General features: G+C 40.1%; 11 protein-coding genes, 3 long non-coding RNA genes and 1 other non-coding gene across 19 annotated transcripts in view; 3 read left to right on the top strand and 12 right to left on the bottom strand.

Annotated features, from left to right (window-relative positions):
* Window positions 1-2253, bottom strand: part of LOC102722086 (transmembrane 9 superfamily member 12-like) — a 3030-nt gene extending 777 nt beyond the window's left edge. Inside the window, exons 1-2 of the mRNA XM_006647248.3 lie at window positions 2055-2253; window positions 1-1555 (exon numbers count right to left, since the gene is read on the bottom strand). The exon at window positions 1-1555 is cut by the window's left edge and continues 777 nt beyond it. Coding sequence (XP_006647311.1) covers window positions 1-1514 — 1514 coding nt within the window. The 5' untranslated portion in view covers window positions 1515-1555; window positions 2055-2253. The remainder of the gene's footprint in view (window positions 1556-2054) is intronic.
* Window positions 2254-8656: 6403 nt separating this feature from the next.
* LOC107303610 lies at window positions 8657-10768 on the bottom strand. The gene is made up of 3 exons (XR_005811136.1): window positions 10630-10768; window positions 10386-10493; window positions 8657-8828 (listed from the first exon to the last, which is right to left on the bottom strand). It is a non-coding gene; the product is annotated as an uncharacterized LOC107303610 (long non-coding RNA).
* A 138-nt stretch (window positions 10769-10906) lies between these two features.
* TRNAH-GUG lies at window positions 10907-10978 on the top strand. The gene has a single exon. It is a non-coding gene; the product is annotated as a tRNA-His (tRNA).
* A 1487-nt stretch (window positions 10979-12465) lies between these two features.
* LOC102722368 lies at window positions 12466-13397 on the bottom strand. The gene is made up of 2 exons (XR_423167.3): window positions 12880-13397; window positions 12466-12783 (listed from the first exon to the last, which is right to left on the bottom strand). It is a non-coding gene; the product is annotated as an uncharacterized LOC102722368 (long non-coding RNA).
* A 10189-nt stretch (window positions 13398-23586) lies between these two features.
* Window positions 23587-28051, top strand: LOC102719451 (extracellular ribonuclease-like). The gene is made up of 8 exons (XM_015843565.2): window positions 23587-23998; window positions 24091-24155; window positions 24270-24334; window positions 24472-24558; window positions 24906-25036; window positions 25320-25425; window positions 26282-26538; window positions 27460-28051. The coding sequence occupies exons 1-8, from the start codon at window positions 23639-23641 to the stop codon at window positions 27904-27906; spliced, it is 1518 nt and encodes a 505-aa protein (XP_015699051.1). The 5' UTR covers window positions 23587-23638; the 3' UTR covers window positions 27907-28051.
* Window positions 28052-29993: 1942 nt separating this feature from the next.
* LOC102719171 (transcription factor bHLH121-like) lies at window positions 29994-36826 on the bottom strand. 2 transcript variants are annotated; one of them, XM_006665019.3, is made up of 5 exons: window positions 36587-36826; window positions 35914-36035; window positions 31118-31245; window positions 30515-31033; window positions 29994-30394 (listed from the first exon to the last, which is right to left on the bottom strand). In XM_006665019.3, the coding sequence occupies exons 1-5, from the start codon at window positions 36658-36660 to the stop codon at window positions 30224-30226; spliced, it is 1014 nt and encodes a 337-aa protein (XP_006665082.1). In that variant the 5' UTR covers window positions 36661-36826; the 3' UTR covers window positions 29994-30223. The 2 variants fall into 2 exon arrangements, with proteins under 2 accessions (XP_006665082.1, XP_015699052.1); XM_015843566.2 differs by lacking the exon at window positions 36587-36826 and adding an exon at window positions 36201-36463.
* A 17920-nt stretch (window positions 36827-54746) lies between these two features.
* On the top strand, window positions 54747-58397 carry LOC102713880 (eukaryotic translation initiation factor 4B3). Its single transcript, XM_006648531.3, has 2 exons — window positions 54747-56068; window positions 58031-58397. Exons 1-2 carry the CDS (start codon window positions 54762-54764, stop codon window positions 58065-58067), a joined length of 1344 nt encoding a protein of 447 aa, XP_006648594.3. The 5' UTR covers window positions 54747-54761; the 3' UTR covers window positions 58068-58397.
* Window positions 58398-60363: 1966 nt separating this feature from the next.
* Window positions 60364-67135, bottom strand: LOC102721803. The gene is made up of 5 exons (XM_006647167.3): window positions 66835-67135; window positions 65452-65769; window positions 64736-64937; window positions 61439-61667; window positions 60364-60818 (listed from the first exon to the last, which is right to left on the bottom strand). The coding sequence occupies exons 1-5, from the start codon at window positions 66919-66921 to the stop codon at window positions 60548-60550; spliced, it is 1107 nt and encodes a 368-aa protein (XP_006647230.1). The 5' UTR covers window positions 66922-67135; the 3' UTR covers window positions 60364-60547.
* Window positions 67136-69945: 2810 nt separating this feature from the next.
* LOC102722085 (probable 4-hydroxy-tetrahydrodipicolinate reductase 1, chloroplastic) lies at window positions 69946-77122 on the bottom strand. Its single transcript, XM_006647168.3, has 8 exons — window positions 76778-77122; window positions 75621-75858; window positions 74765-74898; window positions 74610-74684; window positions 71186-71287; window positions 70541-70650; window positions 70361-70448; window positions 69946-70268 (listed from the first exon to the last, which is right to left on the bottom strand). The coding sequence occupies exons 1-8, from the start codon at window positions 76988-76990 to the stop codon at window positions 70200-70202; spliced, it is 1029 nt and encodes a 342-aa protein (XP_006647231.1). The 5' UTR covers window positions 76991-77122; the 3' UTR covers window positions 69946-70199.
* A 4824-nt stretch (window positions 77123-81946) lies between these two features.
* Window positions 81947-82932, bottom strand: LOC121053572 (glycine-rich protein 2-like). Its single transcript, XM_040521108.1, has one exon. It carries the CDS (start codon window positions 82860-82862, stop codon window positions 82248-82250), a length of 615 nt encoding a protein of 204 aa, XP_040377042.1. The 5' UTR covers window positions 82863-82932; the 3' UTR covers window positions 81947-82247.
* A 3611-nt stretch (window positions 82933-86543) lies between these two features.
* On the bottom strand, window positions 86544-88626 carry LOC107303616. Its single transcript, XR_001549576.1, has 3 exons — window positions 88450-88626; window positions 87615-88075; window positions 86544-87345 (listed from the first exon to the last, which is right to left on the bottom strand). It is a non-coding gene; the product is annotated as an uncharacterized LOC107303616 (long non-coding RNA).
* A 12023-nt stretch (window positions 88627-100649) lies between these two features.
* Window positions 100650-105213, bottom strand: LOC102714156. Its single transcript, XM_006648532.3, has 4 exons — window positions 104913-105213; window positions 104058-104456; window positions 101962-102379; window positions 100650-101167 (listed from the first exon to the last, which is right to left on the bottom strand). The coding sequence occupies exons 1-4, from the start codon at window positions 105109-105111 to the stop codon at window positions 100978-100980; spliced, it is 1206 nt and encodes a 401-aa protein (XP_006648595.3). The 5' UTR covers window positions 105112-105213; the 3' UTR covers window positions 100650-100977.
* A 2000-nt stretch (window positions 105214-107213) lies between these two features.
* LOC102722367 (SNAP25 homologous protein SNAP33-like) lies at window positions 107214-109767 on the bottom strand. Its single transcript, XM_006647169.2, has 6 exons — window positions 109508-109767; window positions 108812-109329; window positions 108154-108247; window positions 107898-108025; window positions 107709-107806; window positions 107214-107560 (listed from the first exon to the last, which is right to left on the bottom strand). The coding sequence occupies exons 2-6, from the start codon at window positions 109280-109282 to the stop codon at window positions 107461-107463; spliced, it is 891 nt and encodes a 296-aa protein (XP_006647232.1). The 5' UTR covers window positions 109283-109329; window positions 109508-109767; the 3' UTR covers window positions 107214-107460.
* Window positions 109768-115891: 6124 nt separating this feature from the next.
* On the bottom strand, window positions 115892-124210 carry LOC102722645 (phosphatidylinositol/phosphatidylcholine transfer protein SFH6-like). Of its 3 annotated transcripts, none has more exons than XM_040520801.1 (15): window positions 124002-124210; window positions 122599-122914; window positions 122223-122322; window positions 120504-120770; window positions 120326-120403; window positions 120138-120239; window positions 120008-120057; window positions 119837-119936; window positions 119662-119760; window positions 119478-119594; window positions 117174-117309; window positions 116634-117037; window positions 116438-116512; window positions 116278-116349; window positions 115892-116129 (listed from the first exon to the last, which is right to left on the bottom strand). In XM_040520801.1, exons 1-14 carry the CDS (start codon window positions 124033-124035, stop codon window positions 116326-116328), a joined length of 1902 nt encoding a protein of 633 aa, XP_040376735.1. In that variant the 5' UTR covers window positions 124036-124210; the 3' UTR covers window positions 115892-116129; window positions 116278-116325. The 3 variants fall into 3 exon arrangements, 2 of the variants coding, with proteins under 2 accessions (XP_040376735.1, XP_006647233.1); XR_001549708.2 differs by having other exon boundaries at window positions 115896-116129; window positions 116266-116349; XM_006647170.3 differs by lacking the exon at window positions 115892-116129 and having other exon boundaries at window positions 116131-116349.
* A 5039-nt stretch (window positions 124211-129249) lies between these two features.
* On the bottom strand, window positions 129250-134119 carry LOC102722927 (cyclin-T1-2-like). 2 transcript variants are annotated; one of them, XM_006647173.3, is made up of 7 exons: window positions 134040-134119; window positions 132850-133127; window positions 132599-132680; window positions 131359-131493; window positions 131107-131282; window positions 130855-131006; window positions 129250-130763 (listed from the first exon to the last, which is right to left on the bottom strand). In XM_006647173.3, the coding sequence occupies exons 2-7, from the start codon at window positions 133032-133034 to the stop codon at window positions 129661-129663; spliced, it is 1833 nt and encodes a 610-aa protein (XP_006647236.1). In that variant the 5' UTR covers window positions 133035-133127; window positions 134040-134119; the 3' UTR covers window positions 129250-129660. The 2 variants fall into 2 exon arrangements, with proteins under 2 accessions (XP_006647236.1, XP_006647234.1); XM_006647171.3 differs by having other exon boundaries at window positions 132850-133119; window positions 134040-134111.
* Window positions 134120-142273: the final 8154 nt, after the last annotated feature.

Below are 142273 nucleotides of genomic sequence, written 5' to 3'. Positions count from 1 at the left end.
ATCTCTCGTGGAATTTGGTTGGTACGGACAGGGTACTCTATGCTTGCAGCACGAGTACCCAACAAACCTCCAATAAGTGTGAGTGGCACTGAGATGCAGAACCACAGGGCCAGGAGTGTGAAAAAAAGTGAGATAGGTAAAGCTCCAGTGCTCTTCTTGCCCCACAGGATGGAGTTCAGCACAGTCAGGATAACAAAAACAATGCCAGGGAAGAAGCAGGAGGTCAGCCAAGCAACGGATTTCCACCCTTCTGAGGTTCCTTTGATTGTCCTCCATACACGGACACCGACATATCCAGCAATAATTCCGAGGAAGAGGTACAGAATGATCATTCCAGTCAGGAGCATTCCCCTTGAAGCAGGTGAGAGGAAGCCCAGAGCAGCAAAAACAATTGTGACCACCGCCATACCAGTGATCTGGATACCATCAGCAACCATGACACACAGCAGCTTTGAGCAGCACGGCTCTCTGAAGACATCACCAACCACAAGTTTCCATCCTGAGAGTTCCTCATTCATCTGAGCTTGTGCTTCCTTGTCCATCTCCTCATACCTTGTGAGATCCCTACGGACAGTCCTCAAGAATATAACAAACACAATACCAGCTAAGAAGAAGACAACCATCATTGAGTTCATGATTGAGAACCAGTGAACCTTGGCGCCATCCATTTTCAAGTATGCATCCCACCTCGATGGCCACTTAATGTTGCTCTTCACATACTCAACCTCATAGGTAAATGTAATCCGTTCATTCTCACGGATAGCCTGAGATTTCTCGAGCTCCAACGGGCAGTTCACAGTGTCAACCTTTTCGTACATCTTTAGCTTGGACATTGCCTCAGGATCACGCCTCACACTGCAAGGCACAACCTCAAAGCCAACAATCTGGAATCCACTCTTGCGATCAGACTCAACCATGGCAACACCATCCTCACTGGTGATCACAACATCACCCTGCGCCTGGTACTGATGGACCAAGACCTTGAACTTGAGATGGTTAATGATGTAATCCTCACTGCTCCCCATCGGGTTGTACCCAACTGGGAATCCAGTCCACTGGATAGTCACCCCATTCTGCTCGGTGAATCTCATGACCGGCAGATTGTCAAGAACCATGTTGACCTGGTACAGATCCCGCGCCCGCTTCTTCAGCAGCTCAGCCTGCTCCTTCGTGAGCGGGTCTGTGGTGCAGAGGTACACAGACTCGTTCTCGTTGACGCGGAAGCGGTATGGCGAGTTGTCGATCTGATCACCCATGAGGATTTCACCGAGGTTCTCGGCACTCTTCTTGACGCCTTCCGGGGGCTTGCAGTAGGGCAGGCTGTAGTAGCTGAAAGGCAGCTCGGTCTCAATGGAGGTGAGCGAGTTGACCTTGGCCGAGATCGCCTCGCCGGGGCTGTAGGTGTGCATGAAGGTGCCAGGGAGGTAGAAGGCATTGACACCAGCTTGCAGGCTCAGGAGAACCATGAGCAAGGAAGCCGAAGCCCACGGGGACGACAGCATCTTTGGAAGCATTGCGCCAGCGATTCCCTGCTACGACCAATCAAAAAACTAACCTGGAAATTGAACCAAAGAAACTCAGATCAATTCGGTTCCTGAAACTTTTTTTTTTATCGTAAGGTTCCTGAAACCTCAAAGAAATGTTTGGTAGTATTTGCTGCAAATATATCACCCCACAGAGTATATAAAGTAAAAGAAATAAAAGAAATATAATGTGGCTACTACTTGATACTTATCTTCAAGACGAATAGCATACACAGATTTCACGTTGAAATTGTAGAAAATTTTCTTATCCAATACACCGTTATTCCGGTAAGAACCCATCTTATCGGTGAGAATCCAATCTACCATATGGCTTTTAGACCATTTTTACGGCATATAGGACGTGATATCATGAGAAAAAAAAAGACAAGAAAATACGATTTAATCATCCATCAGCTCAACTTGCTGCTAGAAGAAAACGAAATCCCCATTTTTGTTTGTGGGAGAAAAGCTTCCAGATCTAGAAGAGAAGATGAGGTTAAGATAAGAGAAGGGATGAGAAGGGGTGCCCACCTGCGGCGAGGATGCGGCGGCGGAAGAACCAGATCTGGATCGCGGCCGCGGGCTACGAAGGAGAGATCCACACCTCCTTCCTCCCTCGAGATGGAGAAGAAGGAGTAAACGCTCCGCCGTTCGAATCGAGGGGAGGCCGAGACGCGGCACGAGCCCGCCCGGTTTTATGCCTCCCCTGCCTCACGCACACACGCTCGCTGTCGCTGCCCCCTCCCTTCCCCTCTACTCCGTTCTGGCTACTACCTACACTAGTAGTATTAAATTCTATGATTACTGCTACGTCCGTCCTTAAAAAAAATTATTTTGTTGGTTTATCATCAGTCTTATGTCTTATTTAAAAACTAAGTCACCGTAAAATACTATTCATATTTTATCATCTAATAATATAAAAATATTAACATAAAAAGATTTTAATCGGACAAAGAGTCAGACATTGTATCCAAAAACTAGAAAAAGAACTTATTTTGGAAGCATTACATATATGTAATCAATAATGTAATACGCTAGTCATCTTCAAATTAAGTCCCTAAATTTGACTTTAGTCGTTAAAAATATTTTCATTAATAAATACATAATGTAAATTCAATAGCACCAAACTTTTAGAATTTTCGTGGCTAAGAGCAATTACAGTCGGGTGATATAAGGAGGCTATAAGAATTGTTTACATGGAGATAGGCGAGCTCCACATTTACGGGCAATCATAGCATGTTCTAGGAAACCGTGAGAGAAGTAAATCACATATGAATTAATATAATATAGCATAAATCTATTTCTAACTATCATATGAGGTAACTATTACACCATCAGATATGGATAATGTGTTAGTTTTTAAAAGCAAGCATTTAAATATACTTCTAACAAAATACTACTAAAACATTCTACTCCCTCTGTCCCATGATATATAAGACATCACTTAAAAAAGTTATAACCACTTTTTTCATGGATTACCTATGTGCATATATACCTGCATGTAATGTAATGGAAAGTTTTTTATGTGAAAAATTTAAAATAAATCAAATTTAAAAAAAGATATATGCTAGTTAATGTCTTTTTTATGTACGCATCATATCATGGGACAAACAGAAAATAGTTATGCTATCATGAGATGGAGAGAATAGTTTTTAAATATTTTTTTCAAAAATATATTATTAGTTTTCAAAATACAAATCCATGTTTCCAGTTGGGATATACTCCCTCCATTTCCCAAGGTAAAACTTTCTGGCATCGTGTAGATTCATGTAGATGCTAATGAATCTAAACATATCTATATATATATATATTTATTAAATAAATTTGACTTTTGTGGGGGTTAGGTCATGTTGCATGTCGTCGGTTCGAGAGTGGTGTATTTTGGCGCTGGTCCACGATTGAAGATCCGGGCCTCCTATTGGCCCATTTCGTCGTGCTTCTACACGTGTAACATTTGGTCACCGTTTGACCTGGATGGTGGGTTCGGTAGGTTGGTAGGGAGCCTAACCAGGGCGAATGACATGTGGGCCCTGACAGCCGGACGGTAGTGTACACAGGGTACAGCAGCTCACCTGAATTATTAGTAGTATTTTTCTTCTCTCCTTGGGATCTGCGCCGTCGGTTGAATTAGGTGCCGTTTAGTTTCCAAAAGTTTTCACCCAAAACCATTACATTAAATCTTTGAACATCTAAATAAAGTATTAAACGTAAATAAAACGAAAAACTAATTACACAGTTATGTGAGAAATCGTGAGACGAATTTTTGAACCTAATTAATACATGATTAGTCATAAGTGCTACAGTAACATATATGCACTAATGACGGATTAATTAGGCTCGAAAGATTCATCTCGTGGTTTCCATGCCGGCCGTGAAATTTGTTTTTTCATTCAGATCCAAAAACCGCTTCAGACATCCGGTCAAACATCTGATATGACACGCGAAAAATTTCATTTCACCAACTAAACACACCCTTATTTGTCCTTTGTCGTTGGCATATAGGGATTGGTTAGTGCGCGCAAATTTTTAGGTTGGCTGCGATATCAGATGATGTTTGACGAATATCGAAAGACTATTTTTATGATTAATTAAAAAATTAATTATATAGAGTGTCAGAAAATCACGAGATGAATTTTAAACCTAATTAATTTCTCATTAGCACATATAAGTTAGTGTAGCAGTTATAATTAATTATATACTAACTAGACTTAAAAGGTTCATATAATTAGTTTTCTTACCTGCTCTATATATATCTCTAAAGATTCTATATGAACGCCAAGATTTTTGGAACTAAATACGGCCTTGATCAACGGCCCAGATCTCTACACAGAAATCGTGTCCTGCTGATGCCATTACTGCTGCACGGAGAAAGGAGAGAGAGAGAGATGGCCGTGACAAAATGCCAAGACTGCAGTGCCGTCGACTTCGAGATGCCCGGTGGTCCCTGGCAGACAAATGACACGTGGGGGCCACGGTGGCAGTGGGGTCATCGATCATGGAGTCGATGAGGAACGACGACGCATCCGGCGCGTCTCCAACGGGGGTCAGGACGGTCCTGCTACGCAACGGCGATCTCCAACCTGCCGGCGCCGCGATGCGACGACGGATGGGGATGCCTTCCTTGCTTGGCCACCACTCCCTTCCCCAGGGCCAGCAAAAACTCTGTCAGTCACTCAGTCGTCTTCCATCACCGTCATCTTTTCATTTACGTTGGTATTTATAAATTAAAATTAAAATTTTTAATTAATTTTATTCTTTTACCTAAGTTTATTTTTAATTGACATGCATGACATTTTTATCTATAAATTATTTTTTATTTATAAATAATTTTTAAGGGATAATTATATATTTATAAATATATTTTGATGTTCATTTATAAACAATCACCACCTCAAGGTCTCACCGGTTTGCCGCTGCCACTTCGCATCAAGCTAGCTACCTACCTGCTGCACGTTACTAATAGTTAGATTAGATCCCCAGGCGTACGATTTCTCAGCAAGCAATCGTGTTTGGTGGAAGGGTTCGGTGGGGGTGGAGAGGAGAACCCGCGACATGAACCCACGAGCAGTCCAACGCCGCGAAAATTAATAAAAGAGAAGGCGTTGCGTGGGCACCGAAAGGGACACGTTTCTTCAAGAGAACACTACTCTGCATGTGTACGGAGCTGCTTGCTACTCCATCTGTCAAAAAAAAAAACTAATTCTCCTGTTTCCATGTCCAACGTTTGATCATCCGTCTTATTTAAAAAATTTTAAGAAAATTAAAAAAAATTAGTCACATGTAAAGTACTATTTATGATTGATCATCTAATAAAAACAAAAATATCAATCACAAAATTTTTTTAATAAGACGAAGAGTTAAAAATTATAGGTAAAAGTAAAAGATTGGTTTATTTTAGGACGGAGAGAGTATACCTTTCTCACCGCAAAATTGTCAGAAAATGGGTACGGTAGCGTGGGCATCAGGAAGGAGCAAGAGACGCAACGCGAGCACATGCATGCCAGTTTAATTTGCCATAAATTAACGACACTGCTCCATTGATGACAGACTACTCAAAGGAAAAAAAAAAGTGTACAGTAGTTGTATCTGAAAGTATTGTCATCCATCTTTTCGTTTCTACTTATACTTATAAGCAAAAGTTTATATTTTGAGCTAAAGTATTTTCACTAAAGTTTATTTTTTAGCCTTGACTTTTAAATCATTAAAAATACGTATATAAAGTTTTATTTACAAATTATATATCATTTGCTAATATGACGTTTGTCTTTTTTCATGAAACGTCAAATAATCACCCCATATGACTATATAAGTCTGCAGTTCATTTTAAAGTTTTTTCACCGAAGTCTATTTTTCAGACTTGACTTTTAAATCACTAAATCACTAAGAATGTATATATATACGTTTTATTTACAAATTATTTATCGTTTGATAATATACCGTTTGTCTTTTTTCACAAAAGGTCAAGTAATCACCCCAATATGAGTCTGCATAGAATAACAATTCTGTTATAGGTAGAGTAGAGTTGTACAACAGTGGAAGACGATGTTGATATATTTGGAGGTAAAGGCTAAACTGCTAAAGCGACCCACATACATCAGGCTTTTTTCTGGTACATGTTTGTTTGTCATGGTTGGCTGCTGTCACTGAGAAGAACAGCGCAACGCCAAGGGGGAGAATAATGCACAAAACTACAACAGCAAAGAATGGGACTTGCTTCCAGAAAAAAATGCAAAGGAAAAAAATATTCAGACATTTCGTTATGTCATTAATTCAGGAAGACAACCCATCACTGAATAAAGCACGCTCCAAGTTGAAGTTCCAACTGCCATAAGAGGAGTGTTCAGAAGTTCCTAATGACGAAAATGCTGAAGTTGCCTAACACTGAATTTCACCGAAGATACCATCTGTTCAAGCTACCAAATAATATACTACCTCATGTTTATATCATGATATATATATATATATATAGCCAATACTTAAAAATCTTATATTATGAAACGGAGGGAGTAGCATTTGAAAAGGTCACATTCACCTAGCAAGATGCAGGCAGACATGCGTCATTTGCACAAACGGTCGCAACTAATGGACAGCAACGATCAGAATGACATAATCTGGATTTATGTGCAAAGATAGCTGCGGTAATAGCCTGTTTACCTCGTACCTCAATTGTATCTCCATTCCTAGTACATTGACCAGAAGTTTAGAACCCTCAATAATGCCAAACATGAGAAAACATCCAATAAAGCATGCTTCGAAGTATCTGAACTATTTTGTTGCAGAATGCAGAAATAATTGAAATTGGAGAAGGCACTAAACAGATATAAAACTAAGACTGAAATGAAAGAGTAGAAACGCATATGCACACCGAAATAAAATGATTACAGCTCGCTTTTGTCAATAAATGGTTCAGGTAAAAATGTGTATGAAACTATGAACTATCATACATAATAATCAAAGTAAAACTACTGTATGTAATCTTGCCAAAAGGAGGCAAGTCACAACAAAAACAAGCCACATGGTCGATTGCAAAGTCAACTTACATAACGGACCAATTAACTCCATAATTAACCAGTGATACGGTAAGTAAAATTCATGGTCTTTTCAAAAAGCACTTGCACAATCAACAAAATGTTAACAAAGAAAATATTGATGATCACAAGCTTAAGGCATATCTGCAGGTACATAGCATCACCATATTCATCGGTACAAATAGCCTCAGTAATTAACTACATAACTAAGACATCGCAGTTGTGTAAAGGGCCTCCAGATGCCATGATCAAATCATTGACGATTCAGTGTACAGTCATCCTTGGGAAATTTGCAAAGGTATGGTCTTCAATCAATATTAACGGATGAGAAAAGGCAGTGGACGAAGGAGGATGATCGATGTCAGGAACCCAACAGTCCCAGTAGCCAGCATAATGGCAAGAGAAACAACAAAAGAATATCTAATGTAGAGCGTAGCAGGAACTGGGTCACTCAAGCTTCTGAGATCAAACACCAAGTAGTTGATAGAGTAAAGGAAACACATAAAACACTACTGCTTCAGAGGCAAAGAAAGCTTTCCACCACCACCGTCAATCTTCCGCACAAAGATGCGTGTCGGTAAGAACAGATACCTCAGCACAGATCACAACCAACAACAGGAGGACGAGGAACCCAAACACATAGTAGAACCTTCCGAACCAAATACTTGAAAGAATTAACAAAGAACAACTCGATGGATAGTGTTCCAAATACTCTACGGTTCCAATCATTTCTTAGTTGTAACTATTTATAAGCCAAAATTTAAACTTTAGAGTTTTAGTTTTGGTCTTGGACTTGATTTTGGGATTTTCTCATTGTGGTTTATTTTACAACTTTTGTTTTTTAAGTCACTATGTTAAATTATTTTCTATTTGCAAAAACATGGTTTCGTTTTTTCTTCCAAAAAGCCAAAAGATGGGAAGCCAAGGGTAATTTTTTGTAGGGATTTCTCTTAGTATTTGATTGGTTCGAATTGGAAATTGTATTGGCTCGGCCCTTGTGCCAAAGAAACCATCGAGAAAGACAAGATTGCCTACAGATACTGTCATGCATTAGCTGACACGCAGGCTCTATATCCTATGGACATGCACATGTCAGCCTCTCTTACTGCACAGCAGTAACCGTAGAGGATCCACGTCCCACGAAGAAGGGTAAGGGGAAGAAAAGTAGCATAGAGATGCAGAACCACAAGGATAGAAGTGTGAAGAAGAGTGAGATGGGAAGAGCTCCTGTACTATTCCTTTACCGCAGCGTGATTATTTGGATTTTTCATGAAAAGCCAAATGACATATTTGCAAATGAAAAATAATTTATGAATACAAATTTTATATACGTATCCTTAGCGATTAGAGCTGAAAAATAAACTTCAGTGAAAAAATCCCAAAATCAACTCTAAATTTAAGGTTAAAAATTTAAATTTTTACTTATAAGCATAAGCAAAAGCGAAAAGATGTGGGTGTTTGCCTCTTTGTAGCATCTAGGAGCACGTATGTTGTATGCTGTATTCATATGATGCTTAAATTATCTGTTTTTCTTGGAATGATTTTCATAGTAACACATAACATTGTTTTGTATTGATTATATTAGATAAGACTCACTGTGTAAACAAACATGTGCAATTTCAGGATATGTTTATTAATAAAAATCCATGTCTACTCTCACGTGCATGATTACTGTTACACCAAATTCTCCACTGGCACCATAAAACAAACGGAACCACAGACTTTCTACCCTACAGGGAACCTAATCTTTCCAGAGGATAACATCTCGCGATTTGATCTGCAAGGGGAAAAAAAAGAGTTGAGAGAATAAGTGGCCGGACAAAGTTAACGGTGAATTCGTTTGACTATTACACTACCCACAGAAAGTAATTTTGAACACACAAAACAAAAGGGGAGAGTAAACAAGAAAAAGCAGGAAAAAACAACCACCATCCACTGAACCAAAACAATGGAAGTATATTCCATCTACTTCTGTCAACAAATATATTATTTATAAATACTAAAATTTTTACTATTGTATGGGCAGTTTTGGTCCTTGGGTTTATGCCATTTACTTAAGATATGCTGTGATGATATGTTAACAAAAATCTGAGCTCAAGTTCTTTTCCCAGTTGGTCACTTGGTTTACATCCAGTGCCATTTATATCACTTGACACCCTGTTCTAGATGTGCAACAGAGGTTCATCTTATATCTTTCTCCTTTGCAACAAAGCGGTTTGTTATAAAACCACAGATGTTTCCATGTATAATGGTCATGATTCTATATTAACTACTAAAGAGGATTTTAAAAGATAAAATATATCCACACTCGTTGATTCAAATAACCTGACCAGAAAATCAGAACTAGTGATGCTGGATGACAAATTGTCTGGATTCTCACCAACAGATCACAAATTGCAATTTGACTAAAAAAGAGTATTTTTACGCACAATAGCTTATCAGCAGGAATGCCATATATGCAATTTCTGCAAGTCAGGGATCGGTGGATCAAAGTGCGAATAAAGCAATTTCAAGAATTTTTGGTAGTATTACAGTCGTATACCCCTATTACTATGTAAGTACATACAAATGATACTCAACATGCCCACAGAAGAAAAATGCCATCAGCCCACTTTGACCAGCCAACCATGAGGCATCTAGCTCTCCCAGCTAGCTGCATCAATGCATCCAGTCATCGAATCAATCCGCATTCCCCCATCTACCCTTCATACATCAGTGCACACAGATTCTACAGCAACGCAATGAGCTGTTCCTAATAACACCCTGATGGCTATAACGCCATAGCCCTACACTACACTGTTGACAGTTTATCGCCTAAGTCTTAACCTCCATTGTGAAATCGACCTACGTCACTGTGAGACCAGAGAGCTGATTGACATAGTGCAGGAATATAAGGCAAGCTATGTAGGTACCACCTCAAATTGACAATGATTTGGATATTTTATTTCCTGTACTCAATGATTCCATCAATGTAGGAAGCGCTTATCAGTAGCTCTTGTTTGAAGAAAATTTATAAGTAGCTTTGCTGCTGAGGCTACGAATAACTGAATTAGCTAAATCCCCAAAATTGGTACTTCATATTTTACATTTACCATAAAATCTGGCTAATATATAATTTTGATCAAGATAAGTACTAGTCCGTTCTATTTTCATGACATTACACTCTCATACATCAGGAAAAAACAAATCAATCTTTATCAGCTAGTTAAAAGCAGTTGCTTCTTAGAATCAAAATCATGTAAATCATAGAAACCCTGCACAATGATCAACATTTCACACGGCCACAACATTACAATCTACACAATGGGCAAGCAATCGTAGGAAAGAATCTCACCGACGACGGAGGCGAGCACACAAAAATTCACCGGGGGGGACGTGGTGGCTACTGCGTCTTCCGCCGCGGCGGCTGCTTCTCCGAGGCTAACCTGTACATCCAGTACACCTGCGACAAGGTGGGGGAGATCGGAAAGCGTCAGGCGAGGGGACAGGCCGGCCGGCGGATCAGGCATACTGAAGAGGGGAAGCAGATCGCGTGGGGGGGGGGGGGGGGGGGGGGGAGATTGGACCGCGTGGCGTACGAGGGCTAGGACGTGGGCGGCGAGGAGGACGACGACGAAGAGAGGGACGGTGTCCAAGAGGCGCGAGCCGGTCGCCGGCTGCGGCTGCTGCTGCGGCATCGTCGCCGGTGTGGGTGGGTGGGTGGGACGTGCGACGATCGATGGGGGGTTGTGAGCTGTGTGCGCTGTTCGTGTTGGGTTTCTGCTTTTCTGCGTCGTCGTCTCCTTCGGGGTGAAGAAAAAAACTCTGGGATTCATGCCTGGTAATTACGGCTTATATGTGTAAAAATGACAAGAAGTGGCTGTAGTTTAGTGGTGAGAATTCCACGTTGTGGCCGTGGAGACCTGGGCTCGAATCCCAGCAGCCACAAATTCAGCTCTTTTTTACGCCGTGGAATGCTTCTTTACACATTTTTTTTACTAGTTGAGTGCCCATACGTTGTAGGGGAGAAAAAATTTACACCAAAAATTCATATTATGTAAATAATGAAAATAGCTTAAATAACCAATTACAAACGCATTTGTCACATTATAAGAGCATTGCATATAAGCATAAAAGTTTCACGAACTACAGATAAATTGTGCTAAGATAGGGTGGCATTACAGAGTTACAACCGAAATTAGATAGAACATACAAACACATACTTAAACAAATGACACAGTGAATCATAATCTACCAAGCATGCTACATTTTAAATAAAAATGTTCACTTCTTTCAACATTTAAGTTTAGCTTCTAGACATGAGAAAATTAAAATGAAAACATGATTGCATGGAAGAAATGTACAATTTTATTCCATAAAGGTTTGCCCTATCTGCACACGCATTTTCCAAAGAAAAACGTTGTGCTAAGGCCTTTACTAACTATTCAGGCACTCGGTCCAAACTCACATTATATGCACTCAGTTTTTTTACCTGATAATAATAAAGATTAACACAAATTAACAAGGACACATCGTCTTACCTTATTCACGCTTTGCTTTAAGCATGGTTGCTACAGTAATAGGTTGCTCATCAGAGCATATAGCCTATTTAGTCAAATGGTTGATAAGTACTTTGTCCTTAATGGCTAACTTCACAGGTTTGAAGCTACATAAACATAGATATGTCTTAAGAAATGCAATAAGTGAGAAAAATATACATGTAGGCAAAATACATAATGCATGCACTGACTGTAGGTAAAATAGTTAATGGCACTGAAATGCAATAGTATTATGTATGGAAAAAATATTCGTGGTTCAAAAGGATGATTACAATGGAGAAATATGGTAAAATCATCAAAGGTTGCCATACTGACTATACAAGTTGATCAATAACTCTAAAATATAAATAACGATTCCATAAGTGTACATATATTTTAGCCTTATGATCACAAATTCAAATAGAATTGCAAACAAAGTCTACAGTGTTGTAGGCGCTCTTACAAAAGAAAAATAAAGAAATGCCACCAAGAAAATAAAGAAATGCCACCTAATAATGCACGGAAAGTATGTAAGAAAATATAGCAGTTTTAGTTTTCAAATAAACTATGATGGACAACAATAAAAGCAAGAGATGGGTTAATGGCATTTCTCAGCTATGACTAATTCAGCATGGCAGCATCTAATAACCAACACCAGACGACCTAATCATACAAACAAAAAAAAAAACATTCATCCACTCTCACGTTTTGTGTAGCTTTTAGGCGAGCATAAAACTGAACCTATGAAAAAATCATTTTTTATGCAAGATTGTCAACTACAAAAGAAAAACTACAAACTAATCATAATTAAATCCTGTTGCAACGAACGGGAAATATGCTAGTGGTAGTAATTAGTGAAAGTTGCATAAAGAAACATGTTGCTGTGTGTGAAGAGGATAATCTAAGTACAATACTAAATATATATGTGCATGGGACAAAATCAACCTTAGCATTCAGCTCTCCATCAGTACAAGCCACGCCAAGTGAAATTAACTACTTATGTCCTTTCATCTAGTAAAAAACATTGCAGTAGACTGTGCGGTGTGTAGGTGTGAAGTCAAATAGGATGATGAATTGCAACTTGAGAGGGGAAACGGCATATATGCTAAAACTGAATAGTGCGGACACTGATAGAGCCATATCAGGGTAGATAAACATAACAACACATGAAGAATTTCCTTTAGTCCCATCAATTTTGGCTGCCCATCAAGGATACTGAAAAATCAAGAAAAAAATACATGAATTTGAGTACAGTTAAACTAAACCAGCAGTCTGGAAATGGTGGCAACAAAGACACAAGTTTATAGTGACCTCAACAAACCAAGTTTGCAAACTCAAACAATGAGCCCTTTGTGCTCATCTCCGCTTGATGCAAGCTCAACGAGCAACCTGGTGCACACCCTGGTGGACCACATCACGAATCCCATGCCAATCCTCGCTACTGGAAAGGAGGAAGAGGAAAGGGCCAGACAGGTCGGCGTCCACATGGAGGGAGGGGTCGGCGGAGCGGAGCGGGTAGAGGATGGAGAGCGTCTTGCTCCGGATCTGGCGCGTGTTGATGCCGAGCTCATCGAGGAGCGGTGGCTCGTCGTCGAAGGAGGCGCTGGAGCACGGGCGACGGGGGGTCACAGGGGCACGTGACGGCGACCGGGAGGTGCGTGGCCGAGAGGTCGCCGGAGCGTGGGCGGCGGCTGGGGTGCGCGGCCGGGAGGTCGTAAGGGCATGGAAGGAGCGGTGGGCGGTGAGCAGCCGAGAGGTTGCCTGAGTGCGCGCGGCGGGCAGGGCACGTCACCGGACGCGCGGATGAGAAGGCGGTGGAGAAGAAAGAAGCAGCGGGCGGCCACACCGTCTTGAGGCTGGGATGCTTCCACCGACATGGCAATACCTGCCCACATGTCAGGGAGAGAGGGCTGACACCCATGGCCCACACGTCAGCGCCTGCTAGTGGTGGTGGCCAGTCTGCCACCACCACTAGCAATCTTTTAGCAGTAGAGATAAGTAATGATATTAGACATTTTATAGTTGGTTTTCACTTTTATAAATTTAATATAAATCATGAAATGTTTGTATACATCTTATATTTTATTTTGCAATAGTTTTTGTGCATTTTATAATTGGTTTGCAAGCATTCATTTCTATATTTATAATTGTGGTTTCTATCCATTTAACTTTCTCCTCAACAAGCACGTCGGCACCGAAAAGGCTAATTGACACACGCCTTGTCCTTTCGGTCCACTCGTAGACAAAAAGAAAACTCTCCCTGGCCCAAAACAAACGGACCGGTGCATGTAATTCACGCGTAAAGGCCAATCCGCGCGTGTGGGCATTTTTGTTCTTGTTTTTATTTTTTTACTTTACAAAATATATTTTTCTATAGTAAGTTTATACCTATAATTTTTTTTGTGCATATATAATATTTGTATGTTATATATATATATATATAGTTTATGTGTGTAAAGTTTATATATATATATATATACATTTATTTATATGTATATATATATAGTTTACATATATATAGTTTATGTGTGTAAAGTTTGTATGTATAAAATTTATATGTGTAAAGTTATATATATACATTTATTTATATATACATATAGTTACGTGTATGCATATACATGAGAGAACCGATCGCGCGCCCTCCCGGCGAGCGCGCGTGCAAACTAGACCCACCCCGTCTGTTGAATGCAACAATATAGACCTATATGTCTGTTGAATGTAGCTTTAAAAAATTTACTAAGTGGCAACTAATCGACTGGTGGTGTAGCTCAAGAGGTTATAGGTCCAACTCAAACAGCTTTTATCCTAGGTAGGAATATTATGGAAGGGGTAGTTATCCCTAGGTAGGAATATTATGGAAGGGGTAGTTATCCTACATGAAACTTTACATAAGTTGAATAAGAAGAAACAGAATGGGGTGATTTTTAAAATCGATTTTGAGAAGGTTTATGATAAGGTTAATTGGTATTTTGTGCAATAAACCCTACGAATGAAGGGCTTTTCATCCAAATGGTGTCAATGGATTGCTTCTTTTATTCAAGGTGGTCACATTGCAATCAAAGTTAATGACCAAATTGGACCTAATTTTCAAACAAAAAAGGGGTTAAGGCAAGGTGATCCTTTATCTCCAATTCTTTTTAATATAGTTGTGGATATGCTAGCTATATTAATTAAACGGGCAAAGGAAAATGAAGAGGTAGTATGCATTGTTCCTCATCTTATTGATGATGGTTTATCTATTTTGCAGTATGCAGATGATACATTAATTTTTATGGACTATGACATAGAAAAAGCAAAGAATATGAAGTTAATTTTAAATGTCTTTGCTGAATTGTCAGGTCTAAAAATTAATTTTCACAAAAGTGAACTGTTCTGTTTTGAAGAGGCTAAGGTTAATGAGCATTTTTATTCGAATTTGTTTGGATGTAAGGTAGGCAATAGATATCTTGGAATTCCAATGCATTTTAGAAAGCTAAGGAATTCTGATTGCAAGCATATCGAGGAAAGGATGGGGAAAAACTTAGTAGCTGGAAAGGCAAGCTTTTATCGGTTGGTGGGAGATTGGTGTTGATTAATTATGTTCTGTCAAGTTTAGCTATGTTTATGTCATCTTTTTTTGAGATACCAAAAGGTGTTCTTAAAAAATTAGATTTTTATAGATCTTGCTTCTTGTGGCAAAATGATAATCATAAGAAACAGTACAGACTAGCTAAATGGAACTTATTATGTCAACCAAAAGAACAAGGGGGTTTAGAAATACATAACTTAGAAATTCATAACAGTTGTTTGTTGAGTAAGTGGCTTTTTAAATTAATTAATGAGGACGGGGTTTGGCAAAACTTACTCAAAAGGAAGTATCTTAAAAATCAAACAATACCAGATGTGGTCAAAAAACCTGGTGATTCCCATTTCTGGTCAGGTCTTATGAAAGTTAAAGACTCTTACCTTGCTCTGGGATCTTTAATGGTAAATAATGGCTCACAAGTTAGGTTTTGGGAGGATACCTGGATTGGTAATAGATCTTTTAAAGATCAATATCCATCTATATAATATTGTTCGGAAAAAAGGAATTTCTGTTGCAACTGTTTTGTCAACTGTTCCCTTAAATGTATTTTTTTAGAAGATCTTTGTTTGGTAATAGTAGACAACTTTGGTGTAACCTAGTTGCGAGTATTATACATGTTAATCTAAACAATGAAAAGGATGTATTTAGATGGAATCTCCATCAAAATGGCAAGTTTTCAGTTCAATCTATGTATTCTGCCTTAATAAATACTGGTCATTCTTTTAGTAATAAAGGAATATGGAAATTGAAATTACCCCTCAAGATAAAGATTTTCTTGTGGTACTTATTTAAGGGTGTAGTTTTGACAAAAGACAATTTAGCTAAGAGAAACTAGGATGGTAGTTTGAAGTGCTGTTTTTGCATGTATAATGAAACTATACAACATCTGTTCTTTGATTGCCATTATGCTAAATTTATATGGAGATGTGTCTTTATATCCTTGGGGTTGAGATCACCATATAGTATAGATGATTTAGGAGGGTCCTAGTTGTATGGAAAGAGGGTGCAGGTTAAAAATCCGATGTTAATATGAGCATCTGCAATTTGCTAGGCTCTTTGGTTAAGTAGGAATGATGTGATTTTTGACAAATCCCATCCAAAATCATATTTGCAGGTTCTTTTCAGAGTGACGTATTGGCTGCGGGCTTGGGCGATCCTACAAAAGCATGATGAGAGCAAGGAAGCTATTTCTATTGCCTGTCAGAAGCTGAAGATTTTGGCTATGCAAGTGTTTGGACACTTTGGTTGGAGATTTAGCAATAGAATTGAATAATGCATATTGTTTCTCTCTTGCTTAGTGGGTTTTAGGGCTTTATGAATAGACCAATTTCGTTTGTTCGGTAACTATAAACTTTGTAATAAATGGTTGTAGCTTCTTTGAAGTCAATGCTAGATATTAATCCATTATCTAAAAAAATTGCCTTGACGGTATCCGACACATCCCCATTCTTACTTTAAGAGATCTTCCAACAACCAGGAAGGCCAAAAATCGATGTGCTTTGACAACCGCTAAGGTGAGAAACAGATCAGAAAGAAAAAAATCGTCATAAATAAATCACCTCGTCCTCTAGAACGGATGTCGAGGAATCCACCTTCATCCCGTTCGCCACGGTGACCACCATTCCTTCCATCATAGGCCACCACCAAATTCAAGCCCTAACCAAACACCACAAAAAAATCAGCGATCTAAAACCCTAACCAACGTTTCGCAAATCTATCAAAGCCCCCCAAACAAGAAGAGGCTAAAACCCTAACACGTTTCGAAACCAAAAAAAAAAAAAAACTAAACTAAACTAAACAACATTCAACATCATTTATTCCATTCAATTCATCTTCTGATGTGTTTGTCATCTACATAAAAAATATTCTTCCGAGCATGCTCCCATATTTATGGAATATTCCATTCCACTCATGTTGCATACCATAGCAAAACAAGTAATCATTTATTATTGCAGACAAGTAGTACTAATCATGGTGTTGTATATGTAATTGAATAGTGCCACAGACACCTTTTGCATACAAACCAGCAAGAAGCCGTAGCACACACCTAGTATATTATTTGAATAGTGCAATAGACAGACAACTAGTACAAGATATACAATACAAGAAGGTTCTCAAAAAATTAGTACTTCACATTTCTATGCCGATGAACCTTGTGTTGATAAATTAAGCAAAGCATTAGCGCTAGCTATGTACCGATCTCTAAAAATTACCTCAGCACTGGAGCTAGCACTCCGGGGCAACGGCCGGTGAAGTGGAGGACGCCGACGGAGGTGGACAGGATGCGTGGCGCCGATGGAGGGTAAGCACGCATGGAGGTGACGGAGGGGAAACGTGGGGCGCCGCTAGTGGAAGGGACGAAGGTGCGGCGCCAGTGAGAGAGAGGTGGGGAGGCGCCAGTGAGTGAGAGAGAGGGGTGGGGGAAGTGAAGATGGGGTTCCACATGCAGATAGAAAATACGATGGTGAGGACATTGTTTCAATTTTACGAAATTTGAGTAGCATGACTATAAATAGACAAAATATAATGTTATTTATCTAAATACACGTAGCTGCGATGACACAAATCAAATTAGCTCTTTATATAATTACCTTCAACATCGATGAATTCAATATAGTTGTCCCTAGCGTGGAGATTGTTCTCCTCCAAGCGTTGGCTAGCGAGGACGCCCTTTGGTGCTCAGCAGGGGCATTGCGGCGACGTGAGTTTTTCGCAATGGCTATAGTGCTAGCTCCGTAGGAAGGTTTGGCATGGGTGTGTTTTATTTGGTTTGGTTTGGTGGGGGGTGTTTTTTTTCTCCACAGTTTTCTTCCTTTCAAGAAAGAAAAAAAATCGATGTGTAGGATCGGAACAGAGTAAAACACCTATCAGAGGGGAGTGAATGGTAGGTAGATTAAAAACCCATATCTTTTCACGAAAATAAAAGATTACCTTCACAAAATCCTTACCAAAGCCTCCGGTCGCATTGCGTATGTACAACCGATCAGGCCGCTCACATACCCTCGGTCAGACCGCCGTTGAGTGGCCGGTCAGACCGCCAGCCTATCTGCGGTTAGACCGTCGGGATCCTGAAAAAACACCAATCGACAACGCTTCAAGATGTAGATTGAATTTCTCGACTTTTATTGACCAACTAGTGCTTACAAAGTGCATAGAAAGCACTCCTAACAAAAACTTTCGATCTAATATCGAAATAGAGTCGAAACGCTAATTTTCTCTCTCAAACGGCACTAAAAAGCTCACCGGGGGCATACCCCTCGGTACCTATTTATAACCTCGACGTGGCTATGCAAAGCTCACGTATCTAGCATGAATTAGGATTCCCAATCTCGTGGAAAACATATTCTTATCCGTAACTAACCATATCTCTATCTCACCGGTATACTCTCCCGAGGCATCAAGTCACCTACACATGAATAAAACAAAGAAACCATATTCCGAGACCAAGCTATCTCCAACTTGACTCATGATTAGCAAAACAACAGTACCCATACGTATAGAAACCAACTAGAAGTCGAATTCACGAAGAACAAATCCGAAACCGAAAAGGACACTAAAATCTGAAACTGTCGGGGCTGACCTGCCGGTCTGACCGCCTACAAACCTACGGTCTGACCGCAGTTGTTTCAACGGTCTGACCGCCCATATACTTATGGTCTGACCGCCTGGTTAATTATCACAAAAATATTTAACTCGCAAACAATCAATTTGTTCATCACAAAAACATATAGATCGCTCCTTGATCTTACAATCTCCCCCTTGATGAACACATTGGCAAACATATCAAAATTGTTTGTTGTTTTTTGAAGCAACTCCAAAAAACATTTAAAAGAAACATCTTTCACTTTTGAAAAGAAAGATTTTCCCCTTTGAAAAACATGCTTCTATCTCTTTCTCCCCCTTTTGACAATGATTTCATCAAGCGTAGAGTTTATATTCATTAATATCCAAGAGCTTAGCATACACATAGCATATCAAAGTCATGTGTTGCAATAAAAAGAAGATAAATCCATCTATAATATAGCAAGCATGTATTAAAGTATAATCATGAACCAAAGATTTTGCAATTAAGATCAATTCAACAATCAAAATTCATGATTTCAAACGATTTATAATGCAACACTGTTACAGGCACATAGGCTGAAGAATAAATATTAGATATATATACCTATTGCATTTATCACTCTTTCTCAAATTAGCTCTAGTACAAAATTACCAAGAGAATGTTAACATTTATTTGTTTGAGCCTTTTTGCTCATATTTTTCCTCTCAATTATTTCGGGTACGTCCTTATTGTCAAGACTGTTTCCAAGGATTCAGTACCCATTTTTTTCCTCACATCAAATACGTCCTTGTCGTCAAGACTGTCCAAGGATTCGGTATTCATTTCTTTTCTCTCATATATTTTTATTCTCTTGCACAATGAGTAATTTAAAATCTATTTGAGAAATAACAAATGAATAAAACATAAATACAAGCATTTATTGATCAAACCATATGCTAGCATCAATATTGCATAATTTCTTAATTCAAGTATAGAATTTAAGTGCCATACATCATATCCCTATCCCTTAAAAGCAATATCTAAGCTTCATAAAAAGACTAAAATACATATAAGCTATGCTAGAGGCAAATAAACCTTCGTAGTATTGCTAGCATGCACATGAATATACCATATGTATAAACCAAAGCTCTTTTTTTCAATTTTTCTTATTGTCATATTTTGCTTGATAAAATCATAAGGTGCAAAGCTCCCCCTCAAACCATGTTAAAAGGATGAATTATTCCCAATTCTCTATGAAGAAAGGCAAAGCGAGAAGAATCCAACGGTTTAGTAAAAATATCAGCAAGTTGTAATTTTGTATCCAAAAATGTCAATTCAATATCTCACTTCTCAACATGATCCCTCAAAAAGTAAAAACGAATATCAATGTGTTTTGTGCGTGAGTGTTGTACAAGATTCTTAGCAATGTTAGGGCCCGTTTGGCATAGCTCCAGCTCCCAACTCCAACTTAACTGGAGCCGCAGTTGTGTCAAACGGTACAGATTCTAATTTTTTTGAGCGGAGTTGGCGGAGCTTCTCCTGAAAAATGAACTACAGGGGTGAAGCTGGGCTTTTGCTGCTCCACATCTCCACTCCACGCCAAAAGACCCACTACTCTTTATTATTTTATTGTAATTACTTGAATCTACCACTCATGCTACTATATATTATTAGTAAATATTTATAATGTGTGCTAACTATCATATAGTATTTTATAACCATATAGTTGTGTTGTTGAAGTTCAAAAGAAAAATAATCAGTATTCAATTACATGAAAAGAAACATAATTAAATTATGGTTTAATCATGACTACCAGACCGCTCGCATACCCTCGGTCAAACCGCCGTTGAGTGGCCGGTCAGACCGCCAGCCTATGCGGTTAGACCGTCGGGATTCTGGAAAAACGCCAATCAACAACGCTTCAAGATATAGATTGAATCTCTCGACTTTTATTCATCAGCTAGTGCTTACAAAGTGCATAGAAAGCACTCTCAACAAAAACTTTCAATCCAATATCGATCTAATATCGAAATAGAGTCGAAACCCTAATTTTCTCTCTCAAACAACACCAAAAAGCTCACCGGGGACCTACGTCTCGGTACCTATTTATACCTCGACGTGGCAATGCAAAGCCCACGTATCTAGCACGAATTAGGACTCCCAATCTCGTGGGAAACCTATCCTTATCCATAACTAACCATATCTCTATCTCTAATACAACAAATCTTCTTAAATCTGAATTCTATCCTAATTCAACTCCATATTCCATACGCATACAATATCTCCATCGTATGCCATATGGAATCTTCACCAACCACGTGCATTGAACTCTAGCCTAAGTATCCCGCATGATATCTTGACCACCGGACGTCATCTTATCTCCAAGTTGACTCTCGATCCATCACCGGTATACTCTCCCGAGACATCAAGTCACCTACATATGAATAAAACAAAGAAATCATATTCCAAGACCAAGCTATCTCCAACTTGACTCATGATTAGCAAAACAACAGTATCCAATACGTCTAGAAATCAACTAGAAGTCGAATTCACGAAGAACAAATCCAAAACCGAAAAGAACACCGAAATCTGAAACCGTCGGGGCTGACCCGCCGGTCTGATCGCCTACATACCTGCGGTCTGACCGCAATTGTCTCAACGGTCTGACTGCCCGTACACCTGCGGTCTGACCGCCCAGTCAATTATCAAAAAACATTTAACTCACAAGCCACCAATTTGTTCATCCAAAAATACGTAGATGACTTCTTGATCTTACACGATGAATTCGTCCTTTTCAACTTGTTAAGACAAACCAATAATTTACTACTGGATTACGTGATGCACTGGTACAAATTTGGGCGGAAAAAATGGAAAAAGAATAAACAAACCAATGTCCTCGTCGCATGTATTTGAAAATTCTCCGTATATTTGGATATTTAGGTTTGGCACCATTCGAATCAGATGAAAGCGAGAGATTTTCAGTGGCATTGGAAACGATGCGCACAAATTTGAAAAATCGGTTTAGTTCAATTCTCTTAAAAGTTACTCCCTCCATCCTAAAATAAACCAATATTTTGTTTGACAATTCGTCTTATTTATCTTTTTGGCGATTAACATTTTTGTTTTTATTAGATGATAAATTATGAATAGTATTTTAGATGTGACTATTTTTTAATTTCTTGAAAATTTTTAAAATAAGACGGATAGTCAAATGCTGGGCACGAAAACCGAAAGTTTGGTTTATTAATGGAAGGATGGAGTACGTAGAGAGTATTTTATAAAAAAACACATCTGTAGTAGCTTGAAAAAGTTGCTTCGCACCAATCGAACAAGTAGCTCAGCCGATTTATGGTTGTGCAGAGTGGAACCTTTTGGTATATAGATTTCATAGAAAATAACAAAGTTTTGGAAAATTCTCAATGTTTACTTCTCTCTTATAAAGAAAATGTTAATCTTAGTCTAGCTGTCTAATTACGGATCCCATAAAGCATGAGCGTATCCAAGGGATGGTCTCGGGACCAACAAAAAAAATTATTCCAAGACATATATATGTGTAAAAAGACAGAAGGATCATATGAAGAGCAAAATAAAAAAGAAGAAAATTTTCTTTAATAATTTGTGATGGTGAATTTTTTTGATGATTTTATACCTATATTATATTTTTGAGATGATATATTTACGATATTTAAAACTACTTAAATTAGAGCAACCTTAATGTATATGTTGAGAGTGGTACTGCCTGGGCTCCTCAATCAGGTGGTGAGAGTAATTCACACTCATCACTAAGTAGGGGTGGACAGAAAGTTCGTGGCTCGTTAGCTCGCTTGACTCGTGACAAATTCGGTCCGGCTCGACTTAGCTCATTTCATTTTTCTAACGAGCCGAGCTGGCTTGTGAGCTGCTCGCGAGCCTAACGAGCTAGACCAAAGATACAAGATTCACCGGCGTTCATTGATTTCACCTTGGAATATATGTGTTCAGTACTTCATAGGTTCACCATGTGATTTATTGGTTCAAACTTTAATATTTAAATACAATTTCATATGATTTGCATGTTTGAAATAAAAATTTGCTTGTATAAGCTATTAAAACATTATTTAGGTTAACTTTCTATGCATGGCTCACGAGCCTAACGAGCCAGCTCGAACTTTATAACGAGCCAAGCCGAGCTGGTTTTTAGCTCGTTACGATAATGAGCCAAGCCGAGCTAGCTCGTTATCTTAACGAGCTGGACCGAGCTGAGCTGGCTCGTTATCCAGCCCTACCACTAAGGGTGTAAGGGGCTGACCCGCCAACCTACTTATAGACCATTTACAGGCCTATAAGTGGGTTCGCGGGCTAGCTCACTTACACTCCTATACACCACAATGTATAAGTGTACTAGAAGTGATTTAAGGTGAGATCCACTATAAGAAAAATTATTAATTCTCACTCACATACACAGCCAAAAATATTATATATTTGCTTATCGTTGGCAATAAGGTAACAACCAGGCAGTTATTACCTCCTTTCACCATGTATGTTGCTGGGTAAGAAGACAACATTTATTTCTTACTACTTGTTCTTTTTCTATTGTAGTTGTCTTTAGATCACCTAAACATACACAAATACACTGCTGCGATAAAAAAAAATACTGCTCTCTTCGTCTCTAGATGTTTGATGATGTTGATTTTTTTATAATATTTGATTATTCGTTTTATTAAAAAACTTACATAATTATAATTATTTTTATATCATTTTATTATTGTTAAATATACTTTTATGTATATATATAGATTTACATATTTAATAAAAAATAATTTGAATAAGATGAATAGTGAATCGTGTATAAAAAAGTTTACTGGATGAACGTAGTAAAATTCTGTATTACTCCGGGTTGGCTAGGCGTGAATGGATGACGAGAGCTTTTTCTTGTGGCCGTTAAGCCCACGGATTCGCCGGCCGGCCGCCGCCGCCGCGAAATGCGTCCCTTCCTTCACGCCTCCCTCCTCCCGCCACCTCCAGCCCCCGCCCGCGGCCCACTCCTCCTCTCCAGTTGCCTCCGTAGCACCAGCAGCAGCAGCTACCCCCTCCTCCACCACCACCGACCCTCCCGGCCGTGGCTGCACCACGCGCTCTTCCTCGCCGCGCTCGCGCTCGCGCTCTCGCTCTCGCTTTCTGCTCCTTCCCGTTCTGCGGAAGAGCCTCGGAATCCGAAAGCTCTGTACCCCTGCGAGGACGTCGGGAGCTACTACGCGGGCGTAGACGGCCTCGCCGGCGACGAGCTGTTGGCGAAGCTCCGCGCCGTCGTTTCCCCTCACGTCGCTCTACGCTATAAAGATGTGGGGTTTTTTTTTTTTGCCTTCAGCTTGTTACACCTTAATTTGGTCATCTATGTTCCGATTTGTTAATTCTTGCCTAAAATTTTTAGCAGGTGTGGGATGCGCTCAAGATTCTTGATGCAGCTGATGCACAGCACCCTGAGGCGTCCTCTGACGTGTATGATACTCTGAAGAAGTTTGTATATTCGAATCCAATGCCTGACATGCATTGGCGAAATTCAGCTGTGGTTGTGAACTGGTTTAATTAGTGCATGATTCTTTTGGCTGGCAGGATTGAGATATACTCGCAGAGAGCTGTGCCGAAGATCTTAGCAGGCAAGCCAGACGGATGGAACAGTGAGTGAGTCGCATTCGTGATTCGTGAAGTTGTTTGGATTCACATGTCAACAGGACATGATGAGTGTGTGTGTGTGTGTGCCTTTTTTTCTTCAGGTTTTTGTTTGGTTGCATCATCGTGTATTTTTGCTGTACAGGAGAACACCTCTGGCCTCGATCATATGGCTTAACAAATGGGCCTTCGCTGACTGATCTGCACAATATTCGCCCTGCAGATGTTAATGGTAAGTTGGTTTTGGTACTACTTGGTCCAAAGTGTTTTTTTAATGAGTATTATCTCCCGCTGCGGAATAATTAACTTTTTGTCACTTTTACGAATGGTGATATCATATTTGCCACTGAACCCACATGTTATAGATAGCGAGTGACAAATCTGTTATTATCCAATTTTAAGAGTAACAAATAGTTAAATGACCCGATTGAATGCTACTACACAATTTGAAGTTCGGATATTCAACTTTCTGAATATATTAGCCAAAGTCATCGAAACAGAAATGAACTATACTGGACTTTTTATATAATTTTTTGAACATATTGTAATAGCTATATAAAATGAAAATTCTGTTTTCAGTAAACTCATCAAGGGGAAACAAGTATTATGGACAATGTGCTGCCACAGCAATAAAATGTGTCAGACCTGCAAACCGTGAAGCTGCACCTGACACAGAGACAGATAATGAAAGATGGGTACCTCCTTCAAAGGTGCAAAAATTTTATGGTGTGAACAATCATAAGTACATGCTATTTCAGAAGGTTATTAAAGTTGCAGGAAATGAGAATTTTACTTATGTTTAATTCTCATGAGGCACATAATTTGCAATAAAATAAGACATTTAGTTATTTGAATCATACTAAGCTAGTAGATGGGATGTGGAATGATACTTCTGCAAGTTGAATAGTATATGAACACCAGTAATAGTGCCTTCCAGTTCCAGATTTAGGTTTCAGTGCTTACCACATTAATGTCTCCCTTTGCTTTCTACAGGTGCGTGGAGATGTATCTAGGTCCCTGATGTACATGGCAGCAAGTTATGGATCTGACCAGAAAGATGGAGCTCCACATTTGGAACTTTCTGATTCACCAAGTATACGTAAGTAGTTCCTCAAAATGGAAGGTATTTATATATTTGCTTTCGAGGATATATTTAGTAAAAATTAACATTGGGTGAAAATTGAAAAAAAATGTTTTGTTCATCAAATTAACATGGCAAAAATACGAAAACAAGAGAAAATAGTCCAAGTAATATTGAACCATCTTAGAATTTTCTATTTAAATTATGAAGAGTTGGAGGAATGAAAAAGATATAAATTAATGTGAAGCACTATATTATCATCTGATTTTTTTGTTCCCATTTCCTGTTGACTTATTGTTTGATCAGGCATAGTTCTTTTCTGTTCCGAATACTAGTCAAAACAAAGTTGTGCTTCTCATCAGTCACCTAAGGGCAACAAGCATTTAAAATTATGAGGTGTTTATATTTGCTTATACCAGATAACTGCTGTCTGGCTAAGTCATTTGTACTAGTGATGTAGCTTGCATGGAGCAAGGCTTTATTGTGACCAGTAATTTCAAAAACCTATATAAATACAAAAGAAAGGGTATCCCTTAGTTACCAACTGGATTGTCTCACTCTGAATCTTTTCTTTTTTTTCATTTCTTCCATGATGCGGTATTCCTTTTATTACCAAGTACACGGCTCTAATCCTAGTTGGTAAGCTAAGAAAAGGGAAAGGATGATTGATCCTTCCCATCCAACAAGAGCAATGATTGATACAGTAACACAGCAAGAACTATAACTCTATTAAATCTGGTCTGTAATGTAAAATGTACTGCATAAATTAGTTGAGTCCATACTAAGTATTGAGATTATGGTTGTGCATTCATAATTATATTGTGACTAATAACAGTAGATTATTACTAATGTAAAACTATTTTTCTTATTTTAGAAGGCAGGAAAATGGGTCTCCTTTCAGATCTTCTAAGGTGGCACGAACTTGATCCACCATCAAAGTCAGAGCAACTTAGGAACAATCGGGTTTGCAGCCTGTACCAGCATAATCGAAACCCTTTCGTTGACCATCCAGAATATGCAGATCTTATATGGGGTAACTCCCTTGGTGACAGTTCAAGTTTGGTCAGAACATTACCGAAGGCCTGGGTAAATGAGTTCCACTATGAAAACAAAGGCAAAGATGAGAATGAGGTATGGAGTCCACTGCTTCAACGATTTCTGCTTCTTTTCTCTGGTTTTTCCTTGTGCTATTAATAACTTACTTGCATACGCTAAGTACATCGTGCACTCTGCCAGGGGTCAATCAATTTAAATATAAGTTCAACATGTGCATTAAGTACATACCATAACTGAGAAAGGTTAACCATAGATATAGTTATGCAGATTCGGGGGTGATCGGGAAAAATCCAAACGACATATTTGCAAATAAAAATAATTTGTGAATAAAATTTTTATATACGTATACTTAGCGATTTAAAAATCAATGCTGGAAAATAAACTTCACAAATTAACTCTAAATTTAAGATTGAAAATTTAAATTTTGGCTTATAAGCAAAAGCAAAAGATGGGGTGAAAAGAATAGTCTTACTAGGTACATCATGGCTAGCTTGTGGAGTGATCTTGCTTAGGGGCGCTAGGGAACAGGATCCTCTGAAGTAGAGTTTGAGGCATGTGGTTATTGACATGTGGATATATGGGCAATTGATCCCATATATCAGTGATCATATCATGTTGTACAATAACGTTAGAGGAGCTGCTTCCCGGGCACGAGAATATGCAAGCATCCATGTCTAGACAAACACTTTGCCTTTGTCATCTCTCAAGTATGACAACTTATAGCCCCACAAATTCTTCTATTGAACTGGGTGTCCTTGAACAGTGCAGCTTGTGAAACCAACATGGGGAAGGAAGTCTAGTTACCTGCCTCCATTTGCTTAGAAACTAATCGAATTTAAGCCAACATTAGCTTAAACTGCCGCATGCTAAATTAATACGATCCTCTAAAAGTTTTACAATGTCTCTCTCTATACCAGTAATTCTCATCTTAGTTTACTAGGTTATACCCAAAATTCATTCTTAACAAAACTAACAGAGGATTCCATTTCCTTGCAGTTTGTTGAGCTGGTGGTACACACGTCCTTAGATGCAAAAGATCTTATGCTCGTCCTGTATAATGGAGCAAACGGACGAATGTACAACTCTCTGAATCTAGATGATAAGGATGGCCATAGCATTGCCGAAAGCAGTCTCGGTTCTAGTTATTTGATCTACACGATATTCATCACTCTTCAAAATGGACCGGCTGATGGCATAGCTCTTGTCTGTAAAAACGGAAACGGAAACGAAGTCTTGGATTTTCTCTCCTACGAAGGCAGCATGGAAGCACTGGATGGACCAGCCAAGGGCATGGTCTCTGTAGACATAGGGATCAAGGAGACAGATGAGTCATCTCAGAATGACTCGTTGGGACTTACTGGGAACAAGATTGGCGACTTTGCATGGAGAAGGATAGAAGGCTATGCAACCCCTGGGAAGTTGAATGCTAGGCAGATGTTTTAGAGCCATTTTACTTTGGTGCAAATTCATGTCTATTGGTGTTGATTATTTGTGGCCTTTATATACTCCCTCCATCCTTCTTGTCCTAAATCGGACTTTTAAGACAAGATTACATCAAAATTTTAAAATTCTGACTATCAATGATTTCTCAAATACTTAGTTTAAATGCAAAGAAATAGTATGCATAGATTTGTCTAAAAAAGTAATATCATAATATTGTAAATTTATTGGATATTATAAATTTATTTTAATATAAAATTGATCATTAGGATTTAAAACGTTTGAGTGGCTCCTGCTTTGAATGTAATATTATTTTTTTCCCTGTTGTTTCTCCTGTCTATCCGCTGCCATTGCTATACTTAATTTGGTTCTGTTATTTTTGATAGATGAAGATGAAATAACATATGATTCTTTGATAGCTATTTAATGGTGTAAATGATGTAATTAATTACTGTAAAGTTAAAATTTTAATTTAAAATATTCGTTTGACAGATAAAAAGCGTGTGCACAGAAGTCAAAAAAATGTCTTGAGATATTGCCCAAAAAAAGTTTCCTAATGAAGAAGATTGGAGAGAAAGAAACATTATACGGAGTAGAGTGATAGGTGTGGCCGAGGCTACAGAACGTACTGTTCGGGTACAAAATAGGCTTAAAACCTAGGTATCATCGTATCAGGCTTGGCACCTACTCATCCCAACTTTATCCTATTTACAAGCATTTCTACTACCTTCGTTACCATGTTGATGCCACATAGAACTAGAACTACCATGTATTAGACCCAAGGTTGTAACTTATCCGGTTTGAATAGTTGAAGGATGAAAGTTATCTGGTATTGAAATTTAGGTGGCAATTCATACTTTTGCAATAGTTGAGGGGGTTAAATCAGACTTAACCAACCTTTTAAGTGAAGACCGCTGAGGGTTCAGTCAGACCGCGTGGTATGGTCTGGTCCTAATAACTAGGGTGCTATGTAGTAAATACAAATTAGATAATGGTTCTAATAGGATGATTGAACTATGCTTTTAAGTGAAAAGGATGGCTAAACCCATGTCCAATATAAACTATGGTCAAAATGTCTACGCCGATGGTGCTGTTAGTCTATAAAAAAATTGATTACATCATCGTGCCTAATGACATCATAGGCACTGTCACAGCCGTGACATTATAGTGCCCACCACCAGGTCACATGAAAACGACAAAAGGCGGACGGTTCATTAACTATTCGTCGCTTTTAAGATTGGATGATAACAGATTAGTTATACGCTATCTATTATACATGAGCTCTTAAGTATCTATGACATATGGATCCAATAGCAAATCTGTTATCACCACCCGTAAGAGTGATAAAAAGTTAATTATACCATAGAGAGACCACTTAAACAGTTTTAAAGATGTCGGAGTTGCATTCTAGAGAAATTTTTACATATGTACGAGATAGACTGAATTTACCAAAAAGCAGTGAGCATAAACCCAAAGTTACACTTAGGCTGTGTTTGTTTGAGAGGGAGTAAGTTAACTTAGCCTGGCAAGAAAAACATAGTATATGATTAATTAATTATTAATTATTAAAAAAATAAAAATAGATTAATAAGATTTTTTAAAATAACTTTTTTATATAGAACTTTTAAAAAAAATACACCGTTTAATAGTTCGAGAAACAAAATACACCGTTTAATAGTTTGAGAAACGTACGCGTGAAAAATAAGAGGTTAAGTTACCTTAGGGGCAACGAATGCGGCCTTACAGTGGTAACATAGAAAAACAGTTTAATTATATCGCGCGTCACACTCGATTTAGAACTAGTTTACTTTCACTGACATGCAACATGAAATAAACTAGCTTCAATTGCTGCCTAGAGTACAGAGTGAATACTGGAAACCATGTCAAATAAAATACTTGGCGTGTTCCAATTAATTGTATAATGCTTGATGTGCAATCTGAGTTGATCTACCAGGTAACTAGTGAACCATGATATACGATATGGTTAATAAGTAGTTGTTCGTCAAGATATTCATGAAAAATGCTACTCCAGGTGAACTATGAAATGTATTAGTTTTTGACACATATCTAGTCATTCAAGTCCCGGAAAGTATTTGAAATTGCCATAGAAGAGTGTGGGTAACTATGGCTCATTCATAAATCATAACCATGGGATATGGCTTTATCTAACCAGATCTACTTTGCCTATACGTCTCCTAATTTGTCAAATCCCTGATATTACGAACTGTGCACATTCATCGGTTGAAGTGACAGCAGATTACACCACACATGCAGACCAAGGGATGTCAGGAAAGATCACTAATACTTCATATATACTTGTCTATATATGTACTGTCGATCGTTTATCATCACCAACTGATCCATCTTCAGCACTGTCAGAGACATCTGGAGGGCCACTGGAAGAGCATCTGCTTGAACTGCTGCTTTCTGTAACAGTGCTACCATTAGTTTCCTGTATGCACTGCTTTTTTTTCAAGTCAGAAGAGGAATCCTGTGATAATGACAAACACAAATTAAATATGGGCTCATCTCCCTCTGATCTACTTTGAACAAAGAAAGGGTAAAATATGGTGATCATGTACAGAAAAACTGAAAATCGGACGACCCTTACCTTGCTAGCAAGCTCTGATTGTAGCGGGGCCGAGGAACCAGGAGTTTTTAGTTCCAGATCAGTTGCAACGTCATTAAAGTCATCATCACTTTTCCCTCTACAACTTGCTTCCTGCAGTTTAGACGACTTGCTCCTACAGTCTTGTGCCATAGAGTGAGATCGATTACTACTTGAATGCTGAACTGGAGCATTGAATTGGTTAGATGGTTGATCAGTAGGAGGATGGACGGGTCGAGTGTATGCCATGTAAGGTGTGCATGGATTGGGGACGGTTCCAGATGTTTGATTTTGGAAGTAAGGGTATGCCTGTAACTGTGGGTGCATAGGAACAGCACCAGAAGGTATAGGGACTGGGACCGAGAAGGGATATGGTGGGGGTGGCCCAATGACAACAGAAGGCTCCATTCCAGTCCATGGGTACAACACACGCGATCGTTGATGAAACTGGGTATTCAGATTATCAACCTCAAACTTCAGTGAAGCTTTCTCGTCTCTGAGTTCATTCTTTTCCTGAGTCAACTACAAGCACCAGGAGAAAAGCAATTTAGATATTTGAATATTTCTGTCGCCTGTGGCTGACCTACTTCTTTATACATATATTACCTCCCGTGCTTCTTCTGAGAGTGAAGTATATTCAGCTTTAAGCTTGTTCACCTGGGAAGTCAAATCTTTCAGCATTTGAATTGAATCACCAAGGATAGTCGCCTTATCATTCCTGGGTCGATCTGGATCTGTATATTTGAACAACTAGACAGCATCAGTTGAATAAGTCTAGCGATTCTGATATTGCATGCATGCAGCTAGTAAAGAGTGTTAATAATTTTCAAGTGTTTAATTAATCTTAATTATGCAGAAGCTATCAGCATGTTAATAGACAAGGATCCTCCGCATATTCCAAGTTTGTTTCTATGCTAGTTTCCACTGATCAACCTTTATCATCACAGGTGCAACCGGTAAGGCAGCTGACTGTAAACTTAGGGCCAGTTTGTGGTTGCTGCAGGAATCTAGTTAGAGAAATCTTTTACTAATTCAAGTCAGATTTTTCTATTACAGCTCTATTTCAAATGATTCCCACTATATAATCCAAAAATAAATAGTGTTTAAAGTCACCGCAGTATCAAACAAAGAATGGAAAACAAGGGTACTGGTTGATATGGTCAAATAAAGTGCTGCAAAGATAATGACTGGACAGAATTTGCACATGAGACTAGCAAACGGAGGACATAAATATCAACCCTGCACCTCCTGAGTGAACTAATATAGAGGACTGGACTTAGCAAATACCAAACTATAAGCACATGACACCTACCGTGAATTGAATTCTAAATTTTGAACTGCCATAACATGGACTCTTCATCTTTCCTATTCAACTAGCAGACCACCCTCACTAGATGGTTTGGATTTCTTGTAGGGCCTATTCGTTTCGAAGGAAAAACAAAGGATCCAATTCTTAAGGATTGAATTCCTTGGAAAGACATTCGATTTGTAGGAATGAACTACAGGAAATCAAAGGAAATTTTCCCTTCCTACAAGATATAGAGAGAAAACATGGAAAAATTTCCATCCACTCAAATCTCTTGGAAAAATTCCTATGGACTGGTGTTGCCATACATCCCTATTCCTCTACTTTCCTATTCCTTTGGGTTGAAATTCCTCCAAACCGAATAAGCCCGTCTAGTTGTATGCAACCTTCCTTTCCTAATATTAATGGGCTTCCTACTTATTTATAAAATTAATAATTAGATACCTTTTTGGCGAAGCCTATTCCTGCTAGGACTCTTGTGTGCCTCTCTTTTGCTCCCAGAATTTGTCCACAGCAGTTATCATCAGATTCTTTGCTGTCCAATAGCACTAGAATTCTAATCAACATCTGTGCTTCTGCAACATGATCACTGCTGCACCTTGTTCTAGGACCCTATCTAAAACACCGGCAGAAAAAAAAAAAACTCAGCCAACTGGGAAACAAAATTTCGTTTTTATAAGACAAAAACTATGTGGACATTTTCTTGTACATTTCGTTAATGGCTGCATTCTGCTTAAGTTGCTATTTGGGCCACAACTATCCCAGCTCAAGAAATTTAACCAGAGTCACCAAAAAATACAACTTTACCTCAAACAATAAACAAGTGAAGCTAATGGCAATGCCAGCTTTGTCTGGCTTACCAATTGTTATCTAAAAAATAATAAGTAGGCTAATTAAAAGCACTTAACCAAAACTATCATGAAGAGAACAGAAAAGGTTTAGCAACATAACGAGATTCAGTTACACTTTACAAGATGAAAACCAGAAATGTCTGCTGAACAGAGGGGGTGATTGTTTAGCTTTTTCATTAAAAAAACCAAACGACATATTTACAAATGAAAAATAATTTGTGAATAGAACTTTTATATATGTGTTCTTAGAGATCTAAAAGACAAGGCTGAAAAATGAACTACGATGAAAAAACACCAAAATCTCCTCCAACTGTAAGGTTGAAAATTCAAATTTTGGCTTATAAGCATAAGCAGAAGCGAAAAGATGGGGCAGGTAATAGTGAGACCCTAACTAGTTAGAAAACATTTCTATGATACATATAACGGTAAGCACTAAGTAGTTGCACCCCACTACTCATATGCATAGCCACATTACTGCATAAGTACTGTGCAATACAGAGATCTATACAAAAGTGGCATATAGAGGTGTGTTACTTAAACACAAAATTAATATACACAAAAAACAATATTATATTCAAAGAGAAATCCATTCAATATCTCAAATATTGGTTCCAAGTGTTTTGTTCAAGCTATCATAAAAGATGCTAAATAATATTGAGTCAAATGATCTTGTGAAAAAAAATATTAACAGACAGCCTGAAAAGAACAATAATTATTAGGACTTGTAAAAGTTTTGAAAAATGATAAATACACGGTGGCATGAAATTTCACAGTACTATAATCTGTCAGCTAACTAATTGCCAGGATGCCAATAGCACCCCGCCCACTAGATCTCCCATCTATGGGGACCTTAAACTAAAACTGTAAGTATGTAAACACTGGTAAATCTTATTAGAACATGTCATGCGAAAGTAGAGATGTCTCCATGATGGTAAATGAGCTCTTGCAAGTGTAGAACATCCACGTAAACACATGATGAATAGTTGAGCACATCCCTCGACCGTAAATGCATCCCACAACCATAAAAAGCAGCCTGAACATGTCTATCAACCATAAATTCTGTCGCCTTTTGCAATCAGAAAGTTCATCTGTTACATACAAAGCACTAAACATCTACTATGCTTGTAGGGTCACTGTCTCGATTGATGTTGAGGCAACCTGTAAATGGATAATTGGGTTCAGCAGGCCTGTGCATACCAGCTGGAGCCACAAAATTAAAGGTTGCTGGGGGTGGAAGAGGTGGAGCACCAGACAGTTTCTAGCACTGGAGGTGGAGTGCCGGGTGGCACTTGGCAGCAGAGGCAGAGTGACAGGGGAATTGGAGCACCGCGTGTCACCTGGCGGCATAGTTACAGAAGGCGGAGCACTGGGGAATGGCTGGCAGTAAAGGGCAGAAAGTGCTAGGGAGGGAGGGCAGCACATGGTAGTGAAGGCACAGAAGCTTGGGTGGCAGAGGGGAGAGCAACTGGGGAGGTTGAGCTACAGAAGAGGGTGGCAGTCTAAGGTGTAGTAGAACACAGTGCTGGTGCTGAGGGGCCCACAAAGGCAACAGTCATGATACTTACAATGAGGTCAACCGGTGATGCTCAGTGGTGATGAGCGTGCCACTGCTTTTTGAGTGATCTCTCGCTGTTTTCCACAAGTGAATTGGCATTGTGTCTGGTCACCAGCATAGTCGTTGAGACGGGGGAGAGAGAGAAGACCATGGAGAAATAAACCTACAAATCCTCTGGTCTACTAAAAATCTGAAATTAATCATGATGGCTCATTTACAATTGCAGTAGTTTTGTTTATAGTCACAATGGCTTAGTTTACAGACACGGTGGTCTGTTTACCATTGTGGTAGTTCATTGACAAGCATTCAGTAGGTCCTTTACAGCTTCGATTTATCATGCCTCCGATCTTCACTTTCCCTCCTCCCCCGCCTTAGTAAAAAGTTTACTGTCATCATCGAGCGATGCTACTTTTACTCTTAAATGCTGTGATGGTTACTACTGGGTGTGGTATAGTAGTCTAATTAATTGATATTAATTAAGAGTAAATTCCATAAAATAACAAGTACTTTGACAAAGCTATCGGTTTGATAGAACTTTAGCCAGACCATTTCAGAATGATACAATGATAGTTGACAATTTTATCATAAAAATGCAGCTACATCAGCGATGGGATCAATCAGATTAAGCCCACACCTCAGACACAAATGGTACTCATGCCATTACTTGTTGAGCCCACCTGTCTGACAAAGTTGCACTTTTGTAATAAGACCAAACATTATTTCAGCCGTTTTCTGAAAAGTCCAGTGAAAGTTGCAGTAAATTGATAGTTTTAACAAAACAGTTACAGTATTATAAAAATTACTCCACTAATAGTATAAAACAATGATACAGTTAATACTTGATGGTTGGAGTATTAGTATAATGTATAATATTTTGATTTCAAAGAAGTACTACTGAGTATTTTTGGAGAGATTAAGGCTAAGAGAATGAGGATTGTGATTGTCTCATCTACGGAAGTAGATGAGAAAATTAGATAAGGGTTATGATTTAAAATGGGCATGTGCACAGGTGATGGTTCAATATTTTAAAACATACAATTCTTAAAAAACGATTGCAAATAGCAAAATAAATAAAATAACAGTCAGGACAAAGTAGAAAACTGAGCAGTAACCATAGTAAGGGGTAGCCAGTAATATTGTAAGACAAGGTTAAAAAATCTTGACACTGACCATGGACTTGCTAGGAACAATAAATACTACATCAACCCAAACAGAGAGTTGACATCTGTTAAACAGGAAGTGAACCTCAAGAATGAACAAAAACAAAAGTTTTTATCAAGTCAAGCAGTAGTGGTCTTTGAGGGGAAGGGAAGTAATCCATTTGTCAAGCACTATCTAACTTGGGATATTCCGAATGCTAAGGAACACAGGTGCGCTTGTAAAGGTCCAAAAATGGTATTAGGCACAGATGCATTCAGGAATGTTATCTTTATATATTGTGCAAAAGAATGTAGTATCAGTTGTTAGTACAAGGGTGAATATGTAGATCCTTGGGTTAAAAAACGAATAGGTAAATCCTTCAACTAATACATGCTTTCAAGAAACAAGCTCTCGACAGCTTATTCTATAAGATAATTCGTCCTTTGTTTAATTATATGATTTTTCAAGTCATAACCCACAGAAGTAACTAGAACCAACAAAAATCCCTGAACATCAAACAAGAAAGCTATGATGAAGCAGTCTGACATACCGAGTGTACTTGCCAGTTCCTGGAACTGCTCGTTCAATTTATCCCTTCGCATTTTCTCACGATCAGCCTTCTGAACCTTGCGCGTGCCAACCAAACCCTGGGTTTTACATTCTGTTCTTCCGCTGTTAGCAATGTAATCTGTTGTTAGCGCGCAGATATATGAGTCGCGACTATTTTAGACAACAGTGTAACCATAGAACCGCCACTAGATGGTTAACGTCTTAATTAGTGGGGTTTCAGAAACAAAAAATTGTCTTAATTAGTACTCCTACAAGTAAAATGCTCACGCTCACGCATGTCTTCTTGTCGCAGCGCCCACAAACCCTACGCGTGGGAATATCAAAGGTAATAAAACTCAGCCCGTGATCTAAGCCATTTGATTTCGGGAGGAGTTACAGGAATCCGCGGAATTGGACGGTGCACAAGGCTGCTCTCGATTTGCATCATGAAACCGAGCTCGCTCGCTCTACACGCAACAGATTCCGCCTAGTCCCGCATCCCATAGAAGCTAGCCAGATTTGAGCAACAGGAGGCTACGATGATTCCTAGAGAGCTGGCTCTCCAAAACCGCGAACCCGGCGAAGGAATCGCGAAACCCTGCCCGAGAATTGCAAGAAAGAATCCGTGGGGGGTTAAGTAAAGGGGGGCAAGAGAAGCGAGGGAGCGGGACGACCTGGTGGAGTCTGCGGGGCACGCGCCGTCGCGTGGGAAGAAGCCGCCCTGCGCCTGGTGGCCGCGCGGATCCATGGTGACGCGGAGCCGCGGCGCGTGGTCGCCTCCCTCCCTCCCCCCTTGCGTGCACGCGGCGCGGGGGAGCTGAAGGATGGAATTTTTTTTTCTTTTCTTTTTTACCGCCGTTGAGGGAAGATGGATACTAGTTGGGGGAGGCCAAGTGCTCCCATCGCTTCCAAAACTCTCACAATTTTCATATTCGGATGGCTTGCATTTTGCCCAGCCGCCCGGCCCCTTCACCTCTCGGGAAAAAGATTTACTGTTACTTTTGATTTGATTTGTGAATTAGATGTTTTTATATCTTAAAAGAGTGGTGATATGTTGTAGCATCTTTTATTTAAGGAGGCACGATATCTAGTTTTGAAATAGGGCCGGTATTAAATATTATACCTTTCATGATATCAGATCTGATACCGCACCAGTACCGGTGATATCAGGACGGCGATAACTGATACTCAGTTAGTACCAATTGCTACTAGGATAGTATAAATTGATACCCTGTCGGTAATGATTAATACCAAGATGATTACTTCGTACTCAAGAAGCCCTTACGCATCATATTTGAGCATTGAACGTGTCAGGTTGTCACTGTCACCCATTGGTACCAACCAATACCTAATAAGTATCAAGTTTGATATTATTACATAAATGAAATGTATAAAATGTGCAGTTGCAGTAAGGAGACCAACACCTTTGCATGCATAGAACCATTTGATGTGTCATGTTTAATAATGAAGTAAATGCTATCAAGTGCTATGAACGAAATTAAACGGTGTGTGGTCTTCAGAGTTAAAGACGATCACTCCATATTTGAATACATGTAGATATGTATATGAGATTATAGAAGGAACATAGAATCATGTTATTAGTTGAGAAGCTAAGAGATAATCATGTTGGTTAGTTGAGAAGACAGAGATATCATGTTAATTAGTTGAGAAAAAAATGGATAATTATGTTAATTAGTTAAAGTAGACATATGTAAAATGATGTCTAATATGTCGCGTCGACGGAAGTCAGAACTGATTGAGAATACCTTGCGGGGGAATGGGAATGAGATCTCGTCCTATAGCATTTTCGTTTACTTAATTGTATTCCCATCTATAATGTGAATAGACAGAAGTATTCTTTATATGGGATTGAAGCGAGGGGAACATAAACAAGTTATCTTTATGTCTCTTTCACTCTTCACTGTGCTACAGCTAGATTGCTCATGTCCCAACCCCACCATTCCCAAAGCCTATTCTAAGTTGCCTTCTCATCCACGGCTGTTTGCATCGTGATGGCCGCATGCAACACCTACACTGCGCCCATCAACAACGATGTCATCCAGGCTAGGCCATGTTGTTTTGACACACTCAACACATACTTGTCTCATGTGTGGGGTTCTTGATCTTGTTTGGCTATCGTGCGCATATCATATCTCATTTTTATTAGTTTATTTAGCTCATGGTAGTTCTTTGATGGTGGGATGGCGACATGTTGGGCAGACAAAGTAGGTGGTGGCACCATGAAAAAGTGAATGAGATAGAGAGGATGCTTGTCTTAGTTCTGCTCACTTTAATCCTAGGCAAGGGAATTTAGGTTCACTCACATTGGAAAAGAGCGCAAAAGTGAAAAAAAAAGGCATTCTGACGTACAACCTCGGTTCAAGAATTGCATTTTGATGGATCCTATTTGCGAGGTGGCATTTTGAGCTAAGCCCTTTTTATGAACGCAGATTTCCTAATTTCTCCTCTTTCAATCTTCAGGCATGTTGTTTTAATAACTTTGAGCATGAATATTTCCCTGGTAAAATACACCGTATTTTATATGAAGGGGTCCAGTTTTGTATGTATTATAAAACACTTCTTTTTCAAATAGAGACGTCACATTGGGAATACAAGAGTTGATACGTTTATTGTAGCATCTAAAATTTCATAGGGAAGATATTCTTTTTAAACAAAGTAAATCATATCAAATAATAAAAAGGTTTGCACCCTTGATGTTACATGAAAGAGAAACAAAAGATATAGTAACACAGAGTAGAGAGACTTCATATATTGGAGCCATACCAAATATGAGCATAATAATGACCCTTTTGTACGGCTCTAACTCCTATAGAAGCAGAGTCTAGAAATGGAGCTATGGAGTTGCTCGAACCTAGCTCCACCTCGTAAGTTTAGTTTTTTTTTTATATCACTATAGCCTGCTCCATTCTCATTTTACATGAAGTTGAAACTGTTTGGCTAAACTTCAGCTCTAGAAAAGGTGAAGCTAGAGTTGAAATTGTGCCAAACAGGCACTAACTATGCTGACCAACTCTAGGATGTAGCAAAATTTTATGAACAAAAATTAAATATGAGTTGTTTCCTATTAGTGATTAATGTGATATTTTAGAGAAAAAATGATGTGGCTTTTAGTGATTATGATGTTATGTTTTTTGAGGACAAGCCATGTTACATCTTAGAGAAAAAGAATGTATCAGCAAAATAAAGTTTATGTTTTTTATTTAATCCATTAACCATCATAAGTTCCTGAAAAATCTTGATTGTTGGACTACTAAAAAGTTAATCTAAATTTTGTTTGTGTATTCCAACCTCTAATTAAGTTGTGTTCAAGTGCCCTTGACATGGAAAAGGAACTGTGGATTAGCATATAATTAATTAAGTATTAGCTAAAGAACTTAAGAGTGGATTAATATGATTTTAAAAGGTAACTTTACTATAGAACAGTTTTATAAAAAAAATACACTATTTAATAGTTCGGGAGTCGTTTGCATAAAAAATGAGAGAAGAAACACCCTTAAATATATAGTATGTATAACAACAGCTCTATTCGAGCAGGTACAATAGGAGCTTTTAGCTGGTGATAATGTGTACATGCTGGCGAAAATGATGATTTGGCAAAGGAATGAGTGGAGAGAGAGAGAGAGTGAGCCAATGACTATTTAGTCTACGACTATACACATTCTCCAATGCAAGACTGCAAGAGAGGCATCACCAGACTAGCTCCTACCAGCCCATGCTCCAAGGACCGATCAAACAAATCAGGTAGAGAAGCAGTATTGCTCATTGACATATGGTCCAAATAGCAAGCGGGACTCACATGTCAATAAACAGTAACTACAAATGATTTTAATTTGGCAAAGAGCGTCTAGAGATAAAAGGTTGAATAAAGAATTGAGAAACAAATAGATAAATTCTTTGTGTAGATGATGTAATAGCAAGCTATTGTACACACTATGTGTTATGTGTTATTAAGTTATCTCTACTGCTTATGTGGATTTTTGGAGCCAATATACTATTAAACTTGCTCTTCTACACCCCTTCCATGGGTTCATATCATCTACTATTATGGTAGTGCATTATAGACACTGACATGTGGGCCCGTATGAGAGTGGGACCCATATATTACTAGCTACAATAATGGTGTCATTATGATAGAGGATACACAACCCCTCCCACACAGGACTGACCCACGCTCACGATTCCACTACCTCCCATCATACACACGGTACACCCCTCCTAAGAGTGTCCCCTCGCACATCCTACCTAACGGTCTTCCGCAGACATTCTCAAATGTCAAGTTAAGAAAATGGAACGATCTCTCCACCCTAACAAAACCAAACGAAATAGTCCACCTAACAAAACAGGAGAAAAACAACAAGACAATCTACCCCCCTTAAAAAATGGAGAACACCCAAGACATGAGCTCGTCCATGCCAAGAAAAACTAAGGAACATGAGTCATTCATAAAATATTGCATGAGCCCGTCTGTGGAATACCGATCTCTCTGCCCTAACAAAACCATACAATAAATAAAAGAAACAATATCTCTCCACCCTAACAAAACCAAAGAATAAATAAAAGGTAGAAATTAGGTCTTGAAACCAATACCCACTATATTAGAGCAAATTGTTCTAGCACATTGACCACAACAAAATTTTGTAGTTAAATTACTTGATTATTCTCTCGTATTACTAGGAACACTGTCACGCCCAGAAATTCCTCACATGAATTTCTGAACTTAATTGTGTATTGTATTGTATTGCAGGAGAAGCTTTCGTTACACCACGATTGCCCGTCCATACTCCATCACGCCTACCCTTGCCTGGGTACGTCAAATAGTTTGAAGTCATGCTCCAAATCCCACCTTACCCATTTCGGCATGTGGTTAGCACTTAATTACTTCCAGGGTTTTCCGTGAACCGGTCCTTAATTACCATGGGTGCGACTCTCAAAACCATGCACCCACAGCCTACCATTATCAATATTTTAGTTGACATTAACCCGAACCGGGTAGTGAATCAATATCTGAGCTATTCAGAACTAAGCATGATTAAATGTGATCCCATGAGCTATTTGTTCTAAGCATGGCTAAGCATTAACCTAGGCCTAACTCTAGTCAATTTACCCCTGGTCCAGCAATGAATAAAGTTGGATAAACAACGGCATAATAATAAGGTTTACCCGAAAATAGCATAAAGTAAGTACTTTAATTAAGACAATGCATATTTGAAATAAATAAGCAAGGAATTTGCAATAATGGGTTCAATATGTTCAAGGATGAGTGTCACTTGCCTTGCTCTGGCCCTTGGGGAACTTCGGTGACGATCTCGAAGTAAACCGGCTCTTCGGCGGGGTCCGAATCTAGGCGACACAGCACAAAAATAAATAAAACAGGCACAAACTCTACTGAAACAGCAAAAGAAACTATTTAATGGATTCTTGATAATTTTATGAATTTAATGAAATTTGAATGGACCTAAACGGAGACTAGATGAATTACTTATGAATTTTAGAAGTTTTCTGGGTTTTTTAACTAAACAGAAAAGTCCTAAATCAATTATTGCGCAATTAATGGGGCTGCTGACGTCAGCGAGGAGAGAGGAAGCTGACGGCTGACAGGTGGGGACCACCTGTCGGTGAGAGAGAGGGAGAGGGAGAGACTGACACGCGGGACCCACGGGAGGAGAGAGGAAGGAGGGGCGCGGGGGAGACTGACGGGTGGGGCCCACTCGTCAGCGAGAGAGGAACAGAGCAGAGCGCGGCTCGGGCGGACGGCGGCGACCGGCGGGAGCGGCGGGCGACGCGGCGGCGGCGCACGGCGACGGCGGCGCGACGGCGACGACAGGCGAGGGGCGACGGCGCGACGGCGACGACGGCCGGGGCGGCGACGCACGGGCGCAACCCGGCAGACCAGCGGCGACGGCGGCTGGCGAGCAGCGACGGCGCGTCACGCGCGGGTGCAAGCGACGGCGGCCAGACGTCGGCGACGCGGAGGCGACGACGACCACGGCGGCCGGCGGGAGGACGAGCTTCGGTCTCGTCCGGCGACGGCGCGCGACTCGGTGGCGGTCGGCCGGAAAGGGGGAGAAAGAGGGGAGGAGGGTGCGGGGGCTCACCGGCGGCGGCGAGGGCGCGGGCGGGTCGGCAAGACCGAGGCGGAGGTGGCGACGCGGGCGGGTGCGGGAGATCGGCGGTGGCGGCGGAGATCGATCGGCGGCGGCGAGGCGACCGGGCGCGACGGCGACGGCGCGACGGAGGAATGCGCGGCGCGGGGACGCTCACCAGCGACGACGAGGATGGCGACCGGTCGGCGACAGCGGCGCGGAGGTGATGACGCGGCTGGACAACGGCGAAGGCGTCCGACGACGAAGTTGCGCGGCGGCGGCGAGAGGCAGCAGCGCGGCGGCGACACGAGCGACGGCGGAAAGTGAGCGACGGCGCGTGGCGGCTCGGGATTTATAGGGTGGCGGCACCGGCTAGGGCGGGCGGAGGTTGGAGACCGAGTCGGCGACGACGCGGTCTCGGCGGCGGCGGTTGCGGCGACGGCGCGGAGTCCGGCTCGGACGCGGCGCGACGCGGGCGCGGCGGGCGAAGCAGTCACTGACAGGTGGGCCCCACCTGTCAGTGGCGCGAGAGAGAGGAGGGAGGCGGCGCGGACTCGTGGCGCGGGCGTCGCGGCGAGCTGGGCCGAAGCCGCGGCCCAGGCGGGGGCGCGCGCTGGCGGGCGGAGGGAGGCCGGCTCGGCTGGGCCGGCCCGGGAAGGAAAAGGAAAAGAAAAAGAAAAGGAAAAAGAGAGAGGGAGGAAAATTGGACTTCGGCCCAATTTGAGAAGGAAGGGAAAAAGAAAGGAAAAAGGAGGGAAAAAGGAAAACCCCACTTTGCCGAGTTTTAAATTAATTTGTTTGGCCAAATTTTATACTTCTGCAATTTAAATTTAAATCCTGTTAGTCGATTTGCGAGCCTCGATTTAATTGAATTAATTCCTTTTAGAGGGATTTTTCCTGAGTTAATTAAGCCAATTGTTATTTACGGATTTCTTTTTACGATTTAGTCTTAGGACGAAACTCCGGGTGTGACAAACCTACCCCCTTAAACGGAATCTCGACCCCGAGATTCGGAGGCACTGGCGAAGAGGTGCGGATGGGCGGCCTTGAGCTCATCTTCTCTTTCCCATGTCGCTTCTTCTTCTGAGTGGTGACTCCACTGAACTCTGCAGAATCTGATCACACGGTTCCGAGTCTTCCTTTCACTGGTTTCTAGAATCCGTGCTGGCTTCTCCACATAAGTTAGATCTTCCTGCAGGTCGATGTGCTCGGAGTTGGTCTGTTTCTCAGGCACACGGAGACACTTCTTGAGCTGCGACACATGGAACACGTCATGGATTCCGGCCATGTTAGCGGGGAGTTCCAACTGATACGCAACTTCTCCCCTGCGTTCCACTATCCGGTATGTTCCCACGAAACGTGGTGCCAATTTTCCTTTGGTCTGAAACCGGTGTACTCCTCGCAAAGGTGTGACGCGGAGGTACACATAGTCTCCTGCTTCGAAGGCTAAGTCCCTTCGACGATTATCTGCATAACTCTTCTGTCTGGTTTGAGCTGTTTTCAACCTTTCGCGGATTATTCTGACCTTCTCTTCGGCCTGGCTTAGAACTTCAGTCCCAAAAACTTGACGTTCTCCTGTTTGATCCCAGAAGAGGGGTGTACGACACTTTCGCCCATACAATGCTTCAAAAGGTGCCATCTGAAGACTGGCTTGATAACTGTTGTTGTATGAGAACTCTGCATACGGTAGGTTCTTATCCCACGTTCCACCAAAGTCGAGAGCGCAAGCTCTGAGCATATCTTCAAGAATCTGATTTACCCTCTCTGTCTGACCATCTGTCTGTGGATGATAAGCCGTACTGAAGTTCAGTCGGGTTCCTAATTCTTCCTGTAGCTTCTGCCAAAACTTTGAAGTAAACTGACTCCCTCGGTCAGAAACGATCTTCTTCGGTACTCCATGTAGACACATGATCCTAGCCAAGTAAATCTCGGCTAATCTTTTCCCTGAGTAGGTAGTGTGAACTGGTATGAAATGAGCAACCTTTGTCAATCGATCAACAATTACCCAAATCGAGTCATGACCGGCAGCGGTCCTTGGTAAACCAGTGATGAAATCCATCCCGATTTCTTCCCACTTCCATTCTGGAATCTAGAGAGGTTGCAATAGTCTTGCTGGCCTTTGGTGTTCTGCTTTGACTCGTTGACAAACATCGCACAAGGCGACGTATTCTGCAATTTCTCTCTTCATACTGACCCACCAAAACTTTTCCTTGAGATCCTGATACATCTTGGTACTCCCGGGGTGAATAGAGTACTAGGTTTGATGAGCTTCTTGGAGTATCAACTCCTTTAACTCCTTGTCATCTGGTACGCACAACCTGTTTCCCATCCAGATTGTCCCATGTTCATCTTCCGAAAAATCTCGAGTTTTACCAACTCGCATGTTTTTCTTTAGCTCGGCTATCTCCGGATCATTTGCTTGGGATTGGCGAACTTGATCCACCAAAGTAGGCTGTGCTTCTAGAGCTGCCACAAAGCCCTCTTCGACCAAACCCAAATTTAGTCATTCAAACTCCTGTTGCAACTGCTCACAAACTTCTGTTGTTACCGCAGTATTGCAGTAATTCTTCCGGCTCAAAGCATCTGCAACTACATTTGCTTTGCCTGGATGGTAATGGATACTTAAATCATAATCCTTGATCAATTCCAACCATCTTCGTTGGCGGAGATTTAGATCCGGTTGTGTAAAGATATACTTTAAACTCTTATGATCCGTATATACTTCACACTTGTTACCGATCAAGTAGTGTCGCCAAATCTTTAGGGCATGCACGACAGCTGCTAGTTCCAAATCATGAGTCGGATAGTTACCCTCATGTGGTCTTAGTTGGCGAGAGGCGTAAGCAACCACCTTTCCTTCTTGCATTAGCACACATCCCAGTCCTGATCTGGATGCGTCACAGTAAACCTGGAAGTCTTTCTTCTGATCTGGCAAAACCAACACGGGTGCCGAAACCAACCTTTGCTTGAGCTCTTCAAAACTCCTATCGCACTCACTTGACCACTTGAACTTCTCTTCCTTTTTCAACAACTGTGTCATTGGCTTGGCTATCTTTGAGAAATTCTCAATGAACCGGCGGTAATAGCCCGCAAGTCCTAAGTAACTCCTGATTTGGGAAACCGTCTTAGGCGGGGTCCACTTGATCACTGACTCCACATTACTGGGGTCTACTGCTACACCTTGGGCATTGATCACATGGCCAAGGAACCTCACTTCATGCAGCCAAAAATCACACTTGCTGAACTTGGCATACAATTGGTGTTCTCTTAGCTTCTCTAGCACAATCCGCAAATGTTGCTCGTGCTCTTCTTCTGACTTGGAGTAGATAAGAATGTCATCGATGAAGACAACCACAAACTTATCCAGGTATTCCATGAACACCTTATTCATGAGATTCATGAAGAATGCTGGGGCATTAGTAAGTCCAAACGACATTACCGTACACTCATACAAGCCATAGCGAGTAGTGAATGCCATCTTAGGGATATCTTCTTCCCGAATTCTCAACTGGTGATACCCTGATCTCAAATCGATCTTGGAGAAAACTTTGGCTCCCTTCAACTGATCAAATAGGTCATCAATCCTTGGCAGAGGATACTTATTCTTGATGGTAACATCGTTCAAAGCACGATAGTCCACACACATTCTCTTAGTTTTGTCCTTCTTCTCAACAAAAATAACCGGGGCACCCCAAGGCGAGGTACTCGGTCGGATATAACCTTTCTGGAGCTGTTCATCCACTTGCTTCTTCACTTCTGCCATCTCATTGGCGGCCATCCTGTAGGGTCTCTTATAGATCGGTGCGGTTCCGGGTACCAAGTCGATACGGAACTCGATCTCTCTTTCTGGCGGCATCGTTGTGAGATCATCTGGAAACACCTCCGGATACTCACAAACCACTGGTATGTCTTCCAACTTCTTTGGACCTTTGACTTTTTCCGAGGGCTGTTCTTCGGCTTCCATCTGATTCAAACAAGTCCTGGTTGACACTGACTCCAGCGACTGATAAGTCACCACTTTACCTTCTTCGCTGGTCAAGGTGATTGTACACTTGGCACAATCAATCACTCCTTGATGCTTGGTAAGCCAGTCCATTCCCAAAATGACATCTAGGTCTTTATATTCGAGAAGGATGAGATTGGCTAGAAAGGGTGTCCCTTGGATTTCTATGGGCACATCAGGGCTATAAAGGTCCGAAAACATACTATGCCCTGGAGTATTAACCCGCATCGGGTCTCTTAACTTTTCCCTTTTTAACCCAAGCATTCCCACAAACTTCCTTGAAATAAACGAGTGTGTAGCACCAGAATCAAAAAGTACTGTAGAGGTACGGAGTTGACAGGAAACGTACCCAGTATTACTTCTGGCGCAGCCTATGCTTCTTCGGCGGTGACGTGATTCACGCGAGCTTGCACGAACCTTTGCCCACTGCGCTTCGGCTTCGGGCACTTGTCAGCAAAGTGACCTGGGTCGCCACAGTTGTAGCACACCCCAGGCTTTGCACCTGCATCCCTCCTGGCTGGAGGAGGTTGAGCTGTCGGTGGAGGAGCATTCTGTTGCCGGGGAGCTGGTGCAGGAAGAGCACGCTGAGTAGGAGCGCGCTGGGATGAACCGCTGGAGAAGTTGCTGGGATTGTAAGGACGATGTTGGCGGACAATGAAGGTTGATTGCCCGTGCTGCTGATTCGAAGGATAGGGGCCGGTGTAGAATCGGGGCTTCTGAGGAGGCGGCTGGTTAGACCTGAACTGCGAAGCCTTCCTCTTCTTGTCCATCTGGAGGTGCTGGTCCTCTTGGCGGATGGCCTTGTCTACTAGTCTCTCAAAATCAGCATAGTCGCCCGAAAGCAACTGCTTCTTCAGTTCATCATCCAAACCTCCGAGGAACTTTTCTTGTCTTTCGGCGTCGGTACGGACGTCCTCGGGAGCGTATCGCGCTAGGCGATTGAACTCATGAAGGTACTCAGTCACCGTCTTGGTACCTTGCTGCAATGCGCGGAACTCATGCTTCTTCTGTGTGACTATCCCGTCGGGGATATGGGCCTTGCGGAAATTAAGACAGAATTCCGCCCAAGTTACTTCCGTGGTAGCGGTGCGGGTAGCCAGGAAATTATCCCACCAAGCAGAGGCGGGACCCATCAGTTGATGTGCGGCGAAGGAAACCTTTTCTTGGTCAGTGCACTGCAGTAGGTTGAGCTTCTTCTCAATGGCATGGAGCCAATCACTTGCCTCCATGGGGTTGGTGGTGCTTGAGAAAGTTGGGGGACGAACACGGAGAAACTCCGGCAACTTGGACTGCACTGGGGGTGGTCCCTGCTGTTGCTGGTTGTTCTAACTTTGATTTAGAAGCTGCTGTAGCATTTGTTGGTGCTGCTGCTGTTGCTGTTGCATCTGCTGCATCATCCAAGAGAGCATCTGCGTCTGGTTAGCAAGAATCTGGGCGAGCGACGGGTTCTCTGGTGGAGGCGGCGGGGGCGGTCCTCCGGTGCTGGACTGGTCGGTGTCGCGGTTGCCGTGGCGGGTGTTCACCATCTGCGGGGGCGGGAGGAACAGAAAGAGAAAGAAGAAAAAGAAACGACTAAGCAAACAGGGGCTTTATTTAATTAGTGAACTGTAATTGTGTTGCTTAAGAAACACACTTAAAACCACACAACTCCTGGCGGTACAACCATAACCCCACTACTGCTATGGTTCACCACTAGCCCCAAGCGAAGCAAACCTAACACACCAAAACTAGCACACAACGACTAAAACGAAGCTAAGGCGACGTCTAGGGCACGGAAGGAGAGCGACGATCGACGACAGGGGACGGATCTTCTTCCTCGTCTTCAGAGCGGCTTCTTGAGTTGCTAGGGAGACCATCTTCATCTTCACCAGAAGCGGACTCGCTGCTGCTAGAGACCGTGACGACCCTGTTGCGGTTCCTTGCTGCGTTGAACGGGGAGACACCTTCCTCGGGCACTGGGGTCGGAGAGGTTGGCACCATCTGCATCAAGGGTCTTGGTTCATCCGGGGCACCAGGGTAAGACTGAACTCTTGGCGGCCCACGGGTTCGCTTCCTTGCCGTAGTGCGACACCTTGCACCTCCGGGCTCTGGGAGTCCTTTAAGCCTGGCATTCTCCTTCTTCAAGCGGTCGACCTCATCTTGCAGACGAACGATCTGAGTGAGCTTGGCGTCGTTCAGAGCCTTGGACACTTCGTGGAGGTCGTGATGCATCTGGTCGAGGCCCTGCAGCACCGTGCACATCCTACCGAAGGTAGGGTCTTGCTCACTTCGGGCAGACCGAAACCTACTAACCATGGAATTGGGTCCACGACCAGGGTGATACCGGTAAGCCGAATGTCGAAACGTCAGGTCATGCCTGGCCCTGAGCGTTGTCATCAGACTGTAGGCAGCTTCCTGGCAGGCATGCTCATGTGAACCTTCAGCTCCTTCTGCTTCCAAGTTAGGGAGGAAACCGGGGATTCCATGCAGCTCCAATCTTACTCGGTGGGGAAACTCGCCTTCCAGAGGATGAATCGTGGTGTACTCCGGCTCATAGGGGTATCCTGCGGTGAACGAGACTCTTGCCAACTCTGCCACGAATCCAGCCATCCCGTTTCCACGATGGTACAAAGGGTGGTCAGCCATCTAAAGAACACAAGGATTTGGAATCAATAGATGCAAAATTTTATTTCAAGATAAATAAATCATAAAAGAAAGAAAGTAAATAAAGTTTTACCCATAAATCGATTTACTCACACTTTTCAATCAAAGGGGTTTTATCTTTTTAAAACACTCACGCTTTTGAAAAACACCAACCCATTTTCAAAACACTCTAACTTTCGCAAACTATGCACAAACATGAAAAGCAGAGGGCTCTTAGGGTTTCCATTGGGCTGATCCTATGGTCAAAGGAGGCTCTGATACCAACTTGTCACGCCCAGAAATTCCTCACACGAATTTCTGAACTTAATTGTGTATTAAATCCCTGTCCAGGACTAGCCAGGGTACACAAAAAGACAATGTTGATTACATAACCATCGTTCTTAGAAACAACTGAAAATTACACTTATTCTAGCGGAAATGCAGCGGAAAGAAAAACAAAGGGTAGACCAGCTCCAGCGGGTACGGCTCCAGTCCACAGGCAACACTTCGACGGCGGAACAGCTCACTCCTGAGAGACACCTCCATCGGACTCTGCTTCTAGCTCTGGGTTGGGAAAGTTAAGCAATGCTGAGTACAAACCACCGTACTCAACAAGTAACACGGACAAGGGGAGAATAAATGATGCAACGGGATTTACAAGGACAGGCTAGGGGTAGTTGCGATAAAGCAGCAGTTTAAATAAATAACAGAGCTTAAAGAATAAAGGTAATTAAGTACAGTAAAGCATAAATAAAATAAGCAGTTGTAATGTACCACAACACTGTTCAACGTTACACCACGTTGCAACAGGCCCAACCACTACTCAACGTTACACCACGTTGCAGTAGTCCCAAGTGATAACAAGTTTACTCAAGTTATTAGGGTTCACTAATCACAGTGAAGCTGGGAGTTCGCCCGTAACCGTGGGCACGGCTATTCGAATAGTTTATACTCTGATCAGAGGTGTACTACTGTACCCACAAGACACGACTCCACTACACTTGAACGTGCGCCAACATACCACCACGGCATACCGGAAAGGAGACCGTGATAGGACCCGTTACACAACCCTCCCTATTTAATCGCACCACACTTCAGGTTTCACCCCCTCCTTTACACCAAGTCGGGCAGTCCCCTCTTGTGCCTTGGTAGATCCGGAAGCAGGAGAAGCTTTCGTTACACCACGATTGCCCGTCCATACTCCATCACGCCTACCCTTGCCTGGGTACGTCAAATAGTTTGAAGTCATGCTCCAAATCCCACCTTACCCATTTCGGCATGTGGTTAGCACTTAATTACTTCCAGGGTTTCCCGTGAACCGGTCCTTAATTACCATGGGTGCGACTCTCAAAACCATGCACCCACAGCCCACCATTATCAATATTTTAGTTGACATTAACCCGAACCGGGTAGTGAATCAATATCTGAGCTATTCAGAACTAAGCATGAGTAAATGTGATCCCATGAGCTATTTGTTCTAAGCATGGCTAAGCATTAACCTAGGCCTAACTCTAGTCAATTTACCCCTGGTCCAGCAATGAATAAAGTTGGATAAACAACGGCATAATAATAAGGTTTACCCGAAAATAGCATAAAGTAAGTACTTTAATTAAGACAATGCATATTTGAAATAAATAAGCAAGGAATTTGCAATAATGGGTTCAATATGTTCAAGGATGAGTGTCACTTGCCTTGCTCTGGCCCTTGGGGAACTTCGGCGACGATCTCGAAGTAAACCGGCTCTTCGGCGGGGTCCGAATCTAGGCGACACAGCACAAAAATAAATAAAACAGGCACAAACTCTACTGAAACAGCAAAAGAAACTATTTTTAATGGATTCTTGATAATTTTATGAATTTAATCAAATTTGAATGGACCTAAACGGAGACTAGATGAATTACTTATGAATTTTAGAAGTTTTCTGGGTTTTTTAACTAAACAGAAAAGTCATAAATCAATTATTGCGCAATTAATGGGGCTGCTGACGTCAGCGAGGAGAGAGGAAGCTGACGGCTGACAGGTGGAGACCACCTGTCGGTGAGAGAGAGGGAGAGGGAGAGACTGACACGCGGGACCCACGGGAGGAGAGAGGAAGGAGGGGCGCGGGGGAGACTGACGGGTGGGGCCCACTCGTCAGCGAGAGAGGAACAGAGCAGAGCGCGGCTCGGGCGGACGGCGGCGACCGGCGGGAGCGGCGGGCGACGTGGCGGCGGCGCACGGCGACGGCGGCACGACGGCGACGACCGGCGAGGGGCGACGGCGCGACGCCGACGACGGCCGGGGCGGCGACGCACGGGCGCAACCCGGCAGACCAGCGGCGACGGCGGCTGGCGAGCAGCGACGGCGCGGCACGCGTGGGTGCAAGCGACGGCGGCCAGACGTCGGCGACGCGGAGGCGATGACGACCACGGCGGCCGGCGGGAGGGGCGAGCTTCGGTCTCGTCCGGCGACGGCGCGTGACTCGGCGGCGGTCGGCCGGAAAGGGGGAGAAAGAGGGGAGGAGGGTGCGGGGGCTCACCGGCGGCGGCGAGGGCGCGGGCGGGTCGGCGAGACCGAGGCGGAGGTGGCGACGCGGGCGGGTGCGGGAGATCGGCGGTGGCGGCGGAGATCGATCGGCGGCGGCGAGGCGACCGGGCGCGACGGCGACGGCGCGACGGAGGAATGCGCGGCGCGGGGACGCTCACCAGCGACGACGAGGATGGCGACCGGTCGGCGACAGCGGCGCGGAGGTGATGACGCGGCTGGACAACGGCGAAGGCGTCCGACGGCGAAGTTGCGCGGCGGCGGCGAGAGGCAGCAGCGCGGCGGCGACACGAGCGACGGCGGAAAGTGAGCGACGGCGCGTGGCGGCTCGGGATTTATAGGGTGGCGGCACCGGCTAGGGCGGGCGGAGGTTGGAGACCGAGTCGGCGACGACGCGGTCTCGGCGGCGGCGGTTGCGGCGACGGCGCGGAGTCCGGCTCGGACGCGGCACGACGCGGGCGCGGCGGGCGAAGCAGTCACTGACAGGTGGGCCCCACCTGTCAGTGGCGCGAGAGAGAGGAGGGAGGCGGCGCGGACTCGCGGCGCGGGCGTCGCGGCGAGCTGGGCCGAAGCCGCGGCCCAGGCGGGGGCGCGCGCTGGCGGGCGGAGGGAGGCCGGCTCGGCTGGGCCGGCCCGGGAAGGAAAAGGAAAAGAAAAAGAAAAGGAAAAAGAGAGAGGGAGGAAAATTGGACTTCGGCCCAATTTGAGAAGGAAGGGAAAAAGAAAGGAAAAAGGAGGGAAAAAGGAAAACCCCACTTTGCCGAGTTTTAAATTAATTTGTTTGGCCAAATTTTATACTTCTGCAATTTAAATTTAAATCCTGTTAGTCGATTTGCGAGCCTCGATTTAATTGAATTAATTCCTTTTAGAGGGATTTTTCCTGAGTTAATTAAGCCAATTGTTATTTACGGATTTCTTTTTACGATTTAGGCTTAGGACGAAACTCCGGGTGTGACAAACACTGCTATGTGGTACTGCATCTATGTAGTAATGTCACAAAATAAATATTGTAATAGCATGCACAATAATTAATAACCTATTATGTCATGTTGTTAGTACCCATTATACTTGGTGTTATTGAACATGACCACCGATGTTACTGCATATTTTGAAGCATGTTCCGATGCAACTTCTTTTGGGGATGGGATGAGGGGTTGGAGTGGAGACGACAGGAAGGTAGGGGTAGGTGTCATGTGAAAGAACAAGGTCAAAACCAATGTGATGTGTCAGTCTCCCATGTGCATGTGCATGAGCACACCGAGGAAGGGTTGGAACTTAGAGGTGTGCACAATCGAGGAGACTTGTGTCTAGGTGGGTGGAGAGTTAGACATGGGTTTGGGACACATTTTTGGTTGCCCAAGATAAGCTAGATTTGGTGTCAATAGGGGTAGTATAAAATAGTTGATCTTATGTATGTGCTGCTTTGTTATTGGACAAAACATTTGGGTTACTACTATTGAAACAATCTTGTTATAGTCTTATTTTCCTTCATGTTACTCCACACTAACTAGTTGATTTAATTACTACATTGTTGTAATAACATCGTCATGGAACTATAGTAACATGGAACAAGATAATGCTACAGTTATGATTGAATTTACATAGTCAAACTTTAAAGTCCTAACCTTCAAAGAGCCATATGTCTTTCATTGTATATTGTTTTTATAAAAAAATATTTTCACCATGTTGTTAGAAAGAAAGTGCTTAACAAAGTAGATATATTGATATGCTCACAATTCTGATACCACTTGATGTGAGCAAGAGTGGTCAGATCTTTCGGCGAGTTGAAGATAACAATGATTTAAAGACATGTTGATGATCCAACTATAATCATACAAGACATTTTGTGTTGTTCCTTAGTGATGATACACATCTTCGTGAGTTGTTGATCTTGCATGTGCAAACCAACCTTGATCCTATGAGCAAATTGAAAAACAAGTAAGTACAAGATAAAACAATCTAAATTAAAAATAGAAATTAAATATCGTAATAAATTGAGACATTTGATAAGGTGGGATTCAAAGATAAGTAACTAGATGGTTTAGCCGACACGCGTAGATACAATAGCAATGGCTAAATTTTAATCTAAACAAAATCATGAAGGGGTACGTAGTTATTTAAATAGGTGGGAGGATGAACTAGGGGGTCCTAGGGTCATGCTCCACCTAGTTGGGTGCACACAATATGGGCCTCACTTGAGCCGAGGTTCTACACAAAGTTACAAGTCCAAATAACCAAAACATGTGGCACGACACCTTATTTCCTTAATTTTGGTGGACTGTGATGAAATTTAGAGATGAGTCTAACTCTGTTGGAAAAAGAACTTTGAGATTTTGCCATCAAATACTTATGGGTTCAAAATAGAGCTCATATGAAATTTGGTGTCCATTTGAATTCAATGATGTCCTAGGAGGCCAAACTAGATTACAGAAGAAAATGGGTTTGATCTCTATCACTTTGTGCATCATAATCAATGTCTCCAAGTATCTTGTATGTCCTTAAGATTTAGAGCACTATGAAGATACTTGATGTGAACTTTGGTTGTAGCCTTAGTAGTCATGGTCACGCCATGTGTCATGACTATATTTTGGGTTGTTAATGTAAGTAAGGCATACGGTTAATACATGGTGATGAAAGTGTTTTTTCTGGGTTAGAACATAGGTTTGACCGATGTGTGCTGAGATGGGTTTACTTAGATCAGACTTTGAGCGAGGTTTGAGCCGTGAGAAGGGTGGTGAGAGGTGAGGTTTGGGTCTCAGGAGTGGAGGGGTGCAGAGAGGGGAGTAGATTAGGTACCATGTTAACAAAATTTGGTTCCCATTGTTTCGCTTTAATTTTTGCTTATAAGCCAATATTTAAATTTTAAAAATTAATTTTAAAGTTAATAAAATGGTCTTTTACGGTAATATATTCTATAAAATTTGTTTTTAATCATTATAAACACGTATAAAAAATTTTACCTATAAATTATTTTTTATTTGCTAACTACTCTTTCTATCCCAAAATATAACTATTTCTAGAGCTGAACACAGATATTAAGAAAGTATATGTGAATAATTGGACAAATGTTACGATGGGTCGAGAAGAGAATGTATGCCAGAAAATTAAACAGAGAATAGTTGTAATAGGTGGAAATGATGAGATACGTGGAGAAATATCTTTGTTTTAGGACAAAGGATCAGTGATAGAAATAGCTTCATTTTAGCTGCTGAATGAAAAAAAAAAGAGATAGAAATAGTAGCCGTTGAAAGAAAAAAAAAGAATAGATGATAAAATAACTCCAGTTTAGCCGTTGAAAGTAAAAACAAAACGAAACGTGGCAGAAAATAAAAGTATAGGTGATAGAAATAGGGATATGGGAGAAGCCAGTGGAGAAACCAACCAAGCCAAACGCGTGGTCCGTGGGCCGGGCTCTCTCTGACTTTCGGATTCGGGCCCAAGGGAAGCGCCCCCCCGCCGTATAAAAAACCCTAACCGCCGCCTCACCCCACCCCAGAATCCCCAAATCCGCACACGACAGCCAGAGGAGACGAGAGGAGAGCGAGCCGCCGACAGGACACGCCCCGCCCCGCCCCGCCCCGCCCCGCCCCCGACGACATGGCCGTCGCGTCCGCGTGGGCCAAGCCCGGCTCGTGGGCCCTCGCCGCCGAGGAGCAGGACGACCTGCCCCCGCCGCCGCCGCCCGTCCCGGCCGCCGACTTCCCCTCCCTCGCCACCGCCGCCACCACCAAGGTCCCCAAGAAGAAGAAGCCCCAGCCCGTCTCGCTCGCCGACTTCAACAGCGGCAGGTTCGTCGCGCCGGCCTACCGCGGGCCCAGCCACGACGAGATCCTCAGCCTCCCCACTGGCCCCCGCGAGCGCACCGCCGAGGAGCTCGCCAACGCCGGCCGCGGCTTCGGGGCGCGGTGGGGCGGCGCCGGCGCCGGCGCAGGCGGCCCCCGCGGCGACGACGAGCCCCGCCGCGGCGGATCTGCCTCCCAGGACTTCGGCCCGTCGCGCGCCGACGAAGCCGACGACTGGGGCGCCGGCAAGAAGCCGCTCGAGAGGAGAGAGCGCATGGGAGGGTTTGGCGGGGACTCGTCGATGTCGCGTGCGGACGACGTCGACGACTGGGTCTCCACCAAAAGGGCGGCGCCCCCCGCGCCCATGGAGCGGAGGGACCGTGGCGTGGCGTTCGGGGGCGACTCGCACTCCCGCGCTGATGATTCTGCGAGCTGGGTCTCCAACAGGGGTTACTCCGCGCCGCCGCCACCGCCTTCCGACAGCCGTAGGGGCGGCTCAGTCTGGGGTTTCAACAGGGATGGAGGCCCAGACGCCGACTCTTGGGGGAGGAGGAGGGAGGAGGGTGGTTCAACCGGTGGTGCCCGGCCACGCCTGAATCTGCAAAAGCGGACCTTGCCGCTGGCTAATGGCACTGATGGAGAGGGTAAGGAGGATAATAAGGAGGAGGAGGAGAAAGGAGAGCTGCAAGTGAAAAGCAGGTCGTCAAACCCATTCGGCGCAGCCCGCCCTCGCGAGGTGGTTCTTGCTGCCAAGGGAGAGATCGTGAGGAAGGAGGATGAGAAGGAAGAGGAGACGCTGGAAATTCAGCCCAGGACTAGGACTTCGAACCCGTTTGGCGCTGCCCGCCCACGTGAGGAGGTACTTGCTGCAAAGGGTGAGGATTGGAGGAAGATTGATGAGAAGCTTGAGGCCATGAAGGTGCGTGACGCACCACCTGAGAGGAGGTCCTTTGGGAGGAGAGGTTCCCCTGTCAGAGGAGAGGAGAATGAGAGCCATCCACTACCAGAGAGCCGCGTCGAGAGAGCCTGGAAGAAGCCTGATGCAGTTGAGGCTGTTAGAGAATCTGAAGAAGGGTCAGATAAGCCTGATAAAGTTGAGCCTGCGAGAGAATCTGATGAAGGGTCTGACAACTGAACTAAATCCTTTTTTATTCAATCGACTATTGCATCATCGATTGCTTACCTTATCATGGCTTGCTATGCCCTAGTTCCACAAATTTTGCTCCATGTCATTGAATTAATATTTAATTGATTTCTGTTAGGTGGTCTTTGTTGATCTTAGCTGCAATATTTTTGTCTGAGATATATCCTTTCTATTGCAAAGGGGGGAGGGAAACAAATTGAGCTTATTTCTGTATGCAGTGTGCTATCTGCTATCTTCTTTTCTATATGTCCCTGTAGATTCATTGTCACTTGTATGTTCTAGTGGATTACAGTATGTATGCAGCAGTGCTTTATTCTTACTAGCCAATTTAGCAGCATCGCAGTTTTGTTAAGACAATTTGCGTTGACATAAAAATATTGGTTCATATGGTAACTTTTGATTTGATTGTTTGTCTTTCGCTGAGACTGTTGTGTTTGCCAGATTGTAAGATTATTATTGTTATCATCATCAGATTGTAAGATTATCATTGTAGCGAATTGAATAACATTGTTTGCTTGATTAATGCAATCTAGACATCAACCAAATACCCGTGCATTGTAACAATTTAGAATTACTATATAATTTTAAATTGAATATTAGTTTGCAAACAATTCTAATACAAATGACATGTGCAAATGGAATAATTCTCCGGAGAAAATTCTTAAGGTAAAAGAAACATGTAGACATGTACGCACAGATCTTTATGGTGGTGGTGGGATGGCAGACTCATTTCCATCACAATTAGCTTCTTTTATATGATATATAATATTGTAGATAGCATGTCGTAGTCTTTGTTCATTAGATGTTCTTATGGTCTCAATATGGCAAATGCGTAGCCACTTAGATAGTTCGTGCTTTTCTCCATTCGTTCCACAATCTAGATAACAAAATATTGCTTCTCTGCTCTTTATGTTTTTCTTTTTCTTAAAATCGCTTCAAACATCAAGGATGCAATTCCTGTTGTCATGTGTTGCAATCTGGTCTGGTCGTCTGGAGTAGAATACAGGAAGGGTCTTGTCTGTACTTTCCTGTGTTAGCAATATGGTATGCATTCTTCTGTCCAATGCATGACATTGTAAGCACTGAAGTTTCAATTCTTGGAATCATATAATTTTGGTGATGGTGGAAACTTGAACATGGTATTGTTTGGCATAAACAAATACAGTCATTAATTTATCTCTATCTGTTTTCGCCAAGCCAGTTCGATTGCCAAGCATGTGGCTGCGAGTTGCACATGTAGTTCCTACTTAGCATGCAATGCAACTGCAACCCTATAACAGGGAAATACTGAAATGGTATGCATCATGACATGTTTTTGTGCTTTGCATGATAATTTATTTTGCTTTATAGAATGTTATTGGGTCAAGATGATTGTATTCATTTTAGCAATTCACATACTGGTTAATATCTGGTGTTATTAGCTAGTATGGATTGTGCATCATCGGTGTGTTGATGCTCGTTTCTTATTCATGGACCTCCAATGGAGGAATGCAAGCCTTCAACTGTACGTCTATCGTTACTTTCCTCCTAGTTTAGTTTGATTTTTTGCATGTTGCCTCCTAGTACATATGCTTTCTATGGGTTTATTTTGCGCGTTTGGCTACTTAGGTTGAAGAATCTTCTAAGCATGTACCTTATGTTGGAGTGTTTTTTTTCACGGACCAGTCATTTGATCATTTTCCCCATGTTCTTATGGCAACAAGCTTATTTTAGTGCAACAAGATTTGTTTAATTCTGATTGCATCACAAAGGTTACAACAGATCGGTACTCTTTTATGCATAAGTAGCTGTGCTTATCACTCCTCTTATTCTGTTGTCTTATAATCTTATCACTTGAAGCATATTTGTTTTTCCTCTTTTCAAGCCTCAATCAAGTTGTTGTCATTGCTGTTGCTGTATCTCCTGTATGATAACCCTGACCGTTCAATTTACAATTGCAGATCTGATGTTACCGCAGAGGCTGTGCCAGCAAATTAATCTATTCCCAGTACATGCGATGAGGGCACTTGGGAACCCAAGGATTAAAGATCTCTGATAAACATACTAGCCGTTCTAATTTTTTTGCTGCTTGTGTGCTACAGTACACCGAGTCAATTTTGCGTCTCTGTTTCTTTATCTTTTTTAGTCCCCGTCAATCGTAATTTATGGTATTGAGAATTTTGATCTCGAACTTAGGTCTTAAGTCGTAGTCGCAATAGTAGCAATTCATTCTATTGTATCTGGGTGTCATGCTATGTTGACATGGTGATGATTTATCGATGAAATAGTGCCTTTTCAACGTTGCTGTGGAGATGCGGAGTGGTAGCATTCTTTTGGAATATTTTACATTTAAAATGCGACTGAAGTTTTGCTCCAATGAGTGACCAAAAGATGGTCCATTGAATCACTGTGAATTAAACATTCTTGGCTTGCATGGATTTTACCGTCCATGTAGGCTGTTCGAGAATGCACAATTTTGAATAATGAACTACCATATGGCTTTGTAATTTAAATGACCTCTAGCTTTATAAGAATTTGGTATCGTAAGCTATATGTACCGTTTGACTATTACTTTATGTTCTCATCCAAACAATTTCAATTAGACTGTACAAACTCACAATGTACCTTCTGTTATTCCATAAAAAAATGTACCTTCTGTTTTTAGCATTTTATCAGAATTTTCTCCTTTAAGTTAAATAACCAATCTAAATTTATTTAATTCCATTAGTATAAATAGTATTTAGCATTTTTCTGCTTTTTTCCTTCATTAAATTAGACAACTAATTCAAATTTATTTAATTTCATCACATAAATTCGTTGCTGCAACGCATACGTATCATCTAGAAAATCTATCTATCCCCAAACGCGCACGGCATACACAAAGAAACAAATGAAACAATGTCAACCCCATCTTTTCGTTTTTTTCAAGTTTAAAGTTTAAATTTAGAGTTGATTTTAAATTTTTTTCACTGAAGTTTATTTTCTAGCCTTTTAGGTCACTTAGAATACATATATAAATGTAAAAAGCCAAACAATCACCCTTTATGGCTAAAAAAATGTAAGCATATACTACATCGATTCCATTCCATATTGGCTAGCGTAGTTAAAAATGCTTATATCTTAGAATAGATGTAGCATCCAATATAAGGGTTTCTTGGAAGAAGAAATATGAGACCGATTGTTACCATGAGGTTAGATTAAGAATAGGGGTGGATATCGAGCCGGCTCGGCTCGATCTAGCTCGTTAAGATAGCGAGATGGTTCGGCTCGGCTCATTATCTTAACGAGCTAAAAACCTAGTTCGGCTTGACTTGTTGGAAAGCTTGTTAGGCTCGTGAGCCGATGGCCTAATCGACGGCGGTGGGAGGTGGCTGGAGGCGACGTCGCAACGATGGAGTCGTCGTTGTCTATTGTAGTTGTCGTCGGCTCGTCACGGCACGGCGGAAGACGCTAGGACTAAGAGCGATTCGCCAGCGGCGGACATGCGTACCGGCGACGGAATGCACTGGGAGGTGGGGAGGCGGGCCGACGACATTGGGACTGGGAAGCGGCGCATCGGCGGCGGAGGTGGGAGAGCCGTCGCCGAGAGCTGGGACTAGGTCACCGATCACGTCACCATCGTCGAGAGGTGGGAGAATGGTATGCTACGACGGTCAGGGAGATAGAAGTGGACAGCTGGTTGTTGCCTGTGCCCTTTGACTAGGGTTCTTCTTTATTGGGCTATGGGTTGTGACCGGTGGGCCTCTGTGTTAGGATTGTGATCGGTGGGCCTCTGTGTAAGAATTGTGGCCGATGGGTGAGCTCTAGCTTGTTAAGGCTTGCCAGTGCAAGCTAACTCGTTATCTTTAATAACAGCCCAGCTCGTTAGAAAAATAAAACGAGCCAAGCTGAGCTTAGCTTATCACGAGTCAAGCAAGCTAACAAGTCACGAACTTCCTGTCCACCATCACTTAAGAATGGTGATAACCTCAGGAGAGATGTGACAATGGGCAGGAGATTATCAATGTGACAGAGAAGTGGCATCATCTGACCAATAGAAGCAGATAGCTTCATCCAAGCGTGCTGAACCACAGAAGGATAGGACAAACACACATGGGGGGCCTGCTTGGTTCATGCCCTCGCCTGACCGCTCAAGCTCAGGCACGTCGATCCAGCCGTAGGCGACCGAAATCGGACGCCTAAGAGAGACGCCTGAGTCAGGCGAGATGCTCAGGACGGCATCCAAACAGGCCCCTCGCTGCCCGCAGGATGGCAGACGGTTCACGGTGCATTTCTTAATCTCTCGCACAAACCATGAGAAAAATTTGCTTTGGGAACCTCGTAACGCAGCCATTACTGGCAATATGTGAATTAAACATGGTCAAAACATGAGCACCCTGAATTTGAACTTGTCAGTAACCTATCTATATGATTCTGCTGATAAATTCCCAAGGGAGAATACTCCAAATTACTTGAGCTTTAAAATTTATAAGTCGAATCTAAACTTCACTAAATCTTGTTCTCACGTCATCACCATACTCATCACCATCTTCGACTTCATCTGAGTTTGTCTTACTATCCATATCTTGGTCTGCTTTTGTGGTCTTCCCCTCATCAGTGGGAGGGGTATGGCTACTTGCAGTTCCACTAGTGTCATTGCTAGTTTCTGTTGCATTAGCCCCACTATGTTTTTCCATCATACCAGACAGAGCTAACTTCGGAGACCACTCAAGAACATCATCAATTATGTTGGAAACCTTCTTCTGGTACCTAATAACAGAAGAAGAAAATGATTACTCAACTGATATGGAGTATGCAAATAATGGAGGTAAGTTGGTAACCGGTCAGTCACAAAGTTAGAACAAGCATCCCTATTTCTCATTGGATACCACAAGACAGATTCTGATGAGTTCATTTGAACTTCAAATTTTACGAAGAAAGGTTCAAGTGGAAATTGGCTGTGGAAATCAACTTCAATTTAGCATTTAGATCAAGAAACCAAATTATCCAGGAGAAAATGAAGTGCAACGACAGCGACACCACTCAAGTACAAGTGGTGTCTGCACTCCTGATGTATGCATGCTTGCGCAAACGTGAACATTGACCACTCATCCAGTTCATGTCCTACTGTAACAGCTGTTTGTAAACCATTTTTTGTTTATAACTAATGCACAAGATGTTCCCTCTTCTAAGAGATCAACAAAGCTATCCGCCTAACTAATTAGCTGTACATTTGTTTGTGACCGATGCTTATATGATTAACTTGAGGTAGTTTTAGTAAACTAAACCATAAAGATGAGACTCCATTGTAAATAATGCAAACCACATTGATTGTGCTAATTCAATATTTGAACTGCGTACAAGCAATCTCAAAAAGCAAAACTGCATACCTGGCCCTAGCTGCTTCATCTGGAGCATGGTGCCTGAGCAGTAATATCACCAATACAGCAACAGTAGCATAGAAAAGTCTTGATGTCCACTTTGGTCGCTCTCCTTCATCCTTCTCAGGCCAAAACCGAACAAGCTCTCTAAATGTTGTCTCCTCGGCATTTATATTGGGGAAGAACCACACACGTTTCCCAAGAAGTACCCATAGTATGCCAAAGATAGCAGCTCTCACTGCAATACCATTGGAAACATGAACAAAACAGGATTGATAAATAACTTGTTCAAGATAAAAAGAACAATGTATTATTACCCCCAAGTTCATTTAAAAAATTAAGGAATACTGAGGAAACACAAAATTACAGATTGCTCAGTGGTCACATGCAACAAAAAACAGTATGGATAGCAAGCATACACTAACAACAATCTAGCTTCCTGTTCTTCCTATGAGAAAAACGAATATTAACACAGTGCATCAAACAAAACAAATATGATGGTTTTGAAGCTTTACTTATGTATAGTAAGAAATCAAACCAACCCAAAGAACTGAGGCAAAGCTTTGCCCATTAGGTTCTTCCTGTTCACATGACAGTGCCAACAGACTTGCTCAACATAAGAAGGTCAAATACCCCCTGAATTTTGCTTGACAGCTAGAGAGTCCATCTAGCACCCCAAACTATTGCGAGCCCCCAAGCACAGTTTGGGGTTATTTGGACCAGATGAAAAAGTTTAGAGGGCTCAATATGGCCTAATAGTTCAGTAACTAGATGAACTCACAGCAAATCTAGTGGTAGGATTGTGCACACAGGTTTCACCTTAGTTCTAATCTCTTTTTCATTACGCAATGGAATTTGTATGATGTAAGATAAGTTAGAACACTAAATTCATGGTTCCACTTAGCACTGAGTTCGCAATTTATCATCTAATTCACAGGTATTTTAGGAATTGCCACTCAGTTCGCAATACTTAGATTTTTCCCACTAAGATTGTGAATTTCTTCATTCTGTGCCATTCCGTCCATCCAAAGACACATCAATCCGTTTGTTGCCATCGCATGGTGCCACATCTGTCCCCGTGTCACCTACATTCCCTCGCGTGTACATCTGGCTTCCGTCGACATGCTCCTGCCTATGCCACTGCCAACCGCAAAGGCCCTCCCCAAGTGCGAATCAGGATGCCATTGACCAGCTCCTCCCCATGCTTGTGCTGGAAGCCAAGGTTCTCCTCATATACTCCGTTGGCCGCTGAGGTCCTCCACAGGTACGCATCATGACATCATGGATGAGCTCCGCTGTGTGCACACGGCATTGGCTACCAAGGTCCTCACTGGGCGCAAATCAGGGCACTATCTATGAGCTCTGTTGGCCACTGCCGAGGTCCTCTTGATGCACATAGTAGTAGCAGTAGCACGAGAGGGAGGGGTGATCGGCAATGGGAAAAACAGACTCCGATGCCACAGCGGGAGAAAGCATGGGCTGCGCGTGCTTTTAAGGCTGCATCCGGGTGTTCCCCGTCCTGTCCCTACTGCTGCTTGCCTTCTTCCTGTGTCTGCTCCAGCGGACGTCAAGGCTAGGTTAGGTTTTGCGGCCTTGGGTGGAGTGGCCATCGGCACAGGTGATGCCTGGTGGTGGTGGTGGTTCAATTGGAGCTGCGGCTGGGGCTAGGGAGGTGGGTTGGCAAGGCGAAGACAGTGGTGTTGTGGCACGAAATGAAAAAATTCCTGTAAGACGTGATTTAGAATAGTCCTGGTGGCAAAATCTGAAAGTATTGCGAATTGAGTGACAATTCCTGTAAGACGTGATTTAGATGGCAAATAGTGAAATTTCTATTTAGCACGAAGGTGCCCTCGATGAAGAGATTCATAGGAACAAAGCCCACAATTCCCACTATCAAATCCCTAGCGATTCAAATGCCACCTAACAAAGAAGAAATGTAACGACCCATATCTCCTTTTTTATATTCCCATCAAGAAGTTCTCATGAACAGAAACCTCATAACAAAGTTTTTATTGTTTTTGTAAACTATATTCCGACTGGATTTTTCCCAGGAAGAAAAAGTCTGGAGACATTTCATCAACTGGAATTCAAGATTTGGTTCATACTTTACCAAACTGTACTAGTTTGCAATTGAAATGAAGATTATATTGAACCACAATTTCAGAAACACTGGTGCAATGTTTTGGTCGTGAGATTCTCTCAACATATAGCAATCTACCAAATCTCTTAAGCAACATTTTTTTAAAGAGTAAAAGTACATGCAATTTAGTAATTCATCTGCCAAACTGCTTAAACGAGTCAATCATGGGGGTTATTTGCTGCCAAGTTGGACAAAATGTTGGCATAACATGATGACCCAGGACAGGTATAGCTGCTTAGGCAAGTTAAAAAATGCAAAATAGCCCAGTATTTCTAATGAAACTGCCTATAGCACATGAGCGCATGTAGAAGCTGCATGAAAATAATGTACTAATTTGCATTTTTACAGCTAGGCAAGTGGGAGTGCACCAAGGTAGGCTAGCATATCGTCCAGGTTGGCAGCAAACAGCTCATACGGTATGTGTTTGATGTGATTTACACCCCTAAAAGAAGAAGAGTGACTTTTTGGAGCAATTTGAAAGATGAACGACTAAATTGCACACCTCACAAATTGAAAAATTAATGGTGGTACAAGTGGTACATATTTTATGCTATTTTTTAAGAATTATTGCATATCATTCAAAAATTAAGTGGTGACCTAGTAATCATTTTCCCAAGGCTTTCAGATATAAACAAAATATAAACATAATTTCTGCTGCTAATACTCCAAGCTTTCAAATAGTCAGTGATTAATAATGTCCAGCTAAAAGCATAGTTTTGAAATAGCCTCATAGACAGAGTAGCCTATCCGTTGTTACAGTAGTTGTTTGTACTAGTAAAGTACAGCTAGAATGTTGCATGCCAACAGGCAACTTTAAGTCTACTAGATAATACCACTACAGTACATCATTACAAGTAGCACAGAAATTCTAATGATGCAGTTACAAAAGTGATATAATAAGTAATTTTTGCAGTTACATGGGTACTAAAAAATGTCTTGTTTCTCGTAGGTAACAAGTACTCAAGTAGAGCATGCAGTTCCAATAAATAACAGTATATGCAAGTACAAGGGCATTATTACATTGTACATTCTATTAATAGACAGTAAGGAGAGAATAGCCACATTTTTTATTTTGTCTGTCTTGTCCTCAGGAAAAAAATTCCCTTGAATAATTAATGGTGTTATTACCTCTAGCATAAAAGATAGTGTTAGAGAGAAGTGCTTACGCAAAAGAATAGAGACGATGAACAACAAAGCTCCAGCACACGAGTACAAGACCACAATCTTGCATTGGTATGGGTAAACTGGAAATAAGCAGACTGCCAAAGCAAAAAGAGGCCAAACAAATGAAAGAATTGTCTGCCACAAGGTCCTCCTTTTGAGAAACATCCAGGCAAAAAAACCATCATTATCAGTGAACACTTGTTCCTGCAAGAACAAATCAAGCTCACATTATCAGAACTTCTGAAGAACATAATATCCTGAAAAGAAAACTATCATGAAATCACCACTTATTATTTTCAAGCAAAATGAATTTGCTAAGCATAACTGGTTTTATTGCATGGCTAAAAGTAAGCAGGATAAAAAATTATAGCTTCAAAACGATGCAAAATGGGGTGAATGTGTTAGTTTAGACTAGTATTGTTTCACCTGACAAACTCATTATTTAATTCAAACTAAATACGGAAAGAATGTGACAGAAAATAAAAAGAAAAGAAGCAATCACCAAGACACAAGAAATCTTCACTTGAAGTCAAGACAAAAAAGAATATAATATGATTGCCATAAAATGTATCACTATTGTGGATAAAGGTAACATAAATATTAGGAACAGTATATCATCAGAAATACAACAGCATGTCAACAAAATCAGAAGATTGTCCAACCTATAGGTTAAAATGTCAAATTTAAAACAATATTCTTCATTAGGAGTGTTACTTACACGATGTATCTCCAAATGTGCAGGCCATGATGACAATTTCTTCTTTCCTGGTCTGACAGTTTTCCAAACTCGGTCACACCTTATCACAAGGTTCTTGCTCAGCAGGGTGCTAACAATGTCTTCCGCTTCTAAATCTTTATCTGGCCCTAAAATTTCCCTAACTTCTGGATGATTCTTCATGAAGGTTGTAAAATCTTTTCCACGAAAATACTCAACACGAGTTTCTTGCATAATTGCCCATCTTGATTCCAGCTGCTTGTTATCCCTAACCTTCTCAGCAAATAATTGATAAACATCCTTTTTTGGAGCCGGCTTGTCCTATATATGATTGAGCAGAATGTTATGGCATCACCATGAAAGAAGAACACATCCAAAACGGTTTAACAGATTATATTAATATTCTAGTGTTACTACATGCAAGAGGGTAATATGCCTCTCACTACTTGGGAGGTACCAAAACTGATCGCAAAAGGGCATAGGACACGAAATTCACATTTACTCCTGGCCTTCTTCTCCAAGGTGTAGGTATTTAGTAGTATTAGTAATGAGATTTATTACATCTACAATGAGGTGCATATCATACAATTTGTTGAAGACTATGAGGTGAATTATATACCTCTTAATACCTCCCAAAGCCCTAAAACTTGGCATTTCCCCTTTGCTCTAATCAGTTCAGCTGGTTAAGTGGTGTGCCTCCCAAGTGGTGGGGAGGTATAATAACTCCCAAGGATGGTACAAAACCTCTATATGTATTGAGCTAGGATGCAATGGGAGGTACTTCCAAATAAATTAACTTGTTGACATGTTCAACCAATTCAAGCAGAAAACAAAATAAGCTTCTGCTCTGTGTGGGAGCAAAATGTTGTCCTAAATGATAATCCAATCACGTCGACATCCCTAACATGCTGTTGCCTCAAGAAATAACAAGTTGCCGACTTGCAGTGAACAAGAAAATGGAGGCTCATTTGATGAGTACCATTTCCAAAAATTCCAACACGAGCATACTCCGCCGAGCACCCAGAATTTCGGACCGACCTAACCCACAATCCGTGCTGCGCAGGTGCTCGCACCCAAATCTCCTAACCATCGTTCACCCACCAATATAAGTACACATATGTCATCTCCAGATCTACTGAAATCTCCTCCTCGTCGAAATTCCGAGCACCCAAACAACACTAGCCTCCAACCGAAATGGCAAGAGAACTAACACCGCGCACCATTTCCAAACCCAAACCCAACCAAAACGCGCCAGTGGAACGCACAGATGTGAAGGAGGCAGCGGGCGGGCCAAATCTCGTGCCCACCGACCGACCGACCCACCGCACGGGCGGAAGAAGAAGAGACGAGCGGGGAGCGGGGAGCAGAGGAGGCAATCGAGCTGACCTGGGAGCCGGCGCGGGAGGAGCGGGACTTCCCCTTGTCCTTGTCCGCCGACTTGGCCGCCGTCGCCTTGGCTCCCTTCCCCGCCATCGGACACGCCGCTCCGCCTCCGTTCCGGTTCCGGTTCCGGTGGAACGGCGGCGAAAACCCTAGACCCCGGGGACCCGAATCGGGCGGATCTCACGGCCGGTTCGAGGAATTCCGTGGGAATCAGGCGTCGGAAGGGTGGAGGGACGAACGAGCGCGACGCGGACCCACCACCACCTCGACTCGGGGGAGTTCTTGTCTCCCTCTGGTCTGTGGCGCGTCAGCTGGGCGGCGCAGTATTTGCTCATGCGTCGTAATGGGGTTTTATTAAAGAAAATTATCTTAATTATTTTGTATGTTGTACTAGTATATCATTTTCTAATTACTATGGATACGTGGGGTTTCTTGCTTTTTTTTTTCAAAAATATAGAGTTACTTAGAGGAGCTGATATGTGGGTCCATAATTAACTTTTTTAAAAATAGAAAGTTGAAGGGATATGTGACAGATCTATCGTTTACCATCGTTACTCATTTTTATATGTTTTTTATAAGAACTTAACTCTTAAAATTTGTAGGTCAAAAGGTTGAACCCATTATCACTTCTACATATATAAGAGCATCCCCAACAGTTAATCTATCACTCATCTATCTTAGAAATAGAGGATGAAGGTAAAGATCGAGCTCCAGCAGAATACCCATCACATCCTCTATTTTTAGATGTTATCAATATTTGGAGAGAAACTCTATATTTGGATGTCTTCTCTCCATCCTTCAAAGAAACATAGAGAATGTCATATATGGATGATCTGCTGGAGTACAAAGACATATAGAGAATAAGATTGTTTTAGATGATCATGCAATTAAACATATAGATGACCAAATTTAGATAATCTATTAGTGCTCTAACAACTAATATGGTTATTCAAGTCCACACCAACTGTTTGAGTAGCAACCTAAATAAAGTGGATTTTGTGTCACCTTAACATAGTTCTTTAGTGAAGATTTAAATGGATTTTTTTAGGCACTGTTTCTTTCAAGATTATTATAATCTAGATTATTGAGTCAGATTATGTTATAATCTCTAGTAGAATAAACTCTGAGTTGTTTCTTTTCTAGATTATTAAAACCTAAATTATTGGATTTGTAAGTGAGTGGGGTGACATAGTGGGTAATTTTTCATCTAATAATCTGAAAAAAGTTCACCTAAATGAGCTTATCAGATTATAATGAGCTACACTCTAGATTATAATAAACTACTTAGATAAGTTATTTGTTGCTTTCAGCTTACTTCTAATAATCTAGATTATAATAATTCCAAGGTCTTAGTAACACAAAATAATATGAGGCATTAGTAAATGATCAATTAATTATTGGCTATTGTAAAGTTAAGAAAATATGAATTTGTTTTCGGTCTCTTTTCAGCCTAAAGAGAAAACTAACTTATCACTAAACCTCAGTCTTACCGTTGAGGATACCTCTTTTAGTTTGATTTTTTAAAAGAAACGTCTATGTAGAAAGTTGGCAAAAACACAAAGTTTAACAACAATTTAAAAGGCATATTAACTGAAAACGAGGATATATTTATCTACAATCCTAAAAAAATATCTATGTATAATAATTTAGACAACTGCTGTCTGGAAGTACTTGTCACGTCTACATATATTATACACATGATAAAACATGCGAATAATACTATACATCGTCTATTTAATCATATGTAAATTGTTTAAGGCGTCTCGGATTTTTACTGCCATTAACAACGAGTCGCACACAATTGGAGGCATCATCACCCACTCACAACAAGACGTGCAATGGGGGATCACCCGTCACTTGTTCTAGAAGCACAAACCGTGGCAATCGCCTCTCTGAGATGATGATAACGCTCTCTCTCCGCATTAATTTGGGTACATGTATGATGCAATATCGTGGATGCATAGAGATGACTTCAACACCTTGTCCTTAGTCTCAACCCTAGTGTTAAGTAAAAAAGCTAAACACGATGTTTTGTGCGATACATACGCTAACAAAAAAAATAGTATTTTCCAAGATTTACTCTTCGGCAGTAATTTGACTTATATACTTGAATATTGCCTTTTGCTTATACATCTTTGATGCCTGCAAATAGGAAGAAAATCATAGCTAGTACACACGTAGAAACCATCACAGAAAACATAATATTGGATCAACATATGATTGAATAATTATTAACTATAAAAACTTGAAAAAATAGATTAATATAATTTTTAAGGCAATGCATGGTAGCACCTCGGCAAAATAGACTCATGTGACAAATATTTTGGAACTTATATACAAAAGTTTCAAGTTTTCTCCACCGAATATTTGCCACTATCCAGTTATACAATATATACTTCTGTATCACAAAGTTATCATAAATTCGAAAAAGATGTACTTGTATAGAAATAAATCATTTTTTTACGACTTGTGAATTTTTTTATTGAAACTAAAAACGTATTATACATGAGTTATGTTTGCATTCCTATAGGGGTTGTGCATATGATCCACATCTTATTACTTATGCTTATAAGCTAAAGTATAAATTTTTCAAGTTGAAATTTAAGTTGAGTTTAGCGTTTTTTTATCATAGCTTATTTTCCGTTATTTGCCTTTAGATGACTAAGAACAAATTTATAAATATATGTAATTTTGTTTTTCCTCATAAAGCCAAACAATCACTACATAGTAACACACGAGTGTTGTTATGAGTTATGACAAACTTGTTCTACTCCTGATTCCTGAAGATGTTGCTTTAGTTTGCCATTCTTGACAAATAGTCCGTTTGCTTTCTTCTCTTCCTACCCATCTTATATGGAGTGTTGTATAAAGCGTGGCTGTATTTTTCAGTTACACACTTTCCAAGCTCCATAGGTGCGTTTTGTACAAAAATTCCGTATACAAAATTTTGGAATATTTTTATAGAATAACATTTTAACTTTATAGAAGTTAAGTCATTCATATATATATATATATATATATATATATATATATATATATATATATATATATATATATATATATATATATATATATCTTTAAACGGCTATAAAAATGATAATCCATTAATTACAGCTATCTCAAACAGAGCTTTAAGCATCCCTAATTTTTTTTTCATTCTTTTATTATTGTTTTTTAAACAAAGTCTCGGCTGGTAAGATCATTATTTATTCGAGGCAAACTTCTTTCCATGAGGAAACTACCATCCGACAGTACAACGGGTTGTTACAACAGAAAAATGGGTAACTCTGAGTAGTAGCCTAATTTTGCTGCGCATCTGAGTCTACAGATCGGTGCTATATAACCACTCGTTTAACACCAACAGAGGATCATCTCATGTTGCCCTCTCTTAGGACATCAATCATATCATATAGTTTCTTGTTGGCACCAGATTGTATCTGCAGCAACAGTAGCATGACAGTTAACTTCTACACCCCAGAACATAACAACTTTTCAAGTCACATTTCATAAACAGTAACTGGATCCTGACCTTTTTATGGAGAAACAGGGCAGCATCCACAGTTCCCTCTGCGTATATTGAACGGCCACATACATTGTGTTGAAACTCAAATGAAACTCTGCAGAAACATTGGGTATTACCTCAGCTTATTGTGCTTGGCAAGGTTCTCAACAAAATCCAGTAGCTAGCCTAGGAATGGATATAACTTACGTCTCGTCAGGTGATGTGAGATGGTACATGTGAAATGCATGACCAGAAAGATGTTCTTCTGGCACACCAACCAATGCAATCTGTTCCTGGGGATCCCGGACCTGCTTTACCTACCAGAACGACATGCATACAAGTGTGAGATTTTCGTACAGGACATCCCAAGGAAACTTCTGGTTATGTACCACTGCATTCAGTACTCCTGGAATGAAACTACAATACAAAGCTGCTTCAACAAAGTTATATATCAGCCTTAAGACCATTAGGCTAGTAAGACAAATTGAATCCAAATAAAAGCAAGATACTTCCTAGTACGCCAGTTGGCAGAAGTGGATTTTACTGTACATTAAACACTAACCTAAAAAGCGTCAACAATCCATCACTGAATTTGCATTGCTCAGCATGGTACACTGAGACATTGGACAAGTAACTAGTACTAATTAGATACAAGTATCCAATAGAGCTCATTCATGAAATGGAACTAAAAGATGCATGTTTGAGTAATCTTAGGCAAATTTTTACAAATATAGGAAGAAATTGACAATCCTCTAAAACTAGCAATAAATCTGAGAACAGATATTATAACATTTCATAAAAAGCAAGTTCAACATAATGATTTTCTGACTATGTAAGCTCCCTTTCATTTACCTCGTTCAAGTCAAATGATACACCCAAATTCTGAAAGCAAGAGATGACAGCTTTGGCCGTGCCAGATAAGTCCAATTTTGTAGCTTGATGAGACTCCATGACCTGCCAATTTAGTTATTTCATTGAAGAGTAATTGGCCACTGCTGAATATGAAACTGAAAAGCGTGACTTGCATTCAGTTTATCACTTGTCAGTTATCACAATAGATGCATTCACAATGGAGATAAATGAGATAATCTGCCTGAGTTATCCTTATCAACTAAACAAATGAATGCGTCCTGCTGGATATTGGCACTAAAATACTCCATCCATAAATATAAGGGATTCTAGGTTGTTTAGCAAGTTGAAGGTTCAGGTGATATTACTTTGATGCCCCTGGCAGTTTACTTCATTGGGAAAGATGGCGCCTAGCAATGCAACTACTGATAAGCATTAAATGCAGTAGTTGGAAGGATTGGGAAAGTAGTCCTCCAAAATTCCTTATATTTGTAACAAATTTTGAACCCAAAATCCCTTATATTTGTGGACGAGGGAGCAATATGTTGAACCCTATTTTCTAGTATGTAAAAGGTGAAAACTCTTAATGGTTTAATAAGGACTATGTCCGAGGGCCTATTTGGGGGAGCTTACGGTAACTGCAGCTTCTCACTTAATCTTCAGAACTCAGAAGTTCTCCAAACAACACTTAGATTCTAAGAATATGGAGTTGTACAATCCAGAAAATAAACTAGAAGCCAGTTTTTCCAAATTATGAGAAGTTGGCTTCTCACTTGTTGCTTCTTAGAATTTTAAGCTCCCCCAAACAGGCCCCGAGTCTGACGAGTAAGAACTATGGGCCTGCAACTGTAAATAAACATAAGTACTAAACAGTAGAGTGCACAAGTGCTCCATAACTTGTCAAGTTTTGCCATCTAGCTCCCTCAATTCCCAAAATACAGATCTAGGTCATAAAACTTGTCAAAGTGTGTCACCTCAGGTCCAAACAGCCACATTCTCTCTACAACATGGGGCTAACATGTCTGCCATCCACTCTTCTCTCTCCTCTATCTGCTCTTTCCTCTATCCATGCTCACCTATTTCTTCCTCCCCTCTCTCTTTCTCTCCAGATTCTGTAGATGGAGATGACCTCCTCCATATCACCAGGCCCCAAGTTGTTGTCTCACCACAGTACCTTCCATTCACCGCCGGCTAACGTTGGTCATGCTCCTCCCCGTCGTTCTGCCATAGCTCATCTACATCAATGCCGCACTCGTGCTCGCCCCTTCACCCACCTCCACCACCTCCCCTCGCTCCTCTACTCCCTCCACACCTACATCCACCCAGACATCGTCCCCTCCACCAGCCCCAGTTCCGTTGGTGTTGTAGTTTCATTCCAGAAGTACTTAATGCAGTGGACAGCGTGAGGAGAGAGAAGTGGAGGTGGTGTGAAGATATATGTCCCTTTCTTTTTGCTTTTGCTTATACTTATAAGCCAAAAATTGAATTTAAAACTTAAATTTGGAGTTTATTTTGGGGCCTTTTTATCGTAGTTTATTTTCAGTTTTTGCTTTTAGATTGCTAAAAACACATATAAAAAACTTTTACCCACAAAAAAAATTTTAATCGTTAACAAGCGGTTTCGCTTATGCTCTTATAACCAAAAGATGGGGCTGATAATGTTTGAATCAGTAGCGGTACTATAGTAGTAGCGTAGTGCTTCCCAGGGTTTCACTTATCATTTTGGCTGCCAAAACCGCAGGCTGGCGGTAGGGCAATTATCACAGATAATTGCAGAGAAACCACACAAATTTGAATTTGAAAAGTTCAAATCATACCGTGGCAGTTTGGGTGGTCAATCCGCGCAATATTGTGCAATTATGGCATGATATTGTGCGATTATCACAGCTTCTTTGGCAGTGGCGATAATGGTGGCGGCTTTCGCAATATCGATAATTGCAGTTTTGGTGTGAAAACCGCACGATATGTCGTGATATATCACCACAAATTTTTCCGAATTTTTTTTCAGAAATTTTGAATTATCACAATATTTTCCGAACGGAACCATGGCAAACTGTTATTGCACCCTGGCGGCTTGACTGATAATCGCGAAACCTGGTAGTTTCTCCTTAGCTAATAAGTTTCTGTGTGAGCACAGGAAATAAATTGGACTGCTTGTGCTCACACATCCTTTCCTTGGTCAGTAAGCTAGGTGGAAGTAAGGATAGGATTGGCCTGCTAAGTCAGAACTAATCAAGACCTGCTGTAATTGCAGGCAAGTTGTACACCTCATCTTTTCGCTTCTGTTTCTGCTTATATGCCAAAATTTGAATTTTCAACCTTAAATTTGGAGTTGATTTTGGGATTTTTTTCATCGTAGTTTATTTTTCAGCCTTGGCTTTTAGATCGTTAAGAACACATATATGAAAGTTTTAATCACAAATTATTTTTATTTGCAAATATGCCGTTCTTGAAAAAGCCAAACGATCACCCATGTAGCATCTGTTCAGATCAAAACCGGTCTAAGGCTACGTTCTTTTTATCTTATAGCTTGGGCTTATACCTTGTTTCCATTGGCATGTTTTTTAAAATGGTAAACGGTGTATTTCATGCAAAAACTTTTTATATGCAAGTTGCTTTAAGAAAAATCAAAGAAATCCATTTTCAAGTTTTTTTATAATTGGTACTCAATTAATCACATGTTAACCATGTTTCTTGTTTCACACGTTTTTTCCTCGGCTTTTCCTTGCACACTACCCGAACAGCTAAATAATGGAACTTTTTTTTTTCAAAAAGTTTATATAGAAGTTTATCATCTCACCCTTCTAAAGTAGTTTTTCAACTTTTTAGTAGTTAATTCTATTTCTATGCAAGTTAAAACAGGATGTGCCAAGAATATGCGTAGCCACAGCAGATAATAGAACGCTGCAGTAGTGCTGCAACAAATTGATAACATCCTGCCTGATGTAGCGGGGGAATATTTGGACTATTTAACAAATTAACACAATGCTTGTAATATACCACAATGACTCACATTTGAACCGTGGGGGTGGGATTAGTCCTATAAACTATCACTTGGCTGATAACTATCACTTGGCTGATTTCACGTGGTAGAACTACATACAAACATCAACCAATTACACTGACTTAACTAATGGCGGATGCACACTTCAAACTATGCCATATATAGATCCCATCATATTTTGAAAACAATAAGCATAAGATAAGTTGACTGAGATTTTGCAAAGACTAATCCCCTATATACCATCATGATTCTTTAATAAAATTACTAACATAAAGTTAATATGATAAGTTTTTTATGTACAGGCAAGTTGCTGAGGACATAATGAAGCAACTAGTATCAATCAAGTGAAGCAGCAGATTTGATGTTGAAGCAAGAACAAATGGACAGATATAATGATTGCAGGGAAAATCAATCAAACTATACCTCTAGTTTGTAACCAGAAAATGCACCGGGGAATTGCTTTGCCATGATTTCCATGGCAGCAAGAAATGCAACAACCTAATTGGAAGTTAAAATAGGAATTAGCAGCGTCAATACGGAGGAGATCATTTGCACTGACCATGCAATGGAAATAATACCTGCTTCCCCATCTGTGGGGATATCACAGCATACACATTTGCATCCTCCACCGTTTTGTGCAACAATTGCCTATTTCCACCAGTTGTGCCCATTACAAATGGCAAGCCAAGTTTACAGTAAAGTTCCGCATTGGCTGTACACCAAAACCACCATAAACATCAGATTAGCAGCAAGAATAGTGAGAAAATAATATAAAAAATGGGACAGGAAGTTTTAGTAACTAACTAAGAAATGAAATTTTAAAGATTGACATAAGATGCAGAGCAGTATCGGGTCCTCCTGTCCAAACCTACTTCTGATAACGTATCAACTAACATAGATTGGATTCTGAACTTAAATATTCCTGTTTATTTTTGTACAGTTGCAAACAGACCAACAAGCATAACCATGCAACAATAGAGAAGGTCACTGGAGCATTAAAATTGAGCATACAACTTAATTAGTACAACTTGCACTTCTATCTGATATTCATTTGTATGCACTATGAGAAGCTCGAGCTGAACAAGAGATTGGATTTGTCTGATATAATTAATCGACAGTTTTTACTGATGTAACTATGGATTGTACTCCATCCTTTCCAAATATAAGCATTTCTAGGTTGTTTGCATAGATTAAAGTTGAGAAGAAAAGACTTTAGTGCCCCTCAATAAAATTAGGGATGGGTGAGAGGGTAGGCGGGGGTAGGATGGGAAGTGATTGATGTGACTAGTAATATTGTGAATAGTGCTATAAATGTTTATGTTGTGAAACAAGATTTGAATCCCAAAAATGATTATATTTTGGAACAATGGGAGAACTTTTGCTTAAGTTTAGCATCTAAGGTGATAATGCATCAGAAATCATTTATATGCTCACCATTAACAGCATCAGGAACAGTGTAGTCAACAACTATCATATCGGGGTAATCCTTGGCAATCGAAGGGAGAATACGTTCTCCTTCAGATGGGTCATGAATATAAATCTCTCTATCACAAATTTCAACCTTTCCATCAGGAACCTCAATAGCACTGAATGATACAGGAACTAACTGAAGACCAGCGGATAAAGCTGCTTCAGCAACAGCCTTCCCCATTTTCCCAGTACAACTATTCACCTAAACAGGTAAATATAGGTATAATAAGTGAAATATGAAATAATAAAATAATGGTCATACATCCATGCAAATCATAGAAGCAATTAACCTGTGCTTTGTATATTGGAAGTAATTACTAATCTTGGTAACTTCAAACTCAAACATTACAATATGATGTGGAGATGTTGCATGGATAAAATTCAGTAAGCCTGGATTTTAAATTGACAGAAGGCTTAGACAAAGTTTAAAAACATCCAGGTAAGCCCAACACAATATATGATATTATGATAGTTGACATTGATAACCAACAATTAAAGAGAAGGTAAAACAGCAGTTACCAGTTTTTTAATGTAATTTGCTAATCATAGTAACTGAAACTAAACAGCGAGCAATAAAACTCGCCGGACTTCCATTTCATGGTGCCTCAAGCCCATTTCTATGTAGTGAAGTATGAAATTGTTTTAAAAGGATATCGTCTGCAAACCAACCATTGCATACCAAGTGACTTGGACCCTAAAAGGCAAATCCGGTTGCATCTCCATGCTCTTTTCAAAAACATATTTTAGAAGCAAGGAGCTGTGAGCTTTATCTTCAGTAGTACAATAAGCCAGTTATTTCCGAACCTAAATGTTATCACCAAACGTAATTCATAATGGCTGAGGCAAGGGGAAAAAATAAGTAGATAAATGCCTTATTGTGCAGATAATCATAATTAAACAAAGCACTAAGAAATACGACTTAATGGACTGTTTGGTTGCCATGCCAAACCTTAAGCACATTGCGTGCCACAATAACACAATTTGTTAGCCTAATATTTCGTTGGATGCTATAACAGTGGAATGCCACACTTTGTTAGTCGTCGCATCATACAGTTTTTAATCAAATTGCGCTTTGTAAATTCACAGCTAGCGCAGGGCCAAACCAAACCAAGAAACCATACCAGTATCGGAAACGAGAGCTTGGGAGGAGCTGCAGGGCTGCTCTCGAGGCTCTGACTAGCAAGGGCGTTCGTGATCGAAAGCCTCGCCATCAGCGGCCTCGGCGTCGCCACGCCGATTTGGGAGCAGAATGGCTGGCGCGGGCAGACCGGGCGTCGCTGTCGCCTGGCTGCTGCAGCGGCAGCGGGGTGCGCGGCAAAGGTAGAGGCGAGCATTTGCGTGGGCTTCGGTGATGAGGAGGGGATTTGTAGACGGAGAGCGGCGGCGACGGCGACGGCGATGGCGACGGCGAAGGATGAAGATGGTGGCCTGGTGGGGTGGGACGAGCCTGAGTCTAGGGTTTTAGCCTTTTGGCGGATTAGCCACTTTTTCCTGTGAACCAGGCCGAGATTTAGAGACGATACATGACCGAAGGCCCAAAGCGGTTTCCTTGATGAATCTTTACAGGAATAAGTACATTTTACGTCCCTCGTGTTTATCCCGAGTTTCAACATCGTCCTTAAACCGAAATACAGAACTGCTTGCCCCTAACCTAGAAAAACCGTTCAAAATAAGTTCTTAGGCAGTACATAAGTGTGGTTTTGCTAACGTGGTGTTTGCATGGCATCATAAATTAGAAAAAAATAAAAAGGATGGTGGCATGTCCTTCTCTCTTGAGTCTACTCCATTCCCTATCCTTCGCCCCTCTCCCACATTTGCAAACACCGATATGACCTGGGACACCATAAATTTTAGTCCTGTAGTGACCATAAAAATTCAAGAGGCACCTTTTCTAGCCAACATTATCCTCTTGAGTCCAAAGACCTAGACGTTATATTTGGGATGGATTGGCTAACTAGACATCTAAGGGTGATAGACTGCACTAGTTGAGCTATTATGCTAACCAATGACAAGGGAGAAGTAATATTTTTTCCTATTCCATGAGACCCAAAAGTTGTTGGTCACCTTAAATCAAGCATTGGTAGAGGAAGATCCAAAGCATGTAGAAAAAACTCACCTCACAACTTGAGGATATCCTAGTATTAAGAGAGTATCGAATGTCCTCCCCCTGATGACTTGCTTGGCATGCCGCATGTAAGGGACATCGAGTTCCAAATTGATCGTGCACCTGACATTGTTCCAATTTATAAAAGACCATATTGAATGAGACCAAATGAGTTAGAGAAAGTCCACAAGCAAGTCGATGACCTTCGCTAGAAAGGTTACATTAGATCGAGCACGTCACCTTGGGGTGCACCGATTATCTTTGTGGAGAAGAAAGACAAGACAAAAATGATGCACATGGATGACCACGCCTTGAATAATGTCACTATCAAGAACAAGTACCCACTACCTCGAATAGACGATCTATTTGATCAACTCAGAGGTGTCACAATGTTTTCCAATAAGAACTCGAGGTTAGGATATCGAAAATCAAGGAAGAGAATATAGCAAAGACGACCTTCACTAACCGTTATGGTTTATTTGAGTACACAGAGTTGGCGAAGAGCCTTCAATTTATCTTTGTGTTCCCATGGTGCTTTTTTCTTCGAATGGTGACTCCATTGAACCTTATAGAAACGAATAACCCGGTTCCTGGTAATCCCTTCACTGTTCTCTAGAATTCTTATTAGCTTTCCCACATAGGTCAGATCCTATTGGATTTTTATCTGATTTGGGTCAACTTCATCTATTTTACCCTTAAACACCTTTTTCAACTATGATATATTGAACATGTCGTGTATCCTAGCCATGTTAGGAGGTAGATCCAACTGATAGACAACATCACCTCTGTATCCCAAAATTTTATATAACCCACAAACCATAGCGTCAATTTCCCTTTAGTCTACAAACGGTGCACCCCTCGAAGGGGCGTGACATGGAGGTACACATAATCACCTTGTTCGAAACTCAGCTCTCTTCTGCCATTGCCAGAGTAATTCTTCTATAGTGATTGAGTTGTCTTTATTTGGTCACAAACGATTTTCATTTTCTCTTATGCTTCCTTCAAGACATCGGTCCAAATACTTATTTTCACAGATTTGGTCCAAGAAAAGACACTTGTCGTTCATTAGTTTAGTCCAAAAGGACGAGTACGACACTTCCGCCCATATAAGCTGAAGTTTGTGTTTTTTTTATCATTTCATAGGTAACTAAACTTCCTTGGCAAATATATACATGGGGGCAGCTTGACCTTCTGAGGTGTTCCCATAAAGTTCTATTATGAATAATGTTAGAAATGATTACACTGTATAACAAGATTCAAACTCTAGAGATGCTTCTGTTTTGGAATGGATGGAACAGTAAAGACTCACTAGTCTGATCGAACGGCTACACCAAAGCAAACAAAATGGATAGAAGGGTGTGTTCGGTATTGAGGCTTGGGGTGAAAACTTCTTCCTATGCATACGTTTCTCAAAATGCTAAATGATATATATATATATATGATAATTTTTCTTAAAAGAAATAAAATACATGGCATGTTCTTAAACTTGGACTAGTTTGTCATCTAGTTCTATGAATTTGTAATATGCAAATTTAAGTCCCTAATCTTGATATAATGTGTCACTCATGGTCCAAAGAAAACACACTCTACAGCTCAGGTGCTGATGTGGTTTTTCAAGATGGAGGGAATTTTGTATTTAGTCATATCTGCTATAATGTCTCCGAATTGAATCCCATCACTTCTAAAATTAGATTAGGAACCACAATGGTTAAGTAACGACAAAGTGCAAATTTAGAGTGACGGGAGTCGATTATTAGGCATCATGTAGCGAAAGGCCATATAAAAACAAAAATCTCACATCATGAACGACCACATTAATGCCCAAGATACATATTTGCACTACAGACTTGGGATGATCCATTAAACCAAAATTAGAAATCTAAATGTGCATTTTATAAGCTCATGTACTTTTAAGTGGCATCATAGTCTAACAACCCGATCTTTTCGTTTGTGTTTATGCTTATAGATCAAATTTTGAATTTTTAGGATTTTTCATCATAGTTATTTTTTAACCTTAGCTTTTAGATCGCTAAGAACACATATATAAAATTTTGTTCAGAATTTTTTCATTTGCAAATATATGGTTTGACTTTCCAAAAATAATATGAATTTATTTTTCAATTTTGCTATAACTAATACATACTCCTTCCATCTCAAAATAAATCAACTTCTAGAATTTACGTTTTGTCTCAAAATAAACCAACTTCTACGTTCATACTTACCCATCTACAAATATGAACGATGGTTCGCAAATCCAAAAAATGTTTATTCCTCTAACATCCCTCATCTGTTTCTTTTATCCTTTCCGGACTTCAGAAACTTTTTAGGACTAAGGGATTAGTAATGGCTTCTTTCGAACAAATGCATTTTGAAGGGTTTGATTCGTATGAAAAAAAAGTATATATAGTACTTTGGAACAAAGGAATACCTCATCCAAATTCCCTTTAACTCCTTGGAATGTCTCGAAACATAGAAAGTTTAGCGATTTTTTTCAATGAGGCCCGACCTCTTTGAAAAATTCTTTTGTCTATTTTTTTCTAATTCTATTGTTTTCCTTTATTTTTCCAATATATAGGATTGATCGATATGATACTCAATCCTATAATATTTGTTTTTATTGCATTCTAAAGCCGCCCTTAAAAAGCTCTCAGAACATCAGATATTCTTATCATCATTTATGAAAAATATGAAAAAAACACCACATCAGATATTATAAAGCAGCCCTTGGCTTTTTCATTGCATTCTGAAGCAGTCCTCTCGTGAACCTTCCTGTTCTCTCCCCTTCAAACGGGGTGGGATTCTAAGGCATGGTTTAGGTGATTAATCCATTAGTCTTTTTATTTTAGCTTTTTTAGTCTCTAAAACCCAAACAGGAGTGACTAAAAGCAATTAAAATTGTATTAGTCTATTAGTCCCTTCCATAGGTACTTATTAGAACTAAAACTTCCTTTCACACCAACCCCTAACAAAATTTTCTATATATGATGCATGTTTAGTTCTTCTAACCAAACAAACAGTAGGGACAAACAGTAGGGACTAAAGATTTTAGTTCAGAGACTAATTTTTAGTCCTAGAACTAAAGAACCAAACACCACCTTAGTTCCTAATTTTTTATTCTAAAAACATCACACGAATCTTTGGACACCTAAATAAAGCATCAAATATAGATGAAACAAAATAACTAATTATATAGTTAGAGAAAATCGTGATACGAATCTTTTGAGCCTAATTAGCGTATGATTAGGCATAAGTATTTATAGCAGGCTTAAAATATTTGTCAAGCAATTTCTAATCTGTACCTTCCAGAAATCCGTCGAGACGTGATTGCTAGTTTCTTTTTTCACGAGGCCAATTTGTTTTTTGGGAAAAAAGAAAAGACACAGGAGGCTCCAGCTAGCGAGGAGCAGAGGCTAGAGCGGAGTGGCCCCCCACGCCGCAGCCTGCAAATGCAAAATCTCTGCGTGGAAAAGAAGCAAACGATTCGGAGTTGAGGGCCCACGCTGCCTGTCCCATTGGCAACACAAATGGAAACACCCCTCTCTTTTTCCCGCCCCGTTCTGCGCCACTGCAGTGCTGCAGCGCACCGCACCCAGCGATACCAAAACTCTTCTGCATGCCGACAAAAACCGGCCCTGACCCGTCTACTACGTGCCCTGTACTTGCCCAAAACATCCATACAAACAACCCTCACACGCTTCGCTTTGCCCATTCCAGCCATCATCTCTCCTTGCTTTGCTTTCTTGGTTTTTACTCTTCCACCCTTCCTTCTCACAAAACCTATCCAGTATTTCTCCTCAACATACATATGGCGAAGCAGATGACGCCCATAGATAATCAAAACTGTACATAAACCTTGGTGTTAGACGAAAGATTGAACTATTATTTGATTTTCAAGATACTTATTTAACGGTGTAAACTATAACTTGAAAAAAAAAATCTATTTTAGAATATTAAGACGATGAACCTGAAACTTTTTGTGAAAAATCACCATTCATACAGTAGTCTTGAAAGCGTATGAGCAACAAGCCATGAAAAATACGAGAAAATCAAGGTTAAAACCGCAGACCTCGTGCAAAACTGCAAATGCAAACGAGATGAAAGGGGACAGTAGTAGTTTCTTCGCATGCAACGAAGGCCACACAGCATGCCGAGCATTCAACAACAAAATCAAATAGACAACCTGAAGTGATGATCCAATCGTTTGCGATAGATACATAGATATAGATAACTGATTCATGGTAGATAGATAGATCCATGCCTGCCTCATCAAGCGAACCGGCGAAACAAAAGAGAAACCACCAACTCGGACTCCCATTACATGGATCCATATCTTCTTGCTACGACCGAACAACTACGAGCCTACTGAGTACTGATAGGTTGGAATCACCCGCTGCTGAGTGAGTCGGGGAGGGAGGGACACGGCCAGACGGGGAGGGGAGCAGAAGGCATCAGGGACGGGTTCAGATCTGACGCCGTGCAGCGCGCGCCTAGTAGTTCTTGTTGGGGCACTCGCGCGAGAAGTGGCCGGACTCGCCGCAGCTGTAGCAACCGCCGCCGCCGCCGCCGTTCTGGCTGCAGTCCCTGGCAATGTGGCCCTCCTCGCCGCACTTGTAGCACCCGCGGCCGCCTCCCCCGCCCCCGTAGCCACGATCGCCCCCGCCCCCGTAGCCGCGGTCACCTCCGCCGTAGCCGCGGTCGCCACCGTAGCCACGGTCACCTCCTCCGCCGCCACCGTAGCCACGGTCGCCTCCTCCGCCACCGTAGCCGCGGTCACCACCTCCGCCGTATCCGCGGTCGCCTCCACCACCGTAGCGGCCTCCCCCACCGCCGCGGTCGCCGCCTCCGCCGCCGCCACTGGGGCGGGAGCCGGCGGCGAGCGGGCCACCGCCGGGAGCGGTGACGTCGAGGGCCTTGGTGCGGCCGTCGTCGCCGGAGCCGATGGTGAACTCGACGGCCTCCCCGTCGTTGAGGCTGCGGTAGCCGTCGGACTTGAGCGACGACTGGTGGACGAAGAGGTCCTCGCCGCCGTCCTCCGGGGTGATGAAGCCGAACCCCTTGGTGGTGTTGAACCACTTCACCGTCCCCTTCACCCTCTCCGCCATCTCGCGGTCTCGCCTAGGGGAAACCCTAGATTGGTGACGGTGGAGGTGGTGGAGGGGGGGAACTCGAGCGGGCGAGGTGAGGAAAGAGCAGGGGGTGGGGGTGCTGTTTTATAATCATTCCCCCTGGAGGGTGGGTGGGGTTGTGGAGATCCCGAGAGGCTTGGAAGCGAAGCCAGCGAGACCGGCCTCGTTTCACTGACATGTGGGGGCAGTGATCCATGGGCCCACGTGACAGTCAAAGAGTTCACGTTTCTCCATGTATGGCTGTGAAGCCGAGGGGTCCCCCCACCGTGTATTACCGCTGATCCTCCCCCATCTCCGGTGATTAATGCGTGCGCTGTTCTGCATGGCACACCCCCCACAAAATATCTCCCAGGCAAGAGCCTATGCACTCGGCAAATTTATTAGGCATGTTGAATCGCAGGGTTTGTCGTGGGCTCTATCTTAAACCATAGCAGCAACAAGAATATATTTTATAATAATATGTATAAAGATAGTGTCATGTGTGATTTTTTCATTAATGGGATAAAATATTTTTTATTACGCTAGTTTTCTTTTTATACACCATCATGCAAGAAACTTTTCTTTAATAAATATTTAGAGTCGACTCTAAGCCGTTATCATGCATGACAATGGCTTTTTGCTCTCCTTCCCTCTTTTTTCTCTACGTCAACAAATTTGCTTATGTGACGAACGAGAGTTTGTCAGCTAATAAACACCTTTGTACGGGTTTGAGGGATGGAGTCATCATGACTCTGTTTGCTTGGTGGATTAGTGTAATGGGTTGGACCCAGCAAAAGAATATTCTTTTTAAATCCAGGTCCAACTCATCCCATCAAAACGGTGGAACGGATCCGTCCCAGCACGACCACAACGCACCGAGAGGGGGTTCATTTTATTTATTAAATTTATTTAAAATATATTACTTGTATAAATATACATCTAATTACTTTAGGTTATTCATATATTAATCATTGTATTTAATATTTTATTTTGGATATGAGATGTAACATTTATCCCATCTCATCCCTCCCTCAAAAACATGGTTCAACCCATCCATCCAACCAAACAGATCAACCCATCCTATAGTTCAGGATGGATCCAACCCAAACCACCTCGTCCACGAACCAAACACATGCTTAAGGGCCTGTTTGGATCCTCCAAACTTTTTTAGTCCCTATCAAATCGAATGTTTGCACACTAATTAGAAGTATTAAATATAGACTACTAATAAAGCTCACTCATTCTCTGGAGTATTTCACGAGACGAATCTATTGAGCCTAATTAGTCCATAATTAGTGAAGTGTGATGCTACAGTAAACATTTGCTAATCGTGGATTAATTAGGCTTAAAAGATTTATCTAATGAAATAGTCTTTATTTATACAATTAGTTTTGTTACCAGTTTATATTTAATACTCTTTATTAACGTCCAAACATCTAATGTGAAGGACTAAAAAAAGTCTATAAATCCAAACAGCCACTAAATTTTGAGTCTTTTTTGTTGCATCAGATTATTTTAATTTTGAGTCTTTTTTGTTGCATCAGATTATTTTTTTTCATCTTCTACGAGCACGCTTCGTATACCGCTAGACGGTTGTTTTAAAGAATTCTATACAAAAGCTTATTATCTCACATTTGTAAAGGATATGTGAGAAAATAATTTTGAATGAATAGTGATGGTTGCAACAAGTAGTGTCGACGATTAATGTCGGCAATAAATTTATAGAATTGCTATTAAGCTCGGAACTCGATGGTTAGGATGAGGAGGAGATGATTTACCCAGATTCAGGCTCTCGGCTATGTGAGATAATACCCTATCTTGCTTGACGATGGTATTGAATAAGTGTGAAACCGTCCCAAGTGGGGTGCCCCGTACCCCTTATATAGTAGGGGTAGGGCTTATAGATATGGTAGAGTCCTAATCTAATAAGACTACGATCTATTCTAATTCGGCTACGACTCGTATCTGGCATACACGACATGTAATCCGGTAATTACCAAACTTCTAATCGATACCATGCATGATATAATCTCTTCCCTATTCGGTACGTCTTTGCCCGTACGTATCATGTGGTTTACGGATACCCCTAGTACATATAGTAGTAATTACAAAAGTATTAAAAATACTTATATTTTGAAAAGAATAGAACAAATAACCGAAATATACATAGGTAACAACAAAATTATGAACTTCATATAATGTCAAATGGGGTACCGAATATGGAGTAAATTATACCATGTTTAGAGGCATTTAGAATGGCAAATTACAAATGACAAAAGTTTTGGCATTGCATTTTAGCAAGTTGGTGTTTAGAGGCATGTGAATGTTGCCATTTGTTTGGGTAAAAGTGAGAGGTGATCCGCGTCCCTATGTATTTTTTGGGTGAAATTTGCTACTCTAGACTGCCTAATGTCGAATGAAAAGTTATCATTTTCTTACCCTAGTGGTTAGATCCATTTTACTAAAAGGTGCTTTAAAATGACAAAACTTTTATTATTTTGAAGGATCTGTTTAAACAGGGCCTACGTACTAATTGCAACAAACATTTAGCCAGTACTCTATTATTTTGAAATAGAGGTGTACTCGAAGCAATTAGCAAAAAGTTGCATTTGCTACCGCGAGAGTTCACGAGGTGAACAGAGTACTGGCACCGCTCCACAAGACGAGGAAAAGCAGGCGGGCCCGCTCCACTCCACTCCCATCGTCGCAGCAGCAGAGACAAGGGAGCAAATGGTCAATGGATGGTCAACAATGCAAAAGACAGAAATAGCCGTACGGCATATTAAAACAAAATTATTTATAAATAATATATATATATATATATTAGCGACCCACAAATCAATGCTGAAAAATAAATTTTAATAAAATACTCTAAAATTAACTCAAAATATTATATTTAAATTTTAAATTTTAGATTATAAACATTAAAAATAAAAGGCGAAAGGCACTCCGCTTTGCTCCAACTCCCCTGCGAAGCCGGCTGGCACAGGACGGTGCAGACATAAAACACGTACCAGCGCCATTTCCCCTGCAACGCACAGGCGGACAGCACAGCGCACCGCAGACTGTCCCTCCTTTCCAAAATCGCCAAACATTTCCCTTATTTTTTTACCACGCAAACCAACACACATTTCCCATCCCACTGCTCTCTCTCTCTCCCCCCATTTCATCTCACCACAGTAAAAAGAATCCAATCAAAAATTGATCTACGGCCAGTTTAGTTATCAAAAAGTTTTTTCTCAAATTTATAGACACCTAAATAAAGTATTAAATGTAAATAAAAACTAATTACATAGTTAGGAGAAAATCGTGTTACAAATGTTTTAAGCCTAAGGACATGTTCAATACTAGAGTCGATTATAAGCTCTATCTTAAACCATATCAGCAACAAGAGTTTATTTTATAATTATACTCTATAAAGAAGTCAGGTATAATTTCTTGTCACGCCATGACAACAAACTTTTTCACTCTCCTTCTCTCTCTTTTCTCCACGTCACCAAATTTGTTTACACGACGAGTTAGCTAATAAATATCTTTGTACGTACTCTAATTAGTACGTGATTAATTATAAGTGCTACAGTAACCTAAGTGTACTAATGCAGGGTTAATTAAACTCAAAAAATTTATATCATGATTTTTAGGCAAGTTATAAAATTTATTTTTTATTCGTGTCCGCAAACCGATCAAACGTTCCAATATCTCATTAAACGTCCCATGTAACACAACGAAATAACACGCCCTTAGCAGCGGTAGAACAGAAAATTACCATGCAGAAATTGATTCATGGACGATGGATATAAAATATTAGAGAATGCTAATCATGCAAGCTAACCACAGCAACAAAAGAAAAAAAACAGTAGCCACTCATTCTCATCTCGTCGAACGACCACACTACTACCACCACACCAACTTTCTTCTTGTTGCTGCCTAGTGCTACCACGAGCTACGCATCAACTACTGACAGCTCTTGCTGTTGCTGGGGCAGTCGCGCGCGAAGTGGCCGGACTCACCGCCGCTCCGGTAGCCTCCCCCACCGTACCCACCACCCTTGGTGCAGTCCCGGGCATGTGACCCTCCTCACCCTGGGTGCCGTCGGCGGAGGAGATCTACGGCGAACTCGACGGCGTCGCCCTCTCGTTGAGGCTGCTGGTGAAGCCGTCGGAGTTGATGGCCGACTGGTGGACGAAGAGGTCATCGCCGCCGCCGTCGGGGGAGATGAAGCCGAACCCCTTGGGTGGCGTTGAACTTGAACCACTTCACCGTCCCCTTGGCCCTCTCCGCCATCTCGCCCCTCCGGCCTCCCCCCACATCGCGCCGGAGCTGAAACCCTGAGATTACAGTATGGTGGACGAGCCATTTTATACGTACGGCGGCTCCAGGTGGGGCCGGGGTGGTTGGGTACTTGGGTGGGAGGGAGGAGAGGACGAGGGGGCTCGGCCACCACAGACTGCCAGGTGGGCCACCACAGGGCGGTTGGGTCCTGCCTCAGGAATAGGGAGTGTTTGGCAGGATTTTCATTAAAAAAAGACAAATATTATAATTTACAAACGAATAAATAATCTATGAATATAAAAAGTTAATAACAAAAATAAACTTCACTGCAAACTTTAAATTTTATCTTATACAGATAACTAATAAAAATTAAACTCTGGTAAAAAATTTTAAAAATACATTTAAATTTATCTTATATTCATTACTAGCCGGAAAAAATTTTATGCAGGATGGCTCCAACCTCCAAGCTGTGCATACCCGTTCTTGATAGATGCCACCTGGACTAGAAAAGCATCCAACAATGCACGTCGCGAGCACGCGCTGGAAAGATCACTGTGCTTACTTGCCTTGGCGGCTTGGCTTCTTCTTTCTTCTCCGCTCAGCCCCTAGCTCGGCTCAGAAGCAGAAGAGGCATGAAACCAATCACGCGAAAAGATCACCTTGCTCTGTTGCATCGTCGCCAAATCACTCTACAGAAATCACTGGAAGAGAAACAAGTACATGATCAAACATGTAGCGAGTAGCAACTACAAGAGACAACAACAAACAACTAGACACAAGCTTCAGATCACTCCCATGTCTGTTTCCATGCTGCTTCACTCTGGTTGCCTTCTCTGAAATCTCCTCCTTCCAACCATACCTTGTGTTCAGGATGTCATTTGTGACTTGTTCAGCACTAGCTTCCTGCCTTCTACCCTTGTATTCTCTTCCTGTGATTTCTATAGAGTACATGAAGAAATCGAAAATACAACATTTAATTGGAACCACAAGGTGAAAGCAATTTATATATAAAGAAACCTCATTTCTAATTCTTAAGATACATCACAGAACAACCATGATCCTTACAGTAGGATTTTCCCCAAATATGTTCAATCAGAGTGCAATCCAAACATTACATTTCATTGGGGTAAAATATTGTGATTTGTGAATCTTACCCGGCTTAAATATGCAATTCACTGCATTTTAATTTACACAGTTTATCAGCACCTAACAATTGACGGCAAACTCTCTTTCATTTCCACCCTAACCTAATCAGTTCACCCAAATCTCGATTTTCCAGACATCAAGGTTCCAGCTTCAATATTTCACTCACCTTCACTATCAGTGTCGCGTTGTGGTGCTGCTCCTGCTTCTAATGCCACCTCCTGCTCGATCTTGCATTGTTGCGCTGCCCACTACCAGAAACCCAGGAGGAAGGAGGGGAAAACATCCAGGCTCGCCCTCGCCTACCCGACGGCCTCTCCGCCATCGTCACCACCGGCGGCGCCTGTCACTAGATGGAAGCGGAGGCGACGGCACCAACATCAGGTGAGAGAGGCAGGACCGCAAGAGGCAAGATGGGGCTGGGGGTTGCAAGCGAGAGAAGTGTAGCTTGTAGAAAAAAGAAGAAGAAACCGAGCCAAATATAAAAAAAGAAGCAGCTGAGCCGATCTACTTCGCATACGACAGGAGGCGAGCAAGCCGAGTGCTCTTTCCAGCGCGTGCTTGCGGCGTGCGCCGTTGGATGCTTTTCTTGTCCAGGTGGCATCCATCAAGAACAGGTATGCATAGCATGGAGGTTGCAGCCGTCCTGCACAGAATTTTTAAGCGAAAATACCATAGTGGTGTGTGTATCCGAAGCTGCCGGGTCAACGCGGTCACCAACGTTATTCACAATAGTCCTAGCTATGCTAGCTAGGAGATACCCACGTCATAGATAAAATCGCCAGCAGTACAAAGAGCTATTTACTACTGGTACATATCACTAGCTATTTGTACTTATATAGAGAGAAAATAGATAGCAGGCTATGTGCGAGATGATGTACAATAGCAATAAGCTAGTTATAAGTATAAGTATATTTTAAAGAAATATGAGGAGATAGAAGAGAGATGAACTATTAATTTGTAGTCAGCTACAGCAGGACTCTAAGACACCGTGTGTGTATGATATGTGAGATCATATATTAATGTTTTATAGATAACTACTGTATAAATTAGCTATTAGATTGATTATAGATGAATTGGAGTTAGCAGTTGGCTATACTATTAAACTTGCTAGGAGAGAGTCGCTAGCCGACTCGGCCGTTTTTCACTCCTATAAGTTAACTTATTCCTCTTGTTTTCCGCGCGTGCACTTCCCGAACGGCTAAACGGTGTATTTTTATATAAATTTTCTATAGGAAAGTTGTTTTAAAAAATCATATTAATCTGATTTGAGTAAATTTCACTTTAGACTAGCTTTTTTCACCAATGTTTCAGAATGGACCGGGGCTAAATCATGCTTTTCACTTAACACCATATAAGTTTGCATTGTATTGCACTTTGGACTAGGGTTGGGGATTAGGGTGAAATGATGCCTTTGGCCCATAATATTAACAGGCAACATAACCTTCTTCTCCGGCACCAGACATCTCTGCATATTCGACCTCTCCATAACCTTTGAAAGTCTGTTAACTTTCAATAGAAAGGAACCATCGTCGTGTTTTGAGCTCAAGCCTTTTGCCTAGGATCACAAGCAAGCATGAGCTAGCAATCTTTTTGGCCATACTCTTGTGTTGACGACAGTATGACTCAGTACTGTAGTTACTAACATCTCTGCATATTCGACCTCGTCCATTGCCGCTGTAACATTTTTGTGTCCACGGTCTAGCCGTTACCAACGCAGTCATCACCATATCAGCAACAATGATAGCACAAGTTCTTCGTTTCCCTTCCTTTGCCATGGTGGGAAAGTTAGACCTTGAGATCGAAGCACGGCGATGATGCCGGCAATGCTCGAGGAGGTTTAGGTATAGCACAGCACCGACGAAGGTTGAGGTCGATCGAGCACGTCGCCAGTGGAAGCTAACCTCGAACTCACCGGCGTTGCCTACGACAACCAACGGTATAGAGAAGGTATGGAGAAGAGAAGAAAAGTTACAGCATAATCACCCATTCTGGTGCCGGCGAAGAAGAATGTTATATATGTTGCCTGCTAATATTATGGGCCAAAGGCATCATTTCACCCAAATCCCTAACCCTAGTCCAAAGTGCAATACAATGCAAACTTATATGGTGTTAAGTGAAAAGCTTGATTTAGCCCCGGTCCGTTATGAAACATTGGTGAAAAAAGCTAGTCCAAAGTGAAATTTACTCATCTATTTTATATTTTTGTAATAATTAAAAATTAATTAATCATGTACTAATATATTAGAGCAAGTTCAATAATATAGCCAACTACTAGCTTCAACTCATCTATATCAATCTAATAGCCAATTCATACCATAGCTAGCTACAAAACATATATTACCATGTCCCATATGTCATACCCACACTGTGTCTTGGAGTCCGTGCTACAGATGACTATAAATTTATAGCTCACTTCTCTTCTCTCTCCTCTCTTATCTCTTTATATTATGTTTATAGTCAGCTTATAGTCTGCTATTGTACATGCTCTTACTTTGTTTTGTATGAAAGGGTAAGTTAACTTAGAGCATCTCCAAGAGATGCCTAATATAAGTCCCAAAAATAAATATTAGTATTAGAGGCTAAAAATGTTGCTCCAACAGCTGTTTAAATTAACTCCAAATTTTTAGTAGTCCCAAACACCAATCTAATTTGATCCAAATTTTGGCCTTCTATTGGGTTGCCAATCCACCTACATTGTACCAATGGAAATAATTTATCCTGCAACTATTTCAGTCTTCATGGCAGCAATGAAAATAATTTATTTTCTGATCATAACTCTATGAACTTTTTTAAAAAATCATTTTGTTTTCAACTTTTTGTTTGTGCAGCTCTGTTTCAGATCATCAGGACAGCCCAAAACGCTGGCTACTTCTGAGAAGAACACTCGCCTGCTTATAGTCCTGTAAACTTCAGGAAAATGGTCGAACATTTGCCAATTTATGTTCCAAAATTATCCTTGGATGTAATATATGTTTTTGAATTCTGAATGAGTTGTCAGTATTATTATGTTTGACTCATGCATATGCTGGAATGGTGGTTGCAAAGGGCCACAATGATAAATCGGCATATTTAAAGTTTTTGGGGCTATAATTTTAGGCACCTCTTGGAGATGAGGATATTTTTTGAGCATAAAATTTATTGACTAGCCCCTAATCCATGACTTTTGTGACTATATATTTTTAGACACCTATTAAAATGCTCCTACCACACTCAAAACTAACGCGGCCTCCGCCTGTTGATGATGCCCTAAATATCCGAGGGGAGGCCGGCAGGGGCCAGGGGGGTCACGTACTCTCGTGGTCACTTGGTGGGATGGCCAGGTCAAACGGATGGTCAAAAGAGAGCAATCGAAAGTACTCCTACTCCACTACACGCAGGGGTAGCCGGCGAATCAGGAGCAGTAACTCTTTCTCTCTGCTGCCACTTGCATGCTTCGCGTCTCCACGGAGCAGTTGTCCTATTCCCTCGTATTAATATATCTAACTATTTTATTCTTTTCCACCTCTCACTCTATATTATCTTTTTTATTTAATTAAAAGTATTTAAGTTATTTTTTAAACTATTTTCACTCATCAGTAATAGAAATACAAATATATTGGAACGGAGAGGGTATAAGATCATTTTTATCTATTCTAACTTGTCCTAAAATAAGTTTTTTCTAAGTAATTATTATATCGGAGAATGTAAAAACTAAATAAATAAATGTATTAGAAATAAATAAAATCCGGAATAGTTATATTAAAATTTTATACGTGAAGAGTATTTTAATTTTTTTTATTTTCGCTAATATGTATGCGATAATTAAAAATTAAATTATTTTAGAACGGAGATACTATCGAAGTAGTAAGTAGTAATTTTTTTCCCCAATACCAAGCCTCCATTTTGTTTCCTCGGCTTTATTTTCTTCTCTCCTTTCAGGCTTTCACGATCCTATCTCCAATTTTTCCTCTGCTCCAGCTTCCTTTTCTTGTAGGATCACACTAGATGGGAAAAGCACAAAAACTTTCGAGGCTTTAAAATTTAAGCAACTTCGCTTCTTAGGAGTACTTCGGATGGCATGTGGATGCCCTTCCTCCATCTTAAAATACGGAGTATAATAACTTTTGCTATTTAAAGCTTATCTTAAAATATAATTTTTGTTTATTCTATTTGACACCGTTGACTTTTATATTTGCGTGCGACAGTTCATTTTATTCAAGTTTTTTATTCAAAATGCAAAATTATAAGTCATGCTTAAAGTACATAAAGTAATAAATCAAATCATAACAAAATAATTAATAATTATATAAAATTATTAAATAAGACTAATGATCAAACATAGACCTAAATGTCAACGTTATTAGACAAATTTAATATCTTTTCAATCAATAACCAACTTTAACAAATATACAGGTGTTTGGTTACCGGCCATAATTTGCCACACTTAATATTACACAAGTTTAATACTCCCTTCGTCCCTAAATATTTGACATCGTTGACTTTTATACATGTTTGATTATTCATCTTATGCAAAAAAATTTACATAATTATTAATTATGTTTATGTCATTTATTTATTATTATGCATATATATATAGTTTTACATATTTTATAAAAAATTAAATAAAATAAATGGTCAAACATTTGTCAAAAAAGTGTCGAATATTTATGAACGGATGGAGCAGCTGTTTGGTTGTAGCTACTGTTATATCAATATTTCTTCCCAGCAAAATAGATCCCACATGACTCAAAAAATGTGATAAGATTCCTTTTGGGAAATACTATCTTGTCTCATAATAAGTACAACACTGTAATTTAAATTTGAACTATATGCCTATACCTATAGTATTATGGGATGGAGGTAATAACTAACAACTTAATAGCCCCAGCTTAAACAAATTTGATAACTTTTGTTGACAAATGATGGTAGGTGTGAATGGCAAACATACAACCTCTAAAGTGTACAACAGTGTGAAAGAAGCAGATTTCCGCTGCCGAGAAGCTTGAGCCCCCCATGAGGTTCGTTCGGGAGCTAGTGAGTTCAGACGCAGTTGACTGTTACTTAAGGTAATCTCTCGGATGATCGTAAGGATAAGCTCAGGGAATACTTAGGAAGCAAATGTAGGTTAGCGAAAGACTAAACTTTGATGTCCTATGCTTGCCACAGGAATGCTGTTCAGATCACTAGGAGGTGTAATACTCAACTCTCGTTTTTCTATTATTTAATGATTATGATTAGAAAGTATATTCTTCTGGCACTTGTTTCTCCTTGCTCACCTCCTCTTTTTATAGCCCGAGGAGGACTTACCATGCCAACCATATTGCTAGGCCAAGATCGTTTTGTTCCTCTTCTATCAGGGGAAAATAACACATGCGACTAATGTCGTCCTGCCAGCACACGGTACCCAGGCACGTTGGTCCAGGGACCCAGGACAGGTAGGCTAGAGGTGCAACTAACACTTGTCTAGACAACCTTATTCGTCGGATGGTCTTGCCCACCACCTTGGGGCCTAGCAATGTGACACCCGTCTGTCAGCTGCCACCAACATGTTGCGCTGGTCTTCTTCTGAAGGATGGACATGGCCATGCGGGCACCAACGCCAGCCGCCACGCCTCCTGCGCATGCAGATGCGCTGGAGCCTCTACATCGACTCCTCCTACACAGTTAACGTCGGTGTTGATGTGCTCTTACTCTAATACCTTGAAAGTGTAAATCTTGTAAGTCTTGACACTCCTCTTGTCCGGTGCTATTTGAGGACCTGGAGGGGGTGTCGCCTCTAAGTTCTTGATGGACATGGGCAAAGAGAGGATATGGCAGCTTGATAGGAAATATTCGCTCAGATGATGAATGGAGAGCTCCAAAAAAATTGGTTGGACACAGCCACTTGATCGGATGGGGCGACTGCCCGTTATTCACGTCACCTCCTCCCCCATCTCTCACCTTTCCCTCTCTTGCGTGGAAGGCTTCAGCAGATTGTTTCATTCCGATCTTCGAGAGAATGCGAGCGAATTCAAGAGCATGATAGCTACAGAAGATTTGTATGGAAGGATTTCTTTTTTTTTAAAGAAAGGTATTTTTACACGGTCTCTATATCCACTCGGATATATGTAATTTTTTTAGAGAAAGGTATTTTTACACGGCCTCTATATTCACTCGGATATATGCAGCTATTTTTATATTGAGAACTTTAGAAACTTAACCCAAATAGAGAACTTAGCTTCTCAAATACCCAAATCTGAAATTCATGCTCCTATGAAAATTTGAATCCAGAATCTTGGGTGCTACTCTGATCACTGCAATCACTGGACTACATGTTTTTTACATGTGAAGAATTTCTATTTCAATAGAGCAGATCTTTTACATAGTTTTATCGGTAAAGATGGGTTCGCAGGATTCAGGTGGCGACCTGCGGCTCGTGGAGGCGAGGAAGGCGGCGTCGAGCGAGCAAGGGCGGTGGCCGGTGTGGTGGTAGTAGTGGCAGTGGTTGGCATGGAAGCCGCAGGTAACAATAATGACCGACCAGGGGCTGCGGCTAACGTGGAAGTTGTGGGTGACGACGATGACTAGGGGCAGCAGCCGGTGCGGTGCTGGGACGGTGGCTGGCCTAGGAGCACGACGTCACCCAACCAGCCAAAATAAGATCTAGATGGGTGGGGATGACCCCGCCTTTTCTTTTTTTTTTTTAACTTTCCTTTCATTGTTACCAGGGAATCATTTTGCAATGGAGTGAATAAAATGGAAATTTATGGGGTTGGAGAATTTGAAGGGTATGCTCACCATCTCAATTGAAAGGTGATCACAACTACATATCCATCCTAATCCCTCAGCCAAAAAAAAAGCACACCATGTGTATTCAACAAAACAAAACAAAAAAACATCATGTCCATTCAACCAAACAAAATAATAGGTCACCATATCCTTTGAAATATAGACGGTCATATTCCATCCAATCTTGATGATGAGTTTGCGTACTATGTAGAGGAGAAAATTATCTCTTTATACAAAGATTGTCTTCAATATTATTTTTCTTTTATTCTCACACTAATATTTATACTTAAAGATTGCCTATTGTATGAATGGTACTGCCTCTGTCCCAAAATAGATCATTTTTAAGTTTTTTGATACAATATTCTGACTCTTTGGCTTTCATCTTTTCGTTTCTTGGAGGAATAAGCTAAAACATGTTTTGCAAACGAAAAATAATTTGCAGGTAAAACCCTTATATATGTGTCCACAGTGACTCAAAAGCGAAATGTGTAAAACAAACCACGATAAAAAACCCACAAAATCAAGTTCAAAATTAAGTTCTAAAATTCAAATTTTGGCTTATAAGCAGTTGCAACTGTGAAACGATGGAGCCCTTCGTCTTATTTGAATTTTTTTTGCAGTTAATATTTTTATTCTTACTAGATGATAAAACATGAATAGTACTTTATGCGTAACTAATTTTTTTAAATTTTTGTATATATTTTTCAAATAAGACGAATGATCAAACGTTGGATACGGAAAAATGAAAAATAAAGTTATTATAAGAGGGAGGTAGTAGCTTATCATTGGTAAAAAAAGTAGCTTATCCTTTCTCCACCTCGTCACATAATATTCTTCTCCACTGATTATTCTCGTATTTTTGCTTGGCTTTTGCGTATGCTTCCGAGCTACTAAACAATGTATTCTTTTTGCAAAAAGTTTATATATAAAAGTTCGTCATCTTATCTTTCTAAAATATGTTTTTAATATAATAGTTAATTCCATCATTTACACCGTTGAATAGCTTATCACAAAAATCAGATAACCTTTCACATTTAGGCCGCATTCGGTATGGAAGGAGGTAAGGTTTAGTTACGTAGCACAGAAAATATAGTAATATATTAGTATATAATTAATTAATTATTAATTATAAAAAATAAAATAGATTAATCTAATTTTTTAAAGCAACTTCCCTATAAAATATTTTATAAAAAATACACCGTTTAGTAGTTCGGAAGCTTACGCACGAAAAATGATAGAAACTAGATAACTTATCTGCCTTGCTGAACGGGGCCTTAGTTGAAAACGAACACCAGCATTGTAGAGCACTACTAGGGAAAGGTTTACTTCTATATTTCCAAGAGTACCACGAGAGTACATGTAAGTAATACATTGTATATTTCCAAGAGTATCACAAAAGTAAGAGTACATTTAGTTCATAATTGAAACAGTACATACAATGTATTACTCCCTCCTGTCGTTTGACCTCATTAACTTTTTAAATCGACATTTAGCCATTGTTTTATTTATTTTTGTTATGCAAAATATATAATGTTATAAGATATACTTAAAGTATCTGTAATGATAAAACAAATCACAATAAAAATAACTATTAATCATGCAAATTTTGGAATAAGATGAATAATCAAACGTAGTTGCAAAAGTTAACGGTATCAAATAAAAAATATATTAAAAATCATTTTATTTTATTTGAGAGACGGTGCATGAAAGAGGCAAGTTATTTTTATACACATAGTTTCATCTAAATAAAACTTATTTTATCTTTATCTTCATTAAGTTATTGTTACAAGACAGGAAATGTTGACACGACCTATTTAATCACAATAAAACTGCATTAGAAGTGGGAAATAGCTTTAGCCCCCCTTTGATTTGTAGGAAAAGCATTTGAAATTTAGAGGATTTTAATCCTATGGAAAAATTCCTATAAGAGCCTTTGAAACAAAAGATTGCATCCTACCATTTCCTTTGAAATTCCTATGGATTGAGCAATCCTATAGACATTTTGGAGAAAAATAAACATGAGGTCTTACCTTATGTTTCTTCTTCCCATAACTCTAAGACACCCTCAAATTCCTACGTTTCCCTGTAGTCAAATCAAACGATTATTCTTATGTTTTTCCTGTATTTTTGCAATCCTCTGTTTTACACATACATTTCTATTGAAATCCTATGTTTTTCCTATTCCTCTGTTTTTTTATTCCTGTGATTGAAAGAGGCAACCTTCCAGCCTTATAGTACTTGCTCGACTAACATAAGAGAAAAAAAGAATCTGCTGCCATACTAGACTCCTCCAGTAACCTGATATAATTATCTGTGCGGAATCACGAAATCATAGGAGGTGATTTATGCCAAATAACATATTTACAAATAAAAAATATTTTATGTATTTTTATATACATGTTCTTAGAGCATCTCTAAGAGCTAGGCAAATTTTGTTTTCCAAATCTGGTGCTTTGGCAAGTCTCTAAATAATATGGCAAAGAAAGTTGTACTCAAGTATATTTCAGTTGGCAAAACTAAAATTGAGCCCATAATTTGTTATTTTTAATCTGAAAGTTGAAAGTCTCGTCCACATTGATCCGTGTTCGACCCCGCCACCCACCCCGGCCTCCCTGCTAGGGATGGCAATGGGTCGGGTTTGGGGCAGGTTTTGTAAAAACCCACCCGTCACAAAACCCGTGACAGTAAGCTAAACCCATACCCATAAATCTTCATGGGTACAAAACTAAACCCGTGCCCATACCTGTTGGGTATCCAAAACCTAATGGGTACCTATCGGGTGAAACCATGTCAAACAAAAACATCTTAAACGAGACATCTCCATGAGTATATTGAGCTTTTCCAATATATAATTGCAGTTAACAAATAAATACTATTGAATATAGTAACAAGAAAATGGAAAGGGTGTAATAAGAAGCAAGTAAAAGTAAGCTCGTCGAATCCTAACACTGAGTCATCACATCATATCGATGCAAGCATCCAATCATGCATCAACAACTATCTCGTGTTCCCAGTTTATAATATCGAACACAATAAACATCCTCTTTACCGAGTATTTCAAGGCGTCGTTAGAGTTTTGAGGCCCCAATGGATACCCACGGGTTAAATCTAAAACCCGCACCCAACCCATAACTCCACTGGGCCCCATACCCATAAACCCATGGGTGTAAATATCCACCCAAACCCGCACCCATCGGGTACAAAACCCGTTGGGGTCCCGGACCCACGGGTCCAATTGCCATCCCTACTCCCCGCGACGCGCTATTGACGTCAAAATGTGATCCGACGTGTCACACACGAAGGCCTGGGAGTCAATCTCAGACAGCTCCAGTATAGGACATAAATTCTTAGAAGATGCGCGGGCGTGCCAGTCAGTTTGATCCTGCAGCCGACAAGATGAAGAATAAAACAAGTCGATCGGCTGTCGAGCCGATATGAAACTAATAATTCAGCCGATCTGATGTTGATGTTGTAACGTTTAGCCGATAGAATGAACAATCGGCTGTAAAAAAACTTGGATCGGCTAAAAACTTGACAGAAAATAGACTTGAGTTAAATATTAGACCAACGTAATCCGCCAAGTTACTTATTATCTTAGTCGATCGGACGAGCCCCTATAACCAGATCGAACCAAACATATATAGATCAGACTTAACCAAGACAGTGTGTAGTCAAGTATGATATAATTGTAGGAAACATGAAGATTAATAAGGTTAATAAATAAACCAATGAATTAGCTGGAATAATAAATAAAGAATGAATGCTTTGCTACAATCGGCTAAATCCAATTTGCATGTAATTCTCACAGGCCAATACAATACAAAATAAATACCGATCTAAGTAAATCAAGCCGATTGGTATAAAAATAACAAAGTAAGGCAATCAGCTAATTTATTTATGTAAATATGATAAGCATGTAGATCGGCAAATATCATCGGTTATAAACGACTGACAAACGATCAAGATCTATAAAATATCTAGCGCAGATTACTAAGAATAATCATAGAAGATCGGACCCAACCGAGACAATTCAAGATTACACCTAGAAATATCAGGCTAAATACAAAACAGATCTAGATCGCTATCAAGTTAGTGAGCCGATGACTGATAACTTATCGTCTGGTACTCCGATAAAACAATGAATAAGATACATCAATATGATATAAACTATCTGATAAACGCAATCTACTAGATCGGACCGAACTGAGACAATACTAGATGGAATATGTCAAACAACAAATATCAAATCGACGTAAATTACCAAAGTGGTCGATCATATCAACTCAAGATACAGAAGTAACTCAAGCTGAAACTGATACGATAACTAGCAATCGCACAAATAGATTAGAAGATCGGACTGAACCGAGACAGTTCTAATATAGCCGATACGATTACATTGGCCCAACGGAACGTAGGACTTACCCCTCCGCTGGAGATCGAGACGATACAGCCCCGCGTCAGGTGCCAAGTTCCACCGGAGTTGAAACCTCCGTTAGGAGGGTGGAGGTGCGCCGAGAGTAATTGATCTGTTGATTAAAAAGTAGATGATTTATAATGGCCCAGGGCATACATATTTATACCCTCGGGTGGAGGCTAGGTCGTGTTAGACACGACATACAACTCCTAAAAAAGAAATAACAAACTCCTATTTAGACTTTATCTCTAACACACAAGTCCCGATTGGACTCTAACTCTCTTAGAGACAAATGAAAAATTTAAACTAACTCTAACTAATAGATAAAATTAAATTACACGGACTTTGATTATTCCCGAATCTATCTGTAACATTCTAGGCCCAATCGGACTCTATTTCTTATCCGGTCCATACTCCATCAGCTGAATCCGAGTCGTATTCCGCCTAGTCTTCTATTCGATTGCCCTGTTTTCTGTCCGATCGGTCTCCAACGACAATTATCCAAATTCTGGCGTTAACACGTATGCCGCCGCCTCTACGCGCCACGCACCAACTTCTCTCCACGCTGCGCACCACTATGCCTCCTGCCTCCAGAGCGTAGCAGCTAGGAGTGTCGACCCACGACGGCGGCGCGGCGGTGGCGTACGCAGGAGGCAGAGTGGGAGTGCGCAAGTTCCGTGCACGTGGGGAGAGAAGTGCGTCGTACTTTTTCTGTGGATGACAAACCAAACTTGGACTCTCAAATATATGCGCAAACGAGGAGATATGGCAAATTGCTTAATTCGGAAAAGTCATATGGCACACCATTTGGAGACTTTTTTTTTTTAATTTGGCAAAGAAACATGGATGTGGAGTAAGGGATAGCAAACCCTTAGAGATGCTCTTAGGAATCTAAAATCCAAGACTAAAAATTAAACTACGATAAAAAACCAAAATCAAATTTAGATTTTATGTTAAAAATTTAAATTTTAACTTATAAGCATAATAAGAAGCGAAAAGATGAAGGTAAGCAATTTGTTATCCCTCCTCTCCATACTTCATTTTTGTCAATTTCAACGAAAACACACTCTCCAATGGTTTGCCATCCGTCCTCCCCACAATTAGCATACCTCGTCGTTTGCACGTATATTCAGGCGACCACGTTTCGTTCGGCGCGTGCGAGTAAGCTGCAGCGGCGAATGCCCAACGTGAAGTATCCTAAACTATTAGAGATTGACTTTTTTTTCCTTTCTCATATTATTTGAAGAGTTGCCAAACTACAAGATTTGGGAAACAAAAAATCCCAAACTGTTGGAAGTGCTCTAATAGATCTCACATTTAAGAAGCAGCAGCTAACAGAAATTTCGTAAGGATAACAGACTAAAAGTCTTGAGATGCAATTTGTTATTTGTAGACAAAATCAGGATGTAGCCAAGTTCACTATGCGAACATGTAAACTATTATCATGTATCGCTGCCGCATCTTTTTGTTGCCAAATGACTGTCCTGATAACATGTAAAAGGAATGGTTCCAGCGCGTAGATCCTGGAGCCCATTATGCAGCTACCCTCAATTTCTCTGTCTTCATCTTCAATCGTTCCATGAACTGCGCATTGGCCTTAAGTCTGTTTTTAACATACGCATTTCTAGCATCCTCAGCCAACTTATTAGCCTTGTTTGCATCTTCTACTACAGAATACAGTGTCCTCAAGCAATCTTTCCTGTTCTCTTCCCGGTGCTCAAACCTGCGGCATTAATCAAACAATTATCAAAGGTTTTTACAGTGCCATACTGCCATTGTAAGCAGATGGTAAGATCATAGCACTCTGAAGAACAAAACGACTGAACAAAATGTATAAAAGCCAAACAAATACAGGATATAATAAAAATAAGCACATCCTAGCAGTAATAGTGGTTCACTATCTTTGCTTCCATCATTGAGACAAGACACATCCCAACAAGGAATGGCATTATTATTCGAATATTAAGAACCAATATACCTTTTGAACCTTCTCAAACCACAAGCATAACTAACCAAGAATCTTGAGTAATTGGGATGGCAACTTTAAAGAAACCTAACTACCAAATATAAAGCAAGATACAAAGGTTGCCAAAGTCACCATGTTTCTCCTGTGTTATGTGGGCATGCATGTATAAACACAAATCCAAGTGTCTGAGTGGCAGCCAGAAAACATAAGGTTCCAGAACTGGAATGTTTTCAACAAAGGAAATGGTACTATATAACTTAGTGGAATACTAGAATATTGTGCATTTAGCTATGTTACATTTGATAACAGAAAGTAAATTTATAACCATAATCTTGACAATAGTTTTAGTTCAACACCTTGATTCAGGATCAGTCCCTCATTCAGGGGTGGAATAGGCACATTATTTACATCAAGGCACATGAAGCATTACACTGAAAAGATATAGCTCGACAATTACGAGGAATAATTTGCGAACAATATTTGTTGTGTGTGATGTACTACATCATTAAATTAGCATAGTACAAAAGCTGCAGGCAGGAATTTTATCATACCTTTCACTAATTATTGTGAGCTCATCTTTTCCAGAATTATACCTCTTCCCAACAATCTCACGTAACCGTCGGAAGGCATGTCGTGTAAGTCCCAGCTCTTTGACAGTCACACTGAGTTTAACTTTCCTGTTTTTGGGATGCCACGCATCACCACCAGGAGCAAAGACAATACGTGACTCCCACCTTAGAACAGGTCCCTCACCAGGTGGATCGTCTAACTTAACATTCTTATTTTCCATTTGAGAAAATTCATCTACATCAGTTGGGGTTTCAGCTTCCATTAGTTCTGTGCACTCCAAGACCATTTTATCCTCAAACTCTTTGAATAATTCATAAGCCTGCTCAGGTTCAAGGTCTCCTTTCTCACACATGTCTCCCAACTCATTAAATTTAGCCTCCACCTTCTTTTTAATTTCATCTGGATTGAATGTGCAATGTTAAAAAGATCACAACAAAATATGATAAAAGGAGTGCAGGAAAAAAGAACAGAGATTACAGGAAGACTACTGAGCTATGCAGGAATTGAAAAACAGATCAAAAGGTCCATATACAAGAGCCAAGTTTGAAACTTCTAGTTCCTTGAACATTTTAAAATGTTTAGTTAAACACCAGGCTAGTTTCACAGGGTTGCTTTGATAATGTGGTATGTTTGGCTTATATATTTTGCACAGACTGGATGGCACGAATAGTTGGACAAGTTGGTCATATAATAACAACAACTTCAGCATGTCCTGCTAGTTGTTTGTGGCAAGATCCACATTTTCTCCTCCTGTCCATTGTGCTGGGGTTGAGTCCAACTTAGGCATCTTGTCAACCAATATCACAAGTGATCCATGAATTGTACTGGGCATTTCAGGGGACTATAAGTTATGGGTGGAGGAGAGCCGAAGAGGGGCTAATCAAGTAAAGAAATGTATTCCTAATAGCCATTAGTGCGATGAATAAATCAATATGACTTTTAAGCATCATCTTAAATTTCATATAACTTCTGGGTGGAGTACTCTACTGATTACTCAAGCGTAACTCAACAAGTAAAAACTGCTAAATGTTCAGCTCATAAAGGTCAAGACACCCAAATGAACAAACAAACTGAATCTCATCTTGATGTAGTCCGCCTTATTAGCATCATTTAACAAGTAAGTCTTGAAATTGTAAGCATGTGGTAACATAAATGTCATAAAAGCCATAATTCATGTATGACTTGTTGCTGCTTCTCATGGAGCAATTTGCATCAGTTTGACACTTGAGGCAGTCATGCAGACCTGCAGCCTACCAACCTCCCATGCAGGAAAAATGGTACTACATCTTTGCAACCCCAACAATAAGTTAGAAACAAAATCCAGATTTGATGCTGGGCGCATGGTGCAGCACATTGCTGCATGCCCCCCCCCCCCCCTTTTTTTTGGGTGGTGGTGGTGGGGGGATACTGAAAATGGAAAAAATGATCTACTTATTGCACAAACTGGAGAAAAGCATGAGCCCTGAGTTGGTTTCATGGAAAATTTCAGCATCCGTATGTGGAACATTTGAAAGTGGAATGGCCAAATGTTTGATGGCAAAAACCAAGTTTTCTGGCATGGCAAATCCATTTTTACGGGTCCTTTAGGTATGTCTAGAGTAAAAGAACAAGGCAACCATGGAAAAGATGGCTAGACAAAATAATTTGTAAGCCTGGGATTTCCATTACTCATACCACACTTCTAGTCATAAATATTTTCACTATTCAATCCAAGGAAAGGAATGATTTCGTCTTAGGACTAACCCATTTCTTAAATTAAACATCCATAATCTATCGTAGTATACGATATCATTCCAAGTTGCCATGACTATGTGGGCAATATAATTAACACTTTCATTACCAGTAAGCAATTATACTTCAATAAGTTCTTTGACTCCTAGATCAATAAGTAAACAATTTCAACCACAATGATTTGAGACAGATGAGGAAAAGGTAAACCAAAAAATAAACAAACTTATAGTCACACTATTAAACCAAGATCTATTCAAGATACTTTAATAGAGCAAATTAAGAATTGTGTCAACTTCACACCTATTCACAAGAGCAAGGGTGAGAGTGGGAAACATATTTGACTGACCAGGTAGTAGCTTGTCCCAGTGCAGCATATCCTCCAAGATATTCTCACATTCCTTCATATTACTCAGGTGACCATTATCCACAGCCTCCTTGATCATCCCATTCCACTTGTCGTCATCCATGTTAAAGAACTCATCACTCTTGATCTTTTTTTCCACATGCTGCCTGGCGTTATACAAGTTGTCCAGCTCCTCATCAGTATCGTGCATCTCCTCAAAGTCAGATTCAAAATCCCTGTCACGGACCTCAGGGAGTGGTTTGCTGCGCAACTCCTCGATAAGTTCATCATCCGTCTCACTGTGCACATCAGCAAGCTTCCGCTCGAGAACAGCCTCTGTGACAGATGGTAGTTCTGTCTCATCATCCACCTCGTAGTAAGTTTCCAACCGCCGCTTCAGCTCTGCAGCCAGAGGCATCGTCATGAATATATAAAAACGCCACAATTAATGGTATGGCACAGGAATATAAGTAATTGTGCAAGATAAAAGCAAAGTTTTTCTGGGCTTGTTTGGTCGAACAAGCCTAGCAAGCAGAGTCCCTCTTTCCGCTCGCCACATCTTTGCTGGGAAAGCGAGGAATGCAAAGCCGCGAGCGCATCCCAGGGGCGGAGCATTTAACCGAGCAGGTGGCGTGAGCACGAGCACTTGGGGATCTCATCAAACAGGGCGATCCAATTCCGACGGGCGCAATGCAAATGAATGCACTTACCAACTCTCCGGCATTTCGCCGAGCAGGCGGTGTTCGCCGTCGCGTTGGGGTCAGGATAGCGGAGAGACGGTGCTCGCGAGGAAGAGAGAGAGAGAGAGAGAGAGAGAGAGAGAGAGAGAGAGAGAGAGAGAGAGAGAGAGCAAAGTACCTTCGTTTGGGACGTCGGCGACGGGCGGAGGAGTGGGCGGCGCCGGCGGCGCGGCCGCGGCGTCCTCGGAGAGGAGGCGCCGGCGAGAGAGGAGGAAGGGGAGGCCGGTGGAGAAGGTCGTCGGGGGGCGAGGAGGAGGAGGCCGGGGAGGAAGGGCGCGGTGCGAGAGGCGGCGGAGGTGCGTGGCGAAGCGCCTCATCGCGGGCGGCCGGGAGAGAGGGCAGCAGCCGCCGCCGCCGGCGCGTGGGGGGTTTAGCAGTGCGGCAGCGTGGCTCCGGGAGGAAACGGCGCGTTTAGGGTTCGTTGGTGGGCCCGGGCTGTCAGTCGTGGATGGTGCTCACTCGCATCGCATGTGGTCACTTCCAGTTCCAGGGTTCCCCAAAACCACCGGCCATCCAAACCGTTGAGGTGCTTCGGTGGCTGCAGGCGGACTGGGCATACATATTTTAACTGAATTCAAAAGTTTTGCAAAATAAAAAACGCAAAAATTCATGGTAAGATATATCTACTACTATATTATAAAATATTATAAAGAGATCATGGTTTCCATCGTGTGCCTATTCATCCACGCCATGGTATTAAAGTAAGTTCACGTTTAAGTAAAAGTAAAAGATAGAATTGATTTCGTTGCCAGTGACGAAGAGGCGGCTGTATCATTTTGAGGTTGCGTGTTTGATCTCTAATAGCCCATAGCATATGATTTAGCATTTTTTTTGCTGTAACATGCATATTTGCAGACTGAGCATCATTTTGCCGTAGCATGCATAGCTGCTGACTAATGTTAACTAAATAATTGTTAAAATTTAGTTTAGTCTCAAACATATATAGCGTATGTTATAATTTTTAATCATCACAAACATGAAGACAATATATTTTATTTATGTAGGTTTATGAATACCATGCATAAAATTTATGACTAGAAATATTTTATCTATACATAAAGTTTATGAATATTTATGTGACAATTTGATGAATGGAAATATTATTTTTATAGATAGAAATATTTTGTGTATGCATAAATTTTACTAAAGAATTTTTTCATATATATATAATTCCAGAAGGTTAAAAATTTATGTTCACTTTTATTTGAAAAAAACTTAATATAATAAAAAATATTGAGATGGTTTTGATATCAAATACTACATATTATATTTGTCTTTTCCATATTTTTTTACAATAAAGGGAGATGTTTTTTTATTGTGTGGGGCATGTTAACAATTGAATAGAGTATCATGCCTAAAAAAAATTTGAATAGAGTATCATGCCTAAAAAAATTGAATAGAGTATCACACGAATAAAAAAGGAAACGTTGAGTAGAACAAGTTTGGTTTTATGGAGTGTGACACTATTATAAAAATTTCTCTCAAGTAGACTTCAAGTATAGCAAATCACTTACATTCAATCTATCATTGATGATTGTTCAGGTGCGCAGATCTTCTGATGAAATAAATTGTATGAATTCAAGGTTTAATTTTCAATAGTATCTAAATTTATTTTTTGAGTTTTCTACACAATCTAAAAATTAGTGTTTTTAATGTTTTTCTACATATTCTCAAAGTTCTTTATGTTTTTCTCTACACACAATATTTTAATTTAGTTGCATTAAATAAAAAAAATTAAAGGGAGTATGACTTAGATAACTTGATTGAATATGTCATAATAAGGTTTAGTGTATGTTTGTCAAATCAATTGTAAGTTGATTTAATTTACTATTACCAACTCGACGCCTAATTTATTCTTAAAACTTATTTTAATTTGGACAATAAAATTTGACATGACCCGTTGCAACGTACATGCAAATTTTCTAGTGGATTTATAAAGCAGTTTGGTGATGAAATTTTGTAAAAATGATGTTGCTACGTTTAAATTGAAAGCCAAAACCGATTAAAATTCGAAAATGAATAAATATTTGAGGAGAGTATCGTAAATCGTAAAAAAGCTTGCCAATTTATACAGGATGGTTGTTTGACTTTTTATAAAAAAAACTAAAGGATATATTTGTAAATAAAAAATAATTTATGAATAAAATTTGTAGATATACACCGTGGTTTTTGCCAGCCGGTGAGGTAGTTATTATGGTTATATAGATCATGAGAGGCTTCACCATAATTTTTTCGCTTCTAAAATTTAAATTTTCATACTTAAACTTAGAGTTGATTTTGAGTTTTTTTAATCAAAGTTTATTTTTCAGCCTTGACTTTTAGATCATAAAAAATACACATATAAAAGTTTTATTCAAAAACTATTTTTTGTGACGTTTGGTTCCAACCAATCACCCTTTTATCCTTTTGCAGATGGTCGAGGCATCGAATCAATTGCAAATTTATTGATGCTAATGCGATTTGAAACATTGCAAATGATCCAAAACAGTGGCACAAAGTAATACTAGCTAGCATTATATACAGATAATGTATACCCTGACATATCCAACCATACTGATCAAAATCTGATGCACAGAATCATCAGAATCAATGGCCCAGAAAACAATTAATTAAGCTCCAAAAGACAAAGGGATGGAAGGACTCCTGATATAACAACATTCAGCAGTTTATTTTCCAAGCAGACGGCGAGCCCGAGTGTTTGCTCCCTTGATCCTGAAGTTCAGTTCGTCGTAGTCCTTCTCTGAATCACCCATAGCCTTCGTTTGTCTGAAGCCAAAAACCATAGAAAGCATGTTACACTCAGGACGGCATAATGTTTATGCGTTGTACTGTTGATGCAACAGCACTCAATATATAATTATGGTTAGTATTCCAGAGCAGATATTAGCCACTCAAATGTTAGGCTGTAATTTACCTGTCAATCTCAGAGCCCATGTCAACTGCCATGCCTTTCAGCTCGGTCAATATGTTACTAAGATCAGATAGGGCGTCATCCTGCTTTGCCTTCTCCATCTGAGCAAAACATTCAGATCATCAAATTAATCACCTTCCAGACTTGACCTCGAAGAATGATCTGAACAAATTTTCTGTTTGATTGCGTTACCTCCACTTTCTGGAGGGCTGAAGTCGGCTCAGAATGGAATTGGCGTGCATTCGATCGAGGTGGGTGATCAGCTAGACCCAGTTTCTGCCTCTGTTCCAAATGGCTGCCCTTCCGAATGAAGGAATCATCTGCATCCAAGTAATTCCATCTTTCCAGTTACACAAAGAACATATAGGTAATCACAGAGTACAAGCTTCCCCTGTCAGCAACTGTTCTTGCAGTCCATTTTCAATACTATAGATTAAAAAAAATTTACCTCTAGTAAGCATAGGCCCCCTAATTTCACCATTCTTCTTTGGCTTCCACTTCTTGGAAAATATACCCCCAAGATCACCCAGCAGCTTCTCGCTCTGAAAAGGCATGCAAATTTCCTTTTAGCCCTGATACCAATTAATTAATTTGTGAAGTGGACCAATTAAGGATTTTGGCTATGTTTAGTTTTGGAGCTTTTTTTACTATCCTTAAAAAGGTACCTAAGGTACCATATATTTTAGTGTAAAAAGGGTGATACCTTAAGGTAATTTGTACCTTAAGATACTAAAAAATTTGTACTAAAATTTTTGGTACCTTGAAAAAAAACCTTAGTTTTGGTGAAGTACTTAAGGAGTTTGGCTATGTTTTCACCACCATGTGATTACCAGTGCATAAACAGGAGTGCTGCTATACATCCGACGATTTTTTTACGATGAAACACTTCTTTTTTTAATTGGGCTTTAGGACCATGAGCGCTGTTACGTTTCTCTTCTATCCTCCACGCCGTTATGTTTGATAGTACCAAGATCGGAAGAAAATACCGTATACGTAGTATTTTCCCTTAAAACAGAACTAATCAGGTTTCTGACCAACAATAAAATAGATTTGTGCAACGCAAACCCTAACTGTAGTAGTAGAAGGAGGATTAGGTGTTGGTTTACCCTGGAGAGATCCTGGTCGATGTCGAGGGTCATCATGTGCGTGCGGGTGATCTGCTGGCCCTGCTGGTGGATGGTGACAAGGCTCTTGGACGCGGTCTCCCTCATCTCCTCGGCGATGCGGACGCAGCCCTGCACGCGCTGCGTGGTCTCCTCCGCCTTGTACGCCGCGTAGCCCTCCAGCTCCTGCACCGACTGCGCCTCCACGCCGCCGGCGTCGCGGAAGTCGTTCCTGTACCGGCTCCTCGCCGCCGCCGCCGCCGAGGAGGAGGAGGAGGAGAAGCCCTCCGCGCCGCCGCCGAGGAGGGAGCCCCGCTGCTGGTCGGCCGGGGGAGGCACGGAGGAGGCCCTCGCCGGCCTCTGCTCCCTCCCGCCGTCGTCGGAGTCGGAGTCGAACGGGTTGCCGCCGCTGCTCCCGCGGCCACCGCCGGACTTCTTCCTGTTAGAGGCGAAGAACGATCTCCTCCCGCTCATCTTGAATTGAAGCCTCTCTGTGCTCAGATTCCGCGGCAATCCAGCCCCTGCGAAGAACAGAAGATCACCCCGTCATGCCAAGAACACACCAAAAATCCCCCCTCACTAACTCCAAGACTGCAAGTTTGTTGTTTTTTCTTTGTCTCCAATAACCACATGCCAAGATCAACCAAACAATCAAGAAAACTCCAAAAATCTGAAGAAAACAAGTGGTAACTGGCGTACCTCGGCGGACAAATCGGAAGAATTGGGCAAGAGGAAGAAGAGGAAGGAGGAGGAGGAGGAGCAGCAGCACGCCAAGGAGGAAGAGCAGGAGGGAGTTCAAGGCGAGCGGCGAATATAACAACGTCGATTTCCGCGTGTTGGGTATGGTAAAAGCAAGGACTCGGTCGCGCGCAAACGCAAGCGCAGCGCAATCGCGTGGCTCTGGACCTGGTTGTCGCGGGAGACTGCCTCCTCCTCCTCTCCTCTCCTCTCCCCTTCCGGGCTCCGCCGCAACTGGACAGCGTCGACGCGCGCTTCTAGTTGGGAGCCGGAAAAAAAAAAGAAAAACTTACGGGATTATTAAGGAAATACTCCCTTCATATTTTTTTAATGACGCCGTTAATTTTTAGATTTACGTTTAATCATTCGTTTTACTAAAAAATTATATAATTATTAATTATTTTATTATAATATGATTTATTATTATAGGAATTTTAAGTATGCATTATAATTTTATATATTTGGATATAAATTTTAAATAAGATGAATAGTCAAGCATAATCTTAAAAGTTAATGGTGTTATATATAAAAATATGATGGAGGGAGTAAAAAGGTAAAGGGAAGCGTGGGCGGCTGACGGATGGGGATGGTGGGATGGTTAACGCGGATTTGGGGGTGGGGTGGGGTGGAATTTTTTTATTTTTAAATATTTTAAATAAATAACTTTTTGTAAAACTCGTTGGTAAATATTTCTTTTTGGCCACAGACTACGCTGCTGTTGCGTGGAGCAGTAACGTACCCGATCGTAGTAAAAATGTTTTCTACTTTAGTAATAAAATTATTTATTAAAAATATTTTTTAAAAAATAAAAAATATTCTCTAGCGCCTTTTGGGAAGGAAGGAACCGAGGACAAGGAAGGTCGCGAGAAACGGCCGGACGGGAGGGTGCCTGCCAGTTATGGTTGACGTAGAAATTTGTACAAGATGGACTTCTGTGGCGCCGCGTGTACGTACATGTGCCCGTGCTCTCTTTTTCCTCCCCACCCAAAACCCAAATATAGAGTAGACCCACGTTCATCCGTATGAATATACGTATAAGCTCATTTAACGACTCTGATACATGTGTTGGTATTTACTAATTCACTGTTGTTGCCTTGCCACTAATAGGTAAATAATAACTTATGGTTAAAAGAATAATTAATAGTAAATACGAGCGTCCTTGATCCAGTTGGATATGGTAGGAGCGTAACCAGCTGACGCGCACTCAATTGAAATTACTAAACTGTGTATAATGCACTCAATTGAAATTACTATAAATTGCGTATAATTATTAGGATGCTTGGTGCTTTACTGAGGTCGTGTTCGGCACTGTTCCTTATATATTCAGATTCTCTTGTTTTTCACGCGCACGTTTTACGAATTATGTTTTAAAAAAAATTCTACATAAACGTTGTTTTAAAAATCATATTAATCTATTTTTATTTTTTATAACGCAAGACAGTAACTAAATGACCATTATATCGTTATATAGCATGGAAAGAAAGAAATAAAAGAGAAAAAATGAAATGAAAGAAATCACAAAACAAAAAGGGTGAAACGCATAACATAAGTTGATTAGGTAAGAAAGGTTGCTAAATTTCCGTACTTACATAATTTGTTTTCTACACCATGATAATTTTGTGTGGTTTGTATTGTTCGTAGCTTAACAGTTGTAGTGTTGTGTTTTTTTTTGCATGCACATTTAGTTGACAAAAAAGAGATTATATATATATAAATATATATAACAAAAGAAATGTTTCAGTCCATGCATGATCTTTTTTATAACAGATTATTTACTATTTCATTCTTTTCTTACCAATATTATGAGGGCATAATGGTCGTTTATTTACTGTCCTTGTATGTGAGGATTACGTGGCATCCCCAGATGATGCTTTCGGTGGGCCCATGGACTAAATCAAAGCAAATACACCCTCCGTTTCCATGTTTTATTTTTTAACTACAATGTTTGGTTAATTATCGTATTAAAAAATAAAAATATTATTTATTTTGCTTGTGACTTACTTTATTATTAAAATAACTTTAAGCACGACTTGTTATTTTTGAATAAGATGAATGGTTAACGTTACGATAAAAAAGTTAACTATCTTACATTCTAAAATAGAGGTAGTAGTAAATTTTAAAAACTTTTTGACCCATTTAAAACAACGGAGATTAAATTAATCCGGCAACGAAACTTCAGGGACCTACTGACTATTCACACTTAATATAATTATCAAATGTTCCTCGAGAAAAAAAAAGTGTTGCAGGTGCAAATCGCACCCTACAGCTCATGACGATGACGCACCGCATATAGCCTGCACAATAGAAATATGAACTAATACTATGAATGCAAGGCCATTTTTCCATGCAGGAAAAAGAAATCCATGTTTGTAGACCAAAGGAAGCCTCTTAATTATCAAGTATAGCTCTACACGACCATTCGAATTGACAATTGATAAACTAAAAGTCAATGCCGCATGGTACTTAACTAGTGCCATAAATAATTTGCCCACATGGCATCTTTGTTCTAAGAAACACAATCATGGTTACGAGAGCAACGATAATGAACCCGATGACCATTAAAATATAAATAAACGAACTGCGCTTCATCGGTAAGGAAAGGACATGTACAACAGTCTTTGTATGCCATTTTGTTTCTTCACTAATATAAATGATTATCAAACATAAATAAGTTAATATATATATATATATATGTGTGTGTTATTTTATTGTTTGCTAATATAAGTGATTAACAAGAAAAAAAAGAAAAAACTGGAGAGTCATGAACTCATGATATATATGGTTCTTCTTCATGCCTAAACATGTAGCCGCTTAAACACATAGAATGGACTGATAATTAACATACTGTACTGAGTAAAAAAAAGGATTAATCTTTAGTGCTCCACAGCTCAGAGCTCCTCCTCCTCCACACGCGCATAGCTGCAAAGGAAAGCTGGTCCCATGCTGTTGCCTCCCACCGCTTTGCCGCCGCGAGTAGCGACTCCTCCGCCACCACGAGTAGGCACGGCACCCCTTGGGTGTTGTTGCCGCCGCTGGTACATCCATCTCGCGCGGCGGACGGGGACGGCCGGGGAGTGGGAAGGGGATTTTGGCGCGGTGGACAGGACTGTGTGCAATACATCAACGGCGCCGACGTCGACCCGCAGCGACTTCTACGATGCGTGGCGGAGGCGGCTGACTCACCTAGGACTAGGAGCACGAGCGCGAGCCGTAGATGAAACAGACGCCGGCTACGTTCTCTCTCCTTGTTTAATTGTTGCCACGTCGGATGTTTTTCTCTCTCGCGTAGCTCTATCGACGGCATCGGCTGCCCTAAGGGTCTCGTCTTTTGACATCTAGAAGACAACATTTAATCTTTTAGCCTTAAATCTTAAATTGATTTTAGGTTTTTTTTATCGTTTATCTTTTTTACCTAACTGATATATATATATATATAAAATTTTTATTTTCAAATTATCTTTCATCTGTAAGTATATCATTTAGTTTTTTTAAAACAAAAGGCCAAGACGATGACCCTCAAGTTCTCAATAGATTTACAACCTTCAATAACTCACATATTTGCAAGTTACTAAAAATATAATTTGTTTGTCTTTTTTAGAAAAATGCAAACAACATATTTGCAAATAAAAAATAATTTATGAATGAAACTTTTTATATACGTATACATAGCGATCTATAAGCATGGTAAAAATAAACTACGATGACCTAAGGTTGAAAATTCAAATTTTGACTTATACACGTAACCAGAAGAAAAAAAATGGGTGCTAGTTGGATACTGTTTTTGTCACTGTAGTCAGCGCAACGGGATTGATTTGTGATTTTTAAAAAGAATATTTATGCAAAAAATGGGAGTGACACATTCCGATCTAAGACCATTCAGGGAGGCACAACCTCAAGTTCTAGCTCAGCCCAGACCACCACGTGGAGAGGCCACTCGGTTCACATTACAGGTGCCCCAAGGAAATGTAAAGCTACAGATTTGAAGCCAAACAATCCACAGTGCAAACACCTTCAACCCAGTAGCCCAAGATGGCATATTACGGTCTTGTCCCCGGATGTGGGTATTGGCCCTAACCGTAGAACGCACTCAGTCTCTCACGCCGGCTGTTTGGGCTGCCTCCCTCCTGAAGGAAGACGTAGCATCAAGCAAGCTGGACGGAGTGCCCATCCTGTTCGACGGTGACGACGGCGCATTGAAGCTGCGCAGCGGGAAGCGCACGACTAGCCGAGAGGTGAAGCTTGAAGTGAAGATGGAGGACGACGTCTGGTCATCGGCTGGCGGCACTAGGCGTACCATTTCCTGCCCAAGTCTAAAAACATGTTTTCATGATTTTGCTTCGCATGTAACAAGAGAATACAGCTTTATCTAGAACTTGTAACTTCTTATATACTTGAAGAAAGGGTTCTACACCGTAAATTGGTTTTATTTGAACAAACAGTTGTACGTTGTATATTGGTTCTGATGATATCTGCAGAAGTGCCACCATAGATCAAAAAATAGAAGAAGAAAATGCATGCTGTGTATGGAGGATTAAATAAGTTTATTGGGGACCAACATCATCCACGGACTAAGAAAGATAGAGTTCATGCCATATATTTTCTGAAATCCAATTTAGCCTCCTAAATAGCCTCTAAGTTAAAATGCATATACTTGTTGGTATAGTAGTTAATTTTGGATCCACAAGTACTTGATGAAATGGAGTTCTTTTTTTCAACATGTCTTAGACTTGTTTCCAAATTCAATGCATGCCAATAATTATTGCCAAAACAATGTCAGAGCCCTAAAAACTAAAATAAACGGTGTTGTGTTACATCCACTTGGCCCCGTGGGCCTTGTACGACCTAAGGATGCACGCTATCATACTAAGGCCATGTTCTTCACTTCCATAAGTTAACTTATCACTCTCATTTTTTATGTGTACGCTTTCCGAACTGCTAAACGATGTATTTTTGTAAAAATTTTCTATAGGAAAGTTGTTTTAAAAATTCATATTAATCTATGTTATATTTTTTAATAATTAATAATTAATTAATCATGTACTAATCTATTACTACGTTTTCTGTACCGGGGTAAGGTAACTTGGCTTAGTTCCCACGAACGCGGCCTAAATGTCACCCGTAGCTCTCCCCTAACTTTTAAATAGTTACCTTCCCCTTTAGGGTTTCATGTATCATGTTTAGATCAGATCAAACTTCAGGTTAGCTAATTTTCTAGATAAAGACATAATCAGTTAGATCGTTGTTTTCTTATCAAGAGTCCCACATTTATCATGTGTTCAGTTCCTATTTATAATTTATATTGTTTTTATCTCATTTTGTTTTCCTTAATTTATTCGTAGTAATAAGGTTGATTTGCAACGACAAAATCAACAAACACACGGAGAGTGTGTTGATCTGTAAGACAACACAAAACAACACCTTTTCTAATTGAGCCGACAACATTTCCCTCAAATTAATATCTTCACTCACCAAAACATTGTGCCATCCTTCTCATATCAAACATCTTAAATATGCGCCAAAAAAAAATTAGAGTCCATATTCCATAATCCTGGGAACTTGATCTCTATAAGTTAAGTTGACATGCTCCCAATATGTCACACATTGAAGAAGACAACGGTGCTTGGGGAGGGAGTGATTTTTTTTTATGTTGCTAGCGTAAGATGTAGTGATTTTTTATTATTGAATGTCACAAGGAGAAATTTGAGGCTGGGCAACCATCGGTCATACTCTATGGGTGAGTTTGAGAGCGAGGGAAGAAGAATGTTGGTCATAGTATTTACATTACAGTTCAAAGTTTGTTCTCTATACTAATTGAACGAACGTTTATGTAGCGGGGTAACAAAGATAAGAACGAGATAATAGGTAAAATACATCAATCTACAGATAACTGTTCTTTTACACAGATTTTTTCTTAGCTGTTATGTGTGCACTTCCCTAACTACTAAAGAATTCTTTTTTACTATGTAGCAGCTAATTCTATTGTTTATACCATTAAATATGTATCCCATCAGACTTACGGAGAAGCTTATACCATATTCATCTTCATCTATAGGGAAATTTAACTATTTGCCACTTTTACATGGTGAGTGACAATAGGTTTGTCACTCTCCCCTCACCGTACCTGTGAGGGGGAATTAAGAGGATATAGCAAATAGTGACAAAAAAGTTAAAAGTCCATTACCGCAGCCCTAGCAACACACTACGGTTTTTCTACAAATCACCCCAGTGGCTTCTTTTTCCCTTAAAATCACCAATTATAATGTAACTATTATATAACTACAATATAACTAGTATATAATTTTAATGTAACTAACATGTAATTAAGTATATGGTAATAATATACTAGTACATTTATAACTACATACGAGTTACACTATAATTATACTTAAAGTTACGTTCGTGTGATTTTAAGGAAGAAATCACCCGGGTGATATTTGTGCCACTCCCACACATTATATACCAAGGAAAAAAAAAAGCAAGAGAAGTACAGTGGCTGCACCGTTCGTTCGTCTTGTTCCCTCACTCTTCACTTGCCTGGAACGAAACGTATACCACTGGTGGGAAAAAACCCTACAGCTTTCACCTGTTAAAACAAACGAGCGTTTTACTAGTTCACACATAAATTAGGTGCAGTCGACTTTACAGGGGGAATAGATTTACATGCCAGAGCCCCAGCTATGGATTTTTACTATAAAGATTATTGAAGAGTTGTTGCACACCAAAATATTTACTCGTAAGGTAAATGCAGTCCTGCACAGCTGCACTGCGTAGTCTCTTCATCAGAAACAAAATTTCCTTTTCTTCTGCAGCAGCAGTTCATATAGAAAGACAATTGAGATGTAAGGTCAATTGATACTACAACAAATAATCAAACAATCCTACCGGTCTTACCTCGAACTTGGAGAACTCATGGCGGTCAATGTATGCAAGTAACTCTTCTTGCTTCATAAGAGCATCATAAAATGCCTACATACAACTATCTATACTGAGAACAAAATGACAGCGAAGGATCCTATCGTCTAATTGAATTCACCAACTTGAATTCTATCAGGCATGGCACATGAACAGTTTAAATGAGTCTGGTTACCTTCTTAGTCACAATGAGTTCAGCCTCTAATGCATCCACACGTCGTACAGCAGCGTTAAGCAACTCCTCTTTTTCAGAAGGCATTTCTGATGGTTTTGATTGTAGAACATCAATCTTCTCTTCAAGTTCTGCAAGTCTGTTGAGCACAGATGAAAGAATATCTGATTCTGTAAATCCAGGAGAAGGTGAAGGCGGGCGGAATTCTTCCTTAGTTGTCGAGTAATCCAGAGAATACACAGAATAGTTGTCATCCAATTCTGTGGATTTATCCAGTGGTCTCTTTTCAATGCGAGTAGTCAGTGCACGGACCAGTGTGAAAATCATCATGACAAAAGACACAAGCAATGCAATTGCTCGAGCACAAAGACTTCCTGGAGACTTTTCTGCCTCACTAAAAGATGGCCCTGGTTTACATAATATCAAGATTCAGGCTCAGTAGTTAATATATACATTCATTTGAACACAGTGAATACAAACAGTATACACTACAAAGATATATAAAATGCTTCTGAGGATAACAAGATGACACAGTATCAATACCTTTAGATCGAAGACGCAATTCATTAGAGATTTCTTTATTCCAGCTTGCATCTACAACCTTGTCAACCATTGGAACAGATACATCATACCGAGAACGATCAGCAGAGATACTTGCAACCTTCGTCAGTTTTACCCTCTGCAGGGAAAAAGAAAGCCACGATAAGGAATTATAAAAATGCTACCACAGGATTGAAAAAAATCAGATACATGGCACTCTAGGTTTGATTGTTAAGAGATATGCCACATTGCAAGGTTATAGGGTTTTGGAATAAGAATAAGTCCAATCTGTCCCCTTGAACTATAGGGTGTCATGGGCATTGGGCCATGGAACTGAGGGGGGCTCTGTCACACGATCAGGCCAGGGGGTGGCACCAGCCATCGGAGCTTGTGCAAAACGCACATGACTTTAGCAAGGTATTATCTTACATGGGGATTTGATTATATTTTTAGTTTGTTCTCTAATACTCCCTTAAGTCACAAATATTTGACATTTAGAACAAAATTTGGTCAAACTTTTGAAAAATTTACCATTAATAATTTCTCAAATGATTACTTCAAAAAAACAAAAAGAATGGTATACATATAGTTGCTCACAAACTACTACCATAATTTCATAAACTTATTAGATTATATAAACTCATTCTACTATGATGGTTGAAATTTTAGAAGTTTGACTGAATCTCATCTTAAACATCAAATGTTTTTGACCGAAGGGAATAAATTAGACTATTAGGTGCTGGCTTACAAGAGGCATTCAGCTAGTCTTGTGAAACAAAGCAAAGAAGAATTACTCTTTTCTCTCTTATGTTCTTCTCCCCAACTTATAGTCCTCTCATCCCTAGAAGCTGCCTACCTATCCTCTGGTGATGTTTGCCTTATAAGCACTTAACATAGGGGTTGGTCTACTTAGCTTTCTAAAATTATCATGTCATTCAAATAACCCCATGAACTATAAAAAACAGTAAACAACCCCTTACAGCGGATTCAACAGTGGTTTATATCACTATTGCAGTTAACGTGTTGTTAACTCACCAAATAATTTACAAGAAGGATTTCATTATAAAACCCATGTGTTAGTGGAGAAGGAAAGAAACAGAAATTAGGAAAAGAAGAAAGCGAAAGAAAATTAAAACAGTTTAACTAAAATTTACTCTTTATTTATTTAGACAATTCTAGAAATTTCAAGCGCAGAGCTGGTAATGGGCTAAGACTCATGGGTCCTTTCAGAACCCTACTCAACCCTTGTATATTTTTTTGCTAAAAAACCTATAAAATTTTGGCCCACCCCTTTTAAACCCAGACCTTAAATTTTGTAGGCTAAAATGAAGGGCCCATTACCACCCTAACTTGAGGGGGTTAAATTAGGGATGCAGGTTAATTAGATTGTTTAGGAGGTACCACCTCCCATAGCTCAGGCTTGGAGCTGGTATATTATATTTATTCCTTTCAAATATGCCACAATTTGGACTAAACTGCTTTGTCTCCTTTTTTCCATCTTCTCCCCACCTATGACCTGATCACTGTGGCTACTTTGTTTGCCGGAGCGATGCTTCCCTTGAACATCTGGTGCCAATGCCACCTGAGGGACATCAAGCAATGATGGATATGGTGCAGGATCCATCTCATTGTCCATCTCATAATATATTGCCCCCAACCTCCTCCATTACACCAAGGTTTGTCATCTATACAAGTTCAGCAACCTCAGAAGGTGGTCCAACTATAGGAGGCGGTGTTTCTTGGCAATGTGTGGACTGTGGAGGGTATGACTACATCGCAACCACAGCCTTCACAGTCTCCTCACTGGCAGCGATGCAGACACTGCCCCTTGCAACATCCACTGGTGGCACAACCTCCTTTACACAGCACCTATTTGCAGCATCCATGCCAGTGGGCTCAAACTCTTTTGTATGGGAAATCTCCATCAAGATGGTGGTGCTCTGTGTGTAGTTTCCTAGAAATAGGACACTCCCTCTGTTGATTTTTATAGGGCGCATTTTATTCTTTAAAAGTCAAATTCTGTAGATTTCAACAAACAATTGGTCAAATCACAAGTATATTTAGCGTATAATAACTATACCAATAACTTGATGTTTAAAAGTGCTTTTACAAAGCATTTATATTTTTATGAGAAACCAATGGTCAAAGTTTAATCTTGCAGACGTTTTGAAATTAAAAACACGCCTTATAAAAATAAACAGTGATAATAGAATTTCTATACAATAGTGAGACATCAATTTCGCATTTTTTTCTTAAGATTAATTGTTAAAAATGAAGAACTAATTTATATGAATTTAAATAGCTTACTTCCTCATTTACTGGTGCTAGCTTCAGATTTGTACCATAAGTCTTTATTGCCTTTGGAGATGTCATGTCATCAGCTTCAGAACCAGATTCAGCAGTCGAGGTATCACTGCCCTTTATCTGCTTACAAAACCAGATTACTTCATAGATCACATGGAAATTAAAATATCAAAAAGTTCGACCTTACTGCAGGGTATTGTGGTTTCTCATAGACGATTACTTTCTGGTCGTCACTGCAAACTGTTACTATTTGCCTCTTATGGTGAGTTTTGCCACTAATAACCATCTGGAATCAAGGAGGGATATGAGCTACACTGCACAGTGGTAAACTAATAGAAGACATAGACGTAACAAAAACAAACCTTTACTATGTTTGGATCCATCCAGGGCCCTTTTTCACCTTTAAGGCATCCTCCAAGCTCTGAACAAGTACAAGAGCCACCAAGGAACTCTGGCAACTCGCTACAATTTCGCAGAACAAAATAAAATTAGGATGGAATAGAGAGATTAAATTAGGATGCATGAATGTTTACCTGGCATCGATTGTTTCAAGTAACTTGCTCTGATATTTAGCTCCAAGGACCTAACAAAACAGGAAAAGAACACTACAACAGTACTCATCAAGACAATGAAAAAGAACAAAAAAGGAGAGAAGTTGCTCACTTGTATCTTTGAAGTTGTTTTCGGATCAAGGAAGGACTTGACAGTGCCCCATAGCATCTTGAAGCCTGGGCCAGCATTGACAATGAACATTCTACACAATGTCTGAAAACACAACCGAGTATCTTTAGCTAAGAGAGCAGAAACCACATAACAAAATCCATTCACATAGAACTAGTAGAAGGCAAAACCTCAGGGTAATTATCATTGTCGATCTTCTGCAGCCGCGTCATCAGATCCCTTGCTGTCTTGCTGAAATTTTTCAAGCCCTGCATCATGAACAATTTCAATATCATTGATGTAAAGTATGCAAGCAGAGGGTGACCTTAAATTATTATTTCTAAAAATATAAATACACGGGACACATACCACGCCTTGAACGTCTAAAATTGTTGTGCTTGAATCTATGTGTCTCTTTGCTGCAATTGAACAAGCCGGGAACTTGATCAAGAAGCTCTTCTCAAATTCTTTCACATGGTACCTAACATAACGCTCCATAGTAGTTACATGCATGAGTTTGTTTGGATCAACTTTTCCAAGCCTTTCTATGTAAACAGGCCTTCCTTCTTTGTCAACACCATGATAGCCATGAGGGTAGTACTGCAGAACTTGTTCTAATTCTGTGTACTCAAAATCCTTGTATATATTGAACAAGAAATACAAAGTTAGCTCGAAGCAACAAAATGCAGATGCAACTAATAGTTATACAGTAGTTAAGGACCATATCTGTTTTTCTTATGAAAACTATTTCAAACCAAGATATGTCAATGCTCCTATATCAAGAATTCACGTTGTACTCAGCAGCATCCTGGAGTACATTGTGCAAACTTGAAGCTAAATGTATCACCAGTAGGTATGTTTACAAATTCTAGAGAACAAAGGTTGATCAAATAATCTTCAGTCAATTCATTGACGATTAGGTAACTTTCTTCGATACTGATCCTAATCTTAAGTGCTTCCAATTCCATTATCGTCTACCTCTTAGCCTCAGCCTCAGGCATTGTTAAGATTTATGGTTTGTCAACTACTTAAAGGCTGCACTGGTTACTCAGAATTGCTAGTTGCCAAATTTGACATCTATCAGACACTCCCTAATTTTAAAATGTCTCTGCTCAGAAATATATAATATAAATAACTTTGGATTATCTTTCTGAGAGTATAATGTTTCATGATTTCCACGATTATCTATTTAATCCAAAATAGTACAGCATTTTCTTTTTGAAGGAAGCAAAAGTGCTGCATTTATGCCATTTGCATATTATATGTCCAATGACTCTTTAAGTCCTGGATAAATGAAGGAAACGCCTAAAAGACTAGTGATAGAGCTTGAACAATATCTCACAGGGGGTCACAATCAAAGCCAATTCCATACACAGGCCATGATTTTTAGGCATCTTCCCAAGCCAGTATGTCTTCTACCATTTCCCTAGATGCTTTGCTTCTGTGCATCACCAGTTCACTACCACCACACTAGATGAAATTGAGTCATTGCCTCTTCAAGGATGTCACTGATTGGTGTAATCAGTGTTTGTTGGGACCAGCAACCATTATGTAAGAATACTCCTAGGTCTCTACAATCTGACCTAATGGAAAATTGGGCTACCCAAACTTGAGTAACTGGTGCTGCTATTGCATTATGGTCCTGAAGTAGTATTGTTATTTTCACGGTCATTCCAACAATCCATGGAATGCATACCATTCCTTGAATAAACGTTCTGAAGAAGTATACCCTCTTTGTACCATGTTTTTCAAAACTGACATCCTACGTCCCGTGTTCCTGTTCCACAATCCATAGTTCTGGGAACTTCGGTGACATAGTTTGGAACAAAAAAAATCTAGAAATGTTGTTGACAAATATGACCGACGCATGGAACACATCCCCTTCCATCAAGAAGTAATGATTCGTAAAATTCTGAATAAACAAAGGAACACCTTAACTAAACAAAAGTTCAATTGTCTAATATTGACTTATAGAGCTATACAGTGTTGACACAATCTGCTTTCAGGAAACAAATTTATTTGTCACAAATAAAGAATGGCAGACAGCCAGCCACAGAACCTTTTCATAGCTACAGTCAAAACAATTACCTCTATTATAGTATCAGCACCAAAGTCCCTCCTCCACTGAAGCATTTCTGCCCACATACGTTTTGCTTTCTCGATATCAAACTTCCTTGCCTTCAAACACCTATGTAAAATATAGAGACAAACATTTTTGTATCGAAAATAAAGTATCTATAGTTAAGCATGTAGTAGTTTTTAACATAAATAAAATGGTAAATAAGTACATATTAAAACAGAACACATTCAATCTTGTAATCAAATAGAGAAGCAAGAAATATGCAGGAAAGGATGCATAAGAAATCCAACTACTAAAATAAATCCAATGTTACATGTTCGCCAATCAAAGCAAAAAAAAAATGCAGTTATGGAGCGTAAACAGTAGAAAGAGTGCAGCAATTACCGTAACAGCATATGATAATCATCATGCCTTGCAGGTAGCAGTTCATCTAATATCAGTGATTGACGAAATGCATCAACTGTTTGTAACTCCTCAAAGTATCTCACATCTTCAATTGATATAGAACTGCCTCTATTTTCAGCCTTCCGTCTGCTCTTTTTCTTTAAGGAGTGCCTGAATTTATTAGACGCATTTATGGCCTTCTTCTTGAGAGATCCCATTCTTGTTGTTCTGTCATCCTCAGAATTGTCCGCATCTGACTTCTGTTCTTTCCGTTCATCATGACTTGAGCCCTCGAAACCTGATACTCCCTCCGTCCCTAAGTAAGTGCATTTCTAAATTCAAAATTTGTCCCACAATAAGTGCAGCCTCATAGTACTACTTGTCTTATCAATTATGACACATTCAAATTTCTTCCCATTTTGCCCCCAACTACCAACTGTCCATCTTATTTTTAGCAATGTCTCATTTAATAGAGGACATATTTCATTTCTCTCCTCCTTACTTTATTACTGTCCCACTCCTAGAACTACATTTATTTTGGGACATAGGTAGTACTTGCATAACTAAGGTTAGAACAGAACACGAAAGTTCCTATGAAAATGATGAGGGATTGTGTAAAACTTATCAAGGAAGATATTGTTGGTTAACACGAGGTACAACTGACTGCACAGTTCCTACCAGTTCTCTTATCCCCAACGTTTGTATTCAATCATTTGGTGATAGTAGCACCAAATAATATAAGAGGACTCAATTCAGAGTAAATAACAGACATACGAGTTCTGCGGATGAATTATCAGAGAACTACAGGTTGTAGAAACAATATCTAGAAGTAGAAGTTCATATTTAAGCGAAGATTGTATCGCTAGATACATACCTCCTGGTGAGTCCTTCCCTACATCCAAGAACTGATGGTTCTAAATAGCCCCCATCCCCATCAGCACTAAAATTACCACACATAGATCCGCAAGAACACTCTTCTACACAAGTTTTTGCCCAGCTTTGTGTTGCACTCTGCTACCGTTGCTTATTAGAGCGGACGCGCTACTGATAAACAAATAAATTTTACCTCACCACAGGAGCTCTCTATTCCAATACATGATTACGAGGAAATCGTAATAATACAGAAAAAAAAGGAATCTTTCGCTTGAATTCGCTTAAGCAGAAAAAGAAAGGCTAGAAATCCCCAACTCCCTCTGCTGCTGAAACGAACAAATCCAGTTCAATTCCAAAATTTCGGCGACCGTTCACAGAATAATTTTCGGAAGCGGAAAGTAATAGCTGGTTTAGAGAGGGAAAAAAACCACCGAAAATCCGGGGACAACGATACATGGATTTTAAACATGAGGAAGAACTTGAAAACTGCTTAAAACTCACATCAGATACGAACACACAACACAACTCACGTGGCCTAGCGGACCGATCGAGGGGCCCTGACATGCCCTCCTCCCCGCCGGGCTGCGGTCCGTGGCGGCCCGATAGTGCGTCCGATCGGATGGCCGCGAGGCGGCGGCGGGGAGAATTCACAGGCGTGAGCGGGGAAAGGAGAGGAGCAGGAGAAGGGACATGGTGTGGTGTGCAGTGTAATCCCAACGTTAAGCTTTTTTTTTTCTTTTCTCCTTCATGCTTCGCAGAGAATAATAACGAGAAAAAAACAGTATTTATAATGATGTTGACATGGTAGGTGAGAGTAAAGTGAATATGGTTTTAAATCATTAAATGTAATGTGATTAAGGGAGAAATACTACTGTAAAAAAATGTTTATATTACGAGGCGATACTCAAATATTCAAGTTTATTAGATTTTGCAATAGATGCAGTAATAGGTTGTGTTCTTTCTCGCTGGAAGATAAATGATGCAAGATTAACTTCCAAAGTTGAAAATATACTGAATTGACTATCCAAAACTAAGTATACTTTGGAAACGAGTTTTCATATCACTTAGCAATTCGAAAAATGTATATATAAAAGCTAATAGTAATGAAAGCAACCTAACTTATACTTTGGAAACGAGTTTTCATATCATTTAGCAATTCGAAAAACATGTATATGAAAACTAACAGTAATGAAGCAACCTAACTTCTAGAATTGATCGTTCTCATATTTTCATTTATGCTTATGATTACAAGTCAATATTTAAACTTTTAACATTAAATTTGGAGTTGATTTTAGATTTTTTTCACTAAGTTTACTTTTTTACATTGACTTCAAATAGCTCAGGATACATATATAAAATTTTTATTTATAAATTTTTTTTCGTTTACAAATATGTCGTTTGGCAATCGCCTCCGATGAGTTGTTGCCTCAAAATATAAAAATTTTAATACAGTACTAGCGAAATGCCCCATGCTTTTGCTATGGGTGACATAAAATATGTTAGCATCACTTGTTGCTTATTTAAAAAAATGATATTCATTTGTTTAAACTAAATATTAAATATTAGGATGTTTCATAATATCAATTTGTAAATTCTGTTAAATCTTTAGTGGGATGACAGATCCCCAACACTAGGGATTTTATAGGAGTATAGGTTACTGCTCCATCAATCATCTTTTATTTAACTTTGCTTTTATTCCGTACGCTATCTATATTTATCGAAGAACAACAAGATCTTAACTTAATATTAATTTTCGTTGAAATATTTAAAAAAATTAAAATTAGGAAAATAACTGTTGATAGTGATCCAAATGGACTAATGGGACGTAAAAGTGCAAACAGTGACCCAACAATGCCCGTAGCCTATCAACCTACACAGCCCAACAAGAATTCTCCATCTCCTTTCTTCCCACCTAGGGTGTCGCTTCTTTCCCCAAAAAAAAAAAAGAATTACAAATTGATCCTTTTAAAATTCATCTTACAGATAAATCATACCAAAAACTAATTTTAGAAATAGACTACAATTGAGCTCCTTTTCGAGATGGCATAATTCACAACATCATCACAGCTTAATTAACCCCATCTCATTTGGAAGTGGCCTCTACGAGACATGTACGGAGCCTATCGTAGACAAGAAGTAAAGCTAGCATGATGATAAGAGTTTTTTCCTCCATTAAAAGGTCAGGGTTCCAACCCTCAATGTAGCAAAAGACATTTTTAGGTTTTTTTCCTAATTGTCTATGTTATATTATCTTTTTTGAAAAAAGGTGTTTTCTTTGTAAATTTATTTTATTTTAAATTTGGATTAAATAAATCTGATAACTTAAATTGTAATAATAATCTTCATAAAATATTTAGCTCAATAACAATGAAATAGGGGGGGGTGATTCTTTGGTTTATTATATAAAAACCAATTGGTATATTTACAAATGCAAAGAATTTATGAATAAAACTTTTATATATATATATATATCTTAGCGATCTAAAAACCAATGTTAAAAAATAAACTTTAATAAAAAAACTTAAATAAACTCTAAATTTAATGTTAAAATTTAAATTTTAACTTATAAGTATAAGGAGAAACGAAAAAGATTGGGATTATAATCCTCCAAAGGTTGGGGCTGACTTCCATGGCTCCATGTCAAGATAAAACCAATTATCTCCAAATTTTTAAACTTAAATTTGGAGATGATTTTCGGGTTTTTCACCGAAGTTTATTTTTCAACATTGGCTTTTAGATTGCTAAGAATAAATATACAAAAGTTATATTCATAAATTATTTTTCGTTTGTAAATATGTTGTTTGTCTTTTTCTACGAAGAAAAGTAGAAAACAATCACCCCCTGTGAATGGGGCCATGTATCCTAGCAAATAACTGTAAAATTCGTTTGTGCTTCTACTTATAAGCCAAAACTTAATTTTAAAACTTAATATTTAGAGTCTATTTTAGACTTTTTACAGTTATTTTACACCATTTTCTTTTGAATAAATATGAAAACATATATAAAAAATTTTACCCATAATTATTTTTCAGTTGCTAAAAGGTTGTTTTATTTTTCTTCCAATTAATAAGAGAAACAATGGGAGCCTTTCTACTTTGTAGATTTCATAGCCCTACAACCTCATAGTTTCTCTTATAACAAGCACAAGCAAAATGATATATTAGCAATTAAAATATTTTTTGAGTAAAATTTCGCATATTATTTTTATCATTTTGAAGCCAAATGCAGTAAAATAAATTAGGATGAACAAAAGTCAAAATCCACTCCAAAACGATGAGGCCCCTAATCCAAACGTGCTGCCCTTTCATTATTATAGTTACGCTTTCTGTCTATTTTAGAGTTTTTACTGTAGTGATTTTACACCATTTTCTTCACACACAGCTTCCCCTTTCAGTTATCCGGCCTTCTTCAGTCTTCACTTGAAGACAACCTTCTTGACCCTACATCTCCTGTGTTGCTGCTGCGTCAGACATATTAAAACTCCTTGAGGTGATGATAAAAAAAAATTTGAGGTGTGACAAAAAGTATGTCCCTGGTCATGATATATTCTCTTTAACTAAACCCTAAAATAGAAATGGATCTAACTCGTCCTATCTCGTCCACAAACTAAACACACCCTATATGTTGGAAGTAGTAAACAAGTCATGTAGTCCAAGGAATGGGTGGCGCTGTAATTATTTTCAAAGTGGAGCTGTGGAGTCACGTTTTGGCCGCTCCATCTCGTTAGTACAAAATGCTGGAGCGATTCACCCTGCTCTGCTCTAACTTTTGATGAATCTAGACCATTTGACACAGCTCTAGCTCTAGATAAGTTGGAGTTGGAAGCTGGAGCGCCAAATGGTACCTAAGGCCTTGCTTATAAATACTGTTGATGGCCTTGGTTTATGCTTCCATATTTTTTTATTAGCTCTGTTTACCAGGAACATCCTTATTAGTTCTGTGCATTGTTTATACATGTAGACCAAAAAAGGAAGATGTTCACCGCCGTCAGTATCGGACTATCAGTTTCTGTAAAGATGTAAACTTTAAGAATTCTTAGTGCATGATCTCTCAAGCCATGCCACCTTACTTGCGAACACGCAGGAGGCCAGGAGCTGTCTCCTGTCAGTGTTGAAACCTGTAAAATTGTTTTGGTTGCACCATTGCTATTTTTTTTCAATATCTTGCAGTAACTGGTATGGACTATGGATTAATGTTTTACTGGAATGATCTTTGCTAGCGCTTATCTTCAATCTGTTTAGGTATTACGGGTTTCTCGTTTTGTCTAAATTCATCAATTGATAAATGTATATAATTTATATATATGTCTAGATCCATTAACATTAGCATCTATATGAATGTAGATAAGACTAAAAAATCTTATGAAACGGAGGAGTATATAATATTTGAATGAAAGGCCTGTTTCTATTTGCAAAAAATGCATTTACCTTTCCTTTGTGTGTGTGTGTGGGGTGGGGGGTCTTTCCGTAGAGCTGAGTGAACTCGGCCGAGCTTTTTTTGGAGTTCAGTGTCTCTCCGGCGATTCTGCCTAGTTCTCAATGTTCACTGTAATAAAACTATTTGGTCCTAGTCTTAAAAATATTACCCACTACGTACTTTAATACAAGACACTTTTTTCGCTTGTCATTATAAGTTTGACCATTCGTCTTATTAAAAAAATTATACAAATGTATAAAATTTAAGTTATAGTAAAATATATTTGGTAATAAATTCAAAACAACAAATAAATTATAATTATATAAGTTCATTAAATAAGGTGAATGGTCAAATGTATACCAAAAGTTAATGCCGTCGTCTATTGAAACACGGAAGTAGTATTTGGTCTTTTTGTTCCTCTGTTAAAAAATATCAGTAAATTTATTTAAAAGTTTACTTTTAAAACTTTTTTAGATAAGACCAGCTCAAACTTTTGAAAAGCGAATTTTAAAACACTTAATTTGAAAAGATGAACAATACTATTTATGGATTCATCTTAAATTGCACATCCACAACATCATTAGCTTATTGTATTTTACAAAGCTATTGTAATGAAAAATACTGGTTAAAATGGTTCATCCAATTTGCTTCAGACAGCCATGCATGGCTCAATAGTCAAATTTCTTGGACTTCATTGTTTCTTGTTTTTTTGCCCTACTCTATTGTTTTGAGGGTCTTATTTATATTCTAAATTTATGCCATTTTAACCACAGCTTCCTTTTCATGTATTCCATCCAACTTTTAACAAAGTAACATCGTCTTATTATTTTTTTTTACAAATATAAGAAAAATAAACGAGTTGTGTTTAGACTATCTGTAATGATAAAACAAGTCATAGCAAGATGAATGATTACATGATTTTATAATAAGATGAATACTTAATCATATATTCGAAAGTCAAACTGCTTATCTTCTAAAAAACAGTGGGGATATATTGGAGCAGTCAAGGAATGCATTCAGAAGCTGGTGGATATCTTTCGGGAACAGCTGCATTTTCACAAAAGATCACTGTAGACAGGCGTTAGCACGTATTATTACAGTTGAAAATTCAAGGGTCAAAATAATTACTAATTAATAATGAATCATAAGAAAACAGGTCAATGTGGTAACAATTTAGTCGTCGACAATTGCGAAAAAAAAAGCAATCTTCAGTTGATGAATAGGCAAAACAGGCCACAACAAGGCATTACCTTCAAAGGAGACATCAAGGAAGGCCATTCCATCACCTGAACATATCACGGGTATCAAACTTACACACCCTACATTAGCAACAAAACTGAAGCTTTTTGATTGATTCAGTCATGTGACCAACTTCTTACTCGAACAAAGTTCCAACATATGTTCACCTTTAGTGTACAAACAGGTGTGGTACGCCAAAAAAATTATTTTCATTTTTATGACAGATACAGTACAATGAAGGATTAGCAGCTAAGAACAACGGAATTTGTACAGTTACACTCGATTATTGTACAGTTGCACCTACAACCTGAAATTGAAATTGTAAATCCCACCTTTACTAGTTACAAAATGAAAAAAAAATTCTTTACTGCGAGGAGTATAGTTAATTCAAGCAAATAAAGAACGTGGGTAAACAATGCTGCTCCTATCTGTATTGCTATCTGATATTCTTCTTGACATGAATTTGCTTTTGTTTGCCTTTTATTTCCCCTGCTATTCATTTTCTCATGACCCTCTGAATGCCGCACTCATGGGCTAACAGAAGCTTGACTTTAGCTTCTTACCAGCTTGGCCTGGTTCAAATATAATCCCAGACTCAAGCTCTCTCTCAATCCAATCATCTTCACTCAAACCATCAAAAGCAACAGGCTTGTCATTTGTTTTTCCAATAATGATTCCAGACTCCAGTTCTCTCTCAATCCAGCCTTCAACACTTAAATCATCTAAGGCAACAGCATGGTCAGCTTTTTTAATAACAATACCAGACTCGAGTTCTTTCTCAATCCAGGCTTCTTCACTTAGGTCAACTGAAGGAATGTGCTGCTCTTGTCTTTCTCTTTGTCTCTTTCTCTTCATCAACAAATCCTTTATCCGTACAACATCTACCTTTCTACGTTCCACACACAAATGGTCAACCCTCATATGAACTGGCGATACAGATGATGCCTTCTCCATGGTACCTGCAGACGAATTAGCCCCCTGATCAAAGCACAAGCTATTCACATTGAAACTGTCACCAGAATAGTTGCTGTTTGTAGTGGGTGGTTCCACACACTGAGTGCTCTTGCTGTCCACATATGTATGCAATGGTCCACCCTCGGAACATAAGTTTGCTCTATCAACACTTTGCCAACTTATTGGGACTTGGTTCAAGACTTCGGCATTGAATGTGTTCCTGGAGTTGCTACAAATGCTAACATTCTGTTCCACACATTTATCTGTGCTAATACCAATCTTTGCAGTTGATTCTAATGGTATCTGCTGGTTACATGAGATCACTCCACTACCATGTTTGATTTTTAAGTCCTGACCCAGGCTTTCTTTATTGTGTGTTTTACTGGGATTGTTCCTAGCAGAAGTCATATTCATTAAATTCCTTTCAGAATATGACTTCCCCCCATCCTCGATATGCATGCTTACTATGTCTTGACTTGAATCCACCTGAAGGTGGTCATTGGGGTCACTAATTTCAGGACTTGAGCTGCTTACTAACAAGCTAGACTGAGTCAACACAGAATCTGGGCTGTTTGATATGAGCGGCATTCCTTCAAAAAGAGCTTCCTTTTGCTTAGCAGGGCTGGGATGAGCAAATAGCTGTGCTTTCATATGAACCATCTCCCTCATTTGCTGAAGGACAGCTGTAGCAGTGTAACTTTTAGTCTCTTACTGAAATTACCAACAATGCACAAGGCATTTGACGATTATGTAATCGGCTTATAATCTACATACCTTCCAAAGGCTTTGGGGCAATATCAAATTGGTGCCACCAAACATGTCCTGCATGCACAGGAAGCTTGATGTTTTGAAGCTTAGCAGCCAGGTAGAGAGAACCAGCAGCTATGTATTGGGGCTTATACTGTAGGCACAACGTTGTTTTAAGCCTGAACATGGGGTAACAGAATGAACACATCCAAATTGGTCAGTTGAATGAATGACGCATCAAAACAATGATGTCACAAACTTATATGGTACATCACATACCAATCATTTACGAAGTTCCAAGCTACTTGTTTCACTTCCTTCTGAGTGATCCCAAGCTTTTCCATAGCATCTAGTAGTGGTCTATAAGGATGTTGAATATTGAAATCAAACCGAACAGTTGTAAGAACTAATCTCTCCCCAGTCAAAATTTGTGCTTTCTGCTTCTCAAATACATCCTGTTGATAGATAGTTGTCAAACATTAACTGGATGGTACACTTACATTAAAAGTTCAAGTCATGATTTGGTTATACCTTCTGGTGGATTCTTCGAGCTGTAGCTGGGTCCCTCCTATATATTGTACAATATGCCACTCTAATAACATGGTCCAGAGGACATGGTGTATCTTCAACTTTTGAAGCCAGAAATATGCACACTGTTGCAATCGTCTGCAATAAAGAAACAATTAAAAGTGTAAAACTATTGCTTCCGAAGTGACCACATACAAATTAAATAAATATCAATTACATTTAGTAGTATAAACATTATAGACAGATTGCATCACATGCACTGATGCACAGCCGTTGTCTTTTTGAGCAATGAAACAACATATCAGCAAGTAACATCTGTAAGTGCAGAGAACTAGGAAAAGTCTAGAATAATTGCACAGGCTGAACTTTATGGGGAATACTTACTAGATGGTCAATTATAGTATTTAGCTCTAATAACAGGACTATAAGTTGCATGCCAGTTGGCTAATGGCAACAATGTAACTTCGACAGGTGACTGCTGAACAGACTTGTCCCCAAAAAGGATGCTGTATTGTATTGTACAATACCCCTCTGTCCCCAAATATCAGCCTTTCTAGGATCAAATTTTGTACCACAATATAAGCATTTCTCCATTGATTCCTATGATTTCAATCATCTGAATGATCCAGAGCCAATTGGATGCTTAGAAAGGGAATCTAATCACTGAAGTGACTAAGAGGGAGTCTTTTAACATCTTGTTAATCTATGATAAACAACCTAGAAATGCTTATATTTCGGAACTGAGGTAACGCATTTCAATACTATTGTATGTTCCAAACTTCCCAATCAAATCAACCATAAATCTGATCATCAAAACTCTACAGCATAGTAATATGTAAGCAATTATAATAGAGGATTACTGATTGGCGCAAGTAGATCCCTTTAGAATTTAATTTCTAAATCACCTAATGGCAGTATGGCACTATAACATCACCATGAATTAATAAGCACAAGAAAATTAAATGCTAATGGTATTATGTAGCTTCATACTTACCATACTACTGATAATAGATCAGAGAGTTAAGATGGTCAATGAGGAACAAGTTGCAAAGAGTATATGAACTGGTGAAGTAAAAAATATGCAAGGGTTACGTATGTTCCTTGAGAGTTGAGAACCTATGGCGATGAAGAAAGACTATCCAATTGCTAATTGCTTTTCTAAAATATTTATTCAGAAGATTGCTTTTCCAAAAGATACCAACCCACCACGACTAAAAAAAACAAACGATAAATAGCTCCTCACCTGCCATCCATTTTTGGCAAGGGACTGGTGTAGGTAGAAACGATGGCAGAACATTATCGCTGTCGCTATAGTCATCTGTGGTCTGGAAGAAAGATAATGTTAAAAAAGGCAACAAGCTTAACAAACTTTCAGAGTAAAGAAATTTGTTTTGTCCTAACTAAGAGCACAAATAATTCCAACATATCTGTAAGAGTGACAAGTGAGCTATATTGTCATTAAAAGGTACATTTGAGAAGGAGATTGGTACATACAGTTTCAGTCTAATGCCAACATCCCGAATGAATGAACAATACAACTGCCGAATTTCTGACTCCATCTTCTCAGTAATACCATCTTTCCTAGATGGGGAAAGTTTCTCTAGTTCTTCCCTGGTGAAGTACCAAGAGTACATCTGCTCACATGATAATTTACTAATGGTTTGGGATTCCCCATCCATCAGTATTTTTAAAAAACCCTGCTAGAGGACCCTCCAAATCTTCAGTGGGGTTCACAGAACTTCCAAATTGCTTGTGCTGAACAGCCTGCAGAACTATGACATTTATGTACATGTTAAACATCTACTTCTATGAATTGACATACTGATAGAATGGAACAATGAACATTATGAATGTAAATTCAAACCAACATGTACAAATTACAACTAAATTGGGGCATGTTTTACATGACTTATTCCTTTGCTAGGTTGCTACAGCTGCAGTCACCATTACTAAAATGCCACGTAGTTGAGTGACAATTCATTCTTTTACCACAACAGTGTGAAATTCCAAATTCATGCCTACCTCTTTCCCTTCTTCATCTTCGCCCAATCCCTACCCTTCTTTCTCTGTATCCAGTGAACTATTTATGTACAAAAGATTTTTGAACGAACTATCTATGTACAAGCACAATCTGCTTCACCTAGTGATAATAGAACAACAGCCTGCGAAGAAGAAATTTAAGAGTTCACAAACTGAACTCACGAAATGATAGAGCGTAATCTCAACCAATTTCTAATTAATAAACTTACTAAATTTATCAACAAAAGCAAAGTTTGTCCATCCCCTTCAGGAAAACATCACAACTTAGAAGACAAAATCAAGAATGAGCACACAGGGCAGTGCAATCCCGACTAGCAATTTAGCACGAAATCGTTGCAAGGGTGGAAAAGCAACGAATCCACATCGAAATCTGCACATGTCATACGGCCAGCACGTCCAACCGCGAGAAAAAAAAATCCCAAAATTAAACAGGGAATCACGACGGAAGCTCGTAGGCTCACCCCATGAATTCACCTCTCAATTCGCCGAAAGGCAGAATCTTTGACCTAACGTGGGGTAGAGGGGGGAGGTTCAGTTGAACCCCAAATCTATTTCTGGGAACTAAGCCAAAAAAAAAAGAGAAAAGCTTCCGGATCTGATAAATGAAAGATAAAAAGAGGATGGCGCAAGCAGGGGACGCTCACCGGCCGGCGAGGATGTGGCGGGAGCAGCGGGATGCTCCTCGAGGGGTGGGGCGGGGATCGGCGGGCGAGGAAGAGGATACGGGAGGGGAGGCCGAGGAGGGGATCGAGACGACGACGACGACGACTGAAGAGGGCCACCAACTCCGCCCCCGAGTCGGCTCCTCCTCTGATTTGCGGGTGGATTCGTATCCGAGCCAGGCTCGTTGGGCTCGCTGAGCTCGTTCGAACGACGAGCAGGAGGCAGGCTCGGCTCGAGCCATCAATTTAGGCCCAGTTTCTTTTGGCTCAGGACTCGTCTAGTTTAGATTATAGAAATAACCTGAAATAAATAACTATATTATTCTATCAGTTTATTATAATATATGATCTATATTATTATAATTTGATAAGTTTTTACAAAAAATACTTTTTACATATTATTGTGCGGCTAAAAACTCACTGCCTTATATAGTTATTAATTATCTATCTTATCCTGTGATGAATGCTTTAGCTTATAATAACCTTCTTTAATAATCTATATTATAATAATTATAAGTGAAAATAAATAGGCCTTTAAGCTCATTAGCTGGAGCTAGTCAACAACAGTGAGCGCCGAGGGGCACGGACACGCATGGTGGTACGATATGGAGAGAGAGTGTGTGAGGGGGTTGCGTGCCTGCCCGCTCACGGTGGTGGCCATGGTGCGTCGTTCGGTTATTTCAGTTTATTAGTTAAAAAACCGATTAGTAGAGTTAAGATCAAAACTAGTTTTGGAAAGTTAGAGTCGAGCAACTCGATTTTGGTTTTGGTCCTGACTGAAATTTGACATATTTAAATCTATCTATCTATTATATATATAAAGTAATAAAAAAAAAGTCACTACGTTCATTCCCATGAGTTAGAAAATCTCATATTAATCGGAGAAAAATAAGAAAAAATAGAAAAGGCAATTTGACGATAGATTAGTAAATTTGGACTCTTTCTTATTTAGGAACAATGAGGGAATAAAAGGGTCAATCGGACAATGGAGAAACAAATCTGTTTTTAGTTTTTGAACAAATCTGTTTTTGGTTTTTATTAATCGGACAGGAAGAGACGTGAACGTAAAAGAAAACGATCAGTTTTTATATATATATATATATATATATATATATATATATATATATATATACCTGTTGAACGATAAAAAAATACTATATTATGGTTATCCTAAGGGCAGTGCGGCAGTGCCATATCCTAAGCAAATATTGGTTAAATTTTATGAAAAAAGTTTATGTATAGGTATAGTTTAGAATTATGATTTAAAATATATGATATTATAAATAAATAGCAAGACAATTAAAAAACGAGCCCAGGCAGAAATACAAATTATAAAATATAAAAATAATAAAAATTAAAATTAATATCGAGATAAGACTGCACGTAGAAATACAATTTAGAAAAAAAATCTAAAATTTGGATTCGAAACTAAAATTAATCACATTGAGAGATATATTTCTGCATGGACTCTTATCTCAATATTAATCTAGAGAATAAAAGTGATGAAATTGTATTTTAGAATAAAAAAGTGAGAAAAATAAAAGATAAGTCCGTGTAGAAATACATTTTTCACGTTAATTGAATTTTTTCATATCTTAATCGAAGAAAAACAAAATAACCTTATCATTGTGTCCATAGTAAAAAAAAATGCAACTAAGTAATGGGATTTAAGCCTCAAACCTATACCGGCATGCTAGAAGAGTTCATATGGTCTAAATCAGGAGTAACAACAACAAAATAAAATATAAGAAAACCGGTAATAATAGTTGTTGATAAAGATGCACATTTTTCTTATTTTGAACCATTTGTAAACTATTACAAATATATGCTATAATGTGTTTTCTTTAGTACATGGAACAATGTCATTAGAGATACTAAGAAGATAAATATCACTAATATTTTGAAGATAAAGATGGAACGAAGAGAAACAAATATATCATAGTGGTTAAATATCATTAATTTATTTTAATACTAAATGATCTATCACTTTTGCTTTATATACATATGAATTACTATGTTAATCAAAATATCAAACGTATAAATTTGATCAAGTAATCCAGAGTTTAATATTTTTATAATAAAATAGGAAAGCATATATGTTATTATGTGAGAAAATTTTATAATGATGCTAGTCGCGCAATCCGCGCGGGCCACCATGCTAGCTACAACAAAAATAACAAGAATTGAAATTTTTTTGATAAATTCTATCTTTAATGTCTTTTTTCATAATTCAATAATCGAAGATGATATCAAATCATAAATATATCGACAACCATAGCATCATTGTTACATAATTTAATGTGTTTTATGGGCTTTAATGTACTGTTGTTTATATTAGTTTGGTTTTTCGTTTATTTTGGTTTAACTATAACCAAATTAATCGAAATTGTTTTGGTTAGTTCCAACCGGTGACAAAAATCAGTTTTAGTTCTGGTTCGGTTTTAGGTTTCGGGTTTTTTCTACCCACCTCCCTACACACTAGTTAATCCAAGCTACTTTCTCCTCTTGTTTGTTCCATTTTTTTTTACCACCAAGATGAAAGAGAAGGAGAAGGAGAAGGCGATTATACTAGGGCCACTAAACATGACAAAATCTTACTAATACAAAACTGAATGCTGTAATTTAATCATAGCATTAAACTTGTTAATGTTGTGTGGAGCTTTAGAATGCGTGTGGGATGTTAAATGAAGGTCACGGCAATCTTCGCTCCTGAGGAGGGAGCAGTAATGACTAATGAGTGAAGCAAAGCAATGGATTGAAATAGCAAAATGAAGAATGCTCCAGAAAGAAATAAGGGTTGGTATTCTTCCTCTGTTTTTTGTGAATATCCAAAGTGTATGAGCATAATTTGAAGAGTAGCATAGACAAAAAGAACAACCATGTGAAATTAGCTGGTTATGAAACCAGTTTTCTCATGTAAAACATAATATAGCTAGCTTTTGGTTGTGCTCTAGAATAGTGGTGCCCAAACGGACGGGCTAGGCTAGCATGGCCCGAGGAACTATTGGCACGGCCCGCTATGGCATGACCTAGTTAAGCACAAAACCTGGAGCGGGCCATGTCATGTCGGCCCACGTGCTGAAGCCACGGCCTATCGAGGAGATGGATTTTGTAGGGTCGGCCTGGGCATGATGGAGGCCCATGGACTAATTATGTCCACTAGTATAAATATCCAATCAATTTAAAATATGTGCAAAAAATAAAGAAAATGGAAAATAAAAGAAGAACAAAATTAAAAAGAGATAAATATATGGGAAATTGGTTAAAAAGATATAATAGAAAAATATAGGAAAAATTTAATAAAATATGAAAAAAATAGAAAAAATATGGAAAAATAGGTAAGACAGCCAGGATGCGATCGTGCTTGTGTTGTGTTGTGCCATCCTACAATAGCAACCGGGCTAGGCCATGTTGGATTAGCGTGCTACACCCTTAGCCCAATACACTATCTGCTGGGCCATGACAGCACGACCCATAACTAAATATGCCATGTCGTGTTTGGACTTGACACAATATAGGTGCGCTCGGGCTGGCCCGCCTAAGCACGCCTATTTGGCCACCGCTACTCTGAAATAAGGAATATGCAGGTAGGACTAATGTTTTCTTGTCTTCTTAGTGCAAATTTTAAACTTTATCTCGCTGGCTGTTCGTGAGCCGACGTTGTTCTGCGGGCCAAACAAGGGACGAGCTACAGCCAGCTCTACTGCTGTGGTTTTTATATATATATATTTTTCTTACAAATTAACAAATGTATTTTTGTTTGAAAAAGTTACAAAAGTAGACCTCTAACATTCAGCTAGTGAGCAATATATATAAAACGCTCAGCAGTTGGGTGATATATCTAGTGTGGCAAACGTCCATCGACAGTCATTGAATGGACATCTAACATTGCTTGCCACTTTGCAAGTGGCCCCTTAAAGCCCAGGGGCTTTAAGGTGGTTCCCTATAAAATATTCTTACTCCTGAGTAGGGAGAAAAAAATAATTGCAAACGGCTCCCTAAGAGTTAATAAAATGTCCACTCGTCGGGGTTTAAAGGGCCACATGCAAACTCAACAACTCCGTCTCTCTCTCGAGCTTAAGGATATTTTTTTATATATGTTATGCAAAATCAACAACGATTAGGTTTCAAACAAAAAAATATATTTTTGTTCAAATATAAATAAAAATCGACTACTGTGATCGTTGATTTCCGTTCTATGTGAAACATATGGATCATAGCCATCGTGCGCCTGCTCGCTTAAAGGCAGCGTGGAGCTATTGACGGTAAAAATTGGTGCGGCATCGATTGACAGATGGAGGGAAAAAAAAGCCCTTTCGGGTGTTGTTTCCAGCACGACGAGGCGGCCGACGAACAATGATGATTTTTTTTAAGAACTCTAATCATGAGTAAGTGTCAATCGATTTGATCTCTTTTACCATATACCTGATGAGCGACTTGTTTGAATTGTTCAAAATCCCCTTATTATGTTGCCTTTGATCAAGATTCACCCCTTATCATGTTGGTCCGTGCCATCAAAGTTCTGAGATGGAAGAAGATAGGTTTGTAGTGCAAACATGTTGGTGTACTCACATTTTTAGTCATTATTTGAATGCACTGCTGTCATCGGTGGTATTTTTCTATAAATTGAGAGGGTATTGCCGTACTGCCATGTGTAGTCCTCGTGTTGGTATGAAATTTAAGGGTGTGTTTGGTTGCTTGCATTAGCTTTGTTCTACAGCCGCAGATGTAAATCTTTCTTGTTTTGTTGGACTTTTCAGCCTGGCTCATGCATGCTGTTGCACCCTCGTGTGCAGTCTGTTGGCTAGGTCACCGCTCGCCAGGGTTGGCAATGGGGCGGGGCGGAGCGGGGCCAGGGAGGGCTGGAACGCCCCGAACTCGACCTTGAATTGAAATCTAGGGAAAAATCTGTCCCCGCCCCCGTTCCCACAGGGTCCCTAGTCCCGAACGGGGTCCCCGAATTCCCCATCCCAGAGGAGAAACACAGATGAATTGATAGATCAATGTTGGACGAAGATCGGCGTGTCGGGGCAGAGCTGCAGAGGAGGGCACGTCGGGGCAGAGCCGCAGAGGAGGCCTAAAGGGCATGCCAGTGCAGCTACACAGGTCGTTGGCATCAGGGTGCATCAGTGTTGGTGTCGACTAGATAGGGCGGCGTGACTGACATTGGGTGTCAGACAGTAGGGGACGGCGGGCAGAGGGCATCGATACGGTGGTAGCTGGCGGAGAAGCCGGCGCCAAGACCGAGGGGACTCAGGGAAAGGCATAGGAGGGGGCGTTGGGAAGCGGTCCGGTGTGGGCGGGCGGAGGAGCTGGCAGTACGAATGGCGGCGAGCGGGAGGACGGCCAGAGCGCTGGATGGGTTCATGGGAGCGGTGGGAGAGGAGGAGAAGTGGATATTGATTTTTGTTGGGCCAAAAGCCTAGCTATAGCCAATATTTTTATTTTTTTAGGGGATCCCCACGGATATTTTTTGCCCCCGGCAATGGCCCCGAAATATACGAGGCCCCGGCCACGATTTCCCATGGGGTCAAAATCATCCCCAACCCCGGCCCCGTTAGGGCGGGTCCCCACCGGGTTCTCGCCCCCGATGGGGAATTTGCCAACCCTACCACTCGCTCTCATAGCCCCGAGGCCGATGATATTGTAGGTTGCAGCCACATGAAAGGATGGTCGTTTAAGAGCTCGTCGCAGCCTCTAGCAGATTTAGCAGCTTGAGCCTAAAGGCATTAGATTTTGCGACCAAGGATGACGAGAAGATATGTGGAGGAAGTGCTCAGTGGTGACTAGTGAATGATGAGCTCGAGGGTGAGGATTAACTGACCCCTATGACGGTGGGAACTCTAGGTCAAGTCATTGCTATTGCCCTTACATTCTAGCAACAAAAACACTGGATCAGCTTGTAGTTGCTGGCCACCACTGGATCTAGCTGTTACGACGACATATGAGAACCAATGGCTATGCTATGCATAGGGAGTCGTCGCTGCTAATGATGACACCGGGGGAGTACCACTGTGGTTGTCGCTCTTCATTTTTTTCCATTTTCCTTGGTTTATCTGTTGTAAGATTAAACTGTTGTTAATATATGACATAATGCGTGTTTACTATTGGCACTATGCTAATGTTTTCCAATCTACTGTTTCTTCTAGATTTTGTAAAGTAATCTCATCCTACCAATTAAAGATATAACTACACTAAGATCAATACAACAAACCAAACAAAATCTTCTGCATATGGTATCTTTGATACAACTAACGAAAACAACATCTAATCATATAATGGTTCATCAGTTACAATCAATCAATCAAACAACTGCATGCATATCTCCTTAGCCATGTGTAACTTAGCCTGGATGATGGGCCATGCTAAGTGAGTGGGACGAACCAAACATACCCTAATAGTTTAGATGAGGCTCGGATGTTTTGGCATTGTTATGGAGTTCCAAAAGGTTTTGAAGTTGGGAGAAGTGATGTGACTATGTATGCTCTTGATATATAAGTTGCTCACACCATAGGTCAACTAAATGATATCAAGAGTTCTATAATCCAATTCGACCACATTTTATAGTGTTGTCTTCGAACGATCACGCAATATATATACAAGCTCCGTTTTAGATCCACAAGTGCTTGTTGAAAGTTCTCAGAGTGCTCCTTCCAATGGATCTAGCACCATCTCCAAATTCCATATTAAGACCACAATCATAAAAATAATATGTTGCGTCACCTAGAATGGGCCTACGCACTTGTAACTTCATCTATAACCCTGAAGCAAGTGGGGCCTAAGTGGGGTGTGCCATATCCTGGTGTAGTATGATCCTAGGGACCCTTAGTCTTTCTCCCACCTTAAATAGTTAGGTACCTTTTTTCTCGGGTTTCATTTAGATTAAAGTTTAGTTGTTGCTACTTTTTCAGGTAAAGTCGTGGTCAACTAGATTATTGTTTTCTCATTACGTAACCCCAACTTATCATTTGTACTCAATTCATTCTCGCAATATCTTTTTTGAAATGACGACAGCAGAAGGCCTACCGAAATATATTGGAAGGAATAGAAGGAGTTACAAAAAGACATAATAGGATTACAAGGGAAGATTACGGTTGGGAGTACAACTCTCTAACTCTCAAGGCGGTTGGAAGCTCGAGCGTTTTAAATCAAACTCTAATTTTATTTTGTATGCTACTTGAAAGGCCGTACTATGCCGGTCATTAAAAACTCTGTCATTTTTAGGGATAGCAATTTGGGTACGGGTACCGGGTACCCACCGGTTACCCGACACAACGGGGACGGGTACGGGTATGATATTTTACCCATGGGTAGTACCCGTACCAGGCCTGAATCGATGCAGGTACATGTACGGGTATTTTTTTCCACCCACGGGTAACTTGTCGAGTACCCAAAATAGCCCACATATTAAATTTTGTCTAAAACCTTATTATGTTATTCATGTATTAATATTTGTGATGTACTCTCTTTTAGCTAAAAACTTTGATATGACCTATGTCTTGAACTTTTGATGTGTGATGCAGTATTAAATGGTTGGAACTAAACATTAGATAATGTGCTATGTGTTGTTATTATCGCTATGATTAGTTTGTTGTATTTGTTGGAATATTTTATTATGAGCAATATGTTGTATTTGTTGAATGTTTCATGTGTGATGTAATGTTGTATTATAAGCAGTATTTTTAGTTTATTGTATATGTTGGAATGGTTAATTTAATGTGCTTTTGACATGTAAAATGATACACCCGGCGGGTACCCGATACCTGTCCGGTATCCGACGGATACGGGCATGGGTATCAGATTTTACCCGCGGGCACAGGTAGAAAACTCTACCTGCAGGCTTCAAGTTGGTGGGCGGGTAATTGCTCTTCCCGCACCAAACCCGACCCATTACCATCCCTAGTCATTTCTCTCCAACCAAATATTCCACCAAGTTGTTATTAGTGATCCTGTTACGTTCATTTGCCTTGATTTTGGCTTAACCTCGTAAAAGGATCTCCACCAATCCTATAGGGACTTGTTATTTGGCAACTCCATTGCGTTGAGGTTTTCCTATAAATAGATTTAGTTCCACACCTCTCTTGTGTAGGTACACTCAGAGATGGGTGGCGTCTTCAAACGCCTCTCCGCACAGACTACATATTGTTAGTGTATCTTCATTCTCGCAATATCGTATTGTTTTTATCTTATTCTTTCTTGTTTATTCGATTAACTTG

This window comes from Oryza brachyantha, chromosome 2 (assembly GCF_000231095.2).
Source record: "Oryza brachyantha chromosome 2, ObraRS2, whole genome shotgun sequence".
NCBI classification, from domain to species: domain Eukaryota; kingdom Viridiplantae; phylum Streptophyta; class Magnoliopsida; order Poales; family Poaceae; genus Oryza; species Oryza brachyantha.
This window is presented reverse-complemented; position numbering and strand designations above follow the sequence as displayed.

Bases quoted from the DNA above. Each gene is read 5' to 3' on its own strand.
- LOC102722645 (XM_040520801.1), bottom strand. From the start codon at position 124,035: ATGTCAGGGCCCCTCGATCGGTCCGCTAGGCCAC. The intron at 120,771-122,222 runs GTAATTGTTTTG...AATATATACAAG, and splicing joins GTGCTGATACTATAATAGAG to GATTTTGAGTACACAGAATT. The intron at 116,513-116,633 runs GTAACCAGACTC...AGTTGTATGTAG, and splicing joins AACTCATTGTGACTAAGAAG to GCATTTTATGATGCTCTTAT.
- LOC102719171 (XM_006665019.3), bottom strand. From the start codon at position 36,660: ATGGATCCGCGCGGCCACCAGGCGCAGGGCGGCTTCTTCCCACGCGAC. The intron at 31,034-31,117 runs GTAATATATGTA...TGGTGCTTGTAG, and splicing joins TCTCAGAAGAAGCACGGGAG to TTGACTCAGGAAAAGAATGA. The intron at 30,395-30,514 runs GTAAGGGTCGTC...TCATTATCACAG, and splicing joins AATCAGAGCTTGCTAGCAAG to GATTCCTCTTCTGACTTGAA.
- LOC102719451 (XM_015843565.2), top strand. From the start codon at position 23,639: ATGCGTCCCTTCCTTCACGCCTCCCTCCTCCCGCCACCTCCAGCCCCC. The intron at 23,999-24,090 runs GTGGGGTTTTTT...AATTTTTAGCAG, and splicing joins TCGCTCTACGCTATAAAGAT to GTGTGGGATGCGCTCAAGAT. The intron at 24,156-24,269 runs GTATGATACTCT...TTTGGCTGGCAG, and splicing joins CCTGAGGCGTCCTCTGACGT to GATTGAGATATACTCGCAGA.
- LOC102722927 (XM_006647173.3), bottom strand. From the start codon at position 133,034: ATGGATGGGGAATCCCAAACCATTAGTAAATTATCATGTGAGCAGATG. The intron at 132,681-132,849 runs GTATGTACCAAT...TCTTTCTTCCAG, and splicing joins GTTGGCATTAGACTGAAACT to ACCACAGATGACTATAGCGA. The intron at 131,283-131,358 runs GTATAACCAAAT...ATCTATCAACAG, and splicing joins CTCGAAGAATCCACCAGAAG to GATGTATTTGAGAAGCAGAA.
- LOC102722085 (XM_006647168.3), bottom strand. From the start codon at position 76,990: ATGCTCGCCTCTACCTTTGCCGCGCACCCCGCTGCCGCTGCAGCAGCC. The intron at 74,899-75,620 runs GTGAGCATATAA...TTTGGTGTACAG, and splicing joins TGTTCCTGATGCTGTTAATG to CCAATGCGGAACTTTACTGT. The intron at 74,685-74,764 runs GTATTATTTCCA...ACTTCCAATTAG, and splicing joins CCCCACAGATGGGGAAGCAG to GTTGTTGCATTTCTTGCTGC.
- LOC102721803 (XM_006647167.3), bottom strand. From the start codon at position 66,921: ATGGCGGGGAAGGGAGCCAAGGCGACGGCGGCCAAGTCGGCGGACAAG. The intron at 64,938-65,451 runs GTAAGTAACACT...TTGTTCTTGCAG, and splicing joins CACATTTGGAGATACATCGT to GAACAAGTGTTCACTGATAA. The intron at 61,668-64,735 runs GTAAGCACTTCT...ATGGTATTGCAG, and splicing joins CATCGTCTCTATTCTTTTGC to TGAGAGCTGCTATCTTTGGC.
- LOC102722367 (XM_006647169.2), bottom strand. From the start codon at position 109,282: ATGAGCGGGAGGAGATCGTTCTTCGCCTCTAACAGGAAGAAGTCCGGC. The intron at 108,248-108,811 runs GTAAACCAACAC...ATGCCTTTTCAG, and splicing joins TCGACCAGGATCTCTCCAGG to AGCGAGAAGCTGCTGGGTGA. The intron at 107,561-107,708 runs GTAAATTACAGC...TTTTGGCTTCAG, and splicing joins ATGGGCTCTGAGATTGACAG to ACAAACGAAGGCTATGGGTG.
- LOC121053572 (XM_040521108.1), bottom strand. From the start codon at position 82,862: ATGGCGGAGAGGGTGAAGGGGACGGTGAAGTGGTTCAACACCACCAAG.
- LOC102714156 (XM_006648532.3), bottom strand. From the start codon at position 105,111: ATGAGGCGCTTCGCCACGCACCTCCGCCGCCTCTCGCACCGCGCCCTT. The intron at 102,380-104,057 runs GTCAGTCAAATA...CATTCAATCCAG, and splicing joins CTGGGACAAGCTACTACCTG to ATGAAATTAAAAAGAAGGTG. The intron at 101,168-101,961 runs GTATGATAAAAT...TTAATGCCGCAG, and splicing joins CTCACAATAATTAGTGAAAG to GTTTGAGCACCGGGAAGAGA.
- LOC102713880 (XM_006648531.3), top strand. From the start codon at position 54,762: ATGGCCGTCGCGTCCGCGTGGGCCAAGCCCGGCTCGTGGGCCCTCGCC. The intron at 56,069-58,030 runs GTCTGACAACTG...TTACAATTGCAG, and splicing joins GCGAGAGAATCTGATGAAGG to ATCTGATGTTACCGCAGAGG.